The sequence below is a fragment of the Capra hircus genome, chromosome 21, assembly GCF_001704415.2.
Source record: "Capra hircus breed San Clemente chromosome 21, ASM170441v1, whole genome shotgun sequence".
Lineage (NCBI taxonomy): Eukaryota > Metazoa > Chordata > Mammalia > Artiodactyla > Bovidae > Capra > Capra hircus.
Window position 1 is genome coordinate 24807796 of NC_030828.1, and position 143435 is coordinate 24951230.

The 143435-nt window shown below is 49.5% G+C and overlaps 1 protein-coding gene and 1 non-coding gene across 2 annotated transcripts; both read right to left on the reverse strand.

Annotated features, from left to right (window-relative positions):
• RASGRF1 (Ras protein specific guanine nucleotide releasing factor 1) lies at positions 12824 to 115943 on the reverse strand. The gene is made up of 27 exons (XM_018066540.1): positions 115206 to 115943; positions 91856 to 91962; positions 86105 to 86252; positions 81227 to 81319; positions 78450 to 78703; positions 69107 to 69186; positions 65532 to 65725; positions 65108 to 65217; positions 60179 to 60297; positions 58350 to 58510; positions 55377 to 55440; positions 52870 to 53006; positions 52052 to 52134; positions 49320 to 49568; positions 47896 to 48269; positions 46407 to 46532; positions 43976 to 44146; positions 43403 to 43509; positions 42885 to 42997; positions 40504 to 40564; positions 36204 to 36307; positions 34613 to 34697; positions 30447 to 30644; positions 26612 to 26691; positions 20149 to 20266; positions 17615 to 17683; positions 12824 to 14156 (listed from the first exon to the last, which is right to left on the reverse strand). Exons 1-27 carry the CDS (start codon positions 115479 to 115481, stop codon positions 14064 to 14066), a joined length of 3774 nt encoding a protein of 1257 aa, XP_017922029.1. The 5' UTR covers positions 115482 to 115943; the 3' UTR covers positions 12824 to 14063.
• TRNAC-GCA lies at positions 39871 to 39942 on the reverse strand. The gene has a single exon. It is a non-coding gene; the product is annotated as a tRNA-Cys (tRNA).

Sequence of the window (143435 nt, forward strand, 5' to 3'; positions counted from 1 at the left end):
GCTCAGCCCACCTTCATTTGTCCTTTTTCTTTAAACCAAATCTGCTGGTCACTCCTCTCATCCCCTCAGAATTTTATCCCTTCCACAATTGTTGCTTATGGCTTTAACTGGTTTTCCAGATCACTTGTCAGAGTGAACGTCTTGGCTGGAAAACTGGGCCCCTCACCAGATTTCTTTCTCTCTGTCTCTAGCTTCTTACGATAATAATAATTGCCATAATAATATAATAACTACCATGTACATGGATCTTGTTCTTTCATGCTCAGAACAACACTATGAAGTTTCTTTGAGAAGACACACACCCACTTTCTAGATGAAGAAATTAGATTTGAAGAGTTAAGTAGGTGTGCTGGTAAGTGATGAGGCTCTTTTCACACCCACATGCTGATTTTGCATAGTAGGTAAGCAGAGGGTTGATTAAGTGGTTTGGGTAGATGATGGTCTATAAGTGTTAGTCACTCAGTCATGCCCGACTCTTCGCGACCCCATGGACTGCAGGGCACCAGGCTCCTGTGTCCATGAGATTTTCCAGGCAAGGATACTGGAGTGGGTTGCCATCTCCTTCTACAGGTGGTCTATAGGGATGCATAAATGGATGAAAGGATAGATGGATGGATATATAGGGAAATGGCTTTATGTTTGAATGACTAAATGGATGCTTGGTTAGCAACAAGGATGAATGGACAGATGGGTGGATGAATGGATGGATGGGTGGATGAATGGATGGATGGGTGGGTGGGTAGACGGATGGAGGGTGGAAGGATGGATCAGCAGATATAGAGGTGAGTGACCAGAGAATTTGTAGAGTGAGAAAGGTAATGAATGCAGGAAGTGTATAATTCTGCATCAAAGAGCAACTTTAATTGGATTGTAATATGAACTTGCACCTCTTGCTAGTTCCATTGGTTTTTTTTTAAAATTTTTATTGAATGTAGATAGTGTTATGCCCAAGTTGAGAAATCTCCCAATGACCACCAGGGAGCCAATATCCGATGCAAAAGCAAGAGAGTTTTTATTACCAAGCTCGAGCTGGGGCTCCCACCGTTACTGACGCAGTGGCTAAGGAGATGAGCCCCGAACTCTGTGTTACATTGCTTATATAGGGTATTCTTGCGCGAAAAATTCGAAAAACGGGAGTTTCTTGATTGGGAGACGTCTAATTGGTTACCTTTTGTGGAAGGGTTAGGTGTTGGGTTCTGATTGGTTTTCATTTCCACGGTAAATCATTACTTTCAAGGTAAATCACAAATGTAAATCATTACTTCCAAGGTAAATCACAAATTCTTGAACTTAAAGTCAAGAGGTTTAACCTAAGGGCTGATTGGCTCGCGCACAGTGGGGCAAGTGTAGGCAATAACCAAAGTCTAAGTCTGTTTGCCCGGTACCTTTACAAAATGGAGTTCTTTTACAAGATGGAATAGCTTAGGCTCTTCAATAGTTGATTTACAATATGGTGTTAGTTTCTGCAGTACAGCAAAGTGATTCACTTAATGAAAGTGAAAGTCATTCAGTTGTGTCTGACTCTTTGCGACCCCATGGACTATACAGTCCATGGAATTCTCCAGGTCAGAATACTAGAGTGGGTAGCCTTTCCCTTCTCTAGGGGATCTTCCGAACCCAGGGATCAAACCCAGGTCTCCTGCATTGCAGGCAGATTCTTTACCAGCTGAGCCACAAGGGAAGCCCAAGAATACTGGAGTGGGTAGCCTATCCCTTCTTCAGTGGATCTTCCCGACTGGGGAGTCAAACCAGGGTCTCCTGCACTGCAGGCGGACTCTTTACCAACTGAGCTATCAGGGAAGCCTGAATGATCCACTTACACACACTTATACACATATACATTCTTTTTCATGTTTTTTTCCATTATGGCTTATCACAGGGTATTGAATATGATTCCCTGTGCTCTAGAGTAGGACCTTGTTGTTTATCCATCCTACATATAATAGTTTGCCTCTAAATTTTTATTTATTTTTTAAATTAATCTTTATTGGAGTATAGTTGTTTTACAATGTTGTTAGTTTCTACTGTACAGCAAAGAGAATTAGCTACACACACACACACACACACACACACACACACACATATCCCTGGGCTTCCCTGGTAGCTCAGAGGGAAAAGAATCGGCCTGCAATGGCGGAGACCTGGGTTCAATCTCTGGACAAGGGCATGGCAACCCATTCCAGTATTCTTTTTTGGAGAAGCCCATGGGCAGAGGAGCCTGGCCAGCTACAGTCCATGGGGTCACAAAGAGTCAGACATGACTGAACAAGACTGAGCACTTTCACTTTCACACAAACATATATCCCAAGTTCCATTGTTGACAAGGAGACATCCTGTTTAACCCTCTTGGTTATTTCCCTTGCCCTGAGTCAGAGAAGTGGGCCTGAAAATGTCCTCCAGCTGCTTGAGAAGGCATTGTTTGTCCCCTAAGAAGTCAGGGAACACAGGAACCACCACTGGCTTGGTGAAGTCCTAAAGATGCTGCATTCACATCCAAGAAAGTGCTGGTAGAGAAGTCCCAAAGCTGTAAGTCATTATGGCCAGGATTTGGGAGAATACAGTCAGGCTATGCTGAACGAGTACAGGGTTTGATCCTGTCATTGTTTTCTTTATTAACATGCGATGTTACTCATCAAAGATTTTTGCATTAATTTCTGTTATTTTAGAATATTGTATTAAAATATTATGTATCTTGATGACTGAGTTTTCTGACATTCCCTTAAAATTTGTGGGCTTCCATGCTTGTTCAGTGGAAAAGAATCTGCCTGCCAATGCAAGAGATGCAGGTTCAATCCTTGGGTCGGGAAGATCCCCTGGAGGAGGAAATGGCTACCCACTCCAGTATTCTTGCCTGGAGAATCCCATGGACAGAGGAGCCTGGTAGGCTACAGTCCATGGGATTCTAAGAATCAGACAAGAGTTAATGACTGAGCACGCACATCCTAAGTTTTGCATCTGGGGTGTATGTCTCACTTCTTCCACCCTTGTCCTGGCCCTGTGAGAGAGCACGTTTCTGGACTTTTCTGTAAGCCACTCCTGTGTGGTGGACACTTATCCTTGTTCAGTTGGCTTCACTCCTGCCCCTGGAGTGCAGTGGAGCTGGACACTGCAAGTGGAATAGGGATATATCAAAGAAAGCACTTGGGGGCTGGAGCCCAGAGCATGTCAAATTGTCACGGTCTACACTCCTTTATTTTCCGTTAAGACTTTCTTTGATATATCCCTATTCTGCTTGCAGTGTCCAGCTCCACTGCACTCCTCACACCAGTCCATAGCTGAGCTTCTTGCCCTGCCTCAGTCCAACCTCCAACCCCTTCCTCTCGCCTGTGCATGAACTTCCTCTTCCCCAACTCCTGAATTCATCATCTGTATCCACAATGTGATGCTTTAGCCTGTATGACTTTGGAGGTTGCCCTGCAGAACTGGTTGATTTTCAGCCAGTTTGCACCCTCTTGGCCGTTAGTCTTGGTGGTCAGTACTCATGCCATAACTCATGGCAGTTAAATATTTTGAAAATCAGGTTTCCTGTGTCTTGTCCTCCTCTGTGAAATGGAGGTTTAAAACACCCAGGAGTTCTTGCTCAGAAACAGAGCCAGACGCACTGCAGGCTGGACAGAGGTGGCAGCAACAGTAGTCATTGTTATTTATTCTGAGTCAGATGATAAAACGCTGGTGGCATTAATGGTGGGGTTTGAGGGGCTTCGGGTCCTGGCTGAGAGAGGCTTGGAGGTTCTATGCTCCTCTCCTGATGAGGTTTTCAGCAGCCGTGAGAGACGTTGTTGTTCAGTCTCTCAGTCGTGTCTGACTCCCTGTGACCCCATGGACTGTGCACGCCAGGCTTCCCAGTCCTTCACTATCTCCCGGAGTTTGCTCAAACTCATATCCATTGAGTCGGTAATGCCATCCAACCATTTGATCCTCTGTTGCCCCCTTCTCTTCCTGCCTTTAATCTTTCTCAGTATTGGGTCTTTTCCAATGAATCGGCTCTTTGCATCAGAAGGCCAAAGTAATCGAGCTTCAGCTTCAGCATCAGTCCTTCCAATGACTATTCAGGATTGATTTCCTTTAGGATTGTTGTGTCAGGCCCCTGGGGAATAACAAGAATGGGTGTAGGGAGTTTATGGGTGGGCATGAAGCTTGGAGGTGCCACTGGGAGGCTCTAGATGTGGAACAGGAGGAGCCGGTTTGCCTGGACTCCGTCCTGTGCGAGCAGGATTTACTTCCCCTCCCAGCAAAGAGAAGTGGACCCTGACTGTTCCTGGGCTGGGAGTCACTTGATCTGAGTTTGGGCAATAATTGCACAGTAAACATACGTTGCGGCATATGTGTGATAAGTGCTGATAATGGGCTGATGGACTGAAAATAGAATCGGGCTGGGCCACTTCACCATCAGGCCCTGCATGACTCCCCGGCCAGCTGCTCAGGGACGCCGGCAGACCCCCCACCTGCCCCCTGCCCTCTCCCTGGACATCTCACCAGACCTGTTCAGCCATCACTCAGGCTGTCCCTCATCAGAGGCACTCAGGACCCTCTCTTCTCTCAGCCAGAAAACTTGGGGTTTCTAGTTCTTCAAGGCCCAGTTTGGGACACTTGGGAGAAGTGAGAAGCTCTCTCTGACCAGCCCCATTCCCTGTTTTATTTCTTACTGTTTTTTTTTTCAAGTGAAGTGAAATCTATGTAGTATCTATAATTCACCATTTTAAAGCATACAATTCAGAGTTCTCCCATTAACTGATATAACTTCTGATACAATAACTGATATAATTTCACATCAGGGGTACTTTTTAGTGAGCACTGAACTTGGGCAAATTCTGGGAGATGGTGAAGGGCAGGGAGGCCTGGTGTGCTGCAGTCCATGGAGTCGCAGAGTCGGACACGACTGAGAAACTACAGTCAGTGCTTCCTCTGTCTCTTTTTGAGGCACATTTCACATAACATGAATTGATTGTTTTATTTTTATTTTTTGGTTGCACTGCACAGCATGTGGGATCTTAGTTCTATGAACAGGGATCGAACCCATGCTCCATGCAGTAGAAGCATGGAGTCTTAATCACTGGATAGCCAGGGAAGTGCCATGAATTAACCATTTTAAAGTATAGAATTCAACGGCATTCAGTGCCTTCACAACATTGTGCAAGCACTACCTCTCTCTAGTTTAAGAACTTTTAAAAACCCTCTGTCAAAGGACAGCCCATGTCCTTTAAGTAACCACACTCCTTCCCTCCATCCCCAACCCCTTGGCAACCATTAATCACTTCCTGTCTTTATGAATTTGCCTGTTCTGAACATTTTATATGAAACAAATCATGCACTTTGTGATCATTTGTGTCTGGATTCTATACTGTAACATAATGTTTTCAAGGTTCATCCAACTTATGGAATGCACCAGCATTTTGCTCCTTTTAAAAGTTGAATAATATTCCATGGTATGTGTACCATGTTTTGTTTATCCATTTAGTTGTTGATGGGTATTTGGGTTGTTTTTACCTTGTGGCTATTTTGAATAATGCTGCTGTAAACATTCACTTACAAATTTCTGAGTGAACATACATTTTTATTTCTCTTGGGTATACACTAGGAGTGAAATTAGTGGATTATATTGTAATTCTATGTTTTACTTTTTGAGGAAATGCCAGACTATTTTCCACAGTGACTGAGTGGCTGCACCATTTTACATCCCACCAACAATGTAAGAAGATTCCTATTTCTCTTTCGGAGAATTGTTATTTTCTGTTTTGTCTTTGTTTTGTCTTTTATCATCACCATCTTCGTGGGTGTGAAATAGTATCTCACTGTGGTTTGGATTTGCATCTCTTGAATGACCAATGTGGGCTTCCCTTGTGGCTCAGCTGGTAAAGAATCTACCTGCAATGTGGGAGACCTGGGTTTGATCCCTGGGTTGGGAATATCCCCTGGAGAAGGGAAAGGCTACCCACTCCAGTATTCTGGCCTGGTGAATTCCATGAACTATATAGTCCATGGGGTCGCAAAGAGTCGGACACAACTGAGCGACTTTCACTCACTCACTCACTCAGTGACCAATGTATATTTTTCCTCTTCTCCTTTGCCTTTTGCATTGCTTCTTTTCTCAGCTATTTGTAAGGCCTCCTCAGACAACCATTTTGCCTTTTTGCATATCTTTTTCTTGGGGACGCTCTTGATAACTGCCTTCTGTACAATGTCATGAACTTCCATCCATAGTTCTTCAAGTACTCTGTGTATCAGATCTAATCCCGTGAATCCATCTGTCACTTCCACTGTATAATCATAAGGGATTTGATTAGGTCATACCTGAATGGTCTAGTGGTTTTCCTACTTTTTTCAATTTAAGTCTGAATTTGGCAATAAGGAGTTCATAATCTGAGCCACAGTCAGCTCCCGGTCTTGTTTTTGCTGACTGTTTAGAGCTTCTCCATCTTTGGCTGCAAAGAATATAATCCATCTGATTTCAGTATTGACCATCTGGTGATGTCCATGTGTAGAGTCTTCTCTGGTGTTGTTGGAAGATGGTGTTTGCTATGACCAGTGCATTCTCTTGGCAAAACTGTTAGCCTTTGCCCTACTTCAATTTGTACTCTAAGGCCAAATTTGCTTGATACTTCAGGTATCTCTTGACTTCCTACTTTTGCATTTCAGTCCCCTATAATGAAAAGGACATGTTTTTTTGGTTGTTAGTTCTAGAAGGTCTTGTAGGCCTTCATAAAACTGTTCAACTTCAGCTTCTTCAGCATTACCGGTCAGGGCATAGACTTGGATTACTGTGATATTGAATGGTTTGCCTTGGAAACAGAGACCATTCTGTTGTTTTTGAGATTGCATCCATATACTCATTTGAATGCAGAGTTTCAAAGAATAGCAAGGAGAGATAAGAAGGCCTTCCTAAGTGATCAATGCAAAGGAACAGAGGAAAATAATAGAATGGGAAAGACTAGAGATCTCTTCAAGAAAATTAGAGATACCAAGGGAATATTTCATGCAAAGATGGGCACAATAAAGGACAGAAATGGTATGGACCTAACAGAAGCAGAAGAGGTGGCAAGAATACATAGAAGAACTGTACAAAGAAAGATCTTCATGACCCAGATAACCACGATGGTGTGATCACTCACCTAGAGCCAGACATCCTGGAATGTGAAGTCAAGTGGTCCTTAGAAAGCATCACTACAAACAAAGCTAGTGGAAGTGATGGAATTCCAGTTGAGTTATTTCAAATCCTAAAAGACGATTTGTTAAAGTGCTGCACTCAATATGCCTGTAAATTTGGAAAACTCAGCAGTGGCCACAGGACTGGAAAAGGTCAGTTTTCATTCCAATCCCAAAGAAAGGCAATGCCAAAGAATGCTCAAACTACCGCACAATTGCACTCATTTTACATGCTAGCAAAGTAATGCTCAAAATCCTCCAAGCCAGGTTTCAACAGTACATGAACCGTGAACTTCCAGATGTTTAAGCTGGATTTAGAAAAGGCAGAGGAACCAGAGATCAAATTGCCAACATCTGCTGGATCATCAAAAAAGCAAGAGAGTTCCAGAAAAACATCTACTTCTGCTTTATTGACTACCCTTTCTGCTCTATTGGGGGCTTCCCTAGTGGTTCAGAGGTTAAAGCGTCTGCCTGCAATGTGGGAGACCTGGGTTCGATCCCTGGGTCGGGAAGATCCCCTGGAGAAGGAAATGGCAACCCACTCCAGTATTCTTGCCTGGAGAATCCCATGGACGGAGGAGCCTGGTGGGCTACAGTCCACGGGGTCACAAAGAGTCGGACACGACTGAGCGACTTCACTTTCACTTCACTTTCTGCTTTATTGACTCTGACTGTGTGGATCACAGCAAACTGTGGAAAATTCTTAAGAGATGGGAATAAGAGACCACCTGACCTGCATCCTGAGAAATCTGTATGCAGGTCAAGAAGCAACAGTTAGAACTGGACATGGAACAACAGATTGGTTCTAAATTGGAAAAGGAGTGCATCAAGGCTGTATATTGTCACCCTGCTTATTTAACTTATATGCACAGTATGTCATGAGAAATGCTGAAGCACAAGCTGGAATCAAGATTGCTGGGAGAAATATCAATAAACTCATATATGCAGATGACACCACCCTTACGGCAGAAAGCGAAGAAGAACTAAAGAGCCTCTTGATGAAAGTGAAAGAGGAGAGTGAAAAAGTTGGCTTAAAACTCAGCATTCAGAAAACCAAGATCATGGCATCCAGTCCCATCACTTCATGGCAAATAGATGGGGAAACAATGGAAACAGTGAGAGACTTTATTTTGGGGGGGGCTCCAAAATCACTGCAGATGGTGATTGCAGCCATGAAATTAAAAGATTCTTGCTCCTTGGAAGAAAAGCTATGACCAACCTAGACAGCATATTAAAAAGCAGAGACATTACTTTGCCAACAAAGGTCCATCTAGTCAAAGCTATGGTTTTTCCAGTGGTCATGTATGGATGTGAGAGTTGTACTATAAAGAAGGTTGAGTGCTGAACAATTGATGCTTTTGAACTGTGGTGTTGGAGTTGACTCTTGAGAGTCCCTTGGACTGCAAGGAGATCCAACCAGTCCATCCTAAAGGAAATCAGTCCTGAGTAGAGTATTCATTGGAAGGACAGATGCTGAAGCTCCAATACTTTGGCCACCTGATGCGAACTGACTCAATGGAAAAGACTCTACGCTGGGAAAGACTGAAGACAGAAGGGGATGACACAGGATGAGATGGTTGGATGGCATCACCTACTTGATGGACATGAATTTGAGTAAACTCCAGGAGTTGGTGATGGACAGGGAAGCCTGGCGTACTGCAGTCCATGGGGTCTCATAAAGTTGGGCACGACTGAGCAACTGAATTGAACTGAACTGAAAGACCAATGTTGTTTAACATCTTTTCATGTGCCTCTAGGCCATTTGCATATCTTCTTTGGAGAAATGTCTATGGAAGTTCTTTGTCCATTTAAAACAAAAAACAAACCCCCCCACCTATTTATTTATCTATTTGGTTGGCCCAGGTCTTAGTTACAGCATGCGGGATCTAGTGTCCTGACCAGTAATCAAACCTGGGCTGCCTGCATTAGGAGTCTTAGCCACTGTACCCCAGGGAAGTCCCATCTTTGACCATTTAAAAAATTGGTTTGTTGTCTTTTTGCTTTTGAGTTGTTAGAGTTCTTTATATATTCTGGATACTAAACTCTTATCCAATATATGATTTGCAGAAAGATTCTCTTTCATTCTGTAGGTGATCTTTTCACTTTTTTGAGAATGTTCTTTGATGTGCAACAGTTTTTAATTTTGATGAGCTTTACTTTATTTTTCCTTTCACTCCCTTTTCCTGGCAGTCCCACTCTCAATCAGACCTGACAAGAGCATCTCTCATGGGCTAGGTGTGGTACTGAGAGCCACATGAGACACAGGCTGAGTCAGACCACCCAGACCATGTGGAATATCACAGGAGGGAAGTGACACAGATCCTTGACATGAGGCAGAGATCAACCTGAGATGGGTACAGATGAAGTACCGATTGGAGAAAATCGGTAAAGGCTTCTGAGAAGGACAGTTAAAGAAAAGTGGAAGTGACTGACATAAAAATAAAAAATTGAGAGCAGTCAGTAGTTTGGTCTAACTGGCATAGAGAGTGGTGCAATTGGAGAAGTAGTGTACTACTTCTGGGGCTGAAATGACGTGTGCTTGGTCAAATACAGTGCTTCTAAAATGGTCACGTGCTCCCATATCATTTGGAGAGCTTGTTCAGATTCAAGTTCAAGAAGTCTGAGGTGGGGCGATCCTGCTTTTCTATCAGATTCCCAGGCAATGCTAGTGTTGCTCGTTCGGGGTTCACAATCTGAAGAGTGAAGATGTGGTTCACTCATTCAACAAACATTCTGTGCAGAAAGTCATGACATGCCAGGCTTGGTGCTGAGCAGAAGTGGGTGAATGAGCCATGTTTTTGCCTTTGTGCAATTTAACATTTGATAAATGATTTTCTAAAGCAAACATGAAGATTCTGTTAATTTATAATTTATTTAAGTGTTATTGCTATAATTGAAAATGTTACAGAGACTTTTAAATTCAGTCTTGTGTAGAAAGAAATGTATTAAGGAAAATTACGTGAATAAATATTCCCACGAAATACATCTGAATGGTTAAAAAATACTGGAAGAGAGCTATCAGATAGTAAATGTCTTTTTTAAAATATTAAAAATTTCAACAACAACAAAATGCTAGTAAGCACCATTCTGTTTTCTGTCTCTATGAATCTGACTGCTCTAGGGACCTCATACATGTGGAATTGTACAATGTTTGCCTTTTTGTGATTGGTGTATTTCACTTAGCATAATGTCTTCAAGCTTTATCCAAGTGGTAGAGTTGGGGTCGCTGGGAGGAGGGCAAGAGGGATTCCATCTTGAAGACTTAAGGCAGGATGTGAACTGAGTCTGAACCCTGTTGCTGCTGCTGCTGGTAAGTTGCTTCAGGCGTGTCTGACTCTGTGCGACCCCAGAGATGGCAGCCCACCAGGCTCCCCCATCCCTGAGATTCTCCAGGCAAGAACACTGGAGTGGGTTGCCATTTCCTTCTCCAATGCATGAAAGTGAAAAGTGAAAGTGAAGTCACTCAGTTGTGTCCGACTCCTAGCGACCCCATGGACTGCAGCTCACCAGGCTCCTCCGTCCATGGAATTTTCCAGGCAAGAGTACTGGAGTGGGTTGCCATTGCCTTCTCCATGAACCTTGTTAACCATCATTACAGAAAAACCAGGAAACCCCCTTCTCACAGGTGGCAAACAACGACTGGAAGTAAGGGTCAGGTTGTCTCAGATTAACGATAACGTCTGCACCTGCATGTTGTAATTGTTAATTCTTCCACGCCTGCATGTTGTAAAACTAATTACTAATGTGTAACCAGTCATGTAGCAGAGGGTATAAAACCGAGTCCCCCGAAATCATCATAGGCCCTGTTGGGAACTGATTCCCCTTGGACCCGCTGGTGTAATAAACTGTTCTCCATTGTCTTGAGTGTCCTCTGAGGTGTGTTTTGTGACTTCAGATTCTACAACAGTAGTTTGTGTCCTTTTATTCATTTTTATTTTTGGGAGGGCACATGGTGCGGCATGTGGGATCTTAGTTCCCCAACCAGGGATTGAACTAACTGAGCCCCCTGCATTGCAAGCTCAGAGTCCTAACCACTGGACCAGCAAGGAAGTCCTAGAATTTCTTTCCTTTTAAAGGTTGAATCCCATTCTGTTGTTTACCACTGGTTGTTTATTCATCTGTTGATGGACACTTGGATTGATTATACCTTTCAGTTATTGTGAATAAGTTACTATGAAAATGAGTGTACAATTATGTCTTTGAGACCTTGTTTTCAATTCTTTTGGGCAAATACCTACAAGTGGGATTGCTGGTGTTACTGCTATTTTTAAATGAATTAATAAATAATTATTTTAAAACTTTCCTGAAGTTTTTCAAATAAAATAACCAGTAATACAATTATACCTACTGATGTAACCCACGAGGGTCCTTGATAGTTTTTGCGAGTATAGAGGGGTCCCTTAGATAAAAAAAAATTGGGGACTGCTCGTCCAAGGTGGTGGCAGAGGAGACAAAGAGCTGTGGCCAGTGTGGAGAAGTAGTTAGGGGTTAACAGTGCCCGGATCAGGTGACCCTTTAAAGTGAGAGTCAGGGTGACCTCTCGGTTTCTAGCTCGTACCACAGGGAGGAGTGTTAAGGAGACCCGGGGCAGTGGGGGAGTTGATGAGGTCAGGTTGGTCCAGTAGAGTGAGGGGGCCGTAGGGCACCAGGTGGCGGCAGTTTCTATGCAGTTTATTTATTTATTTGGCTGCACTGTCTTTGTTGCTGCGAGCGGCGGCTATTCTCCAGCGGTGATGCACGGGCTTCTCGTTGCAGTGGCTTCTCCTGTTGCAGAGCACAGGCTCTAGGGAGAGCACGGGCTTCAGGAGTTGCAGCTACCAGTCTCTACAGCACAGGCAGTTGTGGCGCACAGGCTTAGTTGCCCCATGGCATGTGGGGTTTTCCCAGATCAGGGATCGAACCCGCATCTCCTGCATTGGCAGGCAAATTCTTCACCACTGAGCCACCTGGGAAGCCCTTTAGGTATTTTGTTTTGAGGAGCCTGGAGGAGATGTGAGCTGCAGTTAGGAACGTGAGGGTTACTTGCTTTGTGTTTCTTCTCTTCAGCCAGGTCACCAGCTCTAGGAGGTCAGGATCAGGGCAGGCTTATAGTTACTGAGGTATGCATGCCCAGAGGCTAGATATAAATTCTTGGGGGGTGGTGGGTGCACCTGGGTGGTATGGCCATACTCCTGAGACAACTACAACCCACCTCTCCAGACACTCCTTCCCCAGCAGCTGATGCAGGGGGTGCAGGTTCCATCCCTGGTCAGGGAACTAGGATCCTTACCTCACAAAGGACCCCAAGCAAGGACCACCAGCTGGACTCAGACAACCCATAGAATTGTGCAAAACTGTTTTCAGCCATTAAGTTTTGGAGCTATTTGTTCCTGATACAATAGAAAACTGCAACAGTCCCCCTCATCAGACTGTGTTGTTGTTGTTGTTCAGTAGCTTAGTTGTGTTTGACTCTTTGCAACCCCATGGATTGTAGCCCACCAGGCTCCTCTTGTCTTCCACTCTTCCCCAGGGTTTGCTGGAATTCATGCTCTTTGACATCAGACTATGAGTTCCTCCAGAAAGCAGGAGTGGGTGCCCTGACCACTCCAGACCTCTGGTCTGAGTGCAGAGCCTGAGAAGGACCAAGTGTTCATCAAAACACTCCTTGAATGAATAAATGAAACCCATCAAAATTCCACCGTTCACCCTGAGATAGAATAGATTTATTAGCAAGAGGTAATCAGGAAACATATATTTTTACAAAAATGGAAATTGTTTTCCAAACAAGCTGTAAGTTGAAATATTATAGGACTTGAAATAGAATTCTCATACCACTAGGTATTGCTTACAGCAAAAGTTGTCTGTTTGTCGGAGTGGAGCATGCCTGCCACTTCAGAGTTGACCTGTGTTTTCTATACTGTACAATGTAAAAAATAGATGGTAGTATTCACAGAATAAGCACTACAGTACTATATTCCTGCTAGAAGGCATTTAGACAGGACTACAGTATATGCAATAAAAACACTTGGTTATTGAGTTTCTAAATCTACAGTGTGGTACTATTTTTCACAAGGCATACAGACTGGGAGCATCTCAACGTAAGCTTTGTAGTGACCATTAGGCGGCTCAGAGGAAAAGTGACATTTTTCATGTGTTCTCGACTTGCAGTGGATGCTGGCCGCCTTTGGCAAAGTCGACACGACTTGGTGTTGTGATTCTGTTTTCCTCGGGAAGTTCTGGGGCCTTGTCCAGGGTTATGGAGACCTATGGTCACGCCCCCTGGTGCTATTTCCAGAGCCGGGAGCGGCATGGCACTGAGGCCGCAGCCTCGAGGGCTGTCGCGGGGCGTGGTTCTCAGCGGACAGGACCCTCTTCCCTCCGGGTCACTGGGAGGTGTGGAGTTTGGAGACCTGCGATTTGGGCTGGAAAAGCTGCTCTGGAAATCGGCGTCACCATCAGCAGGAAGATTTGTCGATGACCAGACTCTGGGGTATGGTTCCCCCTCCCGCCTCCCCCCACCCCCCACCCCCCACCCAGTTATCACAACTACATGGAACATGCCGGAGGATGTTGCCTGGCCAACTCAGCCCAGGGGCCTGGGCTGGGGACGGACAGAAGCAGGACAGGTGCCTAAGAGTCGTGTATGCGCGGGGTCTGTTTTCCCTTCGGAGAAGAGTAAGGGGCCGGGAAGGACAGACTGAGAGGATGGTTGATGAAAAGAACCAGGCACTGCAGGAGACGAGGGGTGGGGTGGGCAGACCAAGTATTAAACGGTGCAGAAATTCATATTCTGGTTCTATGGGAATCTAAGAACAAGAACGGATTTGTATTCTTGGAGAAGCACATACTAAAGAAGAAAACCCAGAGAAACCAAACGACTATGTACAGTATCATATAGCACGTGTCCATGGGAGCGGCTGGATCTGGGCTGGGTACCGGATTCAGGTGGGGAGTTTTGGTTCTATTCGGAGAGAAGACTCGTAGAGGCTTTCTTCATCCATTACAAAAGATTGGTCCAGTAAATACTGGGTTACCTGAGAAAAGGCAAAGAGAAGAAGGAATGCAAGGCGATGCAATCTCCACAATATACTAGGTGGTCACTGAGTGTCTCCCAGGAATCAGGCAGCATCACGGGGAGAGGGGCATCAGGCTGGCACACGAGGCAGAGATGCATTAAAAACAATGTGTCTCTTTTTTAATGTTTATGATTTTGCTTCTTTATTATTATTATGTTTTGGCTACACCGCAAGGCATGTGGGATCTTAATTCGTCAACCAGGATTGAACCCGTGTCCCCTGCATTGGAAGGCGGACTCTTAACCACTGGACCACCATTGAAGTCCCTGTTGTGTCTTAATACTATTTTTTAGTATTGTCTTAATTTTTTGTCTTCACAGTAATAGAAAATCACATATGGTCAAAATTACTCTTGACCACCATCCCTATGTGTTAGAAGACATATTTTAGGCTCATATAAAAAGATCATCTATATCTATGGGACTTGACTGGTGGTCCAGTGGCTAAGACTTCACACCCCCAGTGCAAGGGGCCGGGGTTCCATCCCTGTTGGGGAACTAGATCCCTACATGCTGCAACTAAGAGTCCAGGTGCTGCTGCCAAAGACCCGTCATGGTGCAACGAAGATCTGGTGCAGCCAAATAAACAGATATTTCAAAACATAATCATCTCTATCTATGGGCCTCCCTGGTGGCTCAGCTGGTAAAGAATCCGCCTGCAATGTGGGAGACCTGGGAAGATCCCCTGGAGAAGGGAATGGCTATCCACTCCAGTATTCTGGCCTGGAGAATTCCATGGACTTATGCGCTCTCAAAGAGTTGGACATGAAGGAGCAACTTTCACATTCACATCTGTATCTATATATCTAAAATGTCAATTGTAGCATCTAGGCTGTGCATGTAGGGGTGTTCACAGTTCCTTTGTGCGTGTGTGCTCAGTTGCTTCAGTTGTGTCTGACTCTTTGTGACTGTAGTCCACCAGGCTCCTCTGTCCATGGGATTCTGTAGGCAAGAAAACTGGAATGGGTTACCATTTCCTACTCCAGAGACAGTTCTTTCAGTGTTTCCATATGTTGGAAAAATGTTCTTAAACATCAGGATTGTGTAGCATAAGAGAGAATCCCCCAGGAGCCGACCGTGGAAGCTGAGGCTGTGTAAGAAAGGAGGCTCCCTATTCTTCCCCTCACGAGGCTCACTCCAGGACAAAATCTCAGAGTGGAAAATCAGGAAGAGTCACCACATGGATTAAACTATTCTCCTTCCTCCACGTGCCCCACTTCACCCAGCTCCCAAGTGCTTTGCTAGACTCCTGTGTGTTAAATGTACGATGAGAGATCAATGCCCACATCTCACAGTCAGACCCCCACCCTTCATAAAGAATCTCTCCAAGGCTCAGTGGTGGCTCAGATGGTAAAGAATCTGTCTGCAACATGGGAGATCTGGGTTCCATCCCTGGGTCAGAAAGATCCCCTGGAGAAGAGAATGGCAACCCACTCCAGTATTCCTGCCTGGAGAATTCCATGGACAGAGTAGCCTGGCAGGCTACAGTCCATGGGGTCACAAAGAGTCAGACAGGACTGAGCAACTAAACACTTTAACGTTTCCAAGGTTCAGTGACTTGTCAGTTGTTTGGAGCTGAAGGTTCATGTTTTTCCACAGACACTTAGATCAGGAGGAAGAAAACAATTACATTTCTTAGTATGTAATCGGGAACCTTCTGATAGCTGCTGGAGAAAAATCAAGTCCTGTGAGCTTCTTTGCTAGTTGACCCTCTGCTACTGTGAGAGACAGATCTGGCTGTCTAGGATGCTGACCATTAGTCACCGATGAAAAGGTTACTGTGTCTGAATAATGGTTCTCAATCAGCACCTCCACGAAGATGACCTCAGATTTCATGTCTAGACGAACTCTGATAAAGACGCGGCAATCTTACAGCTATGGGAAGTAGACCAGACTTTTATTTTTCCTGTCTTTTAAAAAATTACTTATTTTTATTTCTTAGCCATGCCATGTAGCATGTGGGATCTTAGTAGCCCAACCAGGGATTGAACCCATGCCTCCTGAAGTAGAAGGGCAGAGTCTTAACCACTGGACCACCAGGAAAGTCCCAGGTCCAGACTTTTATAGGGGAAGCCTGGTGGGCTGCCGTCTATGGGGTCACACAGAGTTGGACACGACTGAAGTGACTTAGCAGCAGCAGCAGTAGCTTCATACGAACAGTTCTTTGTAGAGCACAAAATCTCAACCCTCCAAACATTCTGGAAATCAGCAGACTGGTCAGTTTTCTCCATCATGAGCATTTGTTTCCCTAAGAGTGCTGCTTCTGTTGAGACTGGCAGCAAACACCAGCACTGCAAAGCTGTTACCAGAAGGAGCCTGAAGGGCATGCTTAGCATCCTTAAGTCTCTTCCGTTGTGTCCCACTCTTTGCGACCCATGGATTGTAGCCTGTCAGGCTCTTCTGTCCATGGGATTTCCCAGGCAAGAATACTGGAGTGGGCTGTCATTTCCTTACCTCCAAGTCTAAAGGGCAGTAACATTTATTTGTGTTGCACCTTGGAGCTCAAGGGCAAGTTTAAGACGGGGGCAAAGGCCTAATACAGTGCCTGGTACCTGGTACGTGCTCAATAAGCGCTTGCCAAATGAAAGAATGAGTGAATGACAAGGAAAAAGCGGCACACTTGATTAAGGTTTCTCTTCTCCCTGTGGTGATCAGCTAAAGACAGAGTGAGTTCATGGAACCTGGAAGGAGACAGGGCAAGTCTATCATAAAGGAGTGCATGCATGTTCAGTCGTGTCCGACTCTTTGTGACCTCATGGACTGCAGCCCACCAGACTCCTCTGTCCATGGGATTTCCCAGGCAAGAAAACTGGATTGGGTTCCTCCTCCAGGGGATCTTCCCAACCCAGGGATTGAACCCAAATCTCTTACGTCTCCTGCATTGGCTGGCAGATTCTTTACCACTGAGCCATGTGGGAAGCCTCAAAGAAATATGTGCGTGTGTATGGTCTGCTAACAGAGTAAAAAAAAAATGTTTTGCCGTGCTTGCAAACACACACAAAGAATGAGTGATGCAATTGGCATTGGGAGGGGAACTTACTTGGAGGCTGGGGGAATTTCTGCTGGGTGCCCTTTCTAGTTGTGAATTTTGAAACTTGTGAGCATATCGAAAAGATGTGATAAACACGGCCTCTCTTGCCTCAGAGGAGACCAAGCATGATTCTAAGTCATCCTGTGGCAGGTGAAGATCAGACGGGAGCTATGGGATGACCACAAGCTCTGTCTGAAGGAGGGGGAGCTTGTGGTGGGTCAGGGGACAGGACACAGGGAGGAGGGCTTCCTGGAAGAGTGGGGCCCAGGGAATTCAAGGCAGAAAATGTTTGGGTTTGGAGGGGAGGGGAAGAGGCAGGAAGAGGTAGGGGGGCCGCCACAGCACTCGTGAGAAATCAGAAGTGACTGCAAATGCTACCAGCTCACCTTTGCTTGGTGCTCGATCTTGTAGGCAGTTTGTTGAAACTGGCGGATCTCTCGGATGATATGGGATATCTGTGGGAAGGAAGGAGAGTTTTAAATATTTATTTTAACCTATATTTATTATTTATTTGGCTGAGACATGTCTTAGTTGCCACATGTGGGATCTAGTTCCCTGACCAGGAATCAAACCTATGTCTCTTGCATTGGGAGCATGGAGTCTTAGCCACTGGGCCACCAGAGAAGTCCCTGGAAGGCAAGTTTTAGAAACAATTTGCTGTTAGTATCACCCCTGGACCCCCTCCCCCTGCAGAACAGAAGGGACATCAATAGCCATCAACTCAGCCTGTAAATTTACCTCCTGGTAGATGCTACTGAAGCATCATGATGTTCCTTATAGCAGCAACCTGCTTCAAAGGCTGATCCTTGTAAGAATCGATAAATCTATAGGTTATTAGGAGTAACACAGACTATCTGTCCTTCTCTGACTTATTTCACCAAGCTCAATATCCTCAAGGTCCATCCACGTTCCTGCAAATGGCGGAACCTCACTCAATTTATTTATTTATTGAAGTATAGGTGATGCACATTATTATATGTTACAGGTGCACAATACAGTGATTTACAATTTTTAAAGGTTATACTCCATTTGTAGTTATTATGAAATACTTGTTACATTCCCTGTATTGTACAATATATCCTTATAGCTTATTTTATACATAACATTTTGTACCTCTTAGCACTTCATTCTGTTTTAGGGCTGAATAATATTTCAGTGTGTGTGTGTGCATGTGTATATATACATATACACACCACATCTTCTTTTGGAGAAGGAAATGGCAACCCACTCCAGAATTCTTGAAAATTCTATGGACAGAGGAGCCTGGTGGGCTATATAGTCCATGGGGTCACAAGAGGCGGAAACAACTTAGTGATTAAACCACCACCACCGCCACCACATCTTCTTTATCCATTCATATATTAAAAAATCTATAAAAAACACTGAATCATTATGTCATATACATGAAACTATCACAGTATTGTAAATCCCTATACTTCAGTAAAAAGATGCATATTCTGAAATGTAAAACATATATTCAGTCAGATTACACTAAATAAAGATGATGAAAATTATTTTAAAGACTCACAGGTAATACAGTAAGAGAAAATTACCAATCATTTTCTTTGAGTAGTGAAAATAAATGAGTGATTTTGTTGCTAAAAAAAAAATCCTGATGACCCTGATGCTCGGAAAGATTGAGGGCAGGAAGAGATGGGGGTGGCAGAGGATGAGATGGTTAGATAGCAGCACTGTCTCAATGGACTTGAGTTTGAGTGAACTCCAGGAGATGGTGAAGGACAGGGAAGCCTGGTGTGCTGCAGTCCATGGGGTCAGAAAGAGTCAGACACGACTTATGGACTGAAAAACAACAAAAATTACAGTATGTGACTAAGAGAGAAAGACATCACTTGATCAGTGGTGCCAGCTTATCCAACATCCTAAAACAGCTCCCCTCAACTCCAGCAACAGCTAAAGGCCACTTTCCACGTGCCCACGGTGTGCAAGACCACACAAAGTCTCCCTGTCCTGCCACTAGGGCAGTGCTGCCAACTTGCCCCTGACAGAGAAATCTTACCAATTAAACAAAACCTTAGGAGGAAGCCCATGACACAGAACCAATACAAATGGAGGCTCCCTGGCTGGAGGCCACAGGGGAGAAGGATGGGTATAAACAAGGCTCCCTGCTGGAAGGGGGTCTTCATCTCCCCTCCCAGGTCCTAGATTTCTCTGGGGAAACTGGAAACCTACTTGCTTAGAAATGATTCGGCCGTGGCCACATAAAGCAAGGGCTTATCTAGGACTTCCCTCATGGTCTCAGTGGTTAAGAATCCGCCTGTCCATGCAGGGGACACAGGTTTGATCCCTGATCCGAAAAGATCCCACATGCCTCGGGGCAAGTATGCCCATGCACCACAACTACTGAGCCTGTGCTTAGAGCCTGTGAGCTGCGACTGCTGAAGCCCGTGTGCCTGAGAACCTGTGCTCTGCAACGAGAGAAGCCGCTGCAATGGCACCGCATCTAGAGAAAACCCATGTGTAGCAATGAAGACCCAACACAGTCAAAAATAAAGAAAATAAAGTTAAAAAAAAAAAAAAAGCAAGTGCTTATCTGAACAACACTGGATGGGCTTGGAATAAAGATACACCTTTTGGAGTCAGACAGAGCTCCAGACCCGGTTCTGCCCTTTACTTAGGGGTGATTTTGGGCTGGTCCTGGATCTCTCCCAGCCTCAGCTTGCTCCCCTGTAAGGTGGACAACCCCACTCCTCAGCCTGTAGGCGTTAGAGGAGGGAATGCAGGTATAGCTGGCTCAGGGCAGGCCAATGCTAATCGCCACTTAAGGGGGTGACTGTTCTTACAGGAGGAGCTGGGCTCAGGCTCCCCCCAGTCGGCCAGGCCTGGAGGCAGAGCTCTGGTGGGCCCGGGCTCGGGTTTTGATGTCCCCCTGCCCCTGCCCCCTCTGCTGCGGGGAACTCACCATTCTCATCTTGGAGAAGTTGACCAGGCCGTCCTCCGTGTAGTTGGGTGTACCCTCTTCGATGAAGGCCAGGTCAGTGAGGTACATTCCCAGGTAAGGGACACAGGGTGGATCGCAACTTTGAAGCAAACGGCATTGACAGAGGTTTTTCACTTAAAATGCTGGCGCCTCTCCCAAGAACAGACACACCCCTTGGGTTGCTCGCTTTGCTGAACGGGAAGGGGTTTCTATTTGCCAAGAGTTAACAGTAGCACTTGGGCCTGAATTGCCAGCTGGGCGAGAGGGCCAGTCCTCTGGATGGTGGAGGTGACATGGTGCCAGCTGGGGCTTCTCAGCGGACTGTCCCCTCCCACCCCAAGCCAGAAGGTCCCCCTCTACCTGGCTGCTCCCCCTCCCAGAGTCCTGGGGCTTGGCCACCAGCCCCCACCAGGCTCTCCTTTCCTTTCCGTCTCTCCCCTGAAACTTTCCTTTGCAACCTCATCCCAGAATCATGTCCTGAGGGTGCCTTGTAGTGCCACCCCCATTCCCGCCAGTCACCCCGAGACACTCTCTCCCGGAGATGTCTCTGCCTTTGTTTCTCGCCCCACTGGGACCTCTGCCCAGCCAGGCACTGAGCTACCAGCACAGAAAGCCCTGCTCTCTGAGACCACCGTCCTGGATGTGGTCTGGGCGGGGGTTGGTAGCCTTTGTCCGGGATGGGCCAGGCCTCTCTGATCGGTGGCTCTGAAGCAGGGGTTCCAGTCACTGGTCCTTCACACCCCGTCTGGTGCCTCTTATGGGGTGCTGGGTCTGGGGATGATGCTGTGATGGCTCTGGTGGTCACTCTGCCCCGGGAGAGCTCCTTACAGCTCCCTCGAGGGACTCCCCACAAAGTGCTCTGCAGACTCCTCTCCGCTCAGCACACAGCCGCAGCGATCCTCCTTTCTAGCCCATCTCACCTCTGTCTCCTGGTGGCAGCTCTGCCTCCCCAGAGGGGATCAAGACGGGGAGGATGGTAGAGCAAGGAGAGAAGCCTGGTCTCAGTCCCCTGTCTGCTTGCTGTGTGACCCTGAGCCATATCTTTCCCTCTGGTCCTCAGGCTCCCCTTGTACAACAGAGCTCATGTTAGCTGAGACAATTCTAGGTGATGTGAGAGTTGATTTTAGGTGATGCTCGGACACTGTTTAAATAAATTGATTCATATGATGATAAACATTTGATTTTCACGGCCACCACCCAGCATCATGAGTGTCAGCATCATGGTTTTGACACTTCCTAACACTTGCCATTTTCCTCACTTTTTTTTTCTTTTTTGAACAAATAGTAACAGGACTCACTAAGGATCAGAGCCTTGGCATACATCAGGATCTGGTAAGAGTTTAAAAAAATTGTTCTGTTTTCACTGTATTTATTTTTTATGGTAACCATATATATTTATGGCAAATATGGTTGGTTTCCCATTTGCTGTCATGATATTTTTTCTTCTTTAAATAAAGAAAATAAATTTAAATACTTATTTCTGGGAAATAGTTAATTTAAAGGAGACTATTTAAGTACACACAAATACAGCTGACACATGGGTATGACAAAGTCTTAAAGGAGGTGGATTTTTGGAGTTTGAGAAATAGTGGAGAGGAGAAATATTATTTGAACTGTCAGCCTTGACTCTTTCATGGATGTTAAAATCAATTTGGAGAGCGTTGATCAGATTTTTTAAAAAAGTTTTAAAAAAGAGAGAATAGGGAAATATCTGAGTTCATTGCATGGTCTAAAATTGCTTTGAGACATTTTTGTCCCTGTTAGGCATATATGCGTTTGTATACAGGGTAACACTGTCAAATATAATTTTATTTTTACTGCAGGTTGTGAAAAAGGGGGAAAAAAAAATAAAGCAAGAATCATGCTGTCACTGGCAGACCTCTCTGAGTCCTTCCAGCCATTAATAGTTCATGATTGTTATCAGGTGGGCCAAAAAGTTTGTTCTGATTTTTAACATCTTATGGAAAAACCAGAATCATCTTTTTGGCCAGCCCAATACATGCCTGGTTTTCCATCAAACTCCAAATCTGAAGCACAGGCTGGTGGATCTGATGGAGAAAAGAGTTCAAAGGTCTTAGAAGACACTCTGGGGCTGGAGGGTTGACTGGTGGGTTCTAGGGGTGCCCCACTCCTCCTGCCCATGGTGGGCACCAGGCAGCCTGGAAAACTTGGAGGACCTCTTATCTTGGACAGAGGCAGAGGGAAGGCCGAGTGACTGCTCGCTGACTGTGAAAGACTGAAGGAAGCAGGATGTTTCTGAATGCCTCATGGGGTGCTGACCACCCAGACCAGTGAAAAAATATCTGGGGTCCTCGGGCCACTCGGTGATTTCCCTGAATGATTTACTGGGGGTTATGATCCAGGTGTGGAAAGATGATGGGTGGGCAATTTAGTCACTTGCATGTGGCACCACCAGTCCCGGACTCTATTCTTGTTCATCACCCACATAGTGAGGGGCTTTAGGGAACAGCACACTTCATTCCGTCATGTACACACACCCCAGAGTCCAGAGCCATGTGGGAAATATATGGTGTTGTCAGAGTGGCTAGAGTAAGGGGCGGTAGGGGCAGAGAAGGCTGGAGAAGGGCCCCCAAAGGGCAGTACTGTGTGGACACAGACCGTGCTGAGCATCTGAGTGTACAGGGAAGTACAGTCGGGGCTTTGTGTGGGCAAAACACCCGATGTGTGGCTAGCTCTGAACTCTCCACGTGGGCATCTGGCCTGTTGGGTGGGGTTCAGCCTTGCCTTGCATCAGGGCCTGGCCAACAAGGCTGTTATGGACGGAGGCAGAGCCCTCGCATGCCTGTACCTGACGTTCTAGGGAGCAGAAAGAAAGTGCCCACCCCCCAGTCTAAAAGCTGCTTCTGGTTTCCCAGGCAGCACCTAAACATGCATGCCAGCACCTGGTGACTCCTGGCACCTGGATCTTATCTATGAGCGTTTGGGGCCCCCAAGCCTGATGTTTCTGCCAAGAAATTCCTGATGATGTCAAAGGGGATGAAAGAAGTGAGCTGGCATCAGTGACTGAAAGTAAGATGCAGCTGCCTGATGGGGTTCTCCACCGAACCCCAGGAAAGGGATGGTGACAAGCAGGGGTCACCGGCTGCTTCGCCCCTCCAACCCCATCCCTGGCTGTGGGCTGGACTGCCCTCTCTTACAAGCTCTGGTCTGGGATCTCCTCTCTTTCTCAGGGAGGGGATGAGGGCCACCACGGGCTGGGCTAGAATCCCAGGGGTCAGCACCAACAGTTCTGGTATGTGGTGCAGGTAAATCAGGTCCTCAGATTTTGGGGAAATTTTTTTTTGGTAATGGATTGGGAGTGGGGTGGGGCTCAGAATCCAACGTTGGTTTTTGCCACATGGATTCTACCTGCTCTGTAGTTTCATGAGCAAGAGACTAGGCTTCGCTCTGTGGCCACAGGCTGAAAATAAAGATGCAAACAGATATTTGCTCTTGTTGGAGCCCCTGAAACTCCAGGACTGTGGATCCATCATATCCACGTACATAGATGGATGTCCACACCATAGGAGGTCGTATGAGGTGGCCTGATGCTCGGCCAGCACACTTGCTCCCCCAGAGCTGTTCCCATCCTCCACTTAGGGGAATAGAGGCTGTGACAGGAGGAGTGAGAGCCTGGCTCCTGCATGCCCTCCACTGGCATCCTATTCAAACTAAAGACAGACAAGCATCTGCTGGGTTAAGATTACACAGATGGGCAAAGCTGGAACTGGCCCCTCAAGAGCTTGTGACCAAATTTTACAGCAAAATGTTGTTGAGTGGAGCTGTGGGCAGCTTCTGGTCACTCAGTAGATGATAGGAGGGGACAGTCTTGTGGGTTTCACCAGGGTGTGGTTTGAGGAAGGAGAAGGGGGAGATCACATCCATGTGGGGGCATCAGAGCAGCGGACTGACGGGGTGCACACAGCAAGCCTTGTAGCTGGCCCAGGAGATATTTAAGAGTAGCTGGGGACAGGAGGTAGGATTTGGGGGTGCAGTCTTGGCTGGTAAAGCTAAAAGGCCATGTGCTGGCCTGGGTGCTGCACAAGGCTGCATATTATGATGATAGACTAAAAAGGACACCCGGGACATCAGAACAGGTCTGAGGACCCATGGACCCACACAGTGAGGCCCATCATGAGCTCCTTGTCTGGGCAACTCACCAACTGTGCCCACCTACCACTTCATGCCCTCTGACCTCTGCCCTGCGCCTGGTGACATGACCCCCAAGTCATCACATACTGCTGCTTTATGCGTAAATCTTGGTGCTTCCAGAGTAAAGGGGGATAAACACATGTCCCAATCTGTCCTTCTCCTGCCTGGCCTGGCCTGCATCTCCATAAGGCAGGAACCTGGTTTGCATAAAGTTCTCAGCGGCCAGAACGCCTGAAGGCCACCTGTGCCCTGCATGGCTGGGTGAAGAGGCGTCTAGGAGAGGCACTTACACAAGCCCACGGGGAACCTGAAAGAGGGGAGACAGTCAGGATGGGGATGCAGACAGAATGGGGGCCACGGAGGCGGTGAGGCCGTGGCGGCGCTGGGCGAGGAAGCCATGTGAAGGAGGCGGATGGAGCAGCACCTGGGGGCGGACGGACGGACGGACGGACGGATGGACAGGTTGGTGAATGCGGGGGCAGCTCCCCACAAGCACAGTCCACGGGCCCACAAGCACAGTCCACGGGGGCTCGCAGAGCCCGGGCGGAGGAGACACGGCTGGACAGCACAGATGGTTGGAACATCTGTCTGAGGACACAAACAAAGTGAAGATGATGGTCAAGGCGATGGGACACAGAGCCAGCACGAACACCAGGGATGACAGGAGAGAAATGAGAAAGGTGGACGGGGCTGGCAGGGAGGGGGTATGGGGTGTTGAAGTCACCAGAGGGGCTAGAGGTGCGAAGGGTTCTGTCCTCAGGTGCTGGGGGCTTTAGTGGGCTGGTGTGGGCAGTGGTCATGGGGTCCATCTTGGAAAGGAGGGGAGGTGCTCCCGGGCTCCATTGGAGCCAGGGCCCTGGGGTCTCCCAGGCACTGGGAGGTCCAGCAAGTGGCCACCTAGGAACGGAGAGCAAGGGCGAGGGCCAGCCCAACAGGCCATGTGCTCGAGTGCCCGAGAGGAACACGGAGGCAGAGACTAGTGGAGGAAGCCCAAGTGAGCATCTAACGAGAGTGACGGCAAACCCATGTTTCAGGTGAGTGTGCAGCCTCGGCATGTGACAAGGGGCTGAGTCACTGCTGCCCGAGGACAGCCGGCCTGGCCTCTCAGGCAAACCACAGGGCACTGGCTTGGGTCAAGGCCCGGCTCTATCACCATTTCCCCCAATCCTTTGGCCAGCCACTAGCCCCTCAGTGTCCTCGTTTGGAGAAACATCATGGGAGATTTTGTCTCACAATGTGGTTCTCAGTGGGGGCAACTGCGCCTCCCTGAGGGTATCTGGCCATGTCTGGAGACCTTCCTGGTCCTTATAACTCGGTTGGGGCGGGGGGGACGGGGGCACTGGTCCCATGCGTAGAGGCCAGGGATGTTTGCATTCTTTCATGCACAGGACAGCCCTCACCACAAAAACTATCCTGGTCTAGGGACTTCCTTGGTGGTCAAGTGGTGAAGAATCCACGCTTCCACTGCAGGTGGTGTGGGTTTGATTCCTGGTCAGGAAACTAATATTCCACATGCCCCAAGACTGGGGAAAAAAAGTAAAAGAACCTGCCTGTCAATGCAGGAGATGGGGGTTTAGTACCTGGGTCGGGAAGATCCCCTGGAGAAGGAAATGGAAACCCAGTATTCTTGCCTGGGAAATCTCATGAACAGAGGAGACTAGTGGGCTACAGTCCACAGGGTCAAAAAGAGTCAGACATGCCTGAGAGACTTAAAAACAACAAAAGGACAAGAGGACCAAGGCTGAGAAGGTTCACCTCCTGGGCAGTGTTAACGGGGCCAGGGAAGTCACCAACTTTGCAAACTGTAAAGTGTCAATTACTGGTAAAATCATATTTGTTTGATTCCAAGATGCCGTTATCTGTAAAATGCACTCTTGTTTTGATGACTAATTATCAAGTACAAAAAGAAAATGCAATCATATGAAATAAACGCATTGACTATGAGATGTAGCCTGACATCAGAAATAGTAAAATATAAAATAAAATGTGCATTTTGGAATCAAGGAATCCTGCACCTCTATAACTGCCATCACACCTACCACACTTCTCAAGACTATTCCTGGGTCTCTCTCTGGAAATGCCCCAACACCATGAATTTTCTTTGGGAGATGATGGAGGACAAAGCTGACCTGCCCTGGGGGTCTGGGGATGCATAGGGATTGGTCTTGTGGGCAGACAGATGGACAGACAGACAGACAGGCCTCCTGCTCCGGCCAGGTGAGGCACATGAAAGCCTCTGCAATGCAATTCTATGATTTAAAAAAGAATGGTGACAAAATGACACACAACTTACTTTTTCAGAGCTTCTCTCAGATTCTTAAATCTGCCCTCTGATGACACAAGCTTTTGGAGCTTGTCAATCAAAGCTTTAGTCTGGAAGGAATTAGAAGCATTTACTAGCACACAGCACAGGTCAAAGCCCACGGCTCTGGCCCACACTCCGGGGCCTTGTTCCATCTTGAGATGGGGCAGGTGGGTTCGGGGACTTCCTGGGTCTAGCAACTTGACCCTGAACTCGTGAGGAGGTGGACAAGGATCTTTGCTTTGTGTGCCCATGCTCATACATCTTTCAGAAACTGTGGGTGGGGCCAGGAGGGTCCAAGCACTGGGGTCCTGAGACCTGGGCTGTTGGGAACGCTGTGATAGGTAACTCCAGAGAGCTGGACCCAGAACAGGGCATCACTGATGTTTCACCATCATGACCTTTCTCATCACTGTACCCAAATGATGTGACCATCTCCTCACACCTTCACTTTTATATATCAGGGGCACCACCCAAATTTAACGGGCTTCCCAGGTGGCACTAGTGGTAAAGAACCTGCCTGCCAATGCAGGAGACATAAGAAACTTGGGTTCGATCCCCAGGTAGGGAAGATCCCCTGGAGAACGGCATGGCAACCCACTCCAGTATTCTTGCCTGGAGAATCCCATGGACAGAGGAGCCTGGTGGGCTACAGTCTATAGGGTTGCAAAGAGTCAGATGAGTGAAACGACAGCGCATGAATTTAAGAATCAAGAAAAAAAAAGATGGTGAATAAACTTATCATCAAAGACGAAAAGACTTTGATGGAAAAGAGTAAAGTCTGCAGCAGAGGGTCCTCTCTGCCAAACGACCAAGGCAGGCCCCACCCACACATTAGGTGGAGCCACTCAGGTGGCTGGTGTTTGTCTTAAGGGTCCAGGTGGGTGCTGCGGAGCGTGTCCTGGGTTGGCCTGGCTTTGTGCTGCTTCCCCTGCACGACCTGGGGAAAGTCCCTCACTTCAGAGCTCCTCAGCGCCCTCATTTATAAAATGATGAGATGAGTAGTGACTTCCTTTCCAGCACCAAGCCTCAAGATCCAGAACATGGTTGAGAAATCGGGCCAGAGACCTGCCATGCACCATAGGATTAATTTTTATATGAGAAACCTACCCACAGAAAACAACGAGCCAGGTCTTCATTCGGATGGAAGAAGAGATCAGTGTGTGCTCTTCAAGGAGAAAGAATGGCAAAACACAGTCCCTCCATGCTGGTCCCTCCATGTCAATTATAAATGTGGTCGCCTGGTTTGGACCAACCCTGCTCAAAGCAAAAATGTATTCTGGGTCTGATGAAAGAGCCACATGCTTCCTAGCATAGGAAGAAGCCCCACCAGGCCAAGGGTGGATGATTCTGCTTTCCAGATGGCTGCTCTCAGATGCCCAGGCCAACCTTCACCCCAGGCTCCCAGCTACCCTCCTCCACTTGGCCTCTTTCCAGAGCTGTGCCCTCACTTCCTCTTCTTTCCCCTCCACCTGCAGAGAAATGAGATGCTGCAGCTGAGGCCAGATGTGGGGACTGAGGGTCAGAGCCCTTGGTGGGCTCTGTTGCCTTCATACTCAATACATCGATAGGCAAGTTCACACTCAATGCACATCCAGAAAATGGAAGGGTGGGTCCAGATGTTCCTTAAGGGCAATGCTCATTCAGATAGTCTAGAATTGTGGGTGACACAGCAGTTACACACACACATAGCTCCAGGTGAGGCATCATCATGCTCATTTTCATTCTTTTTCAGATGCTAAGTTGTGTCTGACTCTTTGCAACCCCATGGACTGCAGCACGCCAGGCTCCTGTGTCCTCCACTATCTCCTGGAGTTTCTCACGTCCATAGAGTCATTGATGCTACCTAATCATCTCATCCTCTGCTGCCCCCTTCTCCTGCCCTCAGTCTCTCCCAGCATCAGAGGCTTCTCCAATAAGTGAGCTCTTCACATCAGGTGGCCAAAGTATTGGAACTTCAGCTTCAGCATCAGTCCTCCCAATGAATATTCAGGGTTGATTTCCTTTAGGATTGACTGGTTTGATCTCTTTGCTGTCCAAGGGACTCTCAAGAGTCTTCTCCAGCACCACAATTTGAAAGCATCAGTTTTATGGTGCTCAGCCTTTTTTTGGTGCTAGTGGTAAAGAACGCACCTGCCAAAGCAGGGGATGTAAGAGATGCAGGTTTGATCCCTGGGTTGGGAAGATGCCTTGGAGGAGGGCATGGCAACACACTCCAGAATTCTTGCCTGAAGAATTTCATGGACATAGGAGCCTGGTGGGCTACAGTCCATGGGTCTCAAAGAGTCGGACACAATTGAGCACTTACACACACTGGCTGGCCCTAGGTCTTGAATGACATCCTGGAGGCAGGCCAGATCACACACCTTGCCCTCTGACTGCCCTCAAGTTGCACTCTCCTAAGAGAATGGAAGACTTTAGGATGGTCTAGGCAATTCCCTCCCAGCTCTATGACAAGGGTGATGTAGAGAATAAAGCCAAAAAATTCCCAAACCCCCAGTGGGATGGGAAAACAAAACCTGGTCAGAGGGCCTCTGGAAAAGATGACATCATTCTGATGGAACAGGGAAGAAGAAAGATGCTGACCTGAAATAGGTCACTTGGACTCTGCCCATAGCCATGTTTGAACCTTGACGGACTGAACAGCCTAAGTGACCCGCGGGTTCTACAGTAGCCTCGCTCAACCTCAGACTCCAAGAATTCATGAGGTCATGTGCCACATGTGGGCTGATGTGGCCTGCTGCCCTGAGCTCCTGCACTGCCAGCCCCTGTGCTTCCACTCGCAAGAGAGGCATCTTCTAGCTTTTGTCCTGAGCCTGGCATCCCTGTGTGCTAAGAAGCAAGTGGCCCAGCCTCACTGGGTGTGGTGCAGATGGTAGGGGTGCTCTGCAGTCCTGCTGTCATCTGGAGGTGGACTGACCGGTTGGCAGTGGAAAGGCAGCAGAGATGTCCCAGGATACCCTGTGTCTGGCTGTTTATCCAAAGAGGAGGGATTTATGGACCTGCTGCCTCCCTGGAGCATGGAATCATGAGCTGTCATTGGCATGAGAAGAGTATTGAGGAGCGGGTGATGAACAGAACCAAGAGGGGACACAGCATGCCAGTTCAGAATGGCCTAGATGAAGCAGGCTCCTTGGAGACCCTGGGCCCCACACAGCTCACCTGGCTGTAAGACCAGACACTATATTACTGATGCCTTTGGAGGCATCCCCTGACCCCTGGTGGTCCCTGTCTAGCTTTCAGGGACATCCAGTGCACCCAGGAGGTGGCCCAAATGCCTCCTCTCAGGAGAGCTGTCTCCTCATGACCCCAGGGCATAGAGCTCTATTCCTGAGGAAGACTCTGCCTTATGGCTTTTCAGAATCAGGTTCTGAGTGAATAACTGTTAAGTTCATATGTAAGATCAGCAACTGTCTAATGGTAACAGGGACAAGTTAACTCTCTGGAGGCCAGAAGGGCTGCGAAATCAAAGTCTGAGGAGAGGACTTGTAGGATCATCTGATCACCATGTTGGTAACCTGCAGGTTTGGACTGAGATCCCCCAAAAGTCACCACTCCTTTGTCCCAACTCAAGAAGAGTGTTGGGAGCAACAATTATTGTCATATGTCCCACTCTGAGGTACTGACTATTCAAGTGGGAATTAAAGTCCCACAGGGTGCTGGTGCCACACTGTGGGCCTGATATCTGGTCTCAGGTGAAACAGGAGAAGAGATTCTCTAGTTTACCTGAAGTGTTGGCCCTCACCCTGTCCTTCATCCACCTATGGATGGTGGCCCTCTGGTCTCCCTGCCCCAGCCCCAGCCCAGCCTAGCTTCCTGCTGGTACCTGCTTAGAGACTTTGAGCCACGTCTTTTTCAGCCGGAAGATTGCACTCCGGTTCATGGACGAGGTGATCTCCAAAACAGCGTTGTAGTTGTGTAAGCATCGGCATATGTCGGCCACGGCCACCCACTTCTCGATGGTGCTCACCCTCGCGTTGATGTCCTCGTTGCGGACGATTTCTGAAGCGATCAAGTTACTGATCTTTAAGTCCGTGCAATAGGACAAGAAAAAAAAGTAAAGGGAATAAGTACTGTAAAGATGATAAATCACCATTATTTGCAGATGAAATGATCATTTGAAAATTCCCAGAAGAATGAATTGGAAAACTGCTAGAATAACCAACAGAGCTCGTCAGCATAGCTGGTTAAAGATTCAGTATACAAAAATAACTTTTAAAAATATAGTAGCAATACCAAATTGGGCTCCAAAATCACTGCAGATGGTGACTGCAGTCATGAGATTAATAGATGCTTGCTTCTTGTAAATAAAGCTATGACAAACCTAGACAGCATATTAAAAAGCAGAGATATCACTTTGCGGACAAAGGTCTGTATAGTCAAAGCTATGGTTTTTCCAGTAGTCATGAGAGTTGGACCATAAAGAAGGCTGAGTGCTGAAGAACTGATGATTTCAAATTGTGCTGGAGAAGACTCTTGAGAGTCCCTTGGACAGAAAGGAGATCAAACCAGTCAATCCCAAAGAAAATCAACCCTGACGTTGGAAGGACTGATGCTGAAGCTGAAACTCCAACACTTTGGCCACCTTATGTGAAGAACTGACTTACTAGAAAAGACCCTGATATGGGGAAAAGATTGACAGCAGAAGGAGAAAGGGCCAGCAGAGGATGAGATGTTTGGATGGTATCACCGACACAATGGACATGAGTTTGAGCAAACTCTGGGAGAGCAGAGGTCAGGGAAGCCTGGTGTGCAGCAGCCCTTGGGGTCACAAAGAGCTGGACACCACTGCGTGACTGAACATCAGCATCGATCAGAAAATACAATGAAAAAGGTATCACCTTCAAAATACCACTGGGAATCTATAAATTACCTGGAAACTTTAATGGGAACTATGCAGGATGCTCCATGAAAAATAAAATCATCAAAGGTAATAAGAGGATTAAGAAAGAAAAGGATTAGAGTTCAAAATGGGAATGTAAATATGTCTTTTTTCAAAACTAACACGCATGTTCAATGCAATCAAATAAAACATGCAATGGGAGTCATCTTGAAAGTCTGACAAAGTGATTCTAAAGTTTATCTGGAAGAACAGTTAAGCAGAGTGAAGGTCTCAGGGAATCTCCCACCATACAACTGAAGCTTGGAGAAGACAACACTTTGGGGCAACCCTTGTCTCATTCACATATCCAAGGACTCCTCTACCCTGCCTACAAGGCAAATAATCACATATACACAAACAAACTAAATGCGGGCTGGACTTGGAGCAGCCAGGGGTTGGGGAGGTAGTGGAAGCTGGAGCTCAAACATCAGAGAACTAGGACTGCAAGGAACTGGGGCAGCAGGAAATACTAGCCTTGCCTGTACATTTCTTTGCATTTCCTTTGAGTCTACCACCATTTCAGAATAAAAAGTACAAAAAACACGACTTGTTATTAAAAAATAAAGAGGACACTTACAGATGAGTATAAATTATAGGGCTTTACCACCCAGAAATAGTCTTCTTTAGAAAAATTTTTAAAGGATGTGCATAAAGAAGAATGAGTTATCAAATGATGTAAGAATGGAAAACTACTGATGTGAATCAGGAAGGAATGATAGCACAAAATAGCACACATATTATAAGCCTTAATTAAATGGAAATTTTTTTCCATAAAGAAAATACTGAATTCAAAACAGTTTTACACATTATATAATTTTTTAAAAAAGGAATAGATTAGTCAAATTTTCCAGAGAAGAGAGAAAGAAGGAATACTTGCTAGTTTATTCTATGAAGCTAGTATAATCTTGATACCAACACCAGATACAGACAATTTTAGAAGAAGGAAAAAGGACACATCCTTTTGTTTAATAGAACATGAATATGTTAGATTTGTCCATGGAATGCAAGGATGCTGACTATTAGAGAAAAATCTATAACTGTCATTCATCACATCAATAGATTGAAAGGAGAAAAGCCATATGAGCATCTCAATAGATGCAGAAGAAAGTGGATAAAATGCAATACTTATTTATGGTAAAAACCATTATTAGCAAACAAGGAATAAGAAAAAGAATTTCCTTAACTTGATAAACAAACAAATTCTATCCTAAGTGGAGAAATGTTAGAAGCACTCTTTAAGGTGGTTCAGACAGTAAAGAATGTGGCAGACCCGGGTTCAATCCCTGGGTCAGGAAGATCTCCTGGAGAAGGAAATGGCTACCCACTCCAATATTCTTGCCTGGAGAATTCCGTGGATGGAGGAGCCTGGCGGGCTACAGTCCATGGGGTGGCAAAGAGTTGGACACGACTGGATGACTAACACTGATAGAGATTAAAACCAAGAACAAGATTCACTATCACCATTTCTGTTGAACACTGTGGTCTGGGGGCCAGGTCTAGAGGTACCCAGAGTGCAAGCACATACACCTGAAGGTGAGAAGTTCCTTAAATTTGTCCCTGAGCACTTCATTTGACTCACACCAGTTTCAGCCCTGATCCTGGAGATCCCAGCCAGTACCATTCACCAAGACCAAGAAGACTTCCCTGGTGGTCCAGTGGTTGAGAATCTGGCTGCCAATGCAGGGGACACAGGTTCGATCTCTGGTCTGGAAAGAGCCCACATGCCACTGGGCAAAGAAGGCCATGCGCCACAACTACTGAGTCCAAGCTCTAGAGCTGGTACTCTGCAACAAGAGAAGCCTGCGCACCGCTACAAAGAGTAGCCCTCATTCTCACTGCAACTAGAGAAAGCCAGGGTGCAGCAACCAAGACCCAATGAGGCCAAAACAAATAAATCAATTAAAATTTAAAAAATTTAAAGGAAGACTTGTTTTAAAAGGTAAGACAAAGAATTAAAGCCAATAGGGCTGGAACCCAGCAAAGACAAAACCAAACCAAACCCTGTGTCAGGGAGAGATTAAGAAACAGAGTTTCAGGCCATGATTATCACCACCAAAGGGGTGCCCATTCTGCGCACCTGAAAAAAAGGTGAATTTTTAACAGAGATGGCCACATGCCAGGTAGTGATGAGGGCAGTCCTCCGGAGGTGGATTGTGTGGGTTCAAAGTGGGCTCTCCTGCTGATGACTGGGGATGAAATTTAATCTCTTCAAGCCTTGGTTTCTTCATCCGTAACAGAGAATAAGAAGATGAGGCTGATGAAACCCTGAGCACAGTCCTGGCACGTGGTCAACATGTAATAAATGCTCACTCCATAGTCTCGTCCTTTACTTGAGTCCTGGGCACACAGCGGGGGAGGGTGGGGGGTGGAGAGGGACTTTTTTGCTGTCTCCTGCTGTGGTTAGAGTTGTGGGTCAGGTGTGGTCAGACTCAGGCCTCGTGTGTGTTTCCTGAGGGCCCCGCCCACTTCATCACGTCCTCTCTCCTGCTGCACATGCTGCTCTCCACTCTGCAGCTGTGCTCCTGACAGGGCTCCTTCTCCGAGCTCCGAAGCCTGCATTGTCTGTTTCCTCCCAGGATGAGGGTCCGCCCCTGGCTGTGGTTGGCGTCATGTGGCTTTGACCAGGCAGTCAGGACAAGTGGGATCATGTGCTCCCACTTCCAGCTATCAAAGGCTCTTGTGTTGATGATTAAATGCAAAGGAATGAAGAAGCTAAGTGCAAACACCCTTGAGGTTGTCACGAGGCCAGGAGTGGACGAGTCCCTGTGGTTGCAAGCGCTGGAACTAGCGCAGATGTGGGGAAATCAGGAAGGGATATTTTTCCCAGAACTGGGGCTTTGCAGTGGAGGAAGGCCATGAGCTACCAGACACGGGTCAGAGACCTCAGGCATTTGCCCTTCAGAGTCTTGGTGTCTTCATTTCTAAAGTGCGATGACAACCCCATCTTTTAGAATGGGTGTGAACTTTGAAAGAAATTATTTTGCATATAATTCACAGGCCCAGAGAGGAACCAGGTGCTATGGATCTAGCAGGTGTACAGCCTGTTCTGAGGGTCCCACCAAAGAGAAACCTGCAGAAAAAGGCACTGCATCCCCCACCCCTATACTCACATCATTGAAATGCTTAGTGGTTTTCATGATATAAGGGGTCCTCTCATTCTTTTCCAGTTTCATCCACCCTTGTCCGAAGAACTCCCTGTAGGAAATAAGGGAGAAACCCAGAGTGGGTGGGGTTAGGTGTGTTCCTACTGATTTCTCTTCTGAGTTCTCTGCTTTTTGAAGTGGTCACTACTGGGGAGTAACTTTCTGCAAAGCCTTTGAGAGGAGGGGACCTGGGGTCAGGTCTAGCTGTGCCCCGTATCAGCTGTATGGCTTTGGGTAAGCCCTTGGGGCCTCAGTTTCCTCATCTGTGAAATGGGAACAATGACAATACTCTTCTTACAGGGTCAAGGAGAGGCCGAACTGAGATTTGGTGAGATTTGGTGCTGAGAGCACGTCTGGTTTTGGATATTGTTTCTGACAGGGAGAATCCTCCATCTTAAAGTCACATTGCAGAAATTGGTCTGCAGAACAGGAAGGACAGAAGGCCACAGAAAGGGCCAGACAGATGGATAAAGGTGCCTGCAAGCCATGCCACAGTGTGTTCTGGGAATGGCGACTTCACAGGACCACAGGCTGTCCAGGCCTCCAGGACAAGCTTCTTATTTGACAGTGACCGTGAAAGAGTTCCATGGGCAAGAGTGAGCAGTAACTACTACCCAGAATAACTACTGTCTCTACACCTGGGAGATGTGGCAGCTGTATAAAAGGCTGACACTCCACAACCAGCTGGGGCAGCACCCGTGTCAGTGGGGGCCTCCGTGTGTGTCCGGTGGGGCTACCTTTCTAGAAGGCAGAGATCCGGAGTCCTGAGATGATTTATGACCTCAGAATTGGTGACTCCAATTTTAGAAACTATTCTGGGACACTTGTCAGAAACCCAGAGACATATTTAGTTATGAGGAGGCTTTCTGACCCCCACCTGTAAGTATAAAATGAAATCTAAAAAAAAAAAGTGAAATCTGAAAACAGCCTCATGGCTTGGTGCACTGCCAGGGAATACAGTGTACTTATTAAAAATGGTGTTCACAGATACCATTTTGGCATAGGGTCAGATGAAGAAAAGAAGATACAAATTATGTAGGTGGTACAGTTATGACTACCTGGGGGTGACTGACTACAGGCCAGGGGAGGTATTGATCAGGCCTTGGGGCTTCTTCAAAGGCCAGAGCTGTCCCCAGAGTCCATTCCTGCACACGCATACACACATGCACATGCATGTGCACGCATTTGCTCCTATGTACATATGTGCACGTATGTGAACACATACTCTTTCTAGACCTCCAGAAAAGGAGCACAGAGCTAGAGATGCTTCTGGAAAATTGTGTGTGTATCCATGTGTGTGTGTGCGTGTGCATGTGTGTCTGTGCGTGTGTGCATGTGTGTGTGCATGCACAGGTGCAGCTGGTAGGGAAGGAGGGAGCCTGGGGACAGGAAGGGACAGGAATCCTTCATCATCCCTGCCGGCACATGCACTTCTGCTTCTCTCTGTGGAGCATCAACCATGCAGCTCTGGAAATCTAATGCACATGCTTCAGGAGGGGGACTCAGCTGTGACGGTGCCTGAGGAGGAAGGTGGGGGCTGGAACCCATGCCCACTCACTCATAAGGGATCTTCTTGAAGACGAGGTGGTCCAGCAGGGTCAGTTGCTCTGCAATCTCCAGGGCCGAGTGGTTTTCAAAGGGCTCAGCCTTCACGCCTTCAGCCTGAGAGGAGCAAGGTCCCAGTCAGGCCCGCGAGGGGCCCCTTCTGGCTTTGGGGCCCCTTCCTAGAGGGAACATCCATCTCGATTCTGGTAAGTGGGAGGATGAGGCATGACTGGGGAGGCCCCCCCACCACCCTGGGAGACTGGCCAGCAAGGGACGGTGGGAGCTGGGAACCATCATCTGCTGTGCCCCGTGTGTGTGTGTGTGTCTGCATCATCTGCTGTGCCCCGTGTGTGTGTGTGTGTGTGTCTGCATCATCTGCTGTGCCCCGTGTGTGTGTGTGTGTGTCTGCATCATCTGCTGTGCCCCGTGTGTGTGTGTGTGTGTGTGTGTCTGCATCATCTGCTGTGCCCCGTGTGTGTGTGTTTGTGTGTGTGTGTGTCTGCAGGCCTGTGCTGCACTTCAGTCACTCATGAGGTCATCCTTACGCCAACACACGGGTGAGACCACAGAGGCGTCTGGAGGTTAATGACTAGCCCAAGGCACTCAGCCAGGTTGATGGGGACAGAGCCCGGGCCGTCTGATTCAGGCTGGAACCTGTTTCTCCCTTCGGGTCCTGCCTTTCCACACCTGCTTCACAGAACTTCCTTTTAAATTTCTTTAGGGGAGGACTCACAGGTACAATGACCTCCTGTACCTCTGACCCGTGTCTACAACACAGCTGTTTGCCTTCATCCCAGGTTCAAGTCCCTGCCCTAGGGCCACCATGGACACCACATTTAAAGGTGACCACTCCTCAAGCCCTTGAGCGGGGACATCTTCAGGAAGCACTCTCAGGAAGCAATGTCCCCATGGCTGGGATCAGACAAGAGGAGGCCTGCAGCCCAGAGGCCTCTGGGAAAATCTGGATCCGGAAAGGGTAACTGGGCTCTCATGGGAGGAGAGTCAGGAACACGGATGCCCCTGCTCCCCTCCTGGGTGCTGACTGGGCTGTATAGGAGGAGACAGCTAGCTACCCCACCCAGAGGGCCCAGCCAGTTGCACTAATGACAAGGAAAGTGGGGGTGACCCCATGTCAGGGGAACAAGCCTCCATCCTGGATGGAGTCTTCTCGCCTACTTCTCAGCAAATGGTCATTGAGAACCGCCCAGGCAGATCCTGTGAGATGAAAAGACCAGAAAACACAGTCCAGGCTTCAGGAGCTCCAGGCACAGGCTCAGAGCAGGCACAGAATGTGGGTAAGTGGAGGAAAGAGCTCCTACTGCAGCCTGTGTGTGGTGTGTGTGATGTTGTATGTATGTGTGTGGTGTGTACGTGTGTGTGCATGGTGTGTGTGGAATGTACATGGTGTGGTGTGTACACGTGTGTGATGTGTATGTGTGCATGGTGTGTGTATGCGTGTGCCACGAGTGCTGTGTACATGTGTGTGGTGTGTACATGTGTGTGTGGCGTGGATGTGTACATATGTGTGTGGGGTGTGTGTGCAGGTGGTGGGCATCCATGTACTGCCCCCAACAGAGTTGCCCTAGGCCAGGCACGGTCTGTGCAGAAGTCCAGATACAGGAGACTGGGTGTGAGGACACAATGCTATCAGGAATGACAGTTCTCAGGAAGGCAGTGGAGACATGGGGATGAAAGCGGCATGGGCCACCTGGGATGCTCAGGACCCTCATGATGAGGAGCCCGCAGCCTCTGAAGCAGGGGCGACAGGCAACCAGCACAGCCCACCCTGAAGGCCCAGGCCTGTCCTGGGGTGAGGCCGTGAGCTGGGGTGGGTGCCCAGGGCATGGACACCTGAGGAAGGGGCCTGGCTGGGAGGCGCGCTGCCTAGGAGGAGCTGGCTGGCCCCGGGGAGGGGCGAGGCCTGGAGCAGAGGCCTGTGCGCATCGTCACAAGAAGCCCCTCTGCTCTCTGGAGGGCCCTGGGGCCTCCTCCAGACTAGACGTGCCCCACGCAGGCCCTCAGATTCTGGGAACCATGTCAGGGTTGGGCGGGGAGCTGGGGGCACAGCTGGGTGGGCGGGCAGCCCTTTGTTCTAGAACAGACTTGGCTACACATGAAGTTGGAACGAGGGCCCTCAGGCTCTTGACGGGTGAACGTTCCGGTCAGGCCCCTATTGGGAAACACGAGCAGTGTGGCTGCTGCCCTGAGTGGCCTGGCCGGGATCCCTGGGCGGGTGCCTGGGGCACAGCCCTGCAGCACTGCTCTTGGGGTTGGGGTGCAGGCAGGGTGCCAGCTGCCCCATGGATGGCTGCCCCCACCCCCAGGGCCAGGAGAACCCGCTCTAAGAGTCAGGAGCAGGGACGGGAGGGAAGCAGTGGGTACAGGACTCAGAGGCCTGAGTCTTCCCACTGGCTACTCTGAACAGGCTGGATATCACTCAGTCTGACGAGTGGGCCTCTACCTCCGGGGAGGTCAAAGGTGGCCCTGAGCTTCCTTGCTCACAGTGATGGGCAACAGGGGCCCAGAGGGGGCCCAGCCAGGCCCTGGAAGCACACAGACCATCATCCCTTCCACTGCAAGGAACCCTGCCTCGAGCTCTGCCCGGGGTCCCCTCACTGCCAGGCAGGTGGCCACCTACCATGACCCAGCTTAGGTCACTCCACCTCCCCCTGCCTCAGTTGCCTCTTCTGGAAGATGGGGATAAAGATACAGATCCATAGCACTGTTGAGAAGAGTCCTTAAGACTCTAGCACACAGTGCAGAGCCTGTCCACCCCAGGCCTGACTTCTTACCCTCCTCCTTCCAGGGACAGTGTGAGCAGAGACAGTAGGGGCTGGTTAGGGGAGATGTGAAAGCAGAAGATGAAGAAAACAGAAGAGTTGGTGTTACCAGTTGAATCTCCCTCCCCAAAAGATATGGTAAGTCCCCTACATATGAACCTTCAAGCTGTGAACTTTCAAAGAGGTGAACATGTATTCGCATGTCCAGTCGTGAGTGAGTTCACGTGTCTGGCGTGTACTGTCACGTGCACGCATCCTCTACAAGTGCTTGTGCTGTATTTACCGTACAGTCCTATATAGAGGATAGCAGTGCAGTGTCTTTATTTCAAGTCCAGATGTCCAGAAGCAACTGGAAAAGCAGAGGTGAGGAAGCTGGTACTACTGTACTTGTCAAGGTACTGTACTGTAAGATTAAAATGGTTTTCTTTAATTTTGAATTTGTTTCTTAGGTATCATTTGTGTGAAAAGTATTATAAACCTATGACGGTACAGTACTATATAGCTGACTGTGTTAGTTGGGTACCTAGGCTGACTTCGTTGGATTCACGAACAAGTTGGACTTACGAGCATGCTCACAGAACTCGTTTGTATGTAGGGGACATACTGTATGCTGAAGTCCTCAACCCTGGGACCTGTGACCGTGAACTTATTGGATATAAGGCCTTCAGAGAGGTACTCAGGTAAGACGGGGTCACTAGAGTGGGCCCTTATCCAGTATGTTGTTATTGTTGTCATTCAGTTGCTCAGCCATGTCTGAATCTTTGAAAGTGAAAGTGTAGTCGCTCAGTCGTGTCCGACTCTTTGCCACCCCATGGACGGTAGCCCACCAGGCTCTGCTGTCCATGGGATTTTCCAGGCAAGAATACTGGAGTGGGCTGCCATTTCTTTCTCCAGGGGATCTTCCCAAACCAGGGATTGAACCTGGGACTCCTGCATTGCAGACAGACGCTTTACCGTCTGAGCCACCAGGGAAGCCTGACTCTTTAAGACCCCATGAACTGTATGTAGCACACCAGGCTTCCCAGTCTGCTACTCTTTCCACGAACTTGAACTTTGCTCAAGTTCATGTCCGTTGAGTTGGTGATGCTATCTAACCATCTCGATGTCTTTCTAAGAAGGGGAAATTTGGACATAGGGCCAACACACACAGAGGGAAGAGGATGTGGAGATAGCTGGGGAGGAGATGGCCATGTGACAACCGAGGCAGAGACTGGAGATCCTCTGTTACGAGCCAGGGAATGCCCAGGGCCACCAGACGTGGAAGAGGCCCAGGAAGACCCTCCCCTGGAACCTCCGGACGGAGCATGGGCCCAGCAACACCTCAATTCCAGACTTCCGGCCTCCAGAACTATGCGAGATTAAAATTCTGCTGTTTTAAGTGCCCCATTCTGGGGCTCTTTGTTAGGGGAGCTCCAGGAACCAATACAGGGGATGACTGAGCTCCACTGGGGGGTCTTGGAGTGGGATCCTGGGAGCCAGGTGGCCAGGGAAGGACAGACTTGGCCAGCGAGCGAGAGGGCAGGCCCGGCTCACCATCTGTGTGATCTCCTCCAGTGTGATCTGGTTGTCACCTGGGTCGTCCTGGGTCAGAGTCCTGGGGGGTGAGAGGGAATGATGAGCCCCGAGCAGCTGGTGACACCCCTTGCCTTCGGGCAGTCCCCTCCCCACCGCCGCACACAACCCACCTTGCTGTCTCTGCTCTGCCATTTCCGAGGCCAGGAGCCCCCTTGCCCCTTTCTTGTCATTGATGTCTTCAATGATTCAGCTCCCTGACCCTCCTGGCTGGGTGAGGCCCCCCCTGGGGTTCCCTCAGCCCCTAGGCTTCCTGTGGTCTCAGCCCCAGGCTCCCCAGCTGGGAACAGCCATGTCTGTGCCTGGTCTACTCCTCCAGATCCACCAGGAGCCTCTGAAAACAGGCTGATGTCCCTTCTGTCCCTGTAGCTCAGGTACCTGGGGCTGGGCTTGGCATGTGGCCGATGCACCAGCCGGTGGGGTGATGGGACGAATGAGTGGAAGGAGCTTCAGGCTGGAGCATCAGAGAGGCCAGAGGTGCTGGGGAGCTTTCCAGACAGGGGGAACAGGGGAAAGCAGCAAGATGGTGGTCAAAGACCCAGAGGTGGGAGACTGTTCACAGCCGCTGAGTAGTGGGTCCTGAGCAGTGGGTCCTAAGCAGTGGTGGGGATGAGGGCAGAGCTCCTGCGTCAGGCCAACATGCTGAGCCCTCATTCTGACAGTGATCGTGAGTCCTGAAGACGGGGCCAAAGAGCCAGACCAGGGCTGGGGGACAGTCCGGAGGCCATAGGGCCTGCCTGAGCCACCCACACTCTCCCTCCAAGGAAGCAGACCCATAGCTGGGGCTCTCTGGGTCCACCATCCACACCAGAGCCCGCTTGACTCCCTGCATCCAGGAGCAGTCTGAACAAGCTCCCTGTCCGAAGGTCATTTGACCTGACTTGACCCATAGGCCTAAGGTCCTGGCATAGTCCTGCATGTCTCCTGGGACGAGGAGGAAGGGCACGGAGGACCTGGGGGCCGACTATGTGTGTGTACGTGTGCGTGTGTGTGTGTGTCTAGGCAGTGGGTACACCAGGGAGGGTGGTCTGGAAGCGATGCTAGGATGTGGAGCCTGCAGGAATTATGGGCCTGTAGCCCAGGCCTCAGGAAAGCAAATTGGATGGTCTGGCTGGAGGAAGCCTGGAGACTGGGTTGTCGGCCAGAAAGTAGATGCAAGTCTGGGTCAGAGACTGTGACCACGGGGCAGAGAGGGAAAGCTGAAGCTGGACAGGAAGTGAGGTCGGGTGGTCTGACCCTGAGTCCAGGCACCTGGGCAGGGCCAGAGGGCAGCCTGAGTCAGCAGGGGTGAGCGGTGGGTGGACCAGGGCCTGCATCTGACACCCCTGAGACCTGTAGAGGTGATCTCACCACAGCTCTGGAAGTGGGTGTTGTTCACCCATTTTACAGAGGAGGAAAAACGAGGTTCACAGACAGGACTTGCCCGAGGTCACACAGAGCATCACTCAGCCAGCAGGGCTTGGATATGTGCCACCTGACCTCTGCCCTCTGCCAGGAGAGGCCCAGTCTGGGACAGGAGGAAATAGGATAGGTCTGGGGACAATTTAATTCAATTCGACCATATTCCCTGGAGCACCTGGAGACAGGCTCGCCAGTGCAATTGGACAAAGCCCTCCTCCGTGACAGTAATGTTCTTTTAAAAAAAATTTGTATTTTAGATTTTTTTTAATTTAAAAATTTTTATTGGGATACAGTTGTGTTGCTTTCTGCTGTACAGCAAACTGAATCTGCTATATGCATACATATATCCCCCCTTTTTTGGATTTACTTCCCATTTAGTGGAATCTGGAATGTTCTTTAAGCTGCCCCCTGTGGAGGCACCAGCTCCCTGTGGCTCATGTGACTCAGGAACTAGAGTTTAAATTGTATTTAATCTTAAATATTTACTTTTATTTATTTGGCTGAGCCAGGTCTTAGTTGAGGCATGTGGGATCTTTAGTTTTGGCATATGGGATCTAGTTCCCCGACCAGGGATCAAACTTGGGCCCCCTGCATTGGCCATCCCCCAGTCTTAGCCACTGGACCACCACGGAAGTCCCCATTTAATTAATTTAGATTTAACACCCATACATCACTAGTGGCTATCACACAGGTTGGCGTGGAGTAAATGGGTATCAGCAGTGGGTGTGGATGGGAAAGCAGGCACCCTTTTTGTCTCTAGGTCTGAGGTGGGCAGGTGGAGAGAAGGACACACATGGACAAGCCACTCCAGATCCTGGTTGAAGGGGTGTTGACCAGCCCCCAGGCTGCCCAGGGCTCTGAGATCCTCCCAGAGCAACCGCCTGAGGTGGTCCTCTGGTCTGGGGAGGGCCCTCGTCCAGCAGGCCTTCCCCAGCCCCCACCTGATGATGTTGGCCGCAGCCTTCCGCTCCTGGGTCAGGAGCTCTGGGTCATGCATGACCTCCTCCAGGAAGCTGATGACCTTGCATTTGAGCTCGTCGTTGGTCTCAAAGTCCTGCAGGGAAGACAGGAGGGTGGCTCTGGCTACTGTTCCAGCTGCCCTGAGGTGCTGGGCAGGAGGATGCAGGCTCTGCCCACTCAGGCTTCCTGCCTCATCTCCCTCTTCCCCAGCTGCCTGCCAGGCACCAGTGGAGCTGACTGACCTGGAGGTAAAAGGTGCTGCAAGGTCAAGGAGCATCCCTTGATTGCTGCAGCCCTAGGCCAGGCCCTGGGAGGTAGCCTTGATGTAGACAGAGGTGGGGAACAGAGGCCCCTTATCCCCTAGAATGTCCTAGGTCCCCTTGTAGGGGATCTGAGCGGGCCCTCCTGAGAATATCAGGGCAGCTAGTTCCTGGGTCAGTGATCTTGGGTCCCCAGCAGCTCGCCTGGATTGCGGGGCATCCCTGGGGGTCCCACCTACCTGAGAATGCTTGGACACCCAGTGTCGGAGCACGTTCAGGACGCGGTTGGTGGCTGCCCTGCGAATCACAAATTCTTTGTCTCCATTCCTCTGGTCAGGGGGGAAGCCTGGCACACAGGTGACAGAGAGGGGAAAGGGTAGTGAGGATAAGAAACCCCAGATCTGGGGGAGCCAGGGGAAGGACGGGGGTGCTCTGGGTGGGGGATGAGAAAATATCTGACAACCGGCCCAGGTTCTGACCAAGGAGTCTGGATGGCTCAACTTCCTGTGGACACAGTCCTCAAGGCCCGCTTCTCCCGGACCTCTGCAGCTTTCAGGGGCCGCTGGAGGATTCTGGTGGCCTCTACTCCACCATGAAAGTGGGAGGCAGAGCAGGTGGCCAAGCATCCGTCAGGCAGTCGGCTTGACTCCAAGCAGAGGTCTGCCAAGTCGCAGAGCAGGTGGGTGGGGAGGAAGGGGCCCCCAGGCAGGAGGCTCAGCACTGCCAGGGCCGGGGCAGCAGGCACTCCATATCAGAAGGGGGACAAGCCCCTGGGGTGGTGCTGTCATCAAGCTGGTGAGCCAACCCGGTACCTGCACTGGCCAAGGACATCCTCCGGTACTTCTCCTTGTTCGGGGTGCCCTCGTTGGCACCCGCAGTGGCTATCGCGAAGGCAGAGGCTGCTGACAGGGCGCTGCGGTTACTGTCCAGCTCGCGGCAGGAGGTCATGACCACTCCATTATTGTAGGAGAAGAGGGGGAACTCTGTGGGGAGCAGGGGATCAAGCCTCAGCCTTCGCTGGTCCAGCCCTCCGCTCGGGAAACCATGGGTCTCAAGGCTAGAAAGGCCTCTGGACAGCCAGGCTGCATTCACTGCAACCAGGGCTGGTCAGGCGGCGGGCATAAGGTCTGGTCTCCTGCTGTGGTCCCCGGGGAGGGACACACCCATGCCACCCTGTGTCACCCCAGGGCTGCCTCAGGGCAGAGAAAGCCTCTGTCTGCCTCTTTCTGCTTCTCCTGCTGAGATGAGAAGGTCCCACCAGCCCTCCTGCTTCTGGAGAAAGTCCAGCCACCCTTTGCATCTTTTTGCAGCCCCAAACCTTTTACCTTGTAGGCCCCGCTGGGCCAAGGTCTACTTAGGGACAGCTTCGTGTATTTTCTCACCCTTTTTGTCTATTTGGAATGAACACATAACCTGTGCAAAGTCTGACGTGGATAACTCACACTGACGGGCTCCCTGGCATCATGGTGGGGGTGGAAAGAGCACCGCAGTCCAAGTCCTCATCCCACTTACTAGCTGTGTAGCCTTGGGCAAATTACCTAACCTCTCTGAGTCTATGTAATCTCGGGATAATACCTGCTTCAAAAGGTGGATGCAAAGATTAAAGGAGTTAACACAGATGAAAGTATTTAGTATTGTGTGAAAAGATATATATATATATATGAAAAGATATATATATATGTGAAAAGATACATATATATATATATGTATATGCCCATAGACTTCCCTGTTGGCTCAGTGGTAAACAATCTGCCTGCCAATGTAGGAGACGCAAGTTTGATCCCTGGGTCAGGAAGATGTCCTGGAGGAGGAAATGGTAACCCACTCCAATATTCTTGCCTGGGAAATCCCAGGGACAGAGGAGCCCAGTGGGCTACAGTCCATGGGTTGCAAAGAGTCAGGCAAGACTTAGTGACTGAACAACAACACATATATGCCATGGAATATCAATGCAATTACAATCATTATTTTTTTTAGCAATAATATTAGTAGAATCTCACTCCAGAAACCTTTAGCTTCATCTTGGAGAAATCTCTGGAGAGCAATCCATTCTTAGGACAAAGTACTAGTCCTTATGCATTGAGGAGCAAATGATTGATTTTAAAACTCAAGGCTTATTTCTGGAACTTGGCTGTCTGTGAGTTCTGCTTCCGTGTGATATCCTGGCAGTCTCTCTCTGCTGATGGGTGACCCTGAGACTTACTGGGTCTCCTGGGAAACTGGGGAGTTTGGGGTTCAGGCTGTGCTTTACATGTGGGAGCAGGGGGCTCAAGGAGACAGCTGGAGACATAAGGAGCTTCTTTGAGCTCATGCCTCACCTCTGGGTTCCTCAGAGCGCCCCCTGCCACCCCTCATGTGTGGGGAGGTGCTTTACGGGAACCAGAGACCCAGATGGCCCCCTGAGAGCCCTCCTGGATCTTGAGTCTGAGACTTGGGCCCGGCATCATCACAACCTCCCAGAGACTCTACCCTTAAATGACAAACAAGAAGGACCTGGCCCCGTTGCAAGGTGTCACATGATTAAAGAGCCAACACAGAGCCTGACGTGTAGCAGCAGCTCAAGAAACACCTTCTGGGTCTTCCCTGGTGTCCAGTTGGTTAGGACTTTACCGTCCAGTGCAGGGGGTGCTGGTTTGATCCTTGGTCAGAGAGCTAAGATCCCACATGCCTCAGGGCCAAAAAACCAAAACATAGAAGAAATATTACAACAAATTTAATGAGGGAATGAGTGAGAGTCGCTCAGTCGTGTCTGACTCTTTACGACCCCGTGGACTGCAACCTGTCAGGCTCCTCTGTCCATGGAATTCTCTCTAGGCGAGAATACTGGAGTGGGTAGCCATTCCCTTCTCTAGGGGATCTTCCTGACCCAGGGATTGAACCCAGGTCTCTTGCATTGCAGGAGGATTCTTTACCGTCTTGAGTCACCAGGGAAACCAGGAACTTCCATAAATGAAGCCAAAAGACAGGCCTTCTTGCCCACCTGGGCGGGGTGGGTTACACAGCCTTGTCTGAGGTCGGTGGAGGGACTCTGAGAGGAAGAGCAGGATTTCCCAGCCAGCGCTGCAGCCCCCAGAGTCGCCCCTGGGCTGGGAAGTGCAGCCGGGTTCCTGCACTGAGGAGTCCCTCATAAAACACAAGGCGTGACATCGACTGGTCTCCCTTAGCCTCACCTGCCGCCCTCCCCCACCTGCATCTCACACAACATCTGGAATCTATTTGCAGTTCTGGGCTGGTGAGCCGTACCTGAGGAATTTTTGCTTTTGACTGATTTTGGTGTTGTTGGAGATTTGGTGGGGGATGTCTCAGTGTCACCATCGTCACTCTGGTTTTGATCATTGTCTGACTCTTCCCTCATGGAGACTTCTGAGCCTGGAAGGAAAGAAGGAAACAATTTGATATTTCTCAAATAATCACTGACTTTTTAAAAAAGATTTAATATTTTTGGCCTCACCATGTGGCACTCGAGGTCCTAGTTTCCCAACCAGGGATCAAAACCAGGTCCTCTGCATTGGAAGCACAGAGTCTTAATCCCTGGACCTCTAGGGAAGTCCCTAGTCATTTTTTCCAGCTAAAATCCATGCTTTATTCAGATTTCCTTAGTTTCTACCCAATGTCCCCTTTGTATTCTGGGATTCCACCTCAGAAACCAAATGACGTTTACTTGCCATGTTTCCTGGCTAGGACTCTGCCCTTTGCTCCTGCAGGATGGCCTCTGGGGCTCTGTGGTAGGCTGTCCCTTTGGTAACTGACTCTTAGCCGTGTGCATCCCATTTACTGCACGTGCCACAGTAAATGTCACCTGGTATGAAGGTCCTGGGGGCTTCACCCCTTCCCAGCCATGCCCTCTGTTGGAGGTTCCCCTGCCTCCCCTGCTTCTCAACTCAGAGGAGAGAAATTCCAGCCATCTTAAGTTTTTTTCCCAGGCCTGCTCCTTGAAGGCTGGGGCTTCTGTCCAGCCCAGGGTTGAGTACGTGCGCGTGTGCGCATGTGCAGGCGTATGTATGCTAACCACTGCAAGGCTGGTGGCACCCAGGATGTGGGCTGACCTAACCCCAGACAGAGCCAGACAACCCTCCAAAGGGACACCGTCCTGGGATGGTCAGGTTTCTGAGAGCAGGGAGGGCCCAGCCTGGCTGCCATCACCTGTAGCTGTCGTCTCCACACCCAGCGTCGCAGGTGTGCTGCGCTTCACGCTGTTCCCTGAACACATGACACCCCTCCTCGCCCCTTAGTCTCGCCCACTCCATTCCGCTGGTCTAGAATGTTCTCCCTTCCTCTAGACACATCTAGGTCTGACAGGCCCTCCAGGAGGCCTTCTCTGACTCTCCCCAGGGTCTCTTGAGCATCCCTCCAACACAACACGTATCAGGAGTCCTGTTTCCGTGTCTAGCCCTGCTCCTCAGCCACACTGTGAATCCTGGGGGCGGGAGCCAGGTCTGCTGCCCTCATTTCTCGCAGGCCCTGACCGAGGCCCGGCCCAGGGCATTTCTGCTGCAGAGGTGGACAGATACAAGGATGCAGGAGGGAGCAGTTACCAGGGCGATGGGACACCTGACGATGGGGGGGACAGTCAGCCACCTTCCTCGGTGTCTCTGTCTGCCTCTCCCCAACCCAGCTTCTGCATGACCATCGTAATCTGGATGGACCCCCTCAGCCTGCCCCTCCTGCCCCAAGGGAGCCTGGTGGGGCTAGCCAGCCTCCGTGGCCGTTGAGCCTGGGGGCATCCACTCACTCTGCTTGCTGAGGGCAGAGGGCTCTTCGGACTTCTCGGTGGCAGTGTCAGCCTCATCTGGGATCTTGTTGGCAAAGCTGCTGGACACGTAGAGCTTGCTGGTGTCCAGTGTGGCTTTGCCGAAGGGCGACATGGCTGAGTACATGCTGGTGTAGCCGTTGGAGCTGCAGCTGAGCGCGGCCAGGTCAAGGGCCTTGCCACCCGTGATGATGGGGATGTTCAGGGAGAGCTTCCGCCGGCGGCTGGGCGATGACGTCTTGGTGATGGACAGGGGTGGTGGCGAGGAGAACTTGCGGGTGGCACGCGGGGACTTGGGGGGGTCCCCGTACAGGAGCTTGTTGTTCTGGCCGCTGGCAAACAAGAGCTCCAGTGACCTGCGGGGGTGGGGTGGGGTGGGGGATGAAAACAGACGGTCAGCTCAGTGGAGCCTGACTGCCTGCCCAGGCCGCAGAAGTCCTCTGTCTCTGGTGGGGCTCAACAGGGCAGTGGTGGCTCCTTCATCTTCATGATCCTTGATTCTGGGTGGGTCCTCTGAGCAGGCAGGTCTGAGAGGAGGCCATGCCAGAGAGGCCATGTGGTTCAATGGCCAGCAGCCAGGTTTCTATGGGCCCAAGTGTCCCGCCCTGGGGGTGGGGCATGGGCTTTGGTGGGGCAGAGGGTCTGCCTGAAGCTCCCTCTTCACCTCCCTCTGGTCAGCAGCAGCAGCTGACCTGACATCCTGTGGATCCCCCTGACCTGCAGGCGTCTAAGAAAGTTCCCTTTGTCCCCCGCAGGGGCCTGGTGTCACCTACATGCTCTGAACTCACCCAGGTCCACACAGTTTATGGACAAGGAAGCTGGGGCTCAGAGACAAGAAATGACTCCTCTGATGTCTTCTGACTCTAAACCCAGTGTCCTTTCCATCCACTTGGGTGCTTGCCCTCCAAAGGTGGAACCACCCCAAGTGTGCAAAAAGGGGCTACAGCCTCTCTTTACAGCAAGATGCTGTAGGTCTAAGCAGAAAAGGGATAAGATTCTGCCTTTCTCGGACTTTCCTCCCACCCTCCCCCCTTCTTTCCTTGAGTCCACCCTTTGTTTTTTTCCTTTCTTCAGTGGGGAAGGTGGGGAGAAGGGAGGGCCCTAGGGTTCAAGGAGGTGGCCAAGGGGCGAGGTTAGGGAGGATTCAACATGGTGATCCCCAAACTCTACCCCACCTCTGGAGCTCAGAGGGCAGGAGGAGAAAGCTGGGGCCAAGCAGCAGCGTCAGGCAGGCCAGCCCTCTCCCATGTCTTTGCAGAGGGCAGGCTTGTTCCTGGGACAGTGCTCATATCTGCCCCTCAGGTTCCAGCCTGAGGCTGAGCTCAGTTTCCCCCCGGGGCCCAGGAGGTCTGTGGATCAGCCTGAGGTGGAGGGGTCAGGTGGGGGGTGCGGAGGAGCCTGCCCACCTGGCGGGGATGGCACTGATGGGCTTTCTGTAGATGGTGATGAGCTTGTCCAGGACCACAACGGCGGTGGTGAAGACCCGGTAAGAGTGTAGGAAGGTGTTGAGGAAGTCGATGCTCAGGAAGCGCAGGTCGGTCAGTCGCTCCAGTAGCCGCTCCACGCTGGCGTACCGGATCTGCAGCACTTTGCAGGAGTTCATGGTTTTGCTGAAGCGAATGTCCACGTCGTCGCAATACAAGGAAGCATCAGACCTGAGGAGGGAGGAGAGAGGAGGGACTTGGGTCTGAAGGTGCCTGAGTCCATGGCTGTCTCCCCAGCCAGGCCACGCGCTCCCTGAGGGCTGGGCCACGGCCCGCCCATCACTGTCTCCCCAACACACCAGTAATCAAGGATGCAGTGGCTTATGATGAGAACAAGGAAAGCTTTGGAAGACTGAAGTTGTGAAAGAATGGGCTACAACTTCTTTTTCCCAATCATGCCTGATGACCTGACATTATAAAACTCCTAGAAGCACTAGATAAAATACAACAAACTTAAAAATAATATACTGCTTGCACTTTACTCGTGGTCCAGTGGTTAAGGATCTGCGTGCCAATGCAGGGGACACAGGTTTGATCCCTGGTCCGGGAAGATCCTCCATGCCTTGGGGCAACTAAGCCTGTGCGCCACAACTGCTGACCCCATGAATACCTAGAGTCTGTGCTTTGCAACAAGAGGAGCCATCACAATGAGATGCTTGCACACCCCAACTAGAGAGTAGCCCCTGCTCGCTGCAACTAGAAAAAGCTGGAGTGCAGCAGTGAAGGCCCAGTGTAGCCAAAACGAAATATAAATAAATAAATTAATGAATAATGTGCTGCCAAGTTCAAAAGCTATGAAGAAAATCTGTTCACAAAGCAGATTTGGACACGAATATTCAGAGAAACATTACTCATAACTGTGGAAAACTGGAAACAACCCAAATGTCCATCAACTGATGAAAGGATGCACAGAATGCGGTTTGTCCATACAATGGAATATTATTCAGCCATAAAAAGGAATGAGATGCTGCTCTACACTGCAACATGGATGACTTCTGAAGACATGCCAGGTGAAAGAACCCTGTCACAAAAGTCCACGTGTTGCAAGATTTCATTTCCATGAGCTGTCCAGAACGGCCAAATCTACAGACACAGAAAGTAGGTTAGTGGTTGCTAGGGGATAGAAACAGGGGGGAACTGGAATGACTACAAATACCCATGGGGTTTCTTTTGGGAATAATGGGAATATTCTGGAATTAGCGGTGACAGCAGCACGACACTGTGAATACACTGAAACCCACTGGGGTGGGGAGAACTCCTCATAAAGTCATCCAGATGCTTAAAACACCTGGTTTACACCACACTGCCTTGGCTAGCCCCCAGCTGCTGGCACACTCGCTCCATCAGGCCTGCCGTGGAAACCGGGTATGTGGGGGGCCCTTTCACACACTTGCTCCACAATGGTCTGCAGCTCCCCAGAGTGTATACTTCAACAGGCAAAGAGGCAGTGGGTCCCCGATGTTTGCTTTGGGCAGGACAATGTCCCTGGGGTGGGTCAGCTGGCTCCTGGTGTCTGTAAGGCAGACAGAGCAGGTTGGGGATTCAGAGATTCAGATGGAGGTGAGAGGGCCAGCAGGCCACCCGTGGTGGGGCAAGCTATGTGGGGGTCAGGTGAGCAGACACTGGAGGAGAAGCAGGCCTGGTGCAGGTTAGGGCTGCACTGCCCAGCGGGGCTCAGGAAGCTGAGTTCAGCAGGAGGACACCCCCTCGTCCCTCCTCCCTGGGGTGCTCAAACCAAAGAAAAATAGCTATTTAAAAAATAGGGAACTTGATGCATGGCAGAAGCCAACATAATATTGTGAAGCAATTTTCCTTCAATTAAAAAATAAAGAAGTTTGGGGAAAAAATTAAAATGACAAAAAAATAAGGACTTCCTTGGTGGTCCTGTGGCTAAGACTCTTCACTTCCAATGCAGGGGGCCTGGGTTCAATCCCTAGTCAGGGAACTAGATTCCACATGCCACAACTAAGACCCGGTGCAGCCAAATTTAAAAAAATAATAATTAAAGAAAAAAGCCATCTCATAAAAAAACAAAAAAAGAATGCATGAAGTGTCATTCCTGATATTCTATTTTAAACAGCCTAATTGAATGTTAGAGTTGAACTATAAAGAAGGCTGAGCGCCAAAGAATTGATGGTTTTGAATTGCGGTGCTAGAGAAGACTCTTGAGAGTCCCTTGGACTGCAAGGAGATCAACCTTACATATTCATTGGAAGGACTGATGCTGAAGCTGCAATACTTTGGCAAGGTGATGTGAAGAACCGACTCATTAGAAAAGACCCTGATGCTGGGAAGGATTGGAGGCAGGAGGAGAAGAGGGTGACAGAGGATCAGATGGTTGGATGGCATTGCCGACACGAGTTTGAGCAAACCTGGGGAGATGGTGAAGGACAGGGAAGCTTGCTGTGCTGCGGTCCATAAGGGTTGCAAAGAGTTGGACGACTGAACAACAATACAAAAATACACATTTTTAAGACAAAAACAACTACAAAAACTAGACCAAAGCCATTAACCAAATAGACGTAAACTCAGAACAAACACACGCCTAGAGCACCCCAGAGGTGCCACTCAGCATCTCCCGAGCCCCCTGAGGTCACCGTGTGACCTTCGGTCTCTGGAGCTCGGCCCAGATCACGTGGGGCTCGGGCACTTACTTGATCATCTGTGGCACCGTGACCTTGGAGTTCTCCTCAAAGGCGTTCATCATCAGCCCGTTGCACCGGATGTTATCCACACACTGGAGTCAGAGAGAGGGCTCTCGGTCAGAGCCTCAGTCTCCATGCTGAGACCCAGGCCTGGCAGGGGCTCTGCTCAGTGAGGGTTCATATGCCCCCACCTGACACAGGGTCGAAGGGCACCATCCAGGCAAGGGCAGGTGGATTCTGGCCAGAAGTCAAGTCCCCAGCTCAGTGACTTTTGGGGACTTTACTTGACCTACTTGGGCCTCAGTCTCCCTATCTACAAAATGGAGAAAATGATTCCTACACCCACTCCCCCGGGGTGTTTGTGAAAGTGAAAGTGTCTCAGTCTGGCCATTCTCGGGGTGACCTCTGAGGTCCAACTTCAAGGATAGGATCAGATCACAGTGATCTGGGTTCTCTCTCCCTGAAGGCCAGTTCCGTGGGGCCTCCAGCCTCCTCTGTCCTCTGCCCACTGCAGGGCTCTTGTGTAGGTTCCAGGCCTTGTACCAGAGACGTGAATGTAGTAAATGCAGGGAACCAACAGGGAGCCCAGGAACCTGGGGTTCTCAAACCTGCCCTATGGATGTTCTGGATGCAAGGGGCCCCCACACGGACAGGAGGCCTAGAGGCCTAGGGGGAGTAGACAGCTAGCAGGGCTCAGCCTTGGATGAGGCTGTCCCTGTTGATACCTGCGTCTTTCCCATTAGGACCCTGCAGCTGCCCCTTCCTCCAAACAGCGCAGGCACGAAGGAAGGGACCACCTGCCCTCAGGCAGAGGTGATACTGCTCACCTGGCTGATGTCACTAGTCCACGCCGCCTTCTCCTGTCTGGACGAGGCCACGAGGATGACCGTGAAGGGTGGTGAATCCTTTGGCTCCACCCCGATCTTGAAATCCAAGTGGTCTACATCTTGGCCGGACCCTTTGGCTTCCAGTTGCAAAACACAGAGTTAGCAGGATGAGTGCGGGCCTTTTTTGAGTTGGAAAACAACTGCATGATGCCTGCCTCACCTGGTGGTGAAAGCATGGCATCGCTAGGGCATCGGGCTCTTGCTAGCTTCAGAACTATATTTTTGTCTTTTCTGGATTCATGCCTTGGTATCTTTTTATTTTTTCCCAAACTTCAAGCTTTTTATTTTGTATTGGAGTATAGCCGATGAACAACAGGTGACTAGCAAAGGGACTCAGCCATTCATATACATATATCCATTTTCCCCCAAACTCCCCTCCCATCCAGGCTGCCACATAACATTGAGCAGAGTTCCCTGTGCTATACAGGAAGTGCTCGTTGGTTATTCATTTAAATATAACAGTGTGTACATGACCTTCCCAAAGTCCCTAACAATCCTGTTCCTCCCAGAAACCGTAAGTTCATATTCTAAGTCAGAACTCTTTTTTTCTTTTTTAAGGTGAGGAATCCCCATTTCAAAGATGGTAGGACTGAGACCTAGAGTACAGAGTAGCTTCCAGCCACACAGGGACAGCTCTGATTCCGTGTTGGAATAGCTTTTAGGATTCCCCAGTTGACTCTGCTCTCCTAACCCCAGTGAGGGGCTGAGGTCCCCAGGGAGGACTTTCGTAAGACAACCCCACCCCACTTCTGGGCAGGGGTTAAGCCAGGCCCTTCTGCTCTGCATCCTGGGCTTCCCTTGTGGCTCAGCTGGAAAAGAATCTGTCTGCAAAGCGGGAGACCTGGGTTCCATCCCTGGGTTAGGAAGATCCCCTGGAGAAGGGAAAGGCTACCCATTCCAGTATTCTGGCCTGGAGAATTCCATGGACTGTATAGTCCATGGGGTCGCAAAGAGTCGGACACGACTGAGTGACTTTCACTTCACTTCACTTCCTGCTCTGCCAAGGTGATCCAGGGGCCAGGTGGAGAACCTTAGATCTTGAGCTGTTAGGGACTGGGCTGGACATTTATCTCCGCTGACAGGTTCGCAAAGCCAAAGTAAATCCTGGGTATTTTTATTTCTGCTCTTAATCTGTAGGGCTCCTTGAACTCTCTTTATTTGGAAAGACTAAGATCACAGTTCAGGGACTCCTTCCAATGCCTCTGCATTCACTGGCCTGAGTGTTACGGAGGGCCTGCTACAGCTCTGGGCTCTACTTGCCACTCCATGTGGTGACCTGGGGATGTGACGGGTTCAGCTGCTCGGAAGTGGGGTGTCTGCATGTCAAGTTCTTGGGGCTGTGTCTCTACCTTTCCTGGACTTGGAGGGAAAAGGGCTTGGGGACTGATGTTTCCACTGGTGTCTGGACTGGCTGTGGCCAAGACTGAAGATGATCATGCTGGTAAGAGCCTCGGGTGAACTGCTATAGGTTTATTCTTGCCTTGCTGGGGCTGCTTGGCTCTGCCCTGGGTGGAGGGTCATGAAGGGTGCAGAGATCAGCTCCCTGGGGCTGACCAGGGCATGCGTGTGTGTATGTGTGTGTGGATGAGGCTCCCAGCTCCCAGCAAACCCTGAGCCTAAGACCAAGCCAGGACTAGAGTCTGAGGTCCTCAGACACAGCCCCGCCCACGGAGCCCCGATCTGGAGAAGGGCAGAGATGGCCCATCCAGCTGGTGTACCCCCAGGGCAGGGATCCGGAGCCTCGCTGGGGAGTCACAAAGCAGGGAGACGAGGAGCAACTTGGGTCCAATCAAAAGAGAGCAGTGACCCCACCCCTTAATCCTTTATAACAGGCCCACCCCCCAATTCTGATTCCCCGGGAGACAGAAATCCACAGACAGCCCCATGCCAAGGCTTTCCAGGCACTTGGGGCCCCCCTACCTGGCCCTTCTGGTGTGCTGAGGTCCCTCTCACATGCTCCCTTCTCCCTGAGTCTTGTTTCCCATCCTGGGTCCTGGTCCCTCCAGCCTCACTGCAGGGGATGGTCCCCTACGCTCCCTCTGGTGGGAGCACGTGTGTCCCTGAACACCCCACCTGTTTGCACTGGAGGACAGGGCTGGGCCTGGCACCTCCCTGGCATCTTCTGGCTGTCCAATGAGCAATGGTGCATGCAGCATATGGATGCATTAATGAGGGGTGCTCTCTGACACGTGGGACCCCCAAACCCAAGGGCACCAAGTCCAGGGACCCAAGGAGCTTGGAAGGAACCAGGAAGGGGGTGGAGGTGGTCACCCACTGGGCCAGGGAGCTCCTTCTCTAAAGACCCAGACTAGCCTCTCCAGATCCAGGACAATGACCCCCGAACTTCAGCACCCTCCTCTCCTCCCACAGCCTGGGCTCTACCTCTCGGGGTGAGAGTGTGTGATCTGTGTGTGGACACACTGGCCTGCAGGCAGCCTCACACTCACCTTCTTCCTCCGTGCTCTCCAGCTCCTCCAGCAAGGTGCAGTCAATGAGGGATATGACTCCGTTCTGAAAAGAGCGGGGCCACCTTGAATTGGTGGGGGAGATGCTCTAGGTTCAGAGTTCCAGAATGTCAGTGTGAGGAGGGACTCTAAAAGCGACAGACACGCGACACGTGTATGTGCACATCATAGCCAAGTGGGTATTCTGGTTTTAAAGTTGAAGAATTTTATCTTCATATAAGGAGCCCAGGGACTTCTCTGGTGGTCCAGTGGTTAAGACTTCACCTTCCAACGCAGGGGGTATGGGTTCAATCCCTGGTCGGAGAGCTAAGATCCCACATGTCTCTTGGCCAAAAAACCAAAACACAGGTGGTGCTAATGGTAAAGAACCCGCCTGCCAATGCAGGAGTCATAAGAGACACAGGTTCAAACCCTGGGTTGGGAAGATCCCTTGGAGAAGGAAATGGCAACCCACTCCAGTGGTCTTGCCTGGAGAATCCCCACGAACAGAGGAACCTGGCAGGCTACAGTTCATGGGGTCATAAACAGTTGGACATAACTGAAGTGACTTAGTACATGACAGAAGCAATACTGTAACAAATTCAGTAAAGATTTTAAAAATGGTCCACATAAAAAAAGTCTTAAAAGAAAATTAAATGTTAAAAAGAAGCCCAATGAAGTAGCTCAATTGGGATTGGCTCAGAGATGCCTTCCCTGAAGAAGGGTAAAGGTTGGGCTGGGGATGGAGAGCTTCCATGTTCGCTTCTTGTTTCACAGCAGCTCCGAGGCTCGACCTGGTAGTCCCAAGTCTGCATAAGTTTGAAATCCCTCATCCTAGGCTAATAAATGTCCATCTAGTCAAAACTATGGTTTTTCCAATAGTCATGCAGGGATGTGAGAGTTGGACATGAAGAACGCTGAGCGCCAAAGAACTGATGCTTTCAAACTGTGGTGCTGGAGAAGACTCTTGAAAGTCCCTTGGACAGCAAGGAGATCAAACAAGTTAACCCTAAAGGAAATCAACTCTGACTATTCATTGGAAGGACAGATGCTGAAGCTGAAGTTCCAATATTTTGGCCACCTGATGCGAAGAGCCAACTCATTGGAGAAGACCACGATGTTGGGAAGGACTGAGGGCAGGAGGAGAAGGGGGCAACAGAGGATGAGATGGTTGGATGGCATCACCAACTCAATGGACAGGAGTTTGAGCAAACTCCAGGAGATAGTGAAAGACAGGGAAGCCTGGTATGCTGCAGTCCATGGGGTTACAAAGAATTAGACATGACTTAGTGACTGAGTATGCACGCAAACTGGGGCTTAGTAAGGTCACCCATGGGTAAGGAGCAGGCCTAGAATTTGAGTAGCTCTCAGATTCCACCTTTACCAGTATGCTAAGAGACTTTTAAAACTCAAACAAATAAATAAACAACCCCTCAAACCAAAATAAGAGAAAATGAACAAACACAAAGGCATGTGCTTTTATACTGAAAAGCTGTCTTCAAGTCTCCGGTCCAAACCACCCCTACTGACTCCCACCTGCTGGAGGAACCATTCCTCCAGTCTGGACAGAGATCTTCCTAAAAGAAATTCCAGAGCTAATAAATAATGAATGCTTTCCTCGACACACAATTTGGTTGAAACTGGAGTATTCCATGTTTGTAAATTAATTTCCCCCCATGCAGCCGACCAACTAATTTGTCGACATGTTAACATAAGCAGTAGGTTCCCTGAAGCCATTGCTTGATCTATTAGCGCTGCAGGAGGCTACGGGCCAGGCGTCCAGGGTCTGGAAGAATGGTTTCCCTGATGTTCTACTTTAATTAAGGGCTCCTTCTGGCCCTCTCCAGGCCACAGCGTGTTCAGACTTGAAATCTGCTGAAGCGACCCTTCATGGGGATGAACACAGTTTGGGGAGGCTGTCGCTACAGAGGCAGGGGCATCACAGCTCCCAGAGCAGGTCTGTGGGCACCTCCCTGCATCTGTGCATGCCTCTGGTGAGGACAGCCACCCTTATTTCAAAGCAGATGAGGAAGCGAGGTATGGACTGGCACGGGAAGTGTCTGGGCTCACACAGTGTAAGAGACAGAAGTGGGATCAAATTCTGAGCTCTCAGCAGTGGGATAGCCGTGTGCCGTGTTGGGGAGTGGTAGCTTCTGCCTGGGGTGCTGGTGGGGGGCGGTGAGTGCCCAAAGGCGTTAGGAACGGCTGTCTGAACTCCTTTTTGGTTGGAAATGAGAAAAAGGCTCTGGGTGCTGCTCTGCTTCAGCCAGATGTGACCATCCTCCACTGGCCCCTCACATACACACATGGGACTTTTAAGGGCTTATCTGGGGACTTTCCTGGTAGTCCAGTGGTAAAGAATCCTGCCTGCCAATGCAGGAGACACGGGTTCAATCCCCAGTCCAGGAAGATCATATGTGCTTCGGAGCAATAAAGCCCGTGCACCACAGCTACTAAGCCTGTGCTCTAGACCCCAGAAGTCACAACTGCTGAGCCCGTATGCTGCAGTTACTGAAGCCTGTGGGCCCTGGAGTCTGTGCTCTGCAGCAGGAGAAACCGAGGCACTGCAACCAGAGAGCAGCCCTGACTTACCAAATCTAGAGAAAAGCTCATTCTCAACAACGAAGACCCAGCACAGTCAAAAATACATAAATTAAAAATAAAGAAATAAAAATTTAAGAAAGAGCTTCTCTGAACCCCCTGGCTCCGCTGTCCCAGCTCCCAGCTGTGGGGACGCCTTTGGGCATCTTCGAACTCACTTTCCCATTTCCCATGACTTCTCCAGTAAAAAACCCATGAATGGTTCGCTCCTTCCAAGCTTCCAGTTGGACCAGTCAGCATGTGTGTGTGTATACTCGAGCGTCTCTGACACCCCTGCCCACTGTCTGGGCCCTGGTCGGGGTCGGTCAGGGCCCCCTGGTCAGTGCAGTGTCCGATCTCCAGCCCCGGCAGCTCCCCAGCGCTGGGTGTCCCTACCTTGGTCAGGTGAAGCTTTCCGCCAGAGCCTCTGGTGCAGATGATCAGGTGCTTAGAGAACAGGAAGCACTGCCTCTCGCCCTCCTTCTTCAGGGACAGGGACCCCAGGCGCCCCCTGGTGATCTTGCCCTTCTCAGACATGGGCACCTGGATGAGGGACCCTGCGGATGGAGGAGAGACCCAGAGTCCATCTCCCAGGACGACCTGTGCCTCTGAGCCAGCTTTGAAGCTGCACGTGGGTGGCGATGCCAGTGGCCATGGCAGTGGGACAAGGTGACCCTGGCTCTGGGTAGCAGACAGGTGACTCAGACACCCCCTCCAGCCCCTCCTCGGGGCCACATGGTGGTGTTCGGGGGGGCGGGGGATGACGAGAGAAGCTCCATGCCAGAACTTTGACCCACCCAGCCAGGGCCAGGGCCTTAGAAAGAAAAGGAACCCTGAAGGACATGGCCCCTAGGATGAGAATGCAGCGCTAGGCTGGGGCCTGGGGGTGGCAGGAGACTGAGGAGGTGGGGAGCTGGCTGTGGCCTAGAGAGACTGATAAGACTAAGTTCCTGCTGCCGCATGCAGCCACTGCAGACGTGACCAACTGATCTCAGCGTCTTCTGCTGCAGAGTCCAGTCCCACCTCCTCCGGAAGCCCTCCCGGACTCTCTCTAGTCCCGCTCTGGGCCACCACTCTGCCTCCTGCCCACATTCATCACTGCAAGGACCCCCTTCCCTGTATCCTCAGCCCCTTTCCTTTGCACATTCAGCTCTGGAGGGAGGGGCAGGTTCTACTCTCTGGGCATCCCTGGAGACCTGAGCTGGACTGGCATGAATAGGGCAGGCATCCACGGGGGTGGTGAGACAGAACAAATAAGAAAGGGCTTGCTAGGCTCCCCGTCTGGTCTCCAGGTCCAGCCCAGCCCCTCAATTTGGGCACAGCACAGCTCAGGGGAGTGGGTCACAGGCTAGGCTGGCTCTGGGCTCAGCAGGTCCCAGGGTGGACCCAGGGGCTCAGAACAAACTCCCAGTAGAGAGGGTTCAGGCCAAGGGGAGCGGGGACCAGTGATAGCTGCTCAGGCCAGCCTTTCATGTAGTCAGAGACCTCCAGGACTAGATGGAAGGAAGGAAGGAAGGAAGGAAGGCTGAGGTCCATCCTGAGGCATCACCTCTGGGCATGAGAGCAGACACTGAATTTCCCACACGCCGTCGAATCTGAACCAGCTGACCTTAAAGGCATTGTGGCTCTAACATCCCCAAGTTGGAAGTCAGTCCCTTGGGCCCCAGAGAGCTTCACCCCTCCTTCTCACTAGGGCTGAGCCTCTCAACAGTGTTCCCAAGGTCAGCTGAAGCCCAAGAGTGAGGGGACCACACCCAGAACCACTGTGATCACGGCCTCCCCAAGAGGCCGAGGAGGCCAAGCACAGGACAGAGGGACTGACCCTCGCCGATGCCACCTCGACACTGCAACTGCTTGTGACTCACGGGGCCAGTCAGAGCCTGGCCTCATCCTCCAGCCGGTATTCTCTCCCTCAAAGGACATGTCGGTGTTTATGATGGTATACAGTAGACAAACCAAGGCCATCTGGGAAAAATTGTGTTTACACCTGGAGACAAGGAAACTGTGGAAACTGACAATATCAGCATCTATATGTATAGACACCGCCGTCTACATATAGCTGTCGCATTTCCCCCAGCAGGCCCGGAAAACGCGCAGTCATGCCGGCAGGCTTTAGCACGTGGCAGCCGAGTCAACTGGTGGTGTCCCCGAGTGTGGCCTGCCTCCCGCTGCTGGGGCCCACCTGGCCAGGGATGGGTGGGGGACGCAGGGTGCAGAGGCCATACCTTGTCTCACAAAGGTCTGGCTGGTATCCAGGAGGATCTCGCAGCCTTCAATGATCATGCGTTCAATGGCCAGGTTTTTCCGGATGTTCTCGGTCTCACTGACTTCATCGTGCATTATCCTGTGAGGATGAACAGTCAGAGACCAGCGGCCCCCACCTCCCAGGGAGGATGCAATGCCGGGTCTCTGGCTGGACCTGGGAAGAGATTCTTGGGTAGAACTTGTGGTCACCAAAGGTGAGAGAGCCTACACACACGGAGAGCCCACTGTGTGTGTGCACTTTACAGGCGGGGGCTCCTCTAACTCTCTGACAGCTCTGGGAGGCTGAGAAGATGGTCTGACCCACATGGAGAAGAGTCAGCAGAGCTCCTGCCTCGGGGAAATGCGCTTGTTTCTCCCCTTTGCACGTTCTTTTAAAAAGATTAATTAAAATTTGAAGTTGGAGTATGGTCGCTTTAGCGATATAATAATCTGAACCAGCTATTTGTCGTTGTTGTTCAGTTGCTCAGTTGTATGTGACTCTTTGAGATTCCATGGACTGCAGAACACCAGGCTTCCCTGTCCTCCTCTATCTCCCAGAGTTTGCTCAAACTCATGTTCATTGAGTCGATGATGCCATCCAACTGTCTCATCCTCTGTTGCCCCCTTCTTCTCCTGCCCTCAATCTTTTCAGCATCAGGGTCTTTTCCAATGAGTCATGCCAAAGAGAAGGGGGAAAATGTGGAAACAGTGACAGACTATTTTCTTGGGCTCCAAAATCACTGCAGACAGTGACTGCAGCCATGAAATGAAAAGACACTTGCTCCTTGTAAGGAAAGCTACGGCCAACCTAAACAGCATATGAAAAAGCAAAGACATCACTTTGCCGACAAAGGTCTGTATAGTCAAAGCTATGGTTTTTCCAGTAGTAATATTCGGATGAATCAGCTATACACATACATATATGCCCCTTCCCTCTAGATCCTCTCTCCCACTGCCCCAGCCCACACTCTAGATTATCACAGAGCGCTGAGCTAAGCTCCCCGTGCTCTTCAGCAGCTTCCCACTAGCCATCTGACGTGCTAGTGTGTATATGCCAATGCTACTATCTCAGTTTGTCACACCTCCTTCTCCCCTCTTGCACACTCCTTATATGGTGGTTTCCTTAATGTTTGGGTTCCAGAATGACTTATTTTTGGAGCACCTGGCAATCCAGTTGGCTCAAGGAAAGACTGACTGCAGTTTATTTCTATAGGCTCCAGCACGATTAGGAGGTTTAAGCAAGACAGTTTGCCCCTTCATCCAAGAACACTTGCAACTTTCTGTCCTGGTTCTGACTGCTGCAATACTGCTCCTCTCCACGAGGTGGTAGTACTTAACTGCTTTTTAAAAATAGCATTGGTGGGAAAAGGTAGGAGTGAGTTAACAACTTTGCTAAGACCCTCCATGTGTTTTTCAGGAGTCTTAGGAAAGTAGTGAAAAAATATATATATATATTTTTTTTTGAAGGAGGTCTGGAAAAAGTACCTCACCTACTCTAAGGAAAGTACAAAGCCTCCTCTTTTGTTTGTTGATGTGTGAAATTCCACAAGTAAAACTACTCAGAGAGCTGACGAGTATTCAGTGGTTAACAGAGTTCTCTCGTAGACATGTCCAATTCAAACCCCATAACAATGAGAGATGACATGGGTGGAGCTGGAGCTGTGAACTGGGAATCAGTGTGATTGATACTGAACGCATTACTCAACTCCTCGAATACTTAGCTTCCTATTTGTAACTGTTGGGGTGAGGACGGAAAATAATGCACTGCATGGGCTGACCTCACGCAATGACAGGTGCTTGAATTGTCAGGGCTGCAAAAATGTTATTGTGAAAAAAAGTGATATATGATAAAAACTCGTCATTTTTGCCGGCTATCAGACTGGGGCATCGAGATGGGGTCTCTGCCTTAGAAACTTTGGTTTTCTACCCATCCCACCCCTACCTTCCCAGCAATGCCCTTCTCTTTCCAGGCCTTAGCCTTCTTCAGAAAAACACATGGGCATGGGCCAGGGAGGGACCTTTCAGGAAGTTCTGTGGATGGAAGTAGCCATCCTTCCTCCAGCCTCTAAAAGTACTTCACTTTTGGAAGCAGCCCAAGGCAATCAGGACCCTCTCTCTTGCAGAGGATGGGGGATTGGCTGAAGAGGCTAGAGGTGCTCAAAGTGAGGGAGTGGACTCCCTGGCAGTCCCGTGGCTGAAACTTCACAATCCAATGCAGAGGATGCAGGTTTGATCCCTGGTCAGGGAGCTAAGATCCCAGGTGCTGCCAGACTCGGCATAAAAAACCCAAACATAAAACAGAAGCAATAGTGTGACCAATTCAATAAAGACTTTAAAAAATGGTCCACATTAAAAAAAAATCTTTGTTGTTTAGTTGACAAGTCGTGTCCGACTCTTTGGGACCCCGTGAACTGTAGCAAGCCAGCCTCCTGTGTCCATGAAATTCTCCAGGTAAGAATACTGCAGTCTGTTGCCATTTTCTCATCCAAGGGGTCTTCTGGACCCAGGGATCGAACTTGGGTCTCCTAAGTCTCTGGCCCTGGCAGGTGGGCTGTTTTACCCCTGAGCCACCTGGGGATGGCTGTTAGACATGTATAAATTGCAGCAGCTCAGGGTAAATGGCAGACTCAGGCTGCAGTCCAGAGAAGGCAATGGCACCCCACTCCAGTACTCTTGCCTGGAAAATCCCATGGACGGAAGAGCCTGGTAGCTTGCAGTCCATGGGGTCGCTAAGAGTCGGACACGACTGAGTGACTTCCCTTTCACTTTTCACTTTCATGCATTGGAGAAGGAAGTGGCAACCCACTCCAGTGTTCTTGCCTGGAGAATCCCAGGGACGGGGGAGCCTGGTAGGCTGCCGTCTATGGGGTCGCACAGAGTCGGACATGACTGAAGTGACTTAGCAGTAGCAGCAGCAGCAGGCTGCAGTCTGTGATGGGGGTGCCTAGGTTAGGGAAGATGGTGGACTCTGGGAAGGCGGCCTAGGGTTTCCAGGGCCTGTGGCTCCTGGGGGAGCTGGAAGTGATGAGCTGGGTTATCCTGGAGCCTAGGAGTGAGGGGGTTCAGGAGAGGAAGTGGGACAATGGCCCCCAGAGGTGAGGGGTGCAGGGCTCTGAGGCTGGCCAGGGAGAGGCTGGTTATCTTCCGGCTTCTAGTCAGGCTGCAGCTTTCCTCAGGCCCCAGGGAAGGTGGGAGGAGGATGAAAGGGCTGCTCTCACTTGGGAAAACCCTCTTCTGTGCTGCTCAGGCTGGGCTCAGGACCAGGTGCAGGTGATGGGCGGGGGGACAAAGGAAGAGCAGTCAGTACACCCAGCACCAGGGGGGAGAGGGGACCGGGGTCTTGGGCCAAGTTCCCTGGCACCCATGTGCCTCCTGTACCCCTGCCTGCACTGGGCCAGGGCATCCCGCAGGGTCCAGGAAGTCACAGGGCGGGGCATCCACATCTTCTCCCCGGGGAAGAGTACACTGTACTGACTCCCTGGGGCCCGAGAGAACTGGGGTCCACACCCCACATCAGTTCTGTTAGTCTGCAGTCACGCCCTGCCTACACCTTCTCCCGAATTCTTCACTGTGGGGTCTGTGCCCTGCCCAGTCCAGACTGGTCCTCCCTCTGCCCAGCTGCCCAACAAGTTCCACTTGTTGAACTCGGGAAGCTGTTTAGGGCTCTGGGTGGTAGGCGGGGCTCCAGCCTGCAGACCCATCCGTCTCTGACTATAAGGCCCCTCCTCACCTCTTGGCCTCCACTGGTGGATGCCCCAGGGCTCAGCCTTTGGTTCATAGCTCATTCCTGCTTAAACACACTCCCTTGGTGATCTCATCAATCTTGTGACTTTTTAAAAAGATTTTGGCTGCACCACCTGGTATGCAGGATCTTAGCTCCTTGACTAGGGATCGAACCCACACCTCCTGCAGTGGAAGTGCAGAGTCTTAATCTCTGGACCGCCAGGGAAGTCCCAGCTGGTGACTTTAAATACCATGTCTGAGCTGATGACCTGTTCCATCTCGCCTCCCTAAACTCCAGACTCAAACACCGACTCTCCCTCCTTGTCATCTCCACTGCTGTCGTCCATCTCAGGCCCAACACCCCACGAATAAAGCTCCCATGAAGCGAAGCAGACCCCTTCAACCCTGCCCCTCCAGAGGCTTCTACACCTTGCATCGTGGCAGTGCCATCCTTTAGGCTGCTCAGGCTCAGACTCCCTTTCGACTCCCATTTTGTCTCTCTGTCCTCTTACCTCATCCATCAGAAACTCTAGTGAGTTCCCTCTTCAGGAAGCTAGAGTCTGAAGCTCCTCCCCTCCATGCCGCCCCACCCCCACAGATGGGGAATCCCTCCCCCACCGCCTGGGTGTGGCATCCCTCCTCCCTGGTCCCTCTGCTCCTGCCTGGGCAGAGACTGCACTCCAGGGACTGAGGGAGAGCAGGGGAGGCCCTGACTATGGGGCTTCGGCCTGTGACAATGACCCAACCATGGCCTGTCCACCCACGGACATTGCCTGCTGCTGAACAGAGCCTGGGATACATGAAGGCCCAACACTCGGGACCCCACGGAGCTCCTAAAGCCACAGGCATTGACACACTGACGCTGGAGAACCAAGGAAATGGGCAGAGAGTGTCTGCGAGTCCTGGAGATGGGCCCACTGACTGCCCAGGCCCTTGCTGGGCCCCACCCATCCCATCTCACCGGTGCCCACCTGGACTGGAGCTGTAAACCCCTCAGACTGCTCCTGGGGATTCTGCCTCCATGTGGGACAGGCTGTGGGTCCCCACCCCTCGAAATCTTAAGCAGAAACGTGAGCTTTGGCCATTTGGGCTCAGTGAACTCCCGGCGGGGGCCCCCTCAAGCCCTGGGTCTGCCTATGGTATGGGGACCTGGGCTCCCTGGCGTGGGGACCCGCTGCAGGGTTTACCTGGACAGCTCCTCCAGTTTGGACTTGGCATAGTCCAGGCTGTTGCGTTCCACGTGCTCATGAGGGGTGTGCGCCAGGAGCTCGTGTAGCGTCAGGATGTACCTGGGGATCTGCGGGGGGAGGGAGGCAAGGCAGGAGAGAGGTGGCGATGAAATGAGAGACAGGGGAGAGACAGAGCCCCGGAGAGGGATGGGGGAGCAGAGACAGGGGTTCTCAGCACCAAGGACCTCCACTGCACTTCTGATCTCAGACTCTTCTGATCTCAGACTTGGAGCCAGGGTCTTGGGTGGGACGAGCCCCTCCACCCCCACCCTTGGCCTGCCCTGCAGGCCTGGCTCTCTGCGGGTCGCACCCCTCCTGATCCCACCGCCCAGCCACCCACGTGCGCATGCACCCTGGTAGGGCAGCAGGCAGGGTGGCGCACCTGGAACATGGGATAGGTGAGGAAGGTCTCCAGCGTCCTCTCCTCGCAATCGGGCTTGGCCTCGTAGTGCTTGAGCAGCTTGTCAAAGTCACGGTTTTGCTTGCAGTGCGCCAGGATCTGCAGGCTGTACTGGTGGTTGCGCACGAACTCCTGGTAGATGTTGAGCATGGGCAGCAGGATGTCGAACAGGTCGGCTGCAAGGAGGCGGGGCTCAGCGGGCAGCGGGGGCACCCTTGGTGTGGGGTGAGGGGCTGACGCCCTCCCCCAGGCCCTTGGCCTCCCCAGCCCCGCCCGGGAGGTCCCAGAGAAACCCCCTGCCTTTGGAGCCGACCCTGGCCCCACCGCCCTCTCCTAGGAGAGACAGGCAGGGCTCAGGCACTGGGATCAATCACATCAGAACCACAGGGTTTAGAGCCCTATCTAGTCTGACACCTAGAGGGCCAGAGAAAGCAGGTGTGGAGGGTGCTGTGGGGTGCCCCCTGGGCACCTTTTAGGACACAGGTGCTTCTTGCCTGGTTGTCACTAGTCCCAGTGGCTGTCAGCTGGGTCCTCCCTGCGTGGGAACTGCTCTCCACTGTAGGAAGCTGCCCTGCACAAGCTGGGCCCATGACAGTACGGGAAGGCGGTATGAAGGCCAGCCCCTGCCTTGACTGGGGACCTCTCTGAGGGCCACCTGGGTCCCAGAGCGCCTGTGGGGTTGCCCTTGGCCTCTGTTGTAATTACATCCCCCCAGTGCCCTCCCTCCTCCAGGTGGCCTCCCTCCCAGAGTGTCCCATCTGTGACTGGGACCTGTCAGAGGCCACAGGGTGAGTCAGCAGCTGGCTTGGAACCAGGTTTCCCAACTCCCTTGTTCCAGGGCTTTCCACCCCATGACATGCTTTCCTGAGTCTCTGTCCCCTCACCTGTGGGTCCCTTGTTCCTGCCCTCCCAGCTCTGCAGCCCCTGCTGGCCCATCAGTCTCAACCTCCTGGGTGTCTAGCATCGTCCTTCCAGCTCTCGAAAGCCCAAACCTGCCCTTCAACACTTGATAGGATGGGATGGAACCTTTAAAACAGGGGTCCCCCAACCTCCGGGTCAGCACCTCCTATCAGATCAGCAGCAGTGTTAGATTAGAAATAAAGTGCACAATAAATGTACTGTGCTTGAAACATCTTGAAATCATTCCCCCAGTCCTGGTCCATGGAAAAACTGTCTTCTATGAAATCAGTCCCTGGTACCCAGAAGGTTGGGGACCATTGCTCTAAAACATCAGCTTGCTGCTGCTGCTGCTGCTAAGTTGCTTCAGTCGTGTCTGACTCTATACAACCCCAGAGACGGCAGCCTACCAGGTTCCCCCGTCCCTGGGATTCTCCAGGCAAGAACACTGAAGTGGGTTGCCATTTCCTTCTCCAGTGCATGAAAGTGAAAAGTGAAAGTGAATTTGCTCAGTTGTGTCCGACTCCTAGCAACCCCATGGACTGCTGCCCACCAGGCTCCTCCGTCCATGGGATTTTCCAGGCAAGAGTACTGGAGTGGGGTGCCATTGCCTTCTCCAAACATCAGCTTACTAACCCCATTAAAGAGAAAGACCATGCAGCTAGTGATGATTACACTAAGTGAAGTAAGTCAGACAGAGAAAGACAAACTCCATATGATATCACTTATATGTGGAATCTAAATATGACACGAACTTATATACAAAACAGAAACAGACTCACAGACTTAGGGAACAGATTTGTGGTTGCCAAGGGGGAGGGGGATAGGGGATGGATGGAGTGTGAGCTTGGGTTTAGCATTTGTAAGTTTTTACGTGTAGAACGGATAAAAGAGAAGGTCGTACTGTATAGCACAAGGCTTCCCTGGAGGCTCAGTGGTAAACAAGCTGCCTGCCAAGGCAGGAGACACAGGAGACTCAGGTTTGATCCTTGAGTAGGGAAGATCCCCTGGAGGAGGAAATGGGTACCCACTCCAGTATTCTTCTCGGGAAAATCCCATGGACACAGGAGCCTGGAGGGCTTCAGTCCATGGGGTTGCCAAGAGTCTGAGCACGCACACATCCAGTGTATAGCACGAGGAACTATATTCAATAACCCGTGATAACCATAATGGAAAAGAATATTACAAAAAGAACATATTATAGGTATAACTGAATCACTTTGCTATACAGTTGAAATGAAGACAATATTGTAAGCCAACTATACTTCAATAAAAGGAAAAAATTTCCTTGTAACAAACTCTAAGTGGGAGCTCTCATGCAAGGCATCCACCTGTCCAGTGGATCACCTCATCAATCCTTACGAGGACAGAAAGCACAGCCTTTTTCTTCTTTCTAGTGTGTGTGTGTATGTTTGCTTAGTCGTTAAGTCGTGTCCAACTCTTTGTGACCCTATGGGCTGTAGCCTGCCAGGCTCCTCTGTCCATGGAGTTTTTCGGGCAAGAATATAGGAGCAGGTTGCCATTTCCTCTTCCAGGGGATCTTCCTGACCCAAGGATCAAACCACGGCTCTTGTGTCTCCTGCATTGGCAGGCCTGTTCTTTACCACTGAGTCACCTGCTTCTTCTTTTGACCTTGGAGAAAATGGGTCTATTTGACCTGAGAAAAATAGAAATAGTGTTTACTCCCCGTGGAAGTCTCCTGGCCTGTGGGCAGGGAAGCCTCTCCTCTCTCAGTGGTCCCTTCACCTTCCTGAGCCTTTTCCCTTGACTCCACAGCAGAAGTGACACAACACTCACCTTTTCCTGTTGAATTAGGTGGAAGGAAAATGCTACCCAGGGTGGGAGAGACAAGATGCGAGAGGCACTCCTAAACATCACTCTCAGGAGTGAGGACTTGGAGAGAAATGTGACGGTGGGTACTGAGTGGGGAGTCCACCGCCCTTGTTTCAGCCATTCAGCCTCTGGACACCTATCTCAGGGAACTTCTCTCTAATATGGAGACCACCTCACATGTAGACACGATTGTTTCTAGTAACAGCAGAAAGGCAGAGCATCTTTAAGAGCCAAGAAGGGGGAGATGTCTGAGTAGACGGTGGCAGATTCACAGGGCCCTGGAGCACTACACAGTCATCAAAAAGCGTTCTTCAGCTTGAGAAAGTGCTTATGCAATAATGTTAAGTAGAAAAAAAAAACCCACAGTAAGATTCAAATTCTATATTCAGTATGTTTGCAATTATGTAAAATGGGAAAAAAAACACCAAGATCTATGCATAGAAAAAAGAATTGGAAGGAAACAAACCCAAGTGTTTACAGTAGTTATCTTTGGGAAGCAGAACTATGGCTGATATTTTTAACCATTTCCTTCTTTTCTGGATTCTCGAATTTTCTCAAACGGGTACATATATTTTATTTTTAAAAAAGAAAAACAGATAAACTAAAAATATATCACTTCCTCCCAGAAATGTAGCTTTTGCCAATTTGTTTTTCCTCCTCTGAGCCCTCTGAGGGTTTCTGGGAGTTTTTAAAGGGCCCCTGTGGTACATTCTGCAAGGACAAAAGTGTTGCCAGCTGGGATTGGAGAGGGGTGGCCACTGTAGATGGACTTCCCAGGTGGGGTGGGGATGGAGGGGCAGAGGACCCCTGCCAGGGCTGCTACTCACCCAAGACAAGCGTGGGCCAGCTGGAGATGCGGGCCTTCAGGCCTTGGTAAAAGATCTGGTGCAAAAACATGATGGTCTCGCTGCAAGAAAAAGCACAGGGTTAAGCTCAGGCCAGGACATCCTGTCCCTCCAAGCGTCCCCTCCCACAAGTTAAGGAAATCTTCTCAGGTGACTTAACCTGAAAACCAGTTCAGTGGGATGGACTATGTAATTTGTGGGGACTAATGCAAAACAAATAAGCGAGCCCCTTGTTAACAAAATGGTTAAAAATTTCAGGATGGGGCTTCCCTGAGGGTCCAGTGGTTAAGAATTCGCCTTGCAATGCAAGGGACACTGGCTGGATCCCAGGTCGGGGAAGATTCCACATGCCACGGAGCACCACGACTGCTGAGCTTGTGCTCTAGAGCCCGTGAGTCGCAACTACTGAAGCCTGCATGCCACACAGCCCGTGCTGCGCAACAGTAGAAGCCACTGCAATGAGAAGCCCGTGACCCTCAGTGAAGAGCAGCCCTCACTCATCGCAACTAGAGAAAGCCTGTGTACAGCAACGAAGACCCACCACAGCTGAAAAAACAAAAAATTAAGAAAAAAATGGTCTCCAAAAAAATAAAGTGTATTTCAGGATGGTGACAGCAGAGCGTACAATTCAGAAGGGCTCTTCTCAGCATGCAATCAAATGCGGGTCAAGCTGGCTGAGAAGGGTAGTGCTCTGGCTGCTGGCTTCCCTAGCTCCCTCAAGTCCCTGCTGGCTGAGGGTGCCCCTGATGGATGCTAGAGGAAGCTAGGGCTTTGAAGAACTCAGAGGAAAAGCCACTCAGAAGAAAAGTCCTCATGTTATGAGGACATGACAGGAGCTAGGGCTTGAGACCCACAGATGGAGGCTCGATCTGCTGCCTTTTGCCCCTTCCCACCAGTGTGACCCTGAGCAAGATGCCTAACATCTCTGAACCACAGGTCCTTCCACGGAAAACACGGAGGTGAAATGTGCATCTACTGGAGCAGAGTGATGCTCAGCAAATGCTAGTTCTCCACCAGCCCCTTTTTGAATAAATATTAGAAAAGGGAAAAAAAAAAAAAAAAGAGGAAAGGACAGAAACCCAGAGTCTCTAAAGTGCCTGCCTTGTCATCACTTGGAATGCTGGGGGTGCACATAGTCTCATTAGGCCTCAGAGCATTCCCCAGACAGCCACATTTGCCATGGCCCCACTCCCGTACCCCCCTTCTCTGCCCACTGCTCCCCAACTGGCTGGTTCCAGAGAACAGCCAATCTGTGAGAACACAGAGAACCCAAGAGATGGGCCAATTTCTGCTCCATCCTGCAGGGCCCCCCTCCTCCTGTTCTTCCCTTGCTCCTGCTCATCACCCTGGCTCCTACAGCCTGAAGACCTGGGGGTCTCCCCAGCATGTCTGGGCTTGCCTTGAATCACAGGGCAAGGCAAAAGAACCAAATATGCCAAAGTGTGGGGACTTGTCCCTGGTGGTCCAGTGGTTAAGATTCTGTACTTCCAAAGCAGGGGGCATGGGGTTCAATCCTGGGTCAGGGAACTAGATCCCACCTGTGGTGCAGCCAAAAAAAATTCTTTTTTTTTGAACATGCGCTCCACTCATGGAAAGGGAAAATGAGTCCCAGAGAGGAAGTGTGAGCTCCCAGGAGTTGGGCCTCTGGGCCCTGTCTTCCCCTCTCCCTGGAACATTCTCTGTCTTTCTCTGCCGTATCACCACCCCTCCATGGCAACACTCTCTGCTCCCTCCCCAGGCTCTCCCAGTGCCCTGGGTGAGGCCCTGGTGTTTTCCAGCTTGGAGTGCTGTCACTGGGTGCTGTCCCTTCTCTCAGCAGTTTGTGCCCTGAAGGCAACCCCCCACCACCGTGAGGTCTCATTCTCAGGACAAGAGCAAAGGATGGAAGGCGCTGGGGGGTCGCCCCTGGGCTGCGAGGCACAGGAGGCCAGTGAGGGGCCTGGACCTCACGTGCACGGAAGGCCTGAGTGGCATGGGGCTCCTGGACCCCAGATGGGTTTGGAATGCCCTGAGCACCCCCACTCTGCAGGGAAAACACAGTCTGAAGAGGGAAAGAAAAGAAAGAAAGACTGCAAGAGAAAAAGGGGTGAGGGAGCTGAGAGGAGGAGGGTGGTGGTAAGAGAACAGAACACAGCGCCTGGGCTCTGCAGAGCAGTCTGTACTGATCACACCCCCAGGACGTTCAGAAGGGAGGGCTGGGGCCAGGGGGCCTTTAAAAGGTGTCACTGGAAAAGATCCTGCTGCTGGGGAAGATTGAAGGCAAAAGTAGAATGATAGAGGATGAGATGGTTGGATGGTATCACTGACTCAGTGGACATGAGTTTGAGCAAGTTCCTGGAGATAGTAGAGGGTAGGGAAGCCTGGCCTACTGCAGTACATGGGGGTCGCAAAGAGTGGGACACAACCGAGCTACTGAACAACAAGGTAGTGGAAACATTCCGAGTTCTCATTCCTGAGTTGTGGTCCAGTCATTACTGTGAATTAACTATCATTTCCCTGAAGTCCCAAGAGAACAGGCCCCTAGGGGTGGTGACACAGTGATTTCTGGACTGGGGGCCCCATTTGATGGCTGAAGTCATCTTCAGTTTTCAGGCAGCGGGTCTGCAACAGATGCACCTGTGACCAGGATAACTCTGCCTGTCCATGGCCCCTGAACTAGTTATTGAACAGATAAACAGGCACCATGCCAATCTGAAGAGGTTTAGTCATCCACATGGGAAGATCCTTTGGAAAATTCAAATGATACGGGTCTGGGGTGCATGGCAGTGCACAGAGGGGTGAACGTGGGCCCTGAGGTGGGGGAGGGTGGAGGTAGAAAGACTATCAGGGTTTCCTGAGGAGCCAGGCGGTGATGAATGACCCCAAGCACTGACAGCAAGACTCAGGGCCCCACTGCTAGGGAGCCCCCTTATATGGCTGCAGGAAACACCAGGGAGGAAACCCACCCTCTTAGATGCCAACAGGGCATGGACTGGGAGAGTAGCACAGCAGGAATATGATAAACTGGAACTATAAAAACACAGTTGATGAGGGCTCCATTTTTCCTTTGTGTTGGCCATTTGAACATCTTCTTTTGAGAACTGCCAAGTCCTGTCCATTTACTATTTTCAGTTTTATTACTTTAAACTAACTCTTCATGTTAAGTGTAAAATCGGACATCTACACTGCAGACTATTTTTTTTTTTCTCAGCTGTTTTCCACTGATTTTGTGTTTAGTGTCTTTTAAAGTTTTTCAGCCATGAAATTAAAAGACGCTTACTCCTTGGAAGAAAAGTTATGACCAACCTGCTACTGCTGCTAAGTAGATTCAGTCGTAGCACATTAAAAAGCAGAGACATTACTTTGCCGACTAAGGTCCGTCTAGTCAAGGCTATGATTTTTCCAGTAGTCATGTACGGATGTGAGAGTTAGACTGTGAAGAAGGCTGAGCGCCGAAGAATTGATGCTTTTGAACTGTGGTGTTGGAGAAGACTCTTGAGAGTCCCTTGGACTGCAAGGAGATCCAACCAGTCCATTCTGAAGGAGATCAGCCCTGGGATTTCTTTGGAAGGAATGATGCTAAAGCTGAAACTCCAGTACTTTGGCCACCTCATGCAGAGTTGACTCATTGGAAAAGACTCTGATGCTGGGAGGGATTGAGGGCAGGAGTAGAAGGGGACGACAGAGGATGAGATGGCTGGATGGCATCACTGACTCGATGGGCGTGAGTCTGAGTGAACTCCGGGAGTTGGTGATGGACAGGGAGGCCTGGCGTGCTGCGATTCATGGGGTCGCAAAGAGTCGGACATGACTGAGTGACTGGACTGAACTGAACTGAAAGTTTTTCTACTTTGCCATGAGGTACACCATTTTCTATCTTTTTTTTTTTTTTCTGCTTTGAGCACATCTTTTCCCACTCCTAGACTGCATACGCACTCATCTGTTATTTTTTTTTTTTTTTACATATAAACGCTTAACTAGGGGACTTCCTTCATGGTCCAGTGGCTAAGAATCTACCTGCCATGCAGGGGACACAGGTTAGATCCTTGGTCTGGAAGATTCCACATGCTTCAGAGCAACACAGCCCATGTGCTACAACTACTGAGCCTGTGCTCTAGAGCCCAGGAGCCTCAACGAGAGAAGCTACCACAAGAGACGCCTGAGCACCACAGCTAGAGAGCAGCCCCCGTTCGCAACTAGAGAAAGCCCACGCAGCAATGAAGACCTCAGTTCAGTTCAGTCCAGTCACTCAGTCGTGTCTGACTCTTTGCGACCCCATGGATCGCAGCATGCCAGGCCTCCCTGTGCATCACCAACTCCCAGAGTTCACTCAGACTCGCGTCCATCGAGTCCGTGGTGCCATCCAGCCATCTCATCACCTAGTGCAGCCAAAATAAATAAATAAATGATTTTAAAAATACTTAACTCCAGTTTACTTTGGTGTTGCTTGGGAATAAAAGATATAAATGTAATCTTTCTCTCAGTTTGGTTAGCCAACTGCCCCATTTTATTTATCCAATACTCCAGCTGTTTCCCCTGCTTTTCAAAGCTGACTTTATTGTTACTAAATTCTCAAACATGTGTAAGTCTGTTTCTGAACTTTCTATTTTACTTTGATGGTCTATTGGCCTGTTCTGGCAATAGTGTCAGGCTGTTTTTGTTACTTTTAATATATTTATAAGGCTATACTGTATTTTAATTAATGTAGGAAATGTTACTTTCATTGTTTCTTTTTCAGAACATGATTGTCAATTTACATGTATTTATTCCTTCAGATGGACTTTAAAATCACTCTGTGAGGCTGAACTTCAATTGCAATTTTATTAACTTTATAGCATGTCTTGGGTGAAATGACATATTTATGACATGGAATCTTGCCATCCAGAATGCTGGCCCACTTTTTGTTTTTGTACAGCCTCACGTTTAGAAGGACTTTTATAATTTTAAATGGTTGAAAAAAATCAAAAGTGTGTTTTATGGTAAGTAAAAATTCTATAGAATTACCATTTTAGCGTCCATCAATAAAGGTTTACTGTAACATAGCCACACCCATTCAACCGATCATTAGGATTGCCTAAGTCCACATGCTTCAGACAGAGACCATCTGACCCGCAAGGTCTAAAATATTTACCATCTGGCCCTTGACAGAAGAACTCTGCTGAGACCTAGTTTATGCGAATGCTGTCCCTGAATTGCGCAGTGCACAGCGAGGGCAACTGTATTCTACGGCCGTATCCCTCCCCACAGCTTATTTACAGGGCAGCAGGGAATCTAACACAAAAGAAATCATTATTTAAGTGTGATGAATGCTACAAAAGAGGGCCCTGGAAACACACAACCAGGGAAGAGAAGCCAATGGGAACAAGGGGCATGGGGTGGTGGGAGACATCCAAGAAAAACATGAAGGAAGAGTAGGAGAGAGCTGTTGTAAGGAAAACAGGGAGGACAGTAGGATGGGGAGAATTTGAGGGAGAGGAAGCAACCTGTCTACTTGGGAAGCGCTCATTTTTCCTGGTTCCCTTCTTGAGTCCAGAAAGGAGTGTGACTCACCCAAGCCGTTCTCAGATCCACAGGGCTGGGCAGGAGGAGGAGGGCAGAACCAGGCCTCTTCACTCTTGCCCTGCCCTCTACCCGTCCCTCCTCACTCCCCAGCCCATGCAGACGTGACGAATGGATGGCAGCATACTCCCTCATGGAGCCTCACCATCCTTCTCAGCCCGGGACTCCCAGCCACTGCCAATCAATCAGAGTGGCATCAAGGTACCAACCATCTGTCACCCGGGCAGGATGTTCCCATCATGGGGCCATGCCTGTGGTTCCCAGCACATGTTGCCGGGCAATGTTTTTATTAAAGGGAAACAGTCCAAGTCTCTGCGCTCATTGTCTTGGGTAAACAAAACCTGCTGCAGGTGTTTACTTCAAAGATTGCTCCTCCCCTCTCCTCCACCCTCCGCTATTGTAAAAGCACACAATTAACCCCCTCCCCCGTTCCGTAGCACCCTCCAGGAATCTGCCAGCCTGGAGAGAGGCCTCTTTCTTCTCAAGGACTTATTTTAAGGAGCTCCGGCAAATGAAATCACCAAAGTAGCATCAGGTTTCCAGTGTGGCTGAATCACTGAATTCATTTTGGCCTGAAAGCAAACCCAGGGGGAAGTCACGTGTAGAAACACCTTCTAGTGAGTGGGCTGGCAGCCTCTGCCCTTGGCCTGTGGCACACACGGACCTCTGTGCTGTGGTCCAAGGCAGGGAGACCCCAGAGATTCACAGCACTTATGCAGCAAGAGGGGAGGCTGGGCTCACACGCAACAGAAAGTTCTCAATAGTGCAGAAGTGGGTGGGTGGGGGGTGCGTGCCAAGACCTGGGTTGTGATGAGCACGCGTTGGGGAAAAGGAGGATGGGGGTAAGCAAAGATCCAGCCCATCATTTAATAGGGCAGCAGGGGCAAGCAGAGGCCTTGATGTAAAACGGAACTGAATTAAAGTCACAGCCCACTGGAACCCTGAGCACGTCCTATCCATCACCTCTCTGAGCTCTGATGCCAGCCTGATGGGGCATCTCCCAGGATCGGAAATCACTCAGGCCAAGTGCTCAGACAGCCTGGCATGAAGCCGGCCCTGCAAAGCTTAATGTGGTGAGGGCAGTCCAGAACATTCAGTCATGCACAGAAGCTGTGAAGTGCTGCTATTTTTTAATGAAAAAATCAATCACACTGGTCTCTGCTCACACAAAGCAAAGTGGTTAAGACAGTGACACTTATACTGTCCCATGCACACAGTGGATCATGCAGTGAGGTGTGAACAATAAGAAGGCAGTCATGTTCAGGACTTCCCAACTGGTCCAGCGGCTAAGACTCTGTGCTTGCAATTCAGGGGCCCAGGTTCGATCCCTGGTTGGGGAACTAGAGCCCACATGCTGCAGCTAAGGGCCTGAATGTCACGAGAAGATCCCACGTACTGCAGCTAAGACCCGGCATAGCCAAGCAAATACATTAAAATAAAGCAACTTTGTAAGGCCCAGTGATTCAGTTTCTACAAGGTTTTCTGAGGCTAGAAGCCGCTCCCCTCCTTCTGCTCCCACCTCCACTGTGTCCCTGTACCCTGACATCTCCTCCACATCCATGAGGTCAGCCTGGTCCTTCTCCCAGCCACCTTCAGCATCTCAGCTCAACCTCTTAGAATCAGACCCGCGTCCACTGGCTTCCCCATCTCCTCCTGGGTGACACACAAGTCCTTAAACTTGCTACAGCACCCTGGCAGGTAAAGGGGCAGAGCAGGGCCTAGGGGAGGTGACCCTGGGTCCCAAACACCTCTGCAGAACACTAGCTGGAACTAGTGAAGTGACTGAACGATGACTATGCTAAAGGAAGTGCAGCCGAACAAATAACCCGGAGCACATATAATTTACTTTAATTCCTAGATGAGAATCGTTTGTAAATAGCACTCTTGATGTTTTTATGTTTGTTGCTTTTAGCTAGTTTACGCCATTTTATTGGCTACCACAAAGCTCCTTTAAGCCACTTCCTAAGACTGCCCTTTTCAAAAGAGGTGGACAGCAGAAGGGCAACTGTCAGCTCAGCCTTTTGAGGCACTACCAACCTCACACAAACACCCAAGGTCACCATTTGGGAAAGTAACCCTGCTTATTTAACTTATATGCAGAGTGCATCATGAGAAACACTGGACTGGAAGAAACACAAGCTGGAATCAAGATTGCCGGGAGAAATATCAATAACCTCAGATATGCAGATGACACCACCCTTATGTCAGAAAGTGAAGAGGAACTAAAGAGCCTCTTGATGAAAGTGAAAGAGGAGAGTGAAAAAGTTGGCCTAAAGCTCAACATTCAGAAAACGAAGATCATGGCATCTGGTCCCATCACTTCATGGGAAATAGATGGGGAAACAGTGGAAACAGTGCCAGACTTTATTTTTTTGGGCTCCAAAATCACTGCAGATGGTGATTCCACCCATGAAATTAAAAGACCAAAAGTTATGACTAACCTAGATAGCATATTCAAAAGCAGAGACATTACTTTGCCAACTAAGGTCCGTCTAGTCAAGGCTATGGTTTTTTCTGTGGTCATGCATGGATGTGAGAGTTGGACTGTGAAGAAGGCTGAGCGCAGAAGAATTGATGCTTTTGAATTGTGGTGTTGGAGAAGACTCTTGAGAGTCCCTTGGACTGCAAGGAGATCTAACCAATCCATTCTGAAGGAGATCAGCCCTGGGATTTCTTTGGAAGGAATGATGCTAAAGCTGAAACTCCAGTACTTTGGGCACCTCATGTGAAGAGTTGACTCATTGGAAAAGACTGATGCTGGGAGGGATTGGGGGCAGGAGGAGAAGGGGACGACAGAGGATGAGATGGCTGGATGGCATCATTGACTCGATGGATGTGAGTCTGAGTGAACTCCGGGAGTTGGTGATGGACAGGGAGGCCTAGCGTGCTGCGATTCGTGGGGTCCCAAAGAGTTGGACACGACTGAGCGACTGAACTGAACTGAACCACTTTCATATGGTATGTAGGTAACGTGGTACAAAGCTGAACTCTAATGAGCCTGAAAATTCTAAAAATTTAGACCTGTTTCTTGATCACTATGACGATGCTATTAAGATAGAGGAATGGAACAAGCTTGGTTTTTTGTAGCTTGATTTATAACTTGTAAACATTTAATTCAACTCTTGTCCCACGTGGTGCCAGTGGTAATGAACCCATCTTTCAATACAGGAAACATTTAATCCAGGGTTTCTTAACCTTGGCTTGGTTATTTTTATTGATTGATTTTTTTCTGGCGCATAGGATCTTAGCTCCCTGAGCGGGGATCAAACCTGCACCCCCTGCAGTGGGAGCTCGGTGTCTTAACCACTGGACCACCAGGGTATTGGCACGATTATTTCTGGTGGAATAATTCTTTGCTGGGGTCGGGGCGTGGGGTGGGGAACTGCTCTGTGCACTGTAGCATGTTGAGCATCATCTCTGACCTCTACCCACTAGATGCTACTTGCAAACTCCTCCCACAACCCCCTCACCAAGTTCTGACAATCAAAAACGTCTCCCGATATTGCCCCAGCTGAACCCCTGAGTTTAGACATCTACTCTGTGGGCCTCTGTCTGTATCCTGCCGGTAAGGGTCAGAACACTGGCTTCTAGGCCCGAGACCTCGGGCGGCCTCCTTCCTTTCTGGGCTGTTTCCTCCTCCTCACTTGGCGGGAACTAGAGGAGAGCTTGCAGTCAAGTTCATTGCTAGCCAAGCTCCCCCCTCCTGCCTTGGCCAAGTGCTCCGAGGCAGCGGTGGTGGTTGGTGGTGGGGATGGGTGCGGGCAGGGACTGAGGTTCAGGTGCTCACCTGTTCAGGAAGATGCTGCTGACATCGTCGTGCGTGATGGGGGGCTTCTTGGAGCTGGCGGCCATCCGCAGCGGGCGCAGGAAGTTGTTCACCAGTATGTGCAGCTGCTGCACGTACTCGGCCTCGGCCTCCAGCATGCTGAACACCACCTGGTTCCTCTTGCGCATGCTGTCTGCGTGCGGCGACCGGATGTAGTCCTGGATGATGGTCTTCCACTTGCGCCGGCATAGCCAGCCCCGCAGGAAGCTCTGCACCTGGGCGCCGAGACCGGGGGAGAGCCGCCCATCAGCCTCCGCTGCCTGGGTCTTTCCAGGACCAAGGCTCTGTCATCCCCTGCGCTTAGGGAAAGAGCTCAGGCAAAGGTAGGCCTGGTGCCCCTGCCTGCGTGGTGCTGGGCGTGACCTCGGGGCCCTCTATGTCCACTTTCCATCTGTGCCCTGAAGTTAAGGAGATGATGGCCGGACTCAAAGTGTGGTCCCCAGACAGGCAGCTTCAGCATCTCTTGAGATTCTGTTAGAAATGCCAACCCCAGGACCCACCCCAGACCTCTGTGTTCAAACCAGGTCCCCCAGGTTGCTCTGGTAGCATCCCCAGACGGAGGGAAAATGTGGCTCCAAGTCCCCACCATGGGAGGGGCCTCGAGAAGAGAGAGCTGCCAGGCTGTGCCAGGTGGAGCTCACACTTCTCATCTAATGACTGGCCTGAGAACCCTGAAGTTTCAGTTTAAGCTTGTCTGGACAGAGGGCGATTATCACATTGAACTGAATATGGCAGATGAGTTCATCTCATGCTTGGACCTCATCAGCAGTCGCCAGAGGCTCTCTTCTGCCTCTGCGGGGAGAAATGAACATGGTGACTTGAGTTGGGCTGCTTGGCTTGGCCTCGTTTTGGCGAGAACTTGGGAAGGGCCTTGATTCCCAGACTCAGAGGACTGTGTGAAGATCTGTATGCTTCCAGTCAAGGCTCCTCACCATTCCTGCTGCTGAGTTGTGGGCAAGCTCAGGGATTGCACGGGGAGGGCCCAGGGCCCCAGGAACAAAGGTGCTGCATGGTGCTGGGTCGGAGAGGGGATCCTGGGGATCCAGGGGCTGCCTGTTGAGGTGTTCATCAAAATCCTCTCAGCTGAAAAGGGCACTGGCCATGAACAGCAAGTGCGGCCTTCTGAGTGCAGACCTGTGGCCAGGGCCGTCTGCCCTGGGCAGTCCTGCATGTAGATCATAGGTGGGGAGGAGCGGCTTGACCTCGCCACAACAGCTCTCTCTGAAGATAGGAGGCCTCTCTGGATAAAGTGGGAGGGGCTTGCTCAGAGGCCCCAGAAAGGTGACAATAAAAGGAGGACAGTGCATTTCAGCTGGACTTAACAAAATGTTCCCACCAGAATGGCTGTCAAAATGGGGCGGGAAGTCCAGTGGGGCCACGGAAGAGAAGGCAGGCCAACGCATCCCTGTGTGGGTAGGGCTTGGTTCAGATCCCTGGTGGCACTGGTGGCAAGTCCCAATGTCCATAGGGTACCAGGGGGTCCTATGGATCATAGGTGGGCAGGCACCTGGTCTAGAGCCAGCAAACACTGTGGGCAGGAGGCAGGCCTGGGGCTGCAAGACCTCCTGCTTTTCCAAGAGATGGTCTGTCCCAGTGACCGAAGATGAGGGCTCTGGAGCTCAGTAGCCAGGGTTTAAATGTCGCTTTGCTAATACCTGGGTGTGTGACCTGAGCAAGGCACTTTGCCCTTATGGGCTTCTGTACCCTCATCTGTGAAATGCAGACAATAATCAAACTCCAGAGGGCTCTCAGTTCGGAAGAGATTAATCTGCATACATCTCCTAGAATAGTGTCTGGCACATGGAAAGTGCGTAAGGGATGTTAGCTCTTTCTATTTCTGAGTAACCAGAAATACAGACTTTTTTTTTTTTAATGTGAAATGTTTAGCGTTTATAGCACCGGCAACACATTAAAAAGGGGGGAAAAACACCGTATGGGCTAAAAACCCCAAACACACTGGGAGGCTGAACTTGGCCTGTGAGAAGCCAGTTTGCAGCTTCTGGTCTGTATGGTGCTGGGGTCCTTTTATGCTCTTGACAAGGAGGGTTTTCTGGTTTCACTTGTTTTTCTTAGGGTGAGTCAGGCTCCCCTGCTTCAAGTCTGGCCAGCTGCAAACACAGACCATGTTCTTCCCCTGCACAGGGTGGGCCATGGTGCTGGTCAGTATCCCTGCCACTGGGCAGCTTTCTGGTACCCCCTGAGATGTCCACCCCTCCTGGACTCCAACAGAGTAAAACCAGCTGGACCAACCCTGGTGCGTCACAGAGGTCGGTTCCCCATGCTGACCTCTGCTGGGGACTGAAGGGTACAGTTGGGAGAGGCAGTGTTTGCAGGACAGTGGCTGGGGTGAGGCGGGACGGGCAGGCACGCAAGGTTTGGAGGATGGAAGAGTGGCCTGGAGTCTCACTGAGGCTGCCCAGGGTCGTGAGGAAAGCTCGCAGCTATGAGTCTCACAGCCTGGGCTCCTGCCCTGGCTCAATCCACTCTTTCATCTTTTGGGGCCTGGGTTTTCCTATCTATCAAATGGGCTGAACGACCCTACCTCACAGAGACAGCCTAAAGAAAAGGCTTGAGGAGGTGCCGGTCAGAGGTGAGGGCTATTGGTTCTGCCTTTGGAGTGGAAGTGGAACGCCACACTGGGAGCAGTGGGACAGCAGGTGGACACGGGGCTGTGCCGGGGGTGGGGCTCTCTAAAGAGGACCGGGGCAGCTTCGCCAGCCCTGAGGGACGGTACAGACCTTCTTGATTTTTTTGATGTCACTGTCTTCGTCGTTGGGGGTGACGGTCTGGGTGGACTGGATGCGCTCATTGTCCTTGAGCAGAGATGCGATCTGCAACAGAAACATGGGTCAGCTTCTGGGGGTGGGGGGGCTGCGGCAGCGGGCGGAAGTCCCACCCCTCCAGGTACCACCAGGCGCAGCGTGGTGGGCAGGTGCCCTCCCACGCACTCCATGAGGCCAGAGGTACTGCAGCTCCTGTCCGCCCGAGGTTACAAGCCAGACATCTGTGAGTAAGCGCTGGACCTGGTGCCTGTCCACCAGGGTCCAGGGCAGCCGGGATCTGACTCTGAGTGACCCTGGGCGGGGCACCCTCAGGGCTGCAGGCAATCCCTTTGTAATCTGGGAGCTTTGGTCCAAATCTGTGATCATCTTCCTTACTTCCTAAACCTTCAGTTCCTTTATCTTCAAATTTCTATTGTGGTAAAATAGATGTAACATAAAATTTACTGTTTTAACCGGTTTTAAGTGCACAGCTCAGTAGCATCAAGTTCATTCACACTGCTGTGCAACCATCTGCTCCATCTGTCTCCAGAACTTTCTCATCCTCCCCAACTCTGTCCCCATTTAAACACTAACTTCTCAGCCCCTGGCACCCACCGTTCTACTTTCTGTGAATCTGATGTCTCTAGGTGCCTTGCCTAAGTGGAATCAGACGGTATTTGTCTACCTGTGTCTGCCTTATTTCACCAGCATAAGGTTCCCCTATGTCAGACCAGGTGTCAGACTTCCCTTCCTTTGTAAGGCTGAGTAATATCCACTGTATTGTTGTTTAGTTGCTCAGTAGCGTCTGACTCTTTGCAACTCCATGGACCATAGTCTGCCAGGCTCCTCTATCCATGGGATTTTCTAGGCAAGAATACTGGAGTGGGTTGCCATTTCCTTCTCCAGGGGATCTTTCTGTCCCAGGGATCCAACTGTTCTCAAGCACTGACAGGCAGATTTTTTACTGCTGAGCCACCAGGGAAGACATCCATTGTATGTACAAACCCTATTTTGTGATCCATTCATCCATCAATGGACACTTGGGTAGTCCCTTTGTTTTTTCAAACAAAACTGTCCTGGAACCCCAGCAGGACTTCAGTTGGAAGCACTGCTGGCTTGCCTGTCCCCTCCCGGGACAACCCTGAAGGACTTCTCTGACTTGGAGCTCTCTTTGGAACACAGCCTGGGAACTGCTGGCCTAGAAAAATGGAACAGCCCTTTAAACGAGCGTTGGAGCTGATCTAAGAATCTATATTTGCCAGATTTGGGATCAGACAGGTCTGCCCAGCTGCAAGAATAAAGCCAACACGGTGTCGCCCAGAAGAGGTGCCTTAAGCCACACTGTGGCTGGGGGCCTCAGGCACTCCTCAGGTGGACAGGCTAGCCGTGTAGCCTCCCTGGTGGGGCTCCTTCACGCCATCCCAGAGTCTGCAAGTTTCTGTTGGGGATCCCTCACTAGGGTTCCCAGGGCTTCGAACTTTCCCGTGAAAATGCTGGCATGCATGCATACTAAGTCAGTTCAGTCATATCCAATTCTTTGCAACTCTATGGATTGTAGCCCGCCAAGCTCCTCTGTCAATGGGATTCTCCAGGCAAGAATACTGGAGTGGGTTGCCATTTCCTTCTCTAGGGAATCTTCCCGACCCAGGGATTGAACCCGTGTCTCTTGGTCTCCTGCAGTGGCAGGCGGATTCTTTACCACTAGTGCCATGTGGGAAGCCCGAAAATGCTGATACTGCCTGTGTATTCCATCATGACTATGGTATCTGTGGGGGAAGGACCACACCATTTCATTCATTTGTGGGTTCCGGGTGCCTAGCGTGGGGTTGGTGGCTGACAGATATTCAGTGGTGACAGAAATAAGTCAATTAGAGAAGGGTCAGAACCACAGCAGCGACAAAAACCTCAATCACAGGAAAACGCCACAGTCACTGAGCCCCACACAGCCCAGGGGACTCCACAAACACCGCCACAAAGCCTCCACTCCTCTTCAGAGCACGTGGCTTTGTCCCCTCAAGGCCACTTGCTGAACTGCAGAATGAATGGGCTCTCACAATTGAGCGAACTGAGCACTCTGAAAGCAAAATGGAACAGTTACCCGCTCTCCACTCGCGGGTTGCTAAAATTACCCCAGCCTATGCTTGAAGAGCGGCTGAAAATATCTAACTGAGACATATTCAGCACCGACACAGGCTTTTCTTCCTTCTCCCCCACCCCCCACCTTTTCTTTCGATTCTCTGGGAACATCTGCACAGTGAAATAAAGGCTGGTTCTTTGATCTGTATTTTAAAGGGCTGAGGAACACATGTGAACACGCACACGCACAGGCAGGCTCTTAGAGAGCCGAGAGATGCAGGAATGCCCAGTCAGTCCCCACATTTGACCTGATTATTATCACCTTCCGCTTTCTTTGCCACTTTTGAGCTTTGCATGTGGAACCATTTTTTTTCTTTAGCATGGGGGATTGTGTGTGTGCGTGTGCTGTGTGTGTGTGTCTGTGTCTGTCCTGTATTTAAACCTGGCACTTATCTCAGAAAGAGGCATTCCAGGACATGCACTCAGCAGGGACCAGGGCAAAAAATAGATGCAATTAGGTCAGGCGCTATGCTGCATGCACAGCACCACTGGCAGCCGCGGAGCTTCTGTTCAAGGATCATCAGGTCCGGGGTGGGGGTTAGAGCTCTAGTGCGGGAGTTGCAAGCCTGGGACCCCGCACAAGTCCTGGGCTGTGGCCCATCTCTGCCTGGAGCGAGGGTCAGGTGAGCCCACGGAGGCAGCCTTTCTCTGACCCTGGTGGGTCTCCTCTGGAGATGGTTCTGCTTTGGACCTCGGTTTGCTTGCTAGACGTCCAGGGTCTGCTCAGTTGACCCTTGTAGATGAAGGCCACGCAGAGTGGGGACTTTGGCTCATGCCTACCTCACCGACTAGAGTTTAGCTTCGGCTGCCTGACCAGGCTCAAAGCCAGGTGTCTCTGCTGGACCCTGCCCAGTCGCCACCGGTGGTCTGGCTTCCTTGATCCATCAGAGGAAAACCCCGCTTGCCACCCCAATTTTGAGACACAGTGCATCAGCTTCTGCCCCATCCTGCTCCCTTCTCAAGAGGCAGTGTCTTTAGTCCAGAATCCATTTAGTCAGAGCAGTCATTCATGGTGGAATTAACCCAGGTGTTTTCCTCTTTGTTACCTGCCAAGGTTTTACTAAGACCTTTGTAATTCCTTGTTTTTCAGATAGCTGCCACACAGCTCAGTTCTTCCTCCCCTTTTTTTTTTCCTTAAGTTTTTTGATCTTGTCTAGAGAGATGTGGGATCTAGTTCCCTGTGCATGTGCGCTTAGTCACTCGCTCTTGTCCGACTCTATGGGACCCTCTGGACTGTAGCCTACAAAGGTCCGTATAGTCAAAGCTATGATTTTTTCCAGTAGTCATATTTGGATGTGAGAGCTGGACAATAAAAAAGGCTGAGCACTGAAGAATTGATGCTCCTGCATTTTGGGGGGCTTCCCTGGTGGCTCAGATGGTAATGAATCTGCCCACAATGTGGGAGACCGGGGTTTAATCCCTGGGTCAGGAGGATCCCTTGGAGAAAGGAATGGCAACCCATTCCAGTATTCTTGCCCAGAGAATCCCATGGACAGAGAAGCCTGGTGGGCTACAGTCCATGGGGGTCACAAAGAGTCATACATGACTGAGCAATTAACACACACATTGTGACCTCCTGGTGAGATGAGGCCGTGAGAGGCGATCAGATCATCGTGTGGAGGTTTGAACAGCTGGCGAGGGGCATCTAAGGGCTGAGAGTCAGCATCTCTCAGGTAAATGAGAATTGTGGGGATGCTGTTAAAGTGCAGGTTCTGACTCGGGATATGGGTGGGACCCCAGGTTCTGCATTTCTGATGGGCCATATCATACTTTGAGTAGTGAAGATCTAGAAGACTTAACCTAGCAAGACTAGAAGACTAGTTCTAGAAGTTTTAGAAGACTTAATCAGCCTCCAGACGGCCATGGCAGGCAGAAGGAAGGGATTGTCTTGGAGCTGAGCCTGAGCCCACACTCTGAGGACTTACCAGCCACGCTCTGGCCCCACACCCGCCCCCTTAGTCCATGTGGTTGTCAGCAGAGTAACCAGGAGCTTGCCAATCAGTGACATCACTTGATCTTCACAACTTTGTCAGCTAGTGATAAAAAGCCTATTCTTCAGAAAGAAGGTTGAGCGCCGAAGAATTGATGCTTTCGAACTGTGGTGCTGGAGAAGACTCTTGAGAGTCTTTTGGGCAGCAAGGAGATCAAACCAGTCAATCCTAAAGGAAATCAACCCTGAATATTCATTGGAAGGACTGATGCTGAAGCTGAAACTCCAATACTTTGGCCACCTGATGTAAAGAGCTGACTCACTGGAAAAGGTCCTGATGCTGGGAAAGATTGAAGGCAGGAAGAGAGGTGGAGGACAGAGGATGAGATGGTTGGATGGCAACATTGTCTCAAAGGACATGAGTTTGAGCAAACTCCGGGAGATAGTGAAGGACCCGGAAGCCTGGTATGCTGCAGTCCACGGGATCACAAAGAGCTGGACATGACTTAGCAACTAAACAACAACACGGACAAAGGTGCAGAGAGACTGGGGGACTTGCTTCAGGTTGCAGCTGTTACGATGCAGAGGTGGGCTTTGAACCCAGATCTGACCACCCGACCTTTCCACTGGGCCAGCATCACTGATTTTAAGTTTGGGGCTGGCACAGCTATTGCTGGGAGCGGGTCCCTCCTGCCCACCCTGTGTCTCCCTGAACCTGGGGAGCACGGGTGTGAGGCTGGAGGCCGGGATCCCCGGCCAGCCTCCTCTGCTCCCAGGGTTGCGGTCACCTCTGCCTTCAGTCGCTCGATCTCCACCTCCCCGTCCTCGATCTGCTGCCGCAGCTGCTTGGCCACCGTCTTCTCGGTCTCCACGATCTGCAGCAGGTGCAGGTATTTCTGCATCAGCGCCTCGTGCTCCGTGGCCAGGGTCCGGTAGCTGCGGAGAGAGGGAGAGGGCAGGTAGGGCACTGCACCCACAGGAGCCGGCTGCCTCTCTGGGGTCACCAGTGACCTCCCACTTAAATTGAGGGTACACTGTTCAGTCCGGAATCTACTGACCTACCTACCAGGTTCCCAGGATGCAGCTGGTTAGTGGTGTGCCTGCTTAGAGACAGTGGCTTTTGTCACAAACTCAGAAGCCACTTCACACAAGTTCTTTAAGTCCCTGAGAACTTATGGGGGAGACCCTCATGGCAAAATGGGACAATAATTGCTTCCCTACAAGCCCCCAGGATGGAGATGAGGATCCCAGGAGGCTGAGGGCAGGGAAACAGCTTTGCTCTAGGAGAGGGGCTATGTAACGGAGGCGGTGGGCAGTGGAGACTGGTCCCTTGATGGTGTCAGAGGAGGAGGCTCTGCGCAGCGGTGCTCTGAAGGGGTGGGGAGGGGTGGCGGGAAAAGCTGGCAGCTTCTCCTCAGGGGGGTGCCAGGGGCAGAGGGGGGGCAGAGGACCTGGAGCCCGTGCCTAGAGGAAAACACCTGATCCTCAAATCAAAGCTCCATGCTTGCTCCCCCATCCCCTTCTAGAGGTAAATGACAAGCTACAAGAGAGAACTCTTTGGTTAAAATAAGGCTTTGGTACATCTCTTATAATGAACTTAAACTAGAATATCAGGTGTTAATGTTTTCCCAACTTCCCAAGAGGCTTAATTATCTTGACTTGCAAAGGAAATGCAGTCGAGAACAGGAAGGACTCCGTTTTCACACCGCTGGTCTCTCCTCCTTTCTCTACCAGTGTGAAAATTCAGAGCCTTCGTCAGTTTGTTCTTAGTGGTACTTCAGAACTGGGATCTGGAGTCTTACTGGCAGGACGGTTTGGTCTGTTTTTGCCTCCCTTTCTTCCCTTCCCCTGTCTTCACTGCCTGCCTCCCTTGCCTCCTCCTCCCCCAGTTTTCTGTTTAAAAAAAATGTTTTATTGGAGTATAGCTGCTTTACCGTGTTGTGTTAGTTCCTGCTGTACAGCAAAGTGATTCATCCATATGTATACATATATCCCCTCTTTTTGGAGTTCCTTCCCTTTTAGGTCACCGCAGAGCCCTGAGTTGAGTTCCCTGTGCTGTCCAGCAGGTTCTCGTTAGTCATCTGTTTCATACATAGTAGTGTATACATGTCTATCCCAATCGCCCAGTTCCTCCCCCTGCTCCTGCCCCTTCGGTGTCCATAAGTTTGCTCTCTATATCTGTGACTCTATTTCTGCCTTGCAAATAAGTTCATTAGTACCATTTTTCCAGATTCCACATATAAGTGATATTATATGAAATTTGTTTTTCTCTTTCTGACTTACTTGACTCTGTATGACACACGCTAGGTCCATCTGCACTTCTGTGCAGCACCGTCTTTATAGACTCACAGATTCTCAGAGCTGGGAGGAAACTCAGGAATCACGAAAGGCCAACTGTCTCATTTTATAAACAAAGAAACTGAGGGCCAGGGAGGGGAAGTGACTTGCCCCCCTGATTGACAGTCACTGAGCGTCGAAGCTGGAGCTGGAATCGCACCAAGTTCCTGAAGAGTCGGGTCTGAGCTCTCCACGTGGCCGTCTGGTTTCCATCTAGTTCTCCTTACTGAGCTCCAGACCACAAGCCACACTTGGTGTTGCATTTTATACATCGCTGTACAGACACATAGCCCAGAGGCATCCCATAATACTAGACTACTATGCATACAGTGGCAGAGGACATTGTGGCTGTCCCTGTTCCTATACTATGTGCTTATTTTTGTACATACCTTGTTTCTACCATGTTGTGTCAAAGTGAAAGTGTTAGTCGCTCAGTCCTCTCCGACTTTTTTATGGTCTCATGGACTGTAGCCCTCCAGACCACCATGGAAACCCTAGGGCCAGGCAACCTGGTCCACAAATTAAAGATGCCTCTGCAAACGCGTCTAGACCTGCACGCTCGGTGCCAGACTGGACCCTGCTGGCTTCTCTCAGCCCTTCAGTCTGTGCTATGGTTGTCCATCCGCATAGCATCTGACTTGAAGAGCTTCTGAGTGGCCATAGCTTCTGGGTCGACACCAGCCAGGGACAGCTCACTGTCTCTCTGCAGGTATCTCATGGGCCAAAATGACCACCTCTCTTAGACAGCCTAACTGTAGCCTCAGAGGCTAGTTTTTATCTTCCCCTTTAATGTGCTGGCCCAAAGCAAAAAAGCCTGTGTCCGAGTCCAGTGTGGCCTTGGCAAGAATAGAGGAGTCAGCATTGGTTTGGGACTTCTGGTCTTTCCTTTCTCTTCTTCCAACCCCTCTTCCCACTCTCTTTGAAAATGAAACTTTCCCTCAGAAAAGGGTCAGACGGTGCTCCTCTGTGAATGTGTTGCTCACTCAGTCGTGTCCAACCCTTTGCAACCCCACGGACTATAGCCTGCCAGGCTCCTCCGTCCATGGGATTCTCCAGGCAAGAATACTGGAGTGGGTTGTCATTTCCTTCTCCAGGGGATCTTCCCGACCCAGGGATCTAAACATGCCTCCCGTACTGGCAGGCAGATTCTTTACCAGTGAGTCACCTGGGACACCCACTCTTTGGCATAGCTGACCTTAAGACAGGGAGATTCTCTAGGTGGGCCTTACCTAATCACATGAGCCTTTATTTTATTTATTCATCTAATTTATGCAATATTTATTTGGCTGCACTGGGTCTTAGTTGCAGCCCTGAGGCATGTCAGATCTTAGCTCCCCGACCAGGAATCAAACCCACATCCCTTGCATTAGAAGGCAGTGTCTTAACCACTGGACCACTGGAGAAGGCCCCACATGAACCTCTTAAAATGGAGAACTTCCTCTGGCTGGTCACAGAAGGAGTGGAGATTTGGGGCTGGAGAATGATTTGGTGAATCACTGTTGGCTCAAGGATGGAGGGGACCACATGGCACGGAATGCCAGACTGCTGTGCTACAGGATGGAGCTGAGAGCCCTCCCTGCCCACCAGCCAGCAGGGATGCGCTCCTATAAGAAACTGACTCTTGCCAACAATAGGAGTGAGTTTGGAAGCAGACACATCTCCAGAACTTTGAGGTCAGAAGTTTGACTCCTTGATTTCAGCCCATCACCTCTGTGCAGAGACCACAGCCAAGTCTCAGTCCAGACTTCTGACCACAGAACTGAGAGAAACGGGTATGATTTTAAGCTGCTAAGTTTGTGGTCATTTGTTCTGCAGCAGTAGAGAACTAAAACACGCTAATAGACATAATTTGTTTTACAAATTTGAGGGGAATTTGGGAATGGGAAGCACAGACCGTAAATGTACAGTTTGACTGAAGTGGATAAATGCATATGCCCTGATTGAGATAAAGAAAATCCCCAACACCCCAGAATTCCCCCGTGCCCCTCCTCATCAGTCCACACCCCAGAAGTAGCTGCTGTCTGGATTTCTGTCACCACAGCTTAGTTCTGCCTGTGTTATTAGAATTTCAGGTAACAGGAATCAGACAGCGTGTACTGTCTTGTGTTTGGCTCTTCCACTCCACATCCTGGCTATCTGTTTTGTTACACATATTTGTAGTGGGTTCCTTTTTATTGTTGAGCGGTATTCCATCACAAGGATGTATCAAGGTTCTTTCCTACATCTGCCTGTTGATAGACACCTCAGCTATTTCTAGTTTGGGGGCTATTGTGCATAAAGCTGCTAAGGAAATTTGCATGCAAGACTTTCTGTGGATGTTTTTTATTTCTCTCGAGATAAATACTAGGAAGTGGAACTGCCGGGTCACAGAGTAGGTATATGTTTCACTTTTAAAGGAACTGCCTAACAATTTTTCAAAGTGGTTGAACCACTTTTATGCTCGCACCAGCATCATGTGATTTATAGTTACCCTATCCCCTCTCCAATGCGGGAGACCTGGGTTCGATTCCTGGGTCGGGAAGATCCCCTGGAGAAGGAAATGGCAATCTACTCCAGCACTCTTGCCTGGAAAATCCCATGGACGGAGGAGCCTGACAGTCTACAGTCCATGGGGTCGCAAAGAGTCAGACACGACTGAGCGACTTCACTTTCACTTTCACATCCGCTCTCCGTTTACTACTGTCTTTTTTTTTTTTTAATTTCTTTGGCTGTGTCAGGTCTTAGTTGTGGCAGGAGGAATCTTTGTTGGGTCATTCGGGATCTTTCACTGCGGCACACAGACTCTCTAGTTTGGCTCGCAGGCTTAGTTGCCCCTGTGTGTGTGAGATCTTAGTTCCCCAACTGGGGATCAAACCCATGTCCCCTGCATTTCAAGGTAGATTCTTAACCACCGAACCACCAGGGAAGTCCCCTTTATGTATACTTCTAACACTTATCTGGGCTTCCCTGGTGGCTCAGCTGGTAAAGAATCCACCTACAATGTGGGAGGCCTGGGTTTGTTCCCTGGGTTGGGAAAATCCTCTAGAGAAGGGAACAGCTATCCACTCTAGTATTCTGGCCTGGAGAATTCCATAGAGTCTCAAAGAGTCAGACACGACTTTTTGAAAGTAAAAGTGAGTGACTTTCACTTTCACCACTTAGCCATCTTTCATTTATTATTCATTTATCCATTTATCCATCATTTACCACCCACACATACACTCAACATCCAACTTCCGTCCATCCATCCTTGCATTCTTGTACTCGACATTTGCTGAGCTCTTGTCTATATAAGGCCTTTGGTCCCTGCTCCCAAGAGGAGCCAGAAAGGTCTGCTGCTTGAAAGGGTGAGTCTGGGTGTCCATCCTCCCTGAGAGTACTCAGCCCTGCTGGGGATTGTTAGCTCTGGGGCCACACCCCAGCCCCCAAGCCCATCATTTTCCCCAAACCTAGGAAGAGTCCGTTCAGTTTGAAGCCCCCGTTTTCTCTGTTGCATGCACTCTCCTTCTGCTCTTCTACCCGCCTGGCCCAGTGAATCCCTCCAGAGAGGGGCACACATGGATGGGAAGGAGGGAAAGAGCCGGCTAAGAATCTGCACATCCAAGCACAGAGAATTTCAGTCTATAGAGAAAACCAAGGCCCAGACAAAAGACAGGACCAGCACATTCCTGCAGCATCCGGTTTAGAACTCAGATGGTCTTAGCTTTTGGTGACCATAAAACCTTGTGCTTAGTCACTCAGTTGTGTCTGACTCTTTGCGACCCCATGGTCTATAGCCCACCAGGCTTCTCTGTCCATGGGATTCTCCAGGCAAGAATACTGGAGTGGGTAGCATTCCTTTCTCCAGGGGATGTTCCCGAACCAGCGATGAACCTGGGGCTCCAGCACTGTGGGTGGCTTCTTTACTGTCTGAGCCACCTGGGAAGTCCTGTAATAAAACCCTAAATCCAATCAAACTCAGTTCTCCTGGGATAATAAAAAAAGCTCATCTGGTTGGGGGCAGGAGGCATCCTCCTGTTCCTCTGGGGCGCTTGGTTCCTTGTGCATCCCCGAGAGGCACATCAGAGCCCTGGGTCTATAAGGGTGGACCTGTCAAGATGCCCTTCTTATAGCTTCATGTTCCCTCCATGTGCTCCCTCTCCATGTCTTCCCCTCCCGGGGTTTGAGTTTTCCCAGGACGGGGCCCAGTCTCCCGCCTGGACCTTGGGGTGGCTGAGGTGTACCTGGCGTGAGCGATGGCCGCCACCCACTCGTCGCAGTCCTTGGCGTCCTCTGTCCTCAGCTCCAAGGCTTTCTGGTTCTCATGGCTGAAGTTAACCGTGAAATAGTGCTGCCCAAAGAAAAAGAAGACAGCCCTGATTACCAGGGTGATGGGCAGGGAACCAGCAGCGTCTCCTGTCATCCATCTGGCTGCTTTGCAAAACACTCTGCTGCCACATCTGCTAGGCATGCACTCATTATCTGTGATCATCTGAATGCCATTCTATTCAGCAGTTTCCAACTCTGATTAAGGCAGGCTTTGTACAGTGTAACAGAACCTATGCTTAGGTTATTGTAAGAAGGAAGCAAAACCCACAAAGCCCTCTTTGCCAACAGACTGCACAAAAGCCAGTTTTAAACCACCAGGTATGCTGGGAGAAAGGCAGAGGAAACACACCAAGAGAGCATCCCCTCTGGCAACTGGGTACCCACTCAACGCAGCATTCATTTCATTCACTCCACGAAAATATTCTGTGTATTCTACTATGTCTTGGCCGTAGAGCAAGAAACAGACAGACCCTAGCAGAGCTCACCAGAAACCAGCTCTATGTTGGGAGCTGGTGGCCGACTTAGAGCTGGGTCACACAGGGGTCCTGCTCTCCAAGCTGCCAGGGCAGCAAGGACGCCAACAATAGACACACAAGTGTAATATTCTATGAACGAATGCCTGTAAAGCTGTTAGAATGCCGGAAATCTAGTAAGCCCACATGTTTGATATCATTAATGCGGTGCAATGATCATTACCCTCATGGAGGTAAGAAAAAAGGGTCCAGGGAAAGTCACCTGCTGATTCAGCCCAGGAAAAGCAGGAGGCCTTCCCAGAGGATGAGGTGTTTGTCCAGGTTTTACTTCAGTCGATGGAAGAACATGGAGGGAGCATGGACATCTAGAGTGCACAACATGTTCCAGGGGTGGGAATATGGCATGCCAGAGCTGAGGCTGGGTGGGAGGAGGGGCCTGCATGGTGGAACTGAGCGGAAGGACCACTCCCAGGTCTTGAGCACCTTAGGAGGGTGGCATGCCAGAGACTGGAGAGGCATCGGCAGGATAAAGGGCAGGTGTCAGGGAGTCAAGGGTGGAAGTGGACATGCAGACTGTGTGTGCCTGGAGGATCATGTCTTTCTGGCTGCAGACAGGAGTCTAGGGTGCCAGCTTCAGGGTGGAGAGGGAAGCTGGGAGCAGACTCGGTCAGAGAGAAGGTGCAAAGCAACGAATCGGGACCCCACCTGCAGAGGCCACCTGGGTCTGGCCCTCCATGATAGAGGCTGCGAGGTGCAGAGGGGGCACCCCCAAACCTGCCTGTTCAGAAGATGCCCTGCAGGCCACGATGTGGTCTTGTGTCAAGGAGTGCTGTCCCCGTCCCTCCCTCCCCTGCAGCCCAGGCAGCAGGGAGCAACAGCACAGGGGCATAAACTTATTTTTTTGCTTCCGCTGACATTACTGTCTTTCTGTTCATTGTCATTCTTGGTGGCAGCCAGGGGTGTGTGTGTGTGCATGTGCGTGTGCGCTGCACAGTCAATGTCTCTCACTCGTTTCCTAGGAAACAGATCTGGCTGTAGAATGAAATGTCAGCTGCAGCCACACATTACTGAATTGGGAAGGCTCCGGTGGGCACTCCGTGCTCCCTGGAGAAGGGAGCGGGTGGCACATGCAGCTGCAGGCGACAAGCCAGCATGCTGCCCATATCCCCAGGGTGGAGAGCTCACACACGCCTGACTTAACTTCACTCTGTATAATAGGCTCCAGGTTCGAGATCTGGCTATATGATGAAATGCCAATGGAGGGGGTGGAAGGGGCTGCGGAAGCGGCCTCTGGCAACCCTGTGATCTTGGGTATTCCCAAGTGCACCAAGTGGAACAGGTCTTGTGATCTGTTGACCACAGATGAATGTGAGGTGCAGAAAAGTCAGGCCACTTGCCCAAGGTCCCATAGCTGGAAAGGAAGGGGGCCAGAAAAACACCTTCCCTGGGCACCTACCATCCACTCAGATCTTGGGCTTGATGCTGGGGTGAAGGATGGAAAAGGCAGGGTCCCTACCTGAAGGCACTTCTGGCCAGGGGAGGCTCAGGGTCCTAACTCAGAAACAAGGCCCTCTCAGCTCCACACGGGCTCAGCAGGGCTGCCAGGTCCCCAGAGAATCCCCAGGGGAACTCAGCACGGTCAGAGCTGGCTGGACTCATCCGTGGCGCTGGCCAATTCCCAGGGCAGGCGTAGTTTCCTTTGCCCTGAAGCCGTGGGGGGACCCGGAGCTGCTCGCCCTGGGCAGGAGCCAGCTGGGCTTGGCGGAGGCCCCCGAGTCTGGCTACTCAGAGCTGCAGCAGGTGGTGGGCTTGGCTGAGGCCCCTCCCTCCCAGCAGAAGCTTCTTTCTAGTTGTGGTACATATACACAAGGGAATATCACTCAGCCATAAAAAGGAACACACACGAGTCAGTTCTACTGAAGTGAATGAACCTAGAGCCTGTTATACAGAGTGAAGACAGAAAGTGGAAAACAAATATCGTATGTTAATACATATATATGGGATCTAGAAAGATGGTGCTGATGAACCTCTCTGCAGGTCAGCAGTGGAGACGCACACCTGGAGAACAGACTGTGGACATGAGGAGGGAAAGGAGAGGGTGGGAAAGTTTGAGAGAGTAGCACCGGAACGTGTGCATCACCGTACGCAGAACAGATAGTTGGTGGGAATTTGCTGTATGATGCAGGGAGCTCAACCCAGTGCTCTGTGACAAGCTAGAGGGCTGGGATGGGGTGGGGCTGGGATGGGGTGGGGCTGGGAGGGAGGGGACATGTGTATACCTATGGCTGATTCATGTTGATGTGTGGCAGAAACCAACACAATATTGTAAAGCAATTATCCTCCACATAATAATAAATACTTTTAAAGAGAACCTTCTTTCTAACCCGACTTGCTTCACGGATAAGCAGATGGCTACCTGCCACCCTGTGTACTGTAAGCCCCTGCCACCTCACCTCGGCTGGACAGCTGACCGTGAGGAAGGAAGCTGGGAAGGCCGCCTCCCTTCTCCTCCCCAGCCCCAGCTTGAGTCTGGCCTTCAGAAACATCTGGCTTTGTTTTTTTTTTTTTTAAAAAAACATCTAAAATGTTATTTATTATTGGAATATAATTGCTTTACAATGTTGTGTTAGTTTCTGTTGTACAACGACATGAATCGGCTATCTGTACACATATGTCCCCTCCCTCTTGGGCCTCCCTCCCACCCCGCCCCGTCCCACCCCCTAGGTCATCACAGAGCAGAGTTGAGTTCCCTGTGCTATGCAGCGGCTTCCCGCTAGCTGCCTGTTTTACACATGTAGGGTACACATGTCAGGGCTACTCTCTCAATTCATCGCAACCTGTCCGTCCCTTCCTGTGTCCACAAGCCCATTCTCTGCGTCCGCCTATTTCTGCCCTGCAAACAGCTTCATTAGTACCATTTTCCTAGATTCCACATATATGCGTTAAGATATGATATTTGTTTTTCTCTTCCTGACGTACTTCACTCCATAGGACAGTCTCTATGAGAGTCCTCTGGCTTTCGACAGCTGCTGATACTCAGTTCTCGGCCCCTCAGACCAGAGACAGGGCTCCCAGAGGCCCCTTCCCCAGCTCCTCACACCCCCTCCACCGCGAGCTGCCAGTTCACCCCTCTGTCCATCCCACTACTGTGTGGCCTGGCATCTGTCCCCATTGCTGCTGTTCTAGTTCAGGTCCAGGGACCTTTCTCCCACAAGCATCCTGCATCTCTCTTCCTTAGAGATAGCACCTAGACCCTGAATAACGGACCGGCTAGAATACAGGTGAAGTGGCCCGCTGGCTGGAGGGACGTGCATATGGCCATAACTGCAGGCAAGACCCACTACATCTCCTAGGAAGCTGGCTACGGATGCCATGGTGAGCTCTGGAGAATTTGCAGAGCATCTTCAGGGCAGAAACCAAAGGGCCTGCAGTGCTGGCAGCTGGGGGTGGTGGTGGTGCTTGGCTGTAGATAAAGGGGAAATTGGAGGCCCTGGGCATTAGGCCAGGTTCTCAGCACACATCACCTCAACCCCAGGTGTGAAATGGATCACCTCCACTTACCGGAGGAAGTGGAGGCAAGCACTGTGGTTTGCCCAAGGTCACCAGCCAGGAAACGGCCCAGCTGAGCCAGGACTGGGGGCTGCCCCGGGCTGGAATGTAAGTGCTTCAGATGACTGGAGCATTCCCTCTGTGCTTGTAAACCTCTCCACTGACAGCTGGCCTGTACAACCACGTTGCCTGACTGACTAGTAGAAAGTGTTCACTAAGGGAAAGTAAAACTTCCACCTGGCAATTCTGAGTCATCACCCCACCTGACTTCAGGCAGCCAAATAAATGAGATTTTGCTGGACGCTGGACTTGGGAGATGAGGGAAGAGGGACTATACACAGAAACGGAGACAAAGGACAGGGAGAGTGGAGGGAAGCACACAGAGAGACAGAAGGAAAAGCACACAGGGACACAGAGCCTGAGAAAGGAAGTGCAATTGGCTGTGAAAGAACAAAACCCACACGCAGGGAGAGAATGGGTGAGCCAGAGGCTCCAGGAAGATGCTAAGAAAGAAGGCTGTTTTAGATGCTTTGTTGTGTTAGTTGTTCAGTTGTATCCAACTCTTTGTACATGGACTGTAGTTTACTATAGCCCACCAGGCTCCTCTGTTCATGGGATTCTCCAGGCAAGAATACTAAAGTGGGTTGCCATTCCCTTCTCCAGGGGGATCTTCCCAATCCAGTGATCGAACCTAGGTCTCCTGCATTGTAGGCAGATTCTTTACCATCTGAGCAACCAGAGAAGGCCAGATACTAAACAATTTATTTATTTGACTGTGCCAAATCTTCCTTATAGCACAACAGTATTTTTTTTTTTTCCAGCTGTGGCATGTGAGATCTAGTTTCCTGAATGAGGGATGGAACTCAGGCCCCTTGCATTGGGAGTGTGGAGTCTTAACCACTGGACCACCAAAGCAGTTCCCAAAATAGGTGACTTCTTGGCCTGTATGGGTTGCTGTGGACTTTGGAGCAAAAATGTGATGACTGTCCAGCCCTGAGCCACTTCAGCAGCTCAGGGCAACATCAAAGGAACAACTGCCCATCTCGTGGGTAGATGCACTGCCGCATAGCAAGAAACAGGCTGGTTCCTCCTCAAAGGATGCTCAGGACTGACCTCCCATCCTCTGCTGGTTGCCATCACCCCACTCCACCCCCATCCCTGGATGGCAACGCTTGGGCTGGGCTGCCCACAGGTGTGCACGAGAGACAGGATGCCAGGTTGAGAGTGGCTGGCCTGGTATGCCTGAGCCTGAAGCTCTGCCCTGATGATGGCCCTCAGGATCCAGGGTGAGGCTGTTTCCCATCACTGTATCCTCAATGGGGAGTGGGGCTGCCTCTGGCTTGGCTGATCCGAGGAGCTTACCTCTTGGTTCTTGGAGTAGGAAAAATACCATCTCCCCTTCTCTCTGGTTCTTTCATCTTGTTCTTTTTTTTTTTTCAGCTGCACTATGGCTCAGCGATAAAGAACCTGCCTGCCAATGCCAGAGATGCAGGAGACTCTAGTTCAACCCCTGGGTCGGGAAAATCCCCTGGAGGAGGAAATGGCAACCCACTCCAGTATTCTTGTCTGGGAAATCCCATGGACAGAGGAGCCTGGGGGACTACAGTCCATGAGGTCACAAGAGTCAGATCTGACTTAGCAACTGAACTATCATGAGGCAATAGGATCTTAATTCCCTAACCAGGGATGGAGCCCATGCCCTCTACACTGGAGGGCAAAGTCTTAACCACTGGACCACCAAGGAAGTCACCTAATCTTGTTATTTCCATTGTTTTCTGTCTCTTGTCTCCTTTTGAACCTCTGCACCTCTCTGTCCCTTTCTCCCTGTGTCTCTCTTGCTGCCTCTCTCCTCTCTACCCCTCCAAGTCCCTCTGCCCCTTCTCCCAGCCTCTGTCCACATGGCAAGTGAGATCATCTGGCCACAGCTACATCACCAGCTGCAGAAACCAGTCCACATATGGAGCCCCTGTCTTCCCTGAGTTGCTCACGCTCCTCTTGCTCAGGCTGGTGACTGGCTGCTTCCAGGGTTAGGGGCTCCTCTTTCTTTCTCTACCCTGCCCAGGAAGCCCAGACACACGTCCTCAGGCCCTGACACACTCTCCCCTCCCTAAACTCCTTTCTGCTTGGTTTGGGTGTTTAGGGACAGACTTTCTTGATGCCAGAGAATTATGACCTGCTACAGGGGTCTGGGCTTAGGCAGAAATGGGGGACCCACTGGCCTGCTTTGGTTCCAGATCTTGGGGTCAAGGCCTTGTTTGGGACAGCCAAGCTCCCTGGAGCTCTGTAACCACCATAGAGAACCAGAGAGTGCTCCGCCGCCAGTGACCACCTGAGGATCTCAGAGGCTTATAGTCCAGAAGGCAGATGGGGTGTCTCTGGGCATTCTGGGTAAATGCTATCAATATCCATATTTTCTAGGGATGACCAGCGACCCTGGTTCTGCTTAGCCTCCCCCTTACCTCCTGCCTATCCTAACTGGCTGGGAGGGCTTCTGTACCTCCACAGGATGTAGAACATGGGGAAACCACTGACAGGTGCAATGACCAAACATCCTAGTTGAGCTGGGACTATAGATCACAACAAACTGTGGAAAATTCTTCAAGAGATGGGCATACCAGACCACCTTACCAGGCTCCTGAGAAATCTGTATGCAGGTCAAGAAGAAACAGTTAGAACCGGACAGGGAACAACAGACTGGTTCCAAATTGGGACGAGTACGTCAAGGCTGTATAGTGTCACCTTGCTTATTTAACTTATATGCAGAGTACATCATGCGAAATGCTGGGCTGGATGAAGCACAAGCTGGAATCAGGATTGCTAGGAGAAATATCAATAACTTCAGATACGCAGATGATACCACTCTTATTGCTGAAAGTGAAGAGGAACTAAAGAGCCTCTTGATGAAAGAAGAGAGTGGAGAAACTGGCTTAAAACTCAACATTAAAAAAACTAAGATCATGGCATCCAGTCCCATCACTTCACGGCAAATATAGGGTGAAACAATGGAAACAGTGACAGACTTTACTTTCTTGGGTTCCAAAATCACTGCAGATGGTGATTGCAGCCATGAAATTAAAAGACACTTGCTCTTTGAAAGAAAAGCTATGACCAACCTAGACAGCATATTAAAAAGCAGAGATATTACTTTGCCAACAAAGGTCCATCTAGTCAAAGCTATGGTTTTTCCAGCAGTCATGTATGGATGTGAGAGTTGGACTATAAAGAAAGCTGAGCACCAAAGAACTGATGCTTTTGAACTGTGGTGTTGGAGAAGACTCTTGAGAATCCCTTGGACTGTATGTAAGGAGATCAAAGTAGTCCATCCTAAAAGAAATTAGTCCTGAATATTCATTGGAAGGACTGATGCCGAGGCTGAAACTCCAATACTTTGGCCACCTGATGAGAAGAACTGACTCATTGGAAAAGACTCTGATGCTGGGAAAGCAGGAGGAGAAGGGGACAACAGAGGATGAGTTGGTTGGATGGCATCACCGACTCAATGATATGAATTTGAGCAAGCTCTGGGAGTTGCTGATGGACAGGGAAGTCTGGTGTGCTGCAGTCCATGGGGTCACAGAGAGTTGGACACGACTGAGTGACTGAACTGAACTGAACTGAGGCGCTTCTGCAAGCAGCGGACTCTGGAGCTAAAACCAAGGCAGTCCTGAGCACACCAGGACCCCTGGTCATCCTACAAAAGGTGGGGCAGGTGGAAGTCTCAACAGTGGGGTCCATGCTTGGCTGTGCAGCTCAGAACCAGGGACTCTGGGCAGCCTCTGCCTCTCCCCCTGGCAAGTGGAAAGTGAAAGTGTTAGTTGCTCAGTTGGGTCCAACTCTGTGACCCCATGGACTGTAGGCCCACCAGGTTCCTTTACCCATGGGATTCTCCAGGCAAGAATACTGGACTGGGTTGCCATTCCCTTGTCCAGAGGATCTTCCTGACCCAAGGATTGAACCTGGGTCTCCTGCACTGAAGGCGGATTCCTTCCCATCTGAGCCAGCTGGGAAGCTTCCTGGCAAGTGGGCACGACACTGACACCTGCCTTGGTCAACTATGCATGAATGGTCTCAATCGTGCAAAATCAAGGTCTCTCCACCTTTAACTCTCTACCTGAGTGATTTCTCATTTGTGAATTCAGCCTATATTTTTCATCCCCACTGTAAACCCCGACACTGTCCATCTCATGGTAGTAATCAGTGACAAACACGGAAGCCCGCAATGCCTAGTGCTTTCTGCAAGGTGTGGGCACTTCTCACACTCAGGTCTTAAAGGATCTCTTTCCTGCTCCCTCTGGACTGTCAGGTGTGCCAGGCCCTATGCTTCTCCATCAAAGCCGTTATCCTCTCGTAATGACTTTTTATTGTCTTTCCTATCACAGTAAGTCCCCTACATACAAGTCCTGTTCCAAGAGCACGATCATAAGTTCAATTTGTTCACGAATCCAACAAAATTAGTCTAAGTCCTGTTCCAAGAGCACGATCATAAGTTCAATTTGTTCACGAATCCAAAAAATTAGTCTAAGTACCCAACTAACATGATTGGCTACATAGTACTGTACTGTAATAGGTGTAGAATACTTTTCCCACAAGCAATACACAAAAAACAAACACAAAAATTAAAGAGAATAGTTTTAGTCTTAACAATGCAGTACCTTGAAAAGCAGAGTAGTACCAGCTACATCACCACTGCTTTTACGCTTGCTTCCAGACATCCTGGGCTTGCAGAAAAGACACTGCACTACTGTACCCTACATAGTGCTGGACAGTAAAGTGCACAAGCACAACCGTTTGGAGAGGATGCACGTACATGGCAAGACAAGGTGCACCCAACACGTGAACTAACTCATTGACTGGACATGCGAACACACGTTTACATCTTTGAAAGTTCACAACTTGACAGTTGGTATGTAGGGGACTTGCTGTACAGCACAGAGTCCTGACCTGGGCCTCCCATTAGAGATACCTGAGAACCCAAGCCAACACGGATGCTCGAGCCCTGTTTTTAGGCACATTAAACCAGAACGTGGGAGCAGGGAACAGGGAGGGGATAGGCTTCAGGCACCGATATTTTGCAAAGCCCTCCTGTTGGTCCCAGCGAACCCCTAATAGGGAGCAGTGTCTGCAGAAGAAGCACCTCTTCCCCTACTCATCCTCCCACGTTCTCCTGGGGCCCCTCACCCTGGAGCAACCATAGATGCATGCCATCCATCCAGGAATTTTCAGTTATTTGGAACAATGACAGGGAGAGACCAAATTAATGAGCAGTGTGTGTTGAACTCGAAGTACCAACAACAAAGGAGGAGGCAGAGCTGCCTCAGAGAGAAGTGGAGATGGGAGAGCATGAAACTAGAGTGGGGGTGGGGGAGGTCAGGGAAAGAGAGATGGTTCTGGTCCAGGCCTTGGAGACCGGGACACAGGTTTGCTCCGTGGGTTCCATTAATTACCACAGTAACCATTCCAAGAGCAGTCCTTTTTGCTTAAGCTGCTTTGAATGGGCTCCTGCTCCTTTCAAACAAATGATTCCTGACCAAGAATGTCCCCAGAGCCTGGCACCGTGTCCCTGCCTGGGTTTGGAATGGTCTGGAATGGCCTTCGTTTGCTGAATGGGTGGCTGAATGCATGTGTCAGCGCGGCATGGGAGCCCAGATCACTAATTAATCGATGCACAGCAAATGCCACAAAGCAGGTGGCATTGCACTTACTTCTCAGGTGGGCGAGTTGTCTGGAAGGGTGTGGGCCAGGCTTTCCATTAATGAGGCTTATCTCTCTTCAGGGAGAGGAGGCCCGGTCACTTCATAAAGGCACTGAGCAGTCGTGCAATGAAGGGACTTCTCTTAAATATGTTTAATGATGCATGTTGTTTAAAAATATTTATTTATTTGGCTGCATCAGTTCTTAGTTGTGGCATGCGGGATAGAGTTCCCTGACCAGGGGTTGAAATCCAGGCTCCTGCATTGGAGGTGTAGCGTCTTAGCCACTGGAGCACCAGGGAAGTCCCTGAAGGAACTTCTTCCAGAACTTATCCCACCATGGAACACTTTTCATTTTTTGGAAGATCAACATTCCATGAAACTAGTGTTCCAGGACTCTGGAGCTGTGGCACATGCTAGGCTTTAGAGTCACCTGGGTTTAAATTTATTATATATTATTTATCCTTGGTGTCTTCAATATATCTCTTCATTTCTGTGGACCTGTTTTCTCTTTCACAAAAAGGGGAGGATATCACAAATCTCACAGGGCTGTGCAAAACATATGATGCTGTGAAAGCTCCTGGTTCATAGAAGTGCTTGATAATGGTCTTAAACCCACTCGAATCATTTGCCAGGTCCAAGTGATGGGTCTAAACAACCTGTGTGCTCAGTCACTCAGTTATGTCTGACTCTTTCTGACCCCATGGACAGTAGCCCGCCAGGCTCCTCTGTCCATGGGATTTCTCAGGCAAGAATACTGGAGGGGGTTGCCATTTTCTCCTCCAGGGGATCTTCCTGACCTATGGAAGAGTTTTCTGCATTGGCAGGAAGAATTTTTACCACTGAGCCACATGGGAAGCCCCATCAAAAGAACTAGTTAGTGGCCAACTACTAGAAAAACCACACGCTTGTGCACATACATGCTGGGTACAAATCGTGCCCTCCTAACATTCATGTCTATCAGAATTTGTGACCAAGAACTTATTTGTGAATATGTGTTATGTAAAAAAAATGGTACAAAGGAACGGATGGACAAAACAGAAGTCGAGTCACAGATGCAGAAAACAAACTTACGGTTACAACAGGGGAAGGTGAGGGAGGGATAAATTGGGGGTTTGGGATTGATATATACTCACTACTCTGTCTAAAGTAGATGACTAATGAGAACCTGCTGTATAGCGCAGGGAACTCTACTCAATACTCTGTAATGGCCTATATGGGAAAATAATCTCAAAAAGGGGATATATGTATATGTACGGCTGATTCACTTTGCTGTACATCTGAAACGAACGTAATATTGTAAATCAACTCTACTCCAATAAATTTTTTTTAAAAAAGACCTTATTTGTAGTAGGATCTTTACAGATATAAGCAAGGGAAGATGGAGTCATAACAAGAAGAGGCTTTAATAAAAAGAGAGAAATCTGGACAGACATACAGGGAAGGAAGTCATGTGAAGAGGGAGGCAGAGACTGGAGAGACGACTCTACACATCAAGGACCACCAAGGATTGCTGGCAGCCATCAGGAGCCAGCAGAAGAAAGGAAAGGCTCTTCCCCAGAGACTGCAGAGGGACCATGGCCCCGTCAGGCATCTTGGTCTCAGACCTCTAGCCTCTGGAGCTATGAGGGAATACACTGCTGTTGTTGTAAACTAACCCTCTTCAAATAAGCAAGGCATATGCACACATACACACACAAGAGGCATGGGAGAGGCTTAGAAACTGAAGCGTTGAGTTGTACTAAGATCAAAGGATTACTCTCAATCAGCCATTTGGGGCATTGTTTCCAACACCCTCAGCTCCTGTTTCTTCCTCATTTCTGATACTCAATGGGTCACCAAGTTCTCCACCTTGGATATCTCTGGAACTGTGCATTCTCCCATCCTTACCGCTGTGCCTGCTTCCAAGGTTCCTCATCTCCCAACTTGTAAACCATTCCCTCTGGTCTCCCTGCCCCTGGTCTTATCCCCTCTGATTCATGTTCCTTGATCAGAAACCAGACCTATTGTCCTGTCTGGGCCTCTGCTCGCTATCTCCTCCAAGAGGGAGGTGGGCTGCAGTCAGCGGCAGGATTGAGGCCATCACTCCTGGTCAGCCCCACCCCTTCCTCTCGGTAGGTCCACTCCAGTGGTCTGGCTAGGTACGGTTAGCTTCTCCCCAACGGGCCCTGGCTCCTCCCTCCTGGTCCATCTTTGGGACCATGGTCCCAGTTGGCCCTGTGCCTCAGTCAGCTCTTTCTGCCTGATGCTGCGGAGGTCCCAGTGCAAACAGAACTGTGTTAGAGTGAGGGGCCTGAAGGGGCCTCATCAGCGTGTGTGTGTGTGTGCGTGTGTGTGTGTGCAGTGCTCTGCCTGAAGACCACCTCTCCTTCAATAAGGGGCCACCCACTCAGGCTCCCCATCATCTGAGGTCCCTTTCTACCTCTCACCATTGAGATCCCAGGGGAAGTCCGTCTGCTCTCTGGCTTTCGCAGAAGAGGTCCTGCTGACTCAGGCCAGGCCCCCTCCGGGCTTGCACACTGCCCTGTCTCACCATGTCTGTGGCACAGTGAATGGCTCTTCAGGCTGCTTCCCCTGGCTGTACCACCCTTGTGTCTGGGGCATACAGAGGGGTGTCCCTAGGTACAGTGTGTTCCAAATGGTCCTACTCAATAGAAGTACTGGCCTTGACCAGCCCCACTGGTACTCTCACACCAACCCAGAAAGGACCCTGCCTACTCACACCCTCTACCTCACTTGACATGACTCCACTTGGAGGCTGGAAGCCACTTCATGACCTTCTCCCTACCTGCCCTCCCACATACCCTGCTCTAAGTAACCTCATTTCACTGACCTCTGTCTCTGAGTTCTCAAGTCATGGTCCTCCCAGGGCCTGGTTACCACACCAGGAAGATTATATACACAAAGATATATAGATACATGGCCATATATATGCATGTATGTATAATTATACAAAGGGTGACATACTGCAAACACTATTCTACATGTGTTTTTCTGACTATATTGTGGAGATCTCTATAAGTATATTTACTGTCCTCACCTTTTTTATACCTGCATAGTATTCCACTGTGTGGATGTGCTGCAGTTTATTTAGCTAATCTTCTCTTGAGGGACTTTTGGATAATTTATAGTCTTTTTTTCTTACAAACAGACCTGAAATTAGTAAACACCCTTGTGCACAGGTCATTTCTAACTGGGTTTTTGACAGAAGGTGAAAGACAGACCTATCCAGACTGGAGTTTTTTCCTTCTTTCAGCAAAGCAAAAGTTCCTTCTATGCAGCTGTAAAAAAGGATGAAGACGATCAATACAGAGAACTATCTCCATAATATACTGAAAAAAATGTGTAGAATAGTGCTTGCAGTATGTTGCCATTTGTATAATTATACAGACATGCATATATATGGCCATACATCTATATACCTTTGCATATATTTGCATGTATAATCTCTCTGGAAGAATGCATAAGCAACTGGTAACATTAAAATCCTCTGTGGAGGAGAACTGGATTGCCAGGGTTAGCAGTGGGAAGCAGCATTGTCACTGTTTACGTCTTTGTAACTTCTAAATGTCAAGAATATATTACCAATTCTAAAATTTTAAAATAAAAGTCAGTGGCTGTTTGAGAGTGCCTAACTGACCATCCACTTTCCAGGTTCTCCAAGCTGACCCCTGCATTGTCTAGTCACTAGGACACTATCTTTTGGACCTCAGCATTGTAGCCTCATGGACTGTGATCTTCAGTGAGCATGCCCAGCCTGCCCTGAGAGCCAGTGGGAGCCACTGAAGTGGGGTGAACCTCTGTTTCTGCAGTGATTCTGCCCCTGAGGTCCTCATCACTCCCCAGTAGTCTCTCATATGTAAGCCCCTGGGAGTATACAAGTGCTCCTACTGGATGAATTGCACTGTGACTTTCTGGGAGGCAATGGGTGTTCCATAATTGGCTGGTTTCCCTTTGTGCCCAGGCTACCAGGAAGCTCTCAGATGTAATTACACGCCTGCCTCTCCTCACCTGTGCCCACACTGTATGGGCTCTCCATCCAGATCACCAGTCTTCCCCCAAGCTCCCCAAAGCCTGTGGATCTGACAGAGAGGTGAGGGGAGTCCAGGCGACCACCAGTGTAGCTGGAGGGCAGGGAAGACCCACTGTGGGAGAAAGGGTAGATGGGCAGCAGCAGGCTAGGGGTAAGATTAACAGGCACGCAGAGGATGCTGCATGATTGACTAGTGCTTCCAAGCTATTTCACTAACTCCTTGAGTTTGGCTAATAGTCTAAGAGGCAATTCCACAAAGCTGGTTATATTTCACTTATATAGTCCGACAGAGGAAAAGTCAATCAAGTCTGTCTGAATTTCCAGACGTGTTTTTGGAATGCCAGCTACAGCGGCTAAAAATTCATTCATTCACACTTCTAAAATTAATTTCATTTTAAGGTCTCAGTTAGATTTTTCAATTTGAAAAATAAATAAAAATTCAACTGGGAATTATCTTCTTGAAAATAATTCTCTCTCTCTCTTTTTCAGGGGAAAGAAACTGCATTAGCCTTGCTCGTTTAGTAAGACGTGGTCTCTAAGTATAAATTGCTGAATTTAACAACAGAGGCCTGGATGTCCTCTGATCTTAACAACCCAGAACCAGGAGGCCTGACATTTATTAGCAGCGAGGGCTCGGGGTCTTGCATGACACAGACACTCAGGTGTTTGTGGAGAGATGAGCTCCATCTATCTGAGCTTCATCCAAGCAAGGATGAGCTCTTCCCCACATACAACTGCAGGAACAGCAGGGTTACCTTGGTGTTGCACGAAACGCTAGGCACGGAAAGGACTTTGTAAGCCGTCAGCTGCAAAGGTGCTCTATCTGAGCGGTGGCTGAAGGAGAAGGTATGGAGACCACCTGGAGCTTTCACGGGCTCACTACCGAGCCTGGGAGGTAGGAAGATCCAGAGGCTGTGCAGGCCAGGGCATGTGGGAGCCAGGGATGGTTTCAGGGGCACAGTGCAGGGTGACGCATAATAGAGAGGGTGGAATATTCAGTGTTCTCACACTCCCCAATTTCAGGCCTTTGTGACCGCTCCGTTCGACAGCCTTCTCCGACCTGACCTCCTGCCTCCCGATGGGTTTTCCTCCTGTCTCTCCTCCCCCTGCCTCGATCTCTGCAGACTGGAGCTGACAGCAGCCCGTTCTATCATCGAGACCTGTGCCAGCCCCTCACTGTGCTCTGTAACACATGGGCTTTAGAGGCCAGCTCTGCCTCCCCTGCAAGCCGCATTCACTGTCCTACTTGCCCCTTTCTGGGTGGAGTCTCCCCGACGCCCCCAGGCTGGGAAGAGATGCCCCTGTAGCTGTGAGCACACATTGCTGGGCACAACCTCTGCTTCCTGTCATTACACCCATCACGATGGCGCTTCTGCTTTTCTCTCAGCTACTCGTGTGTGTGTGTGTGTGTGTGTGTGTGTGAGACAACTAGATCTGCATTTTGGAAAGTGCTTTGGCTGCAGAGAGGCACATAAGTGGCGGGATGCAGTGAATGTATGGAGACGGTGCTCCCAGCACCTCTAGAGCCCTGCTTTCATGGTAGGTCTGCATGTCCCTGCCACCTCTGAACTGAAGCCACATGACCTGCCTTGTCACCCTGAACTGTGGCCAGAGCAGTCCACTTCTGGGTGTGGGGAGGGAAAGCTTTAAGAGCCAGGGAGAGATTGGCCACATACCCGCCCTCAGTGGAGGTGACCGTGGAGGCAGGTGTCAGGATGAATCTATGTCAGGCTGTGTCCCTGAGCGGTCACAGTGAGCAGTGCCCTCCTGCCAACCATATGGGACCTAAAGCCTGAGCAGGAGATAAGTCTCTGTTGCGTTCCTGGAAATTGGGGGCTTGTTTGTTACTGCAGCATGACGTCACCCATGCTGACTAGTACACTCGTTAGGAGGCCTGCACCTAAGTCCAGACAGGATGATGGCGGCCTGGACTAGAGCCTTGGAGGAAGAGAGGGACCAGAGAGGATGGTCTGGGAGAGATTTAGGAGGTGAAATCCACAGGGCTGGGTGATGGCGTGGCCACCATGGATGAAGGAGGCTTCTGCAGCCACTTTCCCTCTTTCAGGGGCATGCTCACTCAGACCTTCTCAGAAACCCATAGGTTCTCTGAGTTAAGATTTACCATCCTATTTTTATATCCAGGGTCAGGGGTCTGTGTTGGTTCACTTTAAACCTTCCAGAGACGCAGGAGATCTGGGTCCTTGCTTTGTGGAGGAAGTGCCTGTCATAACCATGAAAGGTGAAGCCACAATGAAAGCAAAAGTGTTAGTCGCTCAGTTGTGACTGACTCTGTGACCCCATGGACTGTAGCCCATCAGGGTCCTCTGTCCATGGGATTCTCCAGGCAGGAATACTGGAGTGGGTTGCCATTTTCTTCTGCAAGGGGGTCTTCCCAACCCAGGGATTGAACCTGGGTCTCCTGTGTTGCAGGCAGATTCTTTATGGTCTGAGCCACCAGAGAAGCCACAATAGTTATAATGTATTGATTGGACCTACTGTGCTATTGGTGGGGGTGGGGGTGGACTTCTCGGAGACTCAGTGGTAAGGAATCCATCTGCAATGCAGGAGACCCGGGTTCAATCCCTGGATAAGGAAGATTCCCTGCAGAAGGAAATGGCAACCCACTCCAGCACCTTTGTCTGAAAAATCCCATAGACAGAGGAGCCTGGTGGGCTACAGTCCACGGGGCTGCAAAGAGTCAGACATGATTGAGCAACTAAACAACAACAGCAACTGTACTATGCGAGGGCTTTACAGACAGCACCCACTATGACACTCAGAACAAGTGGCGGGGCAGGCTGAGTTACAGACTCCATGTCACGGATGGGGACGCTGAGGCTCAGAGAGCTTGCAGACCTTCCCAAGCTGGGAGCTGGCAGAGCCAGAATCCAAAGTCAGCCCATGTGGCTTTTACCCAATTCCACGTCACTGCTGGGGGTGGACAAACCCCTCAGTGAATGAGCTGGGAATTGAAGCCATGTGCTTGGGGGCTGTGCCTTCCTCTCTGAGCTGGGGAGGGGATGGGCAGCGGGGGTGTCCGAGGCTCGCAGCTGCTCCCAGCACGACAGGTGCCCTCCCGGAGGCGTCTAGGCGTTGGCAGTGTTCTGGGCCCCCCTCAAGTGCACGCGTCACCGACTCTCCTGCATAAACACCAGGGGGCTGAGTCCTGTTCTTGGCTCTGTGCATACACATGCTGGCTCCAGGCTCCCACAGATGCCAGGGAGCCCATGGGGTATGGATGCCTGCCTTGGGGGGCTTATTCCCAACTACTGGGACTTGAGGTGCAAGTCTCCCACCCCAACAGAAACAAAAGCTGCTTCCCAGATGTCACCAGAAAGACAGCACCATCCTTTTGCTTGCTGTTAATTCTCTTTCTCTCTCTCGTTCTTTATTTCTCTTGGCGGAGGATGCTAAACTCAAGCAGTCCCTCAGCCCCAGTCTCTGTGCTGTGCTTGTGGTTGGAAAGCGCAGGTTTTAGAGTCACATGGACCTGCGTTTGGGCTTCCCCGGTGGCTCAGCTGTAAAGAATCCACCTGCAATGCAGGAGACTTGGGTTCAATTCCTGATTGGCAAGATCCCTTGGAGGAGGGCATGGCAACTCAGTCCGGTATTCTTGCCTGAGAAATCCAATGGACAGAGGAATCTGGTGGGTTACAGTGCATGGGGTCACAAAGAATTGGACACAACTGCACACATGCATGGACTTGGGTTCACGGGCTAGCTTTGCCAAGTATGCGCTCTGTAATCTTGGACAAGTTACTGACCATCTCTGAGCCTCAGTTTTGTTACCTCAAAAATAGTTTTCAGGGATAACCTCATGGGGTGTCAGAATGATGAGGGGAAGAGACTGGATATAAGACATGCCCTCCAGCCTTTACATTCTATAGGGAGAAGGAAGACCCTTCACAAACCACCAGCTAAATACATCAAGTAAGCCTAGCCTGATAAGCCATGTGGATGAAGGACAGAGGGCTGTGCAAGCCTGTGATGGGGAAACTGAGGCTCCTCTAGCTCCCACAGGGTGGGGGTGGGGGGGCTCAGGAGATGACTTTTAGGCTAAGACCTAAAAGGAGATCTTTGAAGGAGGAGAAGTTGGTCACTAAACCTTGGGGTGGGGGGATCATTCCAAGCATAGGGAGCAGCTTCTGCAGAGGCCTTGAGGTGGGCAAGAGAAGGCAGGGTCAGGTGAGGAACGAGGGGCAGGGGAGGGTCGGGCAGGGTTGGCAGGGCAGGCGGAGGCTGGAGCCTGCTGGGTGCTTTGCGTGATGCTGGAGGGCCTGCATTTTTTCCCAAAGGCAATGAAAGACAGTGACATGCTCAGGGACCTAGAACATGGTCAGGTTTACCTTCTAGAAGCTCAGTCCCAAGGATTGCCATGTGGCCAGGGAATGGTGTGGGGCAAGGAGGGACCATGTGAGCAAGTCTAACATATCAAGCCTGACACTGTGAGCTCCTGACCCAAGGCAGGCGTGGGAAGAGTCTGGACTCCTGAGTCTGAAGAATTCTGGCACTTGGTGTTTACGGTGCACTCTACTCCATGGTGAGCTTTAAAGACAGAGAATCAATTTCATTTTTTTCTGTATTCACAGGACTGGGTATCAGCCTGACACTGAGAGCCAAATTGTGTACTGCACAAATAAATATCTCAACTACAGTGTCACTAGGGCTTCCCCACTGGCTAAACTCGTAAAGAACCCGCCTGCCAGTGCCGGAGGTGCAGGAGACTCAGCTTCGATCCCCGGGTCAGGAAGATTCCTGGAGGAGGAAACGGCAACCCACTCCAGATTCTTGCCTGGTAAATCTCATGGACAGAGAAGACTGGTGGGCTGTAATCCATGGGGTTGCAAAGAGTTGGACACAACCGAATACACACACACATACACCCAAAAGGTGTAATTATTGAGGCTCTTCAACCTCGTGTCAGTGCTAGAAATATTTGGGGGCTAGGGTGGGGACATGAGTCCCCTCCACAGTGAACTCTGGGGCCCCACATCTCCTGGCCCGGCCTTGGTCTGGAACCAGAGAAGGGGACAGCCCTGCTGGTCCTTCCAGAGGTGCAAGTATGGCAGGCTGAGCTGCTGGCCCCACGTGTGTGTGAGCGTGCAGTAACGTCCCTCTGTCTGAGGGGAGTTGCTTTTAGAGTATGCAGTATTTCCCTGCATCCAGGTTTGTGCTTTTCTGATTGGCCAAGAGGCAGGATGAGCTACAGCAATTGGAGGGCAGGCTTTGTGGTGAGGACAGCGCCGCTGCAGAGAAAGCCAGAGAGCATTTCAGCCACTACCTTGCTCAGTGGTGCGGATGAGATTGCATGCTCATGGACTTACGGCTGTCTTTAACATGGAGATACCAGGCCACCCAGAAATGAGGACCAGGAGAGGGCCTTCATCTGGTCTCCAGGGAAAGGCACCCACGGGTGGACAACAGGTACTGTGGGCCCCCAGCTTCTGGACCCTCTGCCTACACCAGTGTTGAGGTTCTGGATGAAGGGATCAGGAAGAACCTGGGGTCTACATTTTGACCCTCCCTGGCTGGGTGATAAGGGAGTCCTGGGGTTGGTTTGGTCAAGCCCATACCTGAGAAGTTGGGGTTGGAAGCTCTGTTTCAGAGAGCTGGGAATGACAGTAGAAAAAGCCAGTGTGGGGTGACTCCATGCCAAAGCAGAGCAACAACACCCAGGGTTGGGACTTCCCAGGTGGTCCAGTGGTTAAGACTTCACCTTCCAATGCAAAGAGTATGGTTTCGATCCCTGGTTGAGGAACTAAGATTCCCACATGCCTTGTGGCCAAAAGACCAAAACATAAAACAGAAGCAGTATTGGAACAAATTCAATGAAGACTTTAAAAATGGTCCACATAAAAAAAAACCTTAAAAAAGGAACACTCAGGGTCAATTTCTGAACCCAAATTTTACGTTCAGAGCCTCTTGGTCTTCAGTGTGTGGGCCATAGGGTCAGAGGCGAGGGGGTCAGGACTGAGCAAGCAGGGCTCAGGCCAATGTGTAGGGAGGGCTTGCAATTGCCGGTCGGCAGGGAAGCATGGCTAAGCCCCTGTGACTTTATGAGGCTTTGGGATCCCAAGTCAGGGCTCCAAGACATTAGGGCTGCACCAGAGGCAGTGAGACCAGTGCGGAAGCAGCCAGAGGACAGTGCATCATGTTAGGTTGGCCTGGACTCCCAGAGCCCCTGCATATCCTACTGGAGCATCTTCACAGCCTATACAGCTCTAACACATCTTTATCTGTGTTCATCTTCCTAGGGGGTTGGGGACTATGACATCCACGCTTCCTGGGCCTACAGCACAGCTTAGGGCCTGGACTGCTGTACAGTCAGTCTTGAAGCATGGAGTGTGGAATTAACAAGGATACACCAATAAGTTCAGCTTCATAAGTACCTTTTGAGCACCTACTGTGTGCTTCATTCCTCATGCATCCCTGCCACTGGGGTAGTTTCCAGTCATGACTTGGTTTTTATTTCTAGAGAAACTAACCCTGATCCTCCCAGGTGGATGTGCTGGCTGCTTGCTGCTGCTGCTGCTAAGTCGTGTCTGACTCTGTGGGACCCCATAGAAGGCAGCCCACCAGGCTCCTCTGTCCCTGAGATTCTCTAGGAAAGAATATTGGAGTGGGTTGCCAATTCCTGCTCCAATGCATGAAAGTGAAAAGTGAAAGTGAAGTCTCTCAGTCGTGTCCAACTCTTCGAGATGCCATGGACTGTAGCCTACCAGGCCCCTCCGTCCATGGGATTTTCCAGGCAAGAGTACTGGAGTGGGTTGCCATGTCCTTCTCTGCTGCCTGCTTAGACCTGGATAAAAATGACATTCTGCTAAAATCGAGCCTTCACTAGATACTGGCCAGTCCAGTCAAACTGATAGCCTTTTTGTGGTCCCTCACATGTGGGTTCTCTGCCACATGCCCAACTGGTTTTGAATTAAGGTTTCCTGTGGTTTGCAAGGCAAATCTAGTCACAGAATGGCTTGGAGCTGGGCCTCTCATGCTGGTGCACTGTAGGTGTCACAGGGACTACAATTCAAGGAGAAACACTGATTTGCTGCTGGCACCATCAATTTTACTCACAGATTTAGAAAACAAAAAGCTATAAATTTTTATAGACACATGCAGTGCAAAGGAGCAGCCAAACTTGGCCTGGAGTCAAATGGACCATCTATAGAAGTGTATAAGACAAAGCACACGTCTTTAACAGAAATCTGCACCTGAGCTGGACAGTACCAGATGGCCACCTACTATTCTCAACCCTCTTCTGGTTCTCCTGTGCCAGGAAGGCTACTCTCACGACCATACTGGAGGATCTCTTGACCATTGCTCTTCTGGGAAATGGCTTGGACCACGCAAGGACACCACCAATTGGCTTTGCACTCCTATCCCTCCCATAATCCACTGCTAGCACGATTCAACACCTGAGCCCAAAGGTGAATGATTTAGAATCAATGTAAGAGGGCATTTTTAGGAATTCTTAGACACTGGATGAATTCTAGGTCTTAATTCTGCCACTGAATCTGAATCAGGTAGATAATTCTCTTCCCAATCTTCTCTCCAAGTTTCCCTGTCTGTAAAACGGGAGGAGTGGGTCGTACGATCTTTCCAAGGTTCCTTTCAGCTTCAACATTTTATGTTAGGCCTCTACTCCCTGGCCAGGTGGGTATCATTCAGATTCAAACTAAAACATCAACTAAAATGGACCATGAGCATCCTTGCATACACATTATACATGTTCTCAAAACCCCAGAAAGATAGGTGTTATTACCTCCAGTTTGTAGATTACAAAACAGAGGCTCAGAGAAGTTTAGTGTGTTAACTGAGGTCACACAGACGGGAAGTTGCAGAGCTGTGAATCATCTCAGGCCTGTTTCTGGTCCAAGGGGCTGAGAGCAGACACTATGAGCCCAATAGCAGCTCAGTTTCCTCCACCAGCCCTTTCTCCCTGCCTGCCTGGGAGCTCAGCTCTGTGCTCTGGTATAAGAGGTTGAGGATGGGCGCCAGTTGGGACTCCACGCCATGGATGGACTTTGGCCGGCAAATGTTGGTACTGTTCTGGAAGGCCGGCAAAGAGCAGGTTGTCAAGGGCTGAGACAGCATCTCTGGCCCAGGCTGGGTTTGCCTCTCCCGGGGGAGTCTTCCAGGCCCCATTTTTGCCTTGAGCTTGAGGAGCTGCCCGTTCTTTGCATCACTTTGCCATCTGAGAGCCTCTACCTGCCAGGTGGCACATCATTCTCAGAGATTTATCCTCAAATACTCCTGTCCACCTTTCCCAGCCTCCCAATTCATCTCCCAACACCTCTGGGCTGTGGGCAGGAGAGGAAGAGACATGCAGGGTCTGAGCTCAGAGCTCTGTCTTGGACCATCAGGAGGGCGACTTCAAGGATGCTTTTATTTAATTCAATTCAATCACTGCCAGTTTGCCTGCAGTAATGGCTTTCGAGCCCTTAGTTTTCTTCTCAGAACCTTAAGGTGGCCTTAACTCCTGAGATGACACTGGGCAAGCAAATTTCTCTCTTTTGGCCTCCAGTCTTCATCCAGGCAGTAACCAGCTGGTTAGTTCCGTCGGATTGCAGGTCCCTCGCAGCGGTGACATTTTAGCATCCGCTATCTTTGACTTTACCTTCCCAGAGGCATCGGGATGGATGCCTTTGGAGAGCGCAGCAAGCATAAAAATCGCTCTCTGGCTGTCTGCGGCTTTCACTTGGCGGCCGCAGGTCCTACTCCAACCCCCCACGCCAAAGGCTCACCTCCACCGCGCCCCGATCCCCGGTCCCTCCAGGCCTGGGCTTTCAGCCTCGCAACTCCGGAAACCCCAGGGCAGCGCTAGAGGCGCGACTGCGGCGGCGGCGGCGGCGGCGGCGGAGGCGCAGGGGGCGGGGGTGAGAGATGCGCCCACTTGTCCGGCGGCCTCCGCAGCGGCCCCGGCCCCAGATCCGGCCCCAGATCCGGCCCCAGCGCGTCAGAAGGGTCCCCGGAACCCTTCGGTTTGTTGCTTGGGCGTGGAGACGGCTGGGAGTTCACCACCGGTCGATGGCACCGAATCGACCCCTGCGCGCAGTCCCTAACTTGGCTCGTCTTCGCTCCCGCCGCGGTGAGGTAGGGGCCGCGGCGAGCGGACGCCTCGGTCTCACCCTTTCAGTGCCTAAGCGCGGGGAAATGCAGCTACCTGGTCCGGGGCTCTCCGGGGCGGGAGCACCATTTTTGGCTGGATGTGCTTCTACATTCATTGTTTCTGTCTGTCCTGAGGCACCCATCTCTCTCCAAACCGCGTCTCCCTCCGCATCTCCGCGTCTCGCCCGCTCTGTGCCCGCCTCCTGCCGAGCTCGCCGGGTGCAGGACAGCCGCAGCCCACACCCGCTCCCTGCCTGCACTCCCGGGCCCCTCTGGCCACCGCGGGTTACAGCCCGCTTAGGCCAACCCTCCCATCTCTCCGAGGGCGCCGAAAGTAGAGGGACTAAAGTTCGGGCGCCTTCGGCCGGCGAAAGGCCCGGAGCCCCAAGGGCCGCGGCCCCGGCGCTGGCCTCACCTGTTTCTCCAGCGGCTCCTTGGCCGAGAGCGTAGGCTTGGGGGAGGGCGCGCGGTCGCAGACGCAGCCCTCCAGCAGGTAGAGCCCCGAGGGCCGCGAGCTCGAGTCGCTCTCGAAGTAGAAGAGCAGGTTCTGCAGCAGCGCGAACCACTTGGTTTGCCATTTTGTGTTGTCCGAACTCCGCTTGCTCAGGTAGCCTTTGCGCGTTCCGTCCTTGCGCGCCAGCAGCCCCAGGGACGCGACGTGGCCATCGTTCAGCCGGATCCCCTTCTGCATGGTGCTCGGAGGCCAGCTCGACTCCACGCGCTTACATCTTCTCCGCGCGGAACCCGGCAGCCCCGGTCCGTGCGCGCTGTGCTCCGCTTCTCTCTGGCGCTCGCTCCTTCGCGCTCTCCCCTCCCCCTCCCCAATCTCTACAGTCCAGGATCTGGCGCTGAGCCGCGGCTGCTGGAATCCAGATGTACCATTCCCCTCCAGAACCTCTTCTCAACTCCGCAGAGCCCCCGGGCCCTGGAGATGCCTCCCGACCCTCCCCCGGCGCTGGGCAAACGGAGGGACTGGCGAGCTGCGCGCTGGCGAGGGGCAGGCGGAGTCATGTGACGCTGATCCCTCGAAGAGCCCGTTTCAGCAGCGCGGACAGGGACACACGCACGCAGCCCGCCGAGGCGCAGAGCCGCGCGCAGGCTGCACCTTGGCACCTCCTCCTTCTCCCCGGACACACGCGCACACGCACAAACACAAATCCTGTCCTCCCTCCCCCGATCTCCTCTTCTCCTCTTTGGGTGTTAACAAATCAGATCAATTTTCGTTTAACCCAAGGAACACCAGAGGCTCGCCATCCTGGGAGCTGGCGTCTTTGCGCCCCGCCGCAGCGCACTGTAGACCTGGGGTTAAGTACCATTTGTCATTTTCTCCTCCAGAGGCTTCCTCCTGGTACTTTATTTTTCTTTTCCGACGTGGATGGAGGAAGGTGGATGGCGAAATGGATCTGAAAGAGCTTTCAGTTCTAATATTTGCGTAACCGACCAGGTCACATCATTCAGCATCCAATCCTACTTCTGGTGGCTTCCCCAGCGACCTGAGGACAATACAGGCGGAGATATGGAGGGGGGACGTGAGCATTTATTTTAATTTATTTTGAGTGTTGCCATAATTACTGGCGCCACCCCTGCGCCCCGAGGTCTGGCTAGCGAGCCGCTGCTGGCAGTTTTCTGCAAATACCCTCCAAAGCCTGAAGGCGGGCTTCAAACGCAGGCGCCAGGGACCATGGGAGCCTTCAAATAGCTGCGCTGGCGCAATGATACCTTAATGATAGATTTTCCGTTCTTATTTTTAGCTCGCATTCGCCTACACAGTTACACGGCATTTATCCGGGAACGTCACAGCGCCCGCCTGCTGCACCGGGAGGGCGCGCCGGCCGCCGGGCAGCCGGGGCGCTGGAGCTGGAATCGCGCACCGTCGTCTGCCGCAGAGGGTACCGGCCGGGCTAGGGCCGGGGGCGGCGCCCCTCAGCCCGGCCTGGCTTGTTTGCAGCGGGGACAGGCGAGAGCGCAGCCTTCGGGAGGAAGGAAGGAAGGGCACCATTTTTCAGTATAGAATCTGCTGGCACCCCACCTCCCTCCCTTGCACGCGCAAAACACAGACACATCCACATACCACACACACACACACACACCCCACACACACACCCCACACCCACTCACCCTGGTCTGGAGAGAGGGAAGGGCCTGGGAATAAGCTCTGGGAAGGCCCCGGGAAATCCACGGAGAGACACCCGGCCGTACCTAAATTGGAACAGCCCCGGTCCTGGGCACAATGGCGACAGCCTGCCTTTTTAAGATGGGGACCATTCCGAGGGAGGAACTGACCGAGTTAGCCTTACTGTTGCCTCTCAGTTCCCACGCTGGGGCTTGGGAACTCGAAGGATTTTTCTTCACGAATAATGAAAGCAAAGAAGGGTGATGGCTAAAACTCTTCCTTTAGTCTCGATTTTTCCAAGAAGGTCCCTCCACTGTAGGTGCAGTGAAGTAAAGGTGACCACCTTTACTTCTCTTCTGCCTTCTTTGTAAAAGCAGAGTTTCCAGAAGTGAGTTTCTTAATCCAGTCTCTCTTCCTCTAAACTCTTCTCTTAGGAAGACTGATACAGAGGCCAAGGGAACTTGAGGGAAGGGGCACTGTTCTAAGTGCTTCAGACTGACTAAGCCATTTAATTGTCACGCAGCTCTAGGAGTAGTGTCCATCCCCTTCCCTCTCCCCTCATCAGCTCCGTGGTACAGAAGAGGGAAATGGAGGCCTGGGGTAGTTGAGTGACTTGTTCAGAGTCACTCAGCTGGATAGTGGCAGGGGCAGGATTTGAACTTGGTGGTCTCTCCCCACTGGCTATGTAGAGTTGAATGACTGGTTGCTGTGTTGCAGAGTGTTTGGCCTTTATCCTAAAAGGGGGCCTCTCTCATGTGGGCCAGAGCCAAGACTGGGTCTGCTTGACATGTGGAGACAGTGGGGGAAGGGGAGGGGGGATTAACTGGGAGACTGGAATTGACATATATACACTACTGTGTGTAAAACAGATAGCTAGAGGGAAGCTGCTGTACAGCACGGGGAACTCAGCTCGGTGCTCTGTGATGATCAAGAGGGGTGGGATGGGAAGGGGATAGAAAGGAGGTTCAAGGAGGAGGGGATATATGTAAACCTATACCTATGGCTGATTCACTTTGTGGTACAGCTACAAAGTGAAACTAACGTTGAAACTTTGAACTAACACAACATTCAAAAACAAGTGTACTCTGATTTAAAAAAAAAAAAAAAAAAAAGATTGGGTCTGCTTAGAGGCTGCTGTGGCCAGAGAGACCTATGGTACCTGAGTTCCAAACCTGGATGGCACACTGGAAGGCTGGATGTGGCTCAAAGTATTCATGTGGGAGAGAGGAGGTGACCGCAGCCCTAGCACTTTAATTATGTCCATCTGAGCTGCAAACATACTGCTTTCTCTCTAATCTCCATTGGCAGAAACCTGAGCAGAGCCTGTAAAGGGGCCCTCTGGTCATCCTCCTGGTCTCCAGCCAGAGTTCAGGACCATTGGAAGGCACTCAGGGGAGTTGCTTAAGGAGACATCGGCTGCAGTTTGGGTTGGGGTGGGGGTGCCAGGGAGCAGGTAGGCATGTCCTGCCATAGCAGGCAGAGATGAGCATGTCTAGCTATGGTGTGTGCTGTCTACCAGGCCAGAGACCAACTCTTCCCCATAGGTGGAAAAGATGCCCACAAGACCTCACAAGTGCATCTGGGCTTTGCCTTGTTTCATTCCATCCTCTCCATAAGGCTTTTGGACAAGGGTTAATAACCCCGTTTCACAGATGGAGAAACTAAGGCTGGAGAGTGGAAGCAACATTTGCAAAGAATCTCGTAGGGCGACACTATGATGGGGATCCTGACTGCTCAACTATAGCTCATCGCAGAGGACTTGCTCTCTGGGTCTCCCAACTTCCAGCTCTCTGGGCTGAGGTCTCTGCAGATAAGGAAACAATAAGGTGGATTAAGGAGTATTTTGGTGGGTTTGAGATCTGCATTTAGAAATGACTAGCTAGTGACATGGACCTTACTTAGTCCAAAATCCTAGTAAGTCTTCATGGGGAGATTTCTGCGGGGCTTCAGAAGAGTGCTCAGCTTGGGCATTTGTTGACCTGGGAGTTGTGTGGGTCTGACCTGCCTTTAGGCCCTGGGAAGAGGGAGTCTTTGGGGTGTGTGTGTGTAAGTGTGGTGTGATGTACACATGAGAGGTATGTGTGGTGTGTAGGTGTAACATTTAGAGAAACCTTGGTCTTTTGGCAACATACTCCAAAAGAAAAATGTACTTTTCACATCACCTAAAAAAATGAAGAATTTAATATGTTGAGTCAGAGGAGTTTTGGAAATAGAGGCTTTGCCAATGGGGATTCATTCCTCCAACTTTGGGCTCGGTTGTTAGCTTTGCTCCAGGATCCACATGTAGATGTGAGGGATTTATACCTTTACTTTCTAACCAGTGAGAATAGCTTTATTATACTGTTGGACTATAAATGTAATGCAGGCATTTCGTAAAGTATTAAGGCAATGAAAGAGATTACTCCTCCATTGATTTTCTTCTTTTCTATTTAATGTCCTTGACTTTCCTCGTTGCTAACATATTTACCAAAATGGGATTCTGAAACACATGCTATTTTATCATCTCTCTTTACTTAACAGCATGTGAGGACATATTTTCATATCATTATGGACTAGGGTTCTTGGCCTTCTTAATCAATGGAAATTGATTAGAGGCCAGACAAGCGATTTAGGCGAGGCTTTATCGAGGTCCCTGCTGCAGTGAGAGAGAGCAGGGTGAGAACAAACAACAGGTTCCCTTGCTTGCTCCTTGGCATGGGTTGGGGGACAAACTGGTTCCTTATATGGGGTGAGGGTAGGGCTGTGTCCAGGACTGGGCTGGAGGGGTGGCTTAGGTGGTTTGCCCACCCCTTAGGTGGTGCTATGTACAGGGGGCATATGCAGTATCCTGCTTGTGCTCCAGGCTCGTCAAAAGTGGTAGTTGGGGGTTTTGGTTTCTTTTGGTCCAGAATTTGCCCCAACTACACATGCATGCAGTTATTTTTAGTTCCATACAGTTTCTTTGTATTTTGTTGCTGGAGGAGAGGTGTGTCCAGGTGCAAGCACTGCAGCAAAGGGTTCCAGGTTTGTCTCAATATTACTGCAAATTTTAATCAAATATTACTACAGATTTTAATCAACAGATACTTTGATTTGGCATTTGGGTTGTCTTCAAGTCACAGCTTTTGGAATGCCGTGCCGTGCCACTCTGTGCCAAGTCACTTCAGTTGTGTCTGACTCTTTTGCAATCCCATGGACTGTAACCCTCTAGGCTCCTCTATCCATGGGATTCTCCAGGCAAGAATACTGAAGTGAATTGCCATGCCCTTCTCTAAGCTTTTGGAATAATGATGTAATTAGTATCTTTGTAGATACATTTCCCTCTCTTAACCTAAAAACTGAAATTTCTAGGTTAATGAAACATCCATTTGAAACATTAATACCTATTAATAGATTTCCAAGGAGAGCTTTTATTCTTGACATGGCTGTCCACAGAGATGAGAGTATCCATTTCTCCATCTATTTGTCAGTCCTGGATATTGATACTAACCATCAGTTTTAATCTGTGTTGCAAATAATCTCCACAGTTTGTTGCTTGTCTTTAATGCTATGTATCTATATATTGCAGGGATTTCCCCAGTAGCTCAGTGGTAAGAATCTGCCTGAAATGCAGGAGATGTGGGTTTGGAAGATACCCTGGAGGAGAGCATGGCAACACACTCCAGTATTCTTGCCTGGAGAATCCTATGGACAGAGGAGCCTGGGGGTTATAGTCCATGGGGTCACAAAGAGTCAGACACAACTGAAGTGACTGAGCATCCATTCAGAACTATATATTTCATATGTCTTTATTTGGATTGTAAGAAATTTTAAAACCTGGGTGCAGATAAATATATCTTTTTCTTTATGGTTTCTTATTTTAGATCTCCTGCCCTCTTGTGCCAGTTCCTTCAAGATTGAAACATATGTGCCCATATTTTCTCCTTCATTTTTTCAATTTTATTTTTTCTATTTATGCTTTTAATTCATTAAGAGTGAGGTTGGGGGCCTTGCTTATTATTAATTTTTCCAAAAGAGCTGGCAAGTTGTCCCAATACCCTTGATTGAATAATCCAAATTCTACCACTGATGAGGAGTAGCATCTTTATCAGGGATCAAATTCTTGTCAATACTTAGGACTATTTCAAATGCTGCTTTTTGTCCTATTGTTCTGTCGTTATTTTTTTTAAATTGTGATATAGTTGCTTTACAATATAGTATTAGTTCTGCTGTACAGCAAAGTGAATCAGTTGTATGTATGTATGTCCCCTCCTTTTTGGACATCCTCTCCTTGCCTCCCGCCCCACCCCTCTAGGTCATCACAGAGCACAGAGCTGAGCTCCTTGTGCTATACAGCAGCTTCCCACTAACCATCTATTTTACACATGGTAGTGTATGTGCATCATTCAGTTCAGTTCAGTTCAGTTGCTCAGTCGTGTCCGACTCTTTGCGACCCCATGAATCGCAGCACGCCAGGCCTCCCTGTCCATCACCAACTCCCGGACTTCACTCAGACTCACGTCCATCGAGTCAGTGATGCCATCCAGCCATCTCTTCCTCTGTCGTCCCCTTCTCCTCCTGCCCCCAATCCCTCCCAGCATCAGAGTCTTTTCCAATGAGTCAACTCTTCGCATGAGGTACCTCTCAATTCATTCCACCCTCCCCTGTCTGTTCTTATCCCAGTGATTTCTGTTTCTTACTGTTTTACCAACTATTTTGAAATCTGGCCTCATCATCACGCCCTGCATGTGGTCAATTAGGTGACTGTTCTGAGGCTTCTGGGAAAGAAGATACATGCTCTGTTCACAGTGTATGGAGTTTGACAAATATCTAGCAACTCAATAAATTCTGTGACATACAGAGGGCTAGGATTTACTCATGACCATAGAGGAATAGGAAAGTGTGAAAAAGTAATGTGAAAGTGCTGGTTGCTCAGTCGTGTCCCTCTCTTTGAGACCGCATGGACTGTATCCTGCCAAGTATCTCTATCCACGAAATTCTGTAGGCAAGAATACTGGAGTGGGTAGCCATTCCTTTCTAATATTCCACAGGGGATATTCCCAGCCCAAGAATCGAACCCAAGTCTCCTGCATTGCATGCAGTTTCTTTACTATCTGAGCTACCAGGTCAGGAAGATACCCTGGAGAAGGGAATGGTGGACCCACTCCAGCATTGTTCCCTGGAGAATTCCATGGACAGTGGAGGACTAGGAACAGTAAGTCAAAGATTTCCCACCCCCTTCATTGGAATCAGGCCCAGCTAATCTGATCTTTTGAATCACTTTAGGGGAGTGGGAGGGGAAGAGGCATATGTGCTCTGCTTCTCATTTTGATTCCATTTTCCTTCAGTATTCTTTTTTTTTTTTTAATCTGAATTTTCTACTTTTTGTAATAAAAAAGTTACTCTACTAAAGAAATAAGACAGGGACATGCAAAGAAGTTTGAGAGATGGCTTTAGTCAATACCATGTGGTGCTTAAAAGAGGAGACAAATCTTCAGCAACTTAGAGAGTTTATCTATTTGTGTGGCACAGTTCTAGAATGTTCTGGAGGAGAGATTATACTGAGTTATTAGATGAAGAATTGTTGTCCCAAGATTCCGTATAGATTTTTGGGGGGTCTCTTTGTGCAGAGTCTAAAATAAGAGAGTGTTATGCCCAGTGTCCGAGTCCCCAAAACTGAGAGAATAAGACGTCCACAGCAATGCGAAAGCATAAAGGGGTTTATTGCTAACTCGAGCTAGGACTCAAGTCTCATCCAGCGCAGTGGAGTCTTGACGAGAGCCCCGAGCTCTGAATCACAGCTGTTTATATACAGGCGGTCTTTTGTCTCAGCAATAGTGTAGTTGGCGTGTGGTGATTGACTCAACCTTGGGTCATCGTGGTGATTGACTTAACCTTGGTGTCATCGGGGACCTTGGTGTCATCGGGGACCTTGGTGGGGCTTCCTAGAATTATGACTCATGCTTACAAGAACCTGAGGCCTAGACCCAGTGTGGCCCGTCAAGCCTGTCATGGCTCAGGTCAGGTCCCAACAGAGGATTTTAAGACGTGGAATTCAGATGGATCTAAAAATCAATCTAGTATCATCAGACTCTTTTCCATATTTTAAATAAAGAAAGAAAAACCAAGGAAGGAATTTCTCATTATAGCTGAGGCGACCAAACTGGATAATCACCTGATAACTTTTTAGGATGTCTCCACCCTTCCAAATCTTACACTTTTAAGAAATATCTTTAAAATTAATTTTTATTGGAGTATAGTTGCTTCACAATGTTGCGTTAGTTTCTGCTGCACAGCAAAGTGAATCAGCTGTACGTATATATATATCCCCTCTTTTTTGGACTTTCTTCCCATTTAGTTCACCCCAGTGCACTGAGTAGATCATTGAGCATTCCCTGTGCTCTACAGTAGGCTATTATTAGTCATCTGTTTTTTAAAAAAATATTTTATTTATTTTGACAGCACTGAGTCTTAGTTGCAGCATGCAGGATCTTTTAGTTGTGGCACGTGGGATCTAGTTCCTTGACCAAGGACTGAACCCAGGGATTGAACCAATGTGTTGCATTAGCAACACAGAGTCTTAGCCACTGGACCACAAGGGAAGTCCCAAGTTATCTGTTTTACACATAGTAGTGTATATATCAAACCTTACACTTTGTACAATTCCTGGAATACATGGGCAAGAAGGAGGAGCCTTTTTTTCATGGCCCAGAGCCTGAAAATGAATCCCCAGGTCAGCTTCAGAGTCTAAGTTGGTATAGAATGAGCTCTATCACAAATGAATCTAAAAGATTATGGCTAGAACACAGTAGACATTTGTCTTTCATTTCCAGAGTTGTTTCAGTACCAGGGATGTGAACAGAATGGCTTTGCCTTCTGTATGTGCCATGTGTGGCTCAAACTGGAGCCATCCCTGGGGACTTCCCTAGTGGTCCAGCAGCTAAGACTCTGAGCTCCCAATGCAGGGGGCCTGGGTTCAACTCCTGGTTAGGGATCTAGATCCTGCATGCCTCGACTAAGATATGGCACAGCCAAGTAAATAAATTTTAAAAATTAGAAATAAGTATTTTAAAAGCTGGAACCATCCCTTGTTGATGATGCAGGGTTTCTTGGAAATCCCTCTTCTTGCCAGCCTTACTCGACAGGTAAAGAAATGAGGGCTCAGAAAGGGGAACTGACTGCCTGGAATGACATGCCAGTGTGTGGCAGGTCACATCCAAACACAGCAACTTCAGGGTTTCCACAGAGTTTCTGCGGTAGGTGCTGATTGCTGTCCTGCTACGTCCCTCCCTCACATCCAGTGGGTGTGACATATTGTGAAAAAACGCTTTTGGTCCCTGGGACAGGATTTCTGAGGCTCACAGAAGGATGTTCTGTCTGCCCTGGATGACAGATATGACAGAGGTACACAAAAGGCCATTTTGTGCATGAACCTGAGGGCAGAACCCAGAGTCATATCACAACAAAGTCTGAGCTTTGGGGCTATTCATATTTTTTTCTGGGTCACTGTTGCTATCTGCCATCTGTCAGGGAAGAAGGTTGAATCTGGTGGTGAGGAGTTTTTTCTTAGCCATGGTTGGTTGATGTTTGCCTATGACATGGGACCTCTTGGTCTTCAACCAGCTAGTTCATTGGTCGCAGGTCCATGTGGGAAATAAGAGACTTTTGCTTCAGACTATCCAAACCTTCCAATTCTATTGATGTTTCCTTATGTGAATTTTGGTACATGGCTTTCTAAATAAAAGCATGGACTTTCTCTTGCAGGAGACTGAATTACAGCAATTCTGAGCACTGAGGAGCAGAGGGGAGCTTTGTGCTTCTTCTTAGAACCAACACTTTCCTCCAAGCTCTATGGACACCGGGACTCAAGTCCAAAATGACGCTGGGTTTTTATGTCCAGAATGTAAAGATCTTCCCACCGCCCATCTTGTCTTTAGCAGAGCGTTTACCCTTCCCCATGGTCACCTAAGAGGGTCAAAGGATTCTGACATCTCAAAATCAAACTCTCTGGGTTTCTTTATTGACAATTCTCCAATAGGTGGGTGAGTCATAAAGGCAAATATACATTAAAATGAGTGCTTTTTGGGTACTGGTTGATATTAAAATGTGAATTTTTCATGATTTTCTCCTTAGCATGTTAATATGATGGATTATTGATATGATAGGTTGTTAATATGGTTGATTGACTTTCAAATACTGAATCTACCTTGCATCACTAGAATAAACTCTTTATTATTTTTGTATATTGGCCAAGAGGCATGTGGGGTCTTAGCTCCCCAACCAGGGATCAAACCCGCACTCCCTGCATTGGAAGATGAAGTCTTAATCACTGGACCACCAGGGAAGTGGCAGAACTGGCAGTAACTCTTATTTGAACAATTCAACATAGTACTGGAAGTCCTACATAGCTCAAAGACAAGAAAAGGAAATAGAATGGATATATGTCAGAAAGGTAAAAATAAAACTATACCTATTTGCAGATGACTTGATGGTCTCATGGACTATCCCAAGGAATCTACAAAGAGAAAAAATCTTAGAACTAATAAATGAGTACATCAAGGTCACAGGTTACAAGATCAATATACAAAAATCAATTGCATTTCTATAAAATTGCAGTAAATACATGAAAAACAAGATTAAGACTAGTGTCATTTACTATTGCAAAAAAAAAAAAAAAAAGAGAGAGAGAGAGAGAGAGAGAAAGGCTTAGTGTATTAGTCTGCAGAACCAAGAAAGCTGGTGGTAGAATTTAGTCTGAGTTCAAACCCTGAGGACCAGTGGAGTCAACAGTGTAAGACCCTGTCTGATTCTGAAGGCCTAAGAACCAATATGCAAGGGCAGAGAAGATAGATGTCCAAGCTCAGACAAAGGGAAAATTCATCTTTCCTCTACCTTTCTGTTCTATTCATGACCTCCACAGATGGATGATGCCTACCAGCGTTTCTGAGGGCAATCTATGCTCTTTGCTCAGTCTGCTGATTGAAATGCTAATCTCTTCCAGAAACAACATCACAGACACACCCAGGCCATCTGAGCATCCCTTAGCCCAGTTGAGTAGACAGGTCACACTTAGGTGTGTGTACACACACACACACACACACCCACACACCCCTCTGTGCTCAGTTGTGTCCGACTCTTTGCGACACTTTGGACTGAAGCCAGCCAAGCTCCTCTGTCATGGGATTTTCCAGGCAAGAATCCTGGATTGGGTTGCCATTTCCTGCTCCAGGGGAATCTTCCCGGCCCAGGGGTCAAACCTGCATCTCCTGTGTTGCTGACAGATTCTTTTTTTTTAATGCGGCGGGAGGGCGGGGAGCGACGGCTCGAGCAGCCCCCAGTCGCAGCCCCCGCACGCGCGCGCACTCCCTGCTAAGCCATTTGCTGACAGATTCTTTACCCACGGAGCCATCAGGGAAGCCCATACACTTAGATATTAGTCTAACAAAATATTTTGTTGTTGTTCAGTCACTCAGTCGTGTCTGACTCTGAAACCCCATGGACAACAGCACACCAGGCTTCCCTGTCCTTAACTATCTCCCAGAGTCTGCTAAAACTCATATTCATTGAGTGGGTGATACCATCCAACCACCTTATCCTCTGTTGACCCCTTCCCCTCCTACCCTCAATCTCTCCCAGCACCAGGGTCTTTTCCAGTGTGTCAGCCCTTTGCATAAGGTGGTCAAAGGACTGGAGCTTCAGCGTCAGCCATCAGTCTTTCCAATGAATATTAAGGGTTGATTTCCTTTAGGATTGACTGGTTTGATCTCCTTGCTGTCCAAGGGACTCAAGAATCTTCTCTAGCATCACAGTTCAAAAGCATCAATTCTTTGGTGCTCAGCCTCCTTTCTGCTCCAACTCTCACATCTGTACATGCCTAGAGCCTAGTCTTGAAAAATTAAAAGCCTCTCCCCATTGCTCGAGGGCAGACCTCAAAGACAGCCCTGCTGGCTCTTGGGAGAGGAGAAAGGGGAGATTCCTCTCATACTACTTTATGAGGTTTTCTCTTTCAAATGAATCTGCAGTATCATGGTGCTCAATCACTTCAGTTGTATCTGATTCTGCGACCCTTTGGACTGTGGTCGGCCAGGGTCCTCCATCCATGGGTTTCTCCAGGCAAGAATACTAGGGTGGATTGCCATTCCCTTCTCCAGGGAATCTTCCCAACCCAGGTGTTGAACCTGCATTGTAGGTGGATTCTTTACCTTCTGAGTCACCAGGGAAGCCCTGCAGTATTATAAAGTACCACTGATTTGCTCATTTTTGAAATTCTGCCACATTCAAAGTCCCCTCCACCCTCTCCCACCCTCCCTGCAGTGCCTGGCACTGTGCTCTGACCTCAGCAGGGTTACAGGACAGTGCATGGAAGGAAGTTCAGCACTCACTACTCACAGTCAACTGGGTCATGCCCTTGACCCCCTCCACCCCACCCCCTGCGATACTCACTCTTCCGGGGGCCCAGCACCCCCCGCCCCCCGACACCTCACCCCCACTGTGCTGCATCTCTGCCCTGACCTCTCGACTACTGTGACTCTTTATGTAACCCAAGTACTAAATGTTCCATCTGGGAGGCTGGCTCCAAGGAATTTCTCGTTTTCAGATATTTATGCCTTAAACTGAAGACCAAATACTGCTGGTTCCTGCCTCCTGTCTCTTCGCAGCATCATTAGTCGTTTTCAAGAGCTGCATTCTGTAAGTGAATCTGCCAGCTTGTCACTGGTGAGTTCTAAGTTACTGGTGACACTTGAAGAAATGCCCAGAATAACCTCAGCCAGTCAGCAATGCAGAACCAGGGAGACAGAAGCTCCAACACATGAGTTTATGGAGAACAGTGGGGATCTCATCTATAAAATCCCAGTAATAGCTTGGATCCTTCTCCAAGGAGATGAGAAAACTGTTGTTACTTCCAATCATCTCCTTAGTGCTCCTGTCAGGAGGACAGAAGCAGAAGTTGGTGCTTCCCTGTTGCATGGGTACCCCGATACAGAGAATGTTATTAAAACTTATAGAAAGTTAACTAAGATACAGATGAGAGTTTCTTAAGTGAATATTTAAAAAGGGAAGTAGTGAAGTTGGGAGAGTGAATCATTTATTTATCCACTCATTTTTTTTCATGCATTCATTAATTCAGCAAGCTTCCATGAGCCCCTGTGTGCCAGGCTTTTTGCCAAGAGGGGGAACAATACAAAGATTAATGAAACAGAACTCCCCTCTCAAGCCCTCATTCTGGTAAAAGAAACAGACTCTTAAGCAAATAACTTCAGTGTTCTATGTGCAGGACTGCCGTGTACAGTTGTTCAGATGCTTCACTGCACAAATATGCTCAGCTGAGAGGGCAAGCAGGACCTGAAATCGTCCTTGGTCTGGTTGCTGGGCCTTTGCCTTGCGAGGAGCTAAGTCTGCCTGAAGAAGGGGTACTTTTTTTAGGTGGTGAAAAATCTATCTAGGTGAGTCCCAGTCTGGCCATAGTGCTCTAGCCCCGCATTTTTATAGCATTAGCTTCTGTAAACCATTCCAGTTGCTAATCACAAATAGATGTCCTGATAATCGATAGCTGCCGCCTGATCTGGTGCTAGATTTTACTCTGGGTCAAGGAGACCCTGTGCTTTCTCTTCTTTCTGGGCCTAGGTCTCCTCTCTGCAGTGTAGGAGTGGGCAAGATGGGTAAAGACCATTCTTCCATTAGTAATCTAGGTGAGTATCGTTTCTTGCAGAGCGATGGTTTCTGCCTTTATATTTGGAGGCTGGATATCGACAGAGAAACATCAGTAAAGGCAGGATCCTCTCAAGGGGACCTCTGGTAACAGAATTCTGGGACTTTAAACAAGACAGAAAGGTTTCCTGAGCTCCAGGGTCCAAACAGTGAAGTGGCCCATGCCCCAGTGCTGGACACCATCCTTGTGGCAGGGTGATTGGAAGCACAGGCCAGTTAGAAGGCTTGAGGGATGGTGACTGGCTGATGGAGATCAACAGGTAGCCTGGGGAAGACTCTGCTTGTATGTCCCAGATGCTTTCTGATTTTTTTTTTTAGCAGGGCAAAGGTCAGACTAAGAAGTAGGCATCAAGGTGGGGACCCAGTCAACACAGACACAGGGGCCCCTGGAAACACTTGGTACATTGTTCCCTGAGTCTGTTTAACAATGATGTGTCTCAAAGGGGTCAGGGCTTCCCTGGTAGCTCAACTGGTAAAGAATCTGCCTGTAACGCAGGAGCCCCTGATATGATTCCTGGGTCGGGAAGATCTCCTGGAGAAGGGATAGGCTACCCACTCCAGTACTCTTGGGCTTTCCTGGTGGTTCAGATGGTAAACAATCTGCCTGCAATGCAGAAGATGCCGGTTTGATCTCTAGGTTGGGAAGATCCCCTGGAAAACAGAATGGCAGTGGAAAGAACACTCCAGTATTCTTGCCTGGAGAATTCCATAGACAGAGGAGCCTGGCAGGCTACAGTCCATGAGGTTGCAAAGAGTTGGACATGACTGAGTGACTTTCACTTTAACCAGCTGTGCCTGTCAGAACCCAGGGAGGCCAGGGACAGGAGGCAGGGATGAGAAATGTCCATGACTGAGGTGGAGACAGTATGGTGTTGTGAGCAGAGCTTGGGGCAGGCACTCTGCAGCTGAGTGATTTTGGACAAACTATTAACCCTCTCTGCAGCTTCCATTTCCTCATTCACAAAAGGGACACAACAATCTCAGCTTCGCAGAGTGGCTTCGAGCTCTGGCAGTGTTGGATGTGCCGTCCTAACACTTTTAAAAAAATTACTTCCTTGGCTGCATCAGGTCCTAGTTGCAGCACGAAGGGTCTTCGTTGTGGTGCCTCTAGAATGTGTGGGCTCAGTAGTTGCAGTGAGTGGGCCTAGTTGCTCTGCCCCTTGTGGGATCTTAGTTCCCTGACCAGGGATTGAACCTATGTCCCCTGCACTGGAAGGTGGACTCCCAAGCACTGGGAGTCCCTGAGTAGATTTTTCTTAAATGATGGCTCCCATTAATCTGAGCAAAATATGCTGGAGTGCAGTACAGGTGCGACTAGCAAACAGCTTTCTGCATGGCAAAGGGGGGCATTCCACCCATCCCCCAGTTCATTATCATGCCTCCTTCTGCCACCACACACCTGGATGGAGGGACTCAACATCTAGCTTCTGAGACTCCTTCCTTTACCAGAGAGAATTTGAAGCGAGCCCATCACTACCTGTGTCTTCTAAAGACAGTGAAAAGCTGTATCCAGGGTAGCTGGATTGGAGTTTCTATTTTGGTTGTCGACAGGATCAAACGGATAACTCTCACTGGTCTGTCAGGTTGGAATTGAACAGAGAGGACAACAGAGCCGAGCTTAGGCAGGAATCTCATAGTGCTGTGAGGTGCACGTTCTAAACACCGGTGCCCACCAGTGTGTCCATGGGGCAATGAAACAGTCAGGCGCTGGGACTTCCAGGAAGATAGGGACTGTAATGACGAGAGAGAGCCCGCGGCTATCATGGCGAAGGAACCGAGGAAGGAATGGAGCACAGACTCCTACCCTGGACCGTGTAATAAGCCTGTCGCATTTGATTCTCCTGCCAACCCTGTGGGAGAGGTGTTGCCCCCATTCTGCAGACAGACAAACTGAAGCTCAGAGAGGATGATGATGGACAAGTCAGGGCAGTACAGTGAGGAAGGGGTGACACCAAAACCTGAACCCACACCTGTTCTGCAGTGAGTATTCAACCTGGAAGGCAGATTTTGGCAGTAGGACACCCAGGGGGACTCTGACCCTCTGGATTGACACAGGTGGCTGAGTGCACAGGGGAGGCCTCCAGGGAAGCCGCTCCTGGAGGTGGGAAAGAAGCCTAGGGCTGCCTCACCAGGGTGACTAGAGGTAACAAACAACACATCCTCGTATTATACATCCAGAAGTAAAAGAGCTTTCAGGTTAATGTTGTTTTTCATTGTTCAGTTGCTAAGTCTTGTCTTACTCTTTGCAACACCATGGACTGCAGCACACCAGGCTTCCTTGTCCTTCACCATCTCCTGGAATTTGCTCAAACTCATGTCCATTGAGCTGGTGATGCCATCCAACCATCTCATTCTCTGTTGCCCCTTCTCCTCCTGCCTTCAGTCTTTCCCAGTATCAGGGTCTTTAGCAGTGAGTTGGTTCCTTGCATCAGGTGGCCAAAGTATTGGAGTTTCAGCTTCAGCATCAGTCTTTCCAATGAATATTCAGGGTTGATTTCCTTCAGGATTGACTAACTGGATCTCCTTGCTGTCCAAGAGACTCTCAAGAGTCTTCTCTAGTACTACAGTTCAAAAGCATCAATTCTTTGGTGCTCAGCCTTCCTTTATGGTACAACTCTCACATCCATACATGACTACTGGAAAAAACATAGCTTTGCTATACACACCTTTGTCGACAAAGTGATGGCTTTGCTATTTAATATACTGCCTAGGTTTGTCATAGCTTTCCTTCCAAGGAGAAAGTGTTTTTTAATTTCACGGTTGCAGTCACCATCTGCGGTGATTCAAGAGCCTAACAAAAGAAAATCTGTCACCATTTCCACTATTTTCCCATCTATTTGCCATGATGTGATGGGACTGGATGCCATGGTCTTAGTTTTTTTAATGTTGAGTTATAAGCCAGCCTTGTCACTCTCCTCTTTCACCCTCATCAAAGGCTCTTTAGTTCCTCTTTGCTTTCTGCCCTTTGAGTGATGTCATCTGCATATCTGAGGTTGTTGATACTTCTCCTGGCAAAAGTTAAATAAGCAGAGTGACAATATACACCCTTGATGTACTTCTTTCCCAATTTTGAACCAGTCCATTGTGGCAAATAGATGGGGAAATAATGGAAACAACAAGAGACGATTTTTTGGGGCTCTAAAATCACTGCAGATGGTGACTGCAGCCATGAAATTATGGCTATGATCAACCTAGACAGCATATTAAAAATCAGAGACATTACTTTGCCAACAAAAGTCCATCTAGTCAAAACTATGGTTTTTCCAGTAGTCATGTATGGATGTGAGAGTTGAACTATAAAGAAAGCTGAGTGCAGAAAAATTCATGCTTTTGAACTGTGATGTTGGCAAAGACTCTTGAGAGTCCCTTGGACTGCAAGGAGATCCAGCCAGACCATCTTAAAGGAAATCAGTCCTTAATATTCATTGGAAGGACAGATGCTGGAGCTGAAACTCCAATACTTTGGTCACCTGATGAGAGGAACTGACTCACTGGAAAAGACCCTGATGCTGGGAAACACTGAAGGTGGGAGAAGGTGACAACGGAGTGTGACATGGTTGGATGACATCACTGACTCAATGGACATGAATTTGAGCAAGTTTTGGGAGTTGGTGATGGACAGGGAAGCCTGGCATGCTGCAGTCCATGGGGTCGCAAAGAGTCGGACATGACTTGTGACAGAACTGAACTGAACTGATTGGTAACGTGTGGTAAAGAACTCGCCTGCCAATGTAGGAGACATAAGAGATAAGAGACAGGTTCCATCCCCGGGTTGGGAGAAGGGCATGACAACCCACTCCAGTATCCTTGCCTGGAGAATCCCATGGACAGAAGAGCCTGGTGGAATCCGAGTCCATAAGGCTGCAAAGAGTCGGACATGACTGAAGCGACTTAGCGTTGTTCCATGTCTGGTTTTAAGTGTTGCTTCTTCACCTGAGTATAGGTTTCTCAGGAGGCAGGTAAGGTCTTTCACTTCCAGGTTAATAGGACTCAGTAATATAATCATATTATCAAGGTTCCTCCTATCTCTCTGCCTCAGCTTCCTCTAGTCATTGTTGACCCTCATAATTCTGAGATGCTGGCAGCAAGAAGCTCCACAAATCAGCCAGGCCAGCCATCCGTCATTAGTAGAGATAAGCCAAAGCTTTCAGGGTCTCCTTTCCGGAAGGAGCAAAGAATCCTTTCCCAGAACCTCCTGAGCAGACCTGCCCTCATATCTCATTGGCCAGAATTGAGTCACATGTTCACTTCTACACCAATCACTAGCAAGAGACCCAGAACTCTGTGGCTGGCTTAGACTCACCACTTCTGGTTGTGTGTACTGGGCCCAGTGGTGTGATGAAGCAGACGAAGCTAAGCCACGAAGCATAGTGACCCAAGCTCCAGACCTTGAGGTGGAGGGACTTTTATGCAAGGTTGAGCAGCGACCCCTCCATAGGGCTCGGGGAAGGGCTTCCTCCAAGAGAACCACGGTCGCATTAGAGGAGAAGCTAGCACCGGGATGGTTCCAAAGGCTTCCCGCGTTGGTCCCAAGTGCTACATTAGCTGCTGGCAGAGGGAGGTCCTGGTGGTGCTGGAGGCTTGATGGTTTCGCAGTCTGGGCATCGCGGGGGCAGGTGTGGCTGAGGCCTGGTCTGTAGGAGGGAGGCCGTGAGGGCACGGGAAACTGCACAGCCTGTTTCAAACACTCAGCCCACACACCACACACGCGCGTACCAGTACACGCATACAGCCTTACCCGTTTACAATTGTGAGCTCTTCCGATGGCACAACGCAGCTTTTAAGCCAAAGTGCCAGGCAAGGTCCTGGTTCTTCAGAGAAATACAAAAGTGTTAATTATATCTTACTGTCCTTTTGACATTTTCAACTGGACATCTCAGAAGCTCCCAGTACCCACCCCCTGGAAATAACTGGGAACTGACCGGGCCCCTCTTTTTCCAGGCCAGTTTTTCCAGCAGGGTGGCAGGGCTTTTACATGACAGCTGTCTTCCAAAAGGGCAAAAGAGTAGAAGCTACAGGCTTTTTAAGGTCTGGGCTCAGAGGTCCTGGAATATCACTTTTTTCCCCCTCCAGGTAAAGCAAGTCATAGGGCCAGCCTAGAATCAGAGAGGAGAAACAGACTTCATCTCTTAATGAGAGGAATGGTGTGTGGACACAGGGATGAGAAGCCTTGTTGGTGGCCATCTTGGAGAAGGAAAGCTCTCTGTACAGAATTGGTGAGCAGGGGTGCGGGGGCTTACACCCATGCCTGTCTGATACCAAGTCCACACCTCTACTTCACTGATCACATTGCAGACTTTTCCAGCTGGAAATGAGATCACACAGTGGTCCAAAACCCTCAGTGTCTTAACCTGGAATTTCCAAGAAGCAGATCCTGAGGCCCCACTGGAGTATCAGTGGCTTATTTGGGTGCAAGCCCTGATAGATAAGTGGAGAAGCAAAACAAGATGGGAACTATTAAATGAACAGATGACACTGTGGCAACCAGAGCTCAGTCTTGCCAGGGACTTCTGGGAGGTGACGTGGCGCTCTCCTGAGGGGCTAGGAAGCTGGTATATTCATCCTCCCATTTCCTACTCTCCTGCCTAGATCCCATCGCAGACTCATGGAACTGGTGACTGAGTTCCTTGGGGGGCTTGTTCAGCCACAAGGGGGCTTGTTGACAGCCACATGCCACAACCTGGCTGAGCTCTTTAGCAGCTGATAGAACTCTAGACTTTTCTAGAATGACAAACAGTACCCTCTGGTTGTACCTGTAGGCTGTCCTGCCTGGCTGTAAGAGCTGTAATTAGAACTTGTGGTAGACTGGTGCTTTGGTGACTGCCAAAGATCTATGCCTCCTAGTATAGTAAGTCCCCTAAATATCAAAGAGCTTCCAGTCCTAGAGCATCTTCACAAGTCCAATTTGTTCCTAAGTCCAACAAAGTTAACCTGGGTGCCCAATTAACACAACTGGCTATATAGTACTGTACTGTAATAGGTTTATAATATTTTTCACATATTGTTCAGTCACTAAGTCATGTCTGACTGTTTGCAACCCCGTGGACTACAGCATGCCAGGCTCCTCTGTCCTCTAGTATCTCTCGGAGTTTGCTCAAACTCAGGTCCATTGAGTTGGTGATGCCATCCAACCATCTCATCCTCTTTTGCTCCCTTCTCCTTTTGCCTTCAGTCTTTCCTAGCATCAAGGTCTTTTCCAGTGAGTTGGCTCTTCATACCAGATGGCCAAAGTATTGGAGTTTCAGCTGCAGCATCAGTCCTTCCAATGAATATTCAGGGATTATTTGCTTTAGGGTTGACTGGTTTGATCTCCTTGCATTTTTCACATAAATAATATGTAAGAATCAAACACAGAAAATAAATAAAACATTTTTAATCTTATAGTACAACTTTGAAAAGTAAAATAGCATAGTATAACAACTGGCACATAGGGGATGGCATCGAGTGAACAGGCAAGAAGAGTTACTGATGGAGGAGGTGGGAGTTGGTAGAGCTGAAGGATCATCAGCAATAGAAGACAGAGGACAAGTTGAGGTGTCACTCATGCCTGATGTTGATGGCACAGATTCTGGTTCCTTATTGGAGACAATTCTCTCTACCCCCTTGAAAAAATGATTCAGTGATGTCTGGGTGGTAGCTCTTTTTTTTTTTTTTTTTCTCATCATAGATGGCACGGTAGTGCTGGATTGCATTGTGAACAGCTGCTGCAAACTTCATGTACTGTTCCACATTTGGGTCTAGTGTCTCAAAAGCTAACAGTGCCTCCTCAAGTAAAGAAAACCCCCCTGCCATGTCCTGTGTCATGAATCTCTTCAGTTTTTCAGCTGCTTCTTCCTCTTGTCTCTCTTTGTCCTTTCTCTGGGTGCATTTGCATCCTTGAAAGCCTGCAACTTGAAGGTTCCTATGTAGGGGACTTACTGTACTCATATCTTGGTGTGGTCTCTTCTCACATTGATTCTGAGCTTGGTTCCATGACTTGCTTTAGCCAATGGGACACTAGCAAGCATGATGCAGAGGCTTGATAATAAATGCTTTTGTCTCCCGCTTTTTCTTACCCAGTTGCAGTGCCATACGGAAGTCTAAGCCATCCTCTGGAGAGAGGTCAGATGAAGAAACCAACACATGGAGAGGGAGACAAACCACCTGGACAGGGGAGTGAGGCCTTTTGGACCTTCTTATTCAGCCCTTTCACCCATGCCAGGATGGTCCCTGGGCAGAAGGACTTGTGCTCTGTCTGAATTCTTGACCCTCAGAACCTCAAGTAAACAAAAATGGTTGTCATTTGAAGCCACTAAGTTTTGGGGAGTCACACCTCAATAGGTAACTGAAGTAGCATTTCAGACCTTGCACACTCACTTGCCATATGCGTCTTTGCAACTCCTGAAATGTACTGACTCTGTAAGTCGAGGGGGTGCTTACCTAGAGACACTCAGCTGCTAGTTGGAGGAAGTGGGGCATTAGGGCAGCCACCACTGCCTGTCTGAGAAGTAAGTGCATCCCCTCTGGAAGGGCGTCCTCCTGCTGAAAGGCCCCCCCAGGCCTTCTAGCAGCAGGTCTGATGGTGTGGCCTTGCAGCACTGCCCAGAGATGGCACAGAAGGACTCAGCAGGCGCTGTGGTCATTACCCACCTGGGTTCTTGGCCTTCCCCAATCAGTAGAGATTGACAGAGGTCAGACAAAAGAGTCAGGAGAGGAGACTCTACTGGGGTCCCTGCTGCAGCAGAGGGGAGTGAGAACAAGCAGTAGGTTCCTTTGCTCACTCCCTGAGGGGCCAGTGAGCATGTTCCTTATATGGAGTGAGGGTAAGGGTGGGTCCAGGGGTTGGGCCAAAGGGGTGGCTTAGGTGCTTTGCCCACCCTGCTTTTGCCCCAGGCTCTTCAATCCCTGGGTCTCGAAGATCCCCCTGGAGGAGGGCATGGCAATCCACTCCAGTATTCTTGCCTGGAGAATCCTATGTACAGAGGAGTCTGGTGGGCTACACTCCATGTTGTCACAAAGAGTCGGACACAACTGAAGTGACTTTATACATGCTTCAAAAGTGACAGTCAGGTCTTTTGGTCTCTTTGTATCTTTAGGTCCAGAGTCTGCCCCAATTGCTCATGCACATAGTTATTTTTAGTCCAATATAATTTATTTGTGTTTACAAGCATTGCAGTGAAGGGTCCCAGGTCCCAGCCTGTTCATGGTGAATTCCCTGCCTCACTCTGGACTATTGACCTCTCACCAGAGGGCGAGAATGGGATGCCCAATTCTGAGGGCCTGGCCTAGAGAGACCACAGGGAGCCTTGAGTCTTAGGCCAGTTCAAGATCTTTTCCCAAACCCATCTGAGCTAGAGGCCTCACCTCTTCAGGAGGCACAGTATTAGGGCTCATTGTTCTGTAGGATTGCTCCATGGTTTCCATTGCTGTGAAAGTGTTAGTCTCTCAGTGATGTCCAGCTCTTAGCGATCCCATGGACTGTAGCTCGCCAGGCTCCTCTGTCCATGGAATTTTCCAGGAAAAAATGCTGGAGTGGATTGCCATTCCCTTCTCCAGGGGATCTTCCCAATCCGGGGATCAAACCCGGGTCTCCTGTATTGCAGGTGGATTCTTTACGGTGTGAGCCACCAGGAAAATTCAGGTTCCATTGCTACTGGCATGCAAAAATCACCACCAAACACAAATATCATGTCTGAGCAACAGGTTTTGCATCCAGTGGTGAAGGCATGCCCACAGTACACGGAAAAAAAAATCTTAATTCCCATAAAAGCGAGCAAAGTTACTAATGAAAATCTCTCCCCATCCAAATTAAGATCATCAACAAAATAAATCCCCCTAACTGATGAATGTACCCAGTTCATATTTTATTAATAAAACCTATTTTCCCAGTTTTATGGATTAAATTCCAAAGTTATTTATTCCCACCACCTTTTCTTCTTGAATCACAAAATAAATGTCAATTTCAAAAGTTAGATGGTGAATATTCATCTCTCTCCCTAGAATAGTGTGGGTGGGAAGCTTTTTTCCTGATTTAGAAGGGGGAAAAGCACAATTTAAATATGAAGTACACATAAAGGAAAAAGAAATGGGAAAATTATTATAAAATAGTCTTTTTTTCCTTTTACCCCCTTTTTATTCCATCTCCACTCATTACCTTCTTCCCCACAGATCATTCTAATATATTTAATGTGTATTGGTTTATATGTATGTGTTCCTGTAAATGTGCACTGTTTGGTAGATATGCTTTTTTAAACCAGATACAGAACAATTTTTAAAATATTTATGTATTTGGCTGCATTGGGTCTTAGTTGCAACATGAGAGCTCTCTTGAGGGCTTCTCTAGTTGCTCCATGGAATATGGAGTCTTAGTTCCCCAACCAGGGATTGAACCTGCATCCCCTGCATTGGAAGGCAGATTCTTAACCACTGGGCCACCAAGGAAGTCCCAGTAGATATATATTTTTAAGTGTTGTTATTGGTGTTATGTTATAAATCCCATTGTTCCTTGCTTATTTTCACTCGGCACTATGTTTCTAAGGTCTATTTATATAGTTATATGAACCACTGATCTTTTGATTGTAACTGCTGGAGAATCCCAGGGACGGGGGAGCCTGGTGGGCTGCCATCTATGGGGTCGCACAGAGTCGGACACGACTGAAGTGACTTAGCATAGCACATTCCATGATGTTCATTTGCCCCTACCACCTTTTAATTCTGCCAGGGATGGATGCCTTGATGCTCTCCAACCCCTGGTCACTTGAAACAACACTGTACTAAACATTTGGGGCTTCCTTGGTGGCTAGAAGGTAAAGAATCTGCCTGTTAATGCAGGAGATGCTGGTTGGATCCCTGGGTTAGGAAGATTCCCTGAAGAAGGAAATGGCAACCCACTCCAACATTCTTGTCTGATAAGCTCCATGGACAGAGGAGCCTGGCAGGCTACAGTCTTTGGGGGTCAAAAAGAGTCAGACATGACTGAGCAAAGAGCATGCACACACATACTAAACATCTTTGTTCATGTCCCCTAAAGACTTGATAAAACAAATGTCCATGCATTTTATTCACAAACTGAAGTATGTGTTGACATGCCTTTAATTTAGGTACAAAAAGAATCCAGTAAACACACACATCTATAAAGCTAAATTTAGATTTCTCAAAATCTTTATTTTATAATGGAAATGTTCAAATGGCCATTAACATTGTGACTTTGAAAGCACAAAGAATCTATTTATTTATTTAAAATTTTTTTTGCTCATGCCATATGGCTTGTGGAATCTTAGTTTCATGACCAGGGACTGATCCCTCACCCAGGCAGTGAAACATGCTGAGTCATAACCACTGGACCACCAGGGAATTTCCACAAAGAATCACTTTAAAAACAAATTATTTCCTAATCAGTAATATCCTGTGAATTATATATATATATATATAAATCAAATCTGTTGTATTCATTTAAAGCAAGCACAAACACAGTAAAATCTTGCAAGCTACTATGATATCCTGTCAGAGTTCTACAGATGGTGGCAGAAGACACAAATCTCCTGGGTCAGAGAAAGGACTTGGGGACTAATGGTATTAGCAATAGTCAAGAGAGACAGTGGGGGCTTTTGTTTGTTTGGTTTTGGTGGGTTTTGTTTTTTTTTTTGGCTTCCACAGGATGATGTAAAAAGTTCAAGGTGACAGAAAGTAACACCCGCATTTATGGACAGGAACCCTGAACTTAGGGAACCTGAGCATCTTTTAATGGTCAGTAAACATGCCTGCCCTTTGCTCCAGACAGAAACACAGTCTCTATCTTCTAAGGCTGTCGCTTTGTAGACGTTGAAAAACAACCATCTGGAAAAAGCAGAGCGGTCTTAGCTGGTAAGACAGCCAGACATGTCAAAGTCCCACACAAAACTATCTGTCAACAACAAACTAGCACTAACTTCCCTGGCTTCAGGGCCATTGCTCTATGTAATGATCCTGAGAACATCCCTGTGCAGAGGCAGGTCAGGGTAAACAATGACAAAGCCGCAAAGTGGATGGCAGCAACTTGCCCCAGGGCTGGGGAGGAGTTTGGGAAGATATTGAGGTTTTAAATATTAATTACCTTATTTATTTGGCTGTGCCAGGTCTTAGTTGTGGCACATGGGATCTTTCAGTTGTGGCATGCGAATTCTTAGTTGCAGCACGTGGGATCTAGTTCCCTGACCAGGGATCAAACCCAGGCCCCCTGCATTGGGAGCTCAGAGTCTTAGCCACTGGAGCATGTGGCAAGTACCAAGATACTGAGTTTTGGTGTTGTAACCATTCATCAATCAGATTCTTATGAATAAAAGAAAGGAACATAGAAGTGACTTATAATGTAAGCTTTATTTCATAAATGCATCAGACCTTAAGTATCTTAGCCTGAATTCCTCCCAAAGCTTGCATGAAGATGATCTATTTGGATAAATCTTGGGCAGTCCTTCATAGCTCTTATTATGTGATGTCTTAGTCTTCACTGAGACCCTAAATCCACATAGTTAAACTCCTATCGTGTTCTTCCTTCAGCCTTCAGTTGCTGCAAGAATTCCTTTAGTGTTCATTCAGCCACTTTTGATCGAAGATTTGTGTGCCCAGCCCTCCTCTAAGGCCAGTAGTAAATGAAACCGACAAAGTCCCCATCCTCGTGAAGCACCCACATATGCCATTGGTTTTCTCCCTTTTTTTTCCATCCATCTCTTTCTCTCTCTAGGTAGCGTGAACCTAAAATCACCAACAATACTGATTCTATTCTTTCTCCTAACTTTGAGATCAGCCACTCCCTCCTCCAGGGAAACAAGTTTCTTCTCTGAATTTCCTCTCACATCAGTATGCCAGCTCCTCCCATTTTGAGAGCAAGACCCTGGATTCTGTTCCTCACTCAGCTACCAACTCTGTGACCTTGGACCTGTCTCTTTCGCCTTCATAAACCCTCATGTCCTCAGGGGAAATGGGCACAATGCTGAGTCGTTGAGGGATTGGAATGATTGTTGCAGAAAGGGGGACCCCTTCCAGGGCCCAAGAGTGGGCTCTTGCCTTTTATTCAGAAATGAATTGTCCAAGGATTTGGAATTCCTGACACTTGCTGACAAAGCAAGAGACTTTACTGGGAAGGGGCGCCCGGGTGGAGGGCAGCAGGTAAGGGGACCCAGGAGGACTGCTCTGCCATGTGGCTCACAGTCTTGGCTTTTATGGTGATGGGGTGAGTTTCTGGGTTGTCTCTGGCCAGTCACTCTGACTCAGGGTCCTTCCTGGTGGCACATGCGTCGCTCAGCCAAAATGGCTCCCAGCGAGGAGGATTCTACAAGGACATATGAACTGGTGTCTCCTTTCTCCTTTTGATCTTTCCCAAATTCTTCCGGGTGGTGGTAGGTAGCTTGTCAATTCCTCATTCGTAACCAGGACCTTCTGTTGTAAGATAACTCGTGCAAGTGGTTACTATGGCACCTGGCTGGGGCGGGCAGTTTCAGTCAGTGGTACCCCTAACACAATTACTACGTTTCTGTGTAGGCATCACTCTCCTCATCCCAACCCAAGTCCAGTCCTTAGCAAGGGCTGGTTGGAGAGATGGAAACCAAAGCCTTCTGCTTTCCAAGGCTTCTTTCATTTCTGACTCAGGGCTGCTCAGATCTCATGTTATGTCTGCTCCAGTTTCCACCCTGACTTTTATACTGTCCGCTCAGCTTATTCCTGCTCATTAGATGGTGCAAAAACTAACAACTCCACACACAGAACATGGCTTCCTGCACTGAGAAGCAGCTCCAGACGATTCATCATCAAGTAGATGAGAATAACACTAACTTTTGCTGCCATGGCAACTGCTGTTGTGCCATCACTGACTTTCGAAGTTGCTTAAAAATGCGCAAACCATTCTGCATAAAGTGACTTAACACCACCAAGAGTGTGGCTTTCCTTTCCTCTTGAGATTCTTCTTTAAGAAATTAAGATTTTCCCCCCTTAGAAGCATTTCATAATTTAGTTTTAAAAGAATCATTTGAAAAATGTTGTCAGGGTATAATTGTTTTATAAAGTTATGTTAGTTTCAGGTTTTCAACAAAGTGAATCAGTTACACACATACATATATCCACTCTTTTCTTGGCTTCTTTTTCCATATAGGCCAGTAAAGAATATTTTTTCCTTTTTTTAAAGCATATTTTAAAAGTTGTTTTTGAACATAGTACAACATTGCTTCTGTTTTATGGTTTGTTTGTTTTCTTTTTTGGCTGTGAGGCATGTGAGATCTCAGCATCCTGATCAGGGATCAAACCCACACCCCCTGCATTGGAAGGCGAAGTTTTAGCCACTGTTCTGCCAGGGAAGTCCCACCGGAGAGCGACGAGTAGAGTTCCCTGTGCTACACAGTAAGTCCGTATTAGCTATCTATTTTATATATAGTAGCGTGTATATGTCAATCCCAATCTCCCAGTTTATCCTCCCTCCCTTAAGGCCCCCTCCATAACCATAAGTTTCTTTGTTACATCTATAACTCTATTTCTGTTTTGTGGATACATTCCTTTGTACCTTTTTTTTTAAATTCCACATATAGAGACATAAAAGAACCATTTGAAACCAAAGTTTTGCCAGCTGCTTCCTTCTGTGCTTGTAAAGGTAAATACAAATGAAAAATAAGAGGCTTACTCCTTTCTGTTGAAAACAAGAGGAGACTTTCCCCTTCTCTTTTCTTAGGGCACTGACTTCGTCAACGTGTAATTGTCAGTTGTTCCTCTGTCTCTTTGAAATATATGCAAATCTTTTTAAAAGCTAAATAAGCCTCTTGCCAGCTTTATGACCAGGAGTGTCTTTCTCGAGGACCCTGGAACCATCTGTTTGAATCATCAGCCTTGAGAAAGATGGAGCCTTTATCTGCCTGTTTCTCTGGGAGGGCAGGAGCCTCTAAGCTGCAAAACTGCCTCCAATCCTAAAGGTGCAAGAAGTTGATTTTCCCTTTGGATGAAGCCAGTTAACTAACACGAGTGGTTATCCCAACTACCAAGTGAATGTGTCTTAAATTAAGATGAATTACGTGTGACCAACGGTTCTTTCTAAGACTTTTTACTTGTGGATTAGTCATGGTTTACCTTGAGACCATCGATGTAATTGGCTGTATCTTCTCTGCTGTATAAAAGCAGGAGATGCCTTTCTGCCTTTACCATCTCCTAGTGGATTGCCTGAGAGGCGCATCATATTCTGGTTTCATGCTTATTCAATAATAAAATTGTTTCCTTTCTTTGCTACCTTGGTGGAGAGGTTTTCTTCGTTGGGCGGAGATTTGTTTTTAATTGTATTTCCCCAACGCCCACCAGAACCAAACATTTTAAAACCGCACTCATGGAGGATATCATTATGAAGTTTTGATAAAAGCTCTGGAGGATGGTGCTGGGGAATTATAGAAGGAGGAGGAAACCGTATCCAGCTTTTTCCCTTCATTTACTCTGCCCGGGGAGGACGAGGCGTCTGCTTAGAGCCAAGCCTGGAAGTGGTCCTCCGACATCAGCCTCAGGAGAAGCTTGCATTCTGGGCTAGATGATAATGGAGGGTCTTTTCTTGTGCCTTTTTAGAAAAATGATGCATACTTTTATTCTGGTTGCACCGGGTCTTTGTTGCTGTGCACAGGCTTCTCTAGTTGTGCGGAGCATGAGCTCCAGAGCACACGGGCTCAATACTTGCCACGCAGCGCAGACTTAGTTACCCTGAAGCATGCGGAAATCTTAGTTCCCTGACCAGGGATAGAACCCACGTCCCCTGTATTGAAAGGTGGACTTTTCACCACTGGGAGTGGGTTGCCATTTCCTCTTCCAGGGGATCTTCCAGACCCAGGGATTGAACCCGTGTCTCCTGTGTCTCCTGTACTGGTAGGTGGATTCTTTACCACTGAGCTC

Coding starts and splice junctions, on each gene's coding strand:
- RASGRF1 (XM_018066540.1), bottom strand. CDS start 115,481: ATGCAGAAGGGGATCCGGCTGAACGATGGCCACGTCGCGTCCCTGGGG. Junction 49,569..52,051: donor ACGGTGCCACAGATGATCAA/GTAAGTGCCCGA, acceptor CTCCCTCCTCAG/GTCTGATGCTTCCTTGTATT. Junction 17,684..20,148: donor ACTTCTCCAAGATGAGAATG/GTGAGTTCCCCG, acceptor TCCTTCCCACAG/ATATCCCATATCATCCGAGA.